The sequence below is a fragment of the Tinamus guttatus genome, unplaced genomic scaffold, assembly GCF_059628265.1.
Source record: "Tinamus guttatus ecotype Peru unplaced genomic scaffold, ASM5962826v1 Tinamus_guttatus_pri_ptg000524l, whole genome shotgun sequence".
Lineage (NCBI taxonomy): Eukaryota > Metazoa > Chordata > Aves > Tinamiformes > Tinamidae > Tinamus > Tinamus guttatus.
Genome location: NW_028289058.1, coordinates 1158326 through 1278406, shown reverse-complemented (window position 1 = coordinate 1278406; position 120081 = coordinate 1158326). Strand labels below are relative to the sequence as shown.

The following is a 120081-nucleotide window of genomic DNA, read 5'->3' as shown; positions in this document are numbered from 1 at the left end:
CATGTGTTGCAAGCATTAAAATCCACATATTGACTTTTATTAAAATTTAAACTGTACATTACAATGAGAGAATGTTTTCTTGTATTTGGTAAAGCAAGTGCTCACTAACCCTGATACTCAGCCAAGATTTCACAAAAGAGTTCCAAAATAACATATGCAAAAGTCTAATAAACTTGTGTAACTAACTACACAACTACTGGTATTAACTCAAAGTCTGATAATCTGCAGCTGGCAGACAGCTTTTAGAAAAACACTTACGATATGAAACTTGACATGTTCCAAGACCAAAAGGAAAACTATACATATATATATATATATAAAACAGAATATGACATCTGTGTTGTGGTGGCTCTAACACAAGGGAAGTCAAAATCTTTTACTGCCTTAACTTTCTTCTCAACCTAAGATACATTTATGTAAGCCTCACAATTTCACAGACCAATGCCATAATTGTACTATGAGAATTGCTACTTGCCTTTAAATACTGGAAGGAATCAACTCTGTCTATTGTTAAAGGGTAAATTTCATGAAAGAAAAATTGTTAGCAGAGAACATGGATTATTCAAGGACAAATGTGTTTCCTCTGAAACCAGGAGGACAGACCATATTGTACTAAGGACAAAAACCTTACTACAGATACCAGTACACAGACACAGTGCAGAAGTAGGTGGTGGTCAGATCCTTGACATCCTGCTGACTTGCTCAGAACTGCTAGACCACAGAACTGAAAATTAAAAAGAAATGCAGTTTAGTAAAACTCCAAATATACAGCTCCATTGCACTTTGGTTCCTATTTAGTGCAGTGCATCCTTTTTTTTTTTTTTTTTTAAATAGTCCCAAATATTTGTTCACCAGAATGAGGACAGTAAGACAAAATTCACACCCATCCTACAGATATGCTCTCCTGGGCACAGGGCACGGGATGACTTACAGCTGCCCTGCAGGGAAAGCAAGGATTTCATAGCAGGGGCCCAGGGTATAGCAGGCAGCTCTAGGGCCAGACTAGACAAGAGCACGGAGCCTACTAGCTTCAACACTGCAGCCCCAGGGAAATTGAAGGAAACCCTCTGCAGTTATCATAATCTTGTAGGCATGGCCTTCAGAAGCCTTATAAGCTGTAAATAAGTACAGACAAGTTTGCTTGAAGCATCTTAATGTGAAATATGAAGTAAGAGAGACTAACTTGCCTACTAATGAAGAAAAAGTATTTGTATACACTTACGATGCCAATATTAGACTGCTGTTCAGGAAAGCTAGAAGATTCATGTATCTTTCAACTATTAGTTCTAATGTAGTTCCCATGTTCTCATGGTGATTATGTAAAGTGAACATTTTTTAAGCCTTAATCTGGAATATTTAATAATTTATATTGTTATCTTAGCTAGAACTTATTGTATCTCTCAACTTTTTTTCTCCTAAAGCCAGTAGAGGGAGACAGGTTCTTTTTTTACTCTGGAAAAAAAAGCAAAAGAAGGTATTACTTCCTCAAGAATACATCTCCTTACATTAAAAAGTGAAGCATCTGAATATCCCTAAAATTGAGTAAAAGTGGAAGGGTTAGAAAAGGCATGTAGAAGCTTTGTCAATGTTACACTACACTAAGAAGGTACCGTGGGACAGTCAGTAGTCTACAGAATGCCTTGATTAGAACTACTAATATAAGAATGATGCCAGAAAAAACAGAGGAACTGTGAACAACAGGATGCACACCTGGAAATACTATTCATTCCTTGGGTAAAGGTAATTGAGATAATTGGAGAGCTGCAAGTTAGGTATTTAAAATCCCAATCACAGAGTCACACTTAATCAGGCACCCAAAGATGAAGGATGATAAAGCTTCATAGTTACTACAGCACTTGCCTGGATTATCCTGCTTCGAAGAATAAACAAAAATAATAATTAAAATAAAAATATAGTAGTAGGAGGAGGAGGCTCCCACAGTGATCTTGTAGAACATGTATACCATTCCATTAAGGCAAGCTGCTGAGAAAAAGATTATAGGACCATCCACTAACTGCCTAAATTCCTGTAGCATTCTGCTATGAGCTAATTTCACGCAAAATTTCTTGTAGTAAAACTATGTTAACTGCTAACCCAATTTCCTTTCAGCATCGCAAATCCAATAAAATATTCTGCTATGGAAAAACAATAAATATCAACACTGTGTCACACATTTGTTCACAACTGCATGCAACATGACAATTTCTTCTCAGTAATATACACTATAAATTCACTATGGTACTTTTCATGTCCCTGTCCTACTCTCATGCTATCCTCAAGCCTTGTATTTTGGTATAGAGCTTTTGCAGTTTTCAGAAGGTGAGTGATTACTGGAAAACATTTGTAGAACTATTTTTTCAGGTTAGGGTGTCAATGAATCAAACTGAACAGATTTTCTCGTGGATGTTCTGAAAACAGCAGAACTAACGTTTTAACTAGTTTTAAAAGAGCATATTATACTAAGTGACAGCTATATAATATTAAAGTACTAGCACATAGTTTGTCTTTGCTGTTTACCTAAATAAGCAGACACACAGCCATGCATCTGAGGCACAAAACTGAGAAACCTTTGTTCAACGCAGAGCTTCCCTGCACTTGACTGCAGCAGTTGGCCTACAGAAGAAAGCAGTACAGTATTACTACATGTTGCAACTCACCTAACGACTTGGGACAGAGCTCATGCATATGTGAGAATAAATAAACAATGTGTGCTTATGGATGCACCTGCACCCTGAGAAGCAACAAGAAGTAGGTCTGCTAATCTGCATACCACACAGCTTGGGCCTCATCAAGAGCACTGCCTTCAAGAATACACCTTATCCATCTAAAGACTCCTGCTGAAGACAACAGGAATTAGTCACCAGGCTATGGGCTTGAAGAGTGCATTGGGAAGGTTGTTCCTCATCTTCCAAAGGTGTCAGAGAAATGACCTACCTCTTTACAAAGGTTCTCAGGACCTACAGTCAGCCAATTCTTCTACTATAAGGCAGTGACTCATCAGGACATGGAGAAATACAGCACTTATCCTAATTAAGGGCAGCACCCAGGCAGTATTAAAGCATCTGCAAACCTAGTAAGAAAATTAAGAAAAAGACTTTGATTTATTTCCTAAATATAAATGTAATATTACGATTTAAATAGTATCCTTTTAAATCTACTTGCAAAATACACTCAAAAGAATAGCTGAAGGACATGGAAAATAATATGAATACAGGAGTGGCACATCAGTAGTTTTACAGATTAATTAGATTAATTCCACCTCTATTCCATTACCTAATTTTTCATAATGAAGTGCTGCATTTTGTAGTGCAGCAAGTGTTTATATTTACACTTGTGTGTGGAAAAGCTTTAGACTGGTGACTCTTCATAATATTTTAACAGAAAATCCTTATTGGTATGGTTTTAACTAAATCTCAATGCTTCCAGGAAGAAGAAAAAAAAAAAGATTGAAAACACCTACCTTCTCTTTGACTTTAAAAACCTTGAAAAAAAAAAGTACAGTTTGAATTAGGAAAATAGTAAATGACTATATTTCTTTAAAGAAAAAGGAAGTTTTAAAATACAAATAAAAGCGAACACACTAGCCTTTTAATAAATGGTAAAGCCATTTTTAAAGTACTATAAATTTAATTCCTGCCTACTCTAGTTTACAAACTTAGCAGTGTAGTTGATGATGATCACAAATCTCTTTCTTTGAGAGACTCCAACTGATTGTCTCTCTTTAGAACAGAGGAAGATCTTTTTCAATCACGAAAATAAACAGCAGCTGTCATTCCCAGGATTTTTAGAGAATTTCCTGGATGTCCAAGTATACATATAGTGAATTCTTCCAGCATTCATTAATGGATGAAGGTATGGATTTGAAATAGATTTTCTTCTTTTTCTTGAAATTATTGCTAAGGCAAAACTTTGGAGTAGTGAGGCTAAAATCCTATTCTCAGTTATATCAGTTCTAAGCACTTAACTTCTCTCATCACAATTTCATTAGTTCTACAGCCACCATTGTTTCCTAAGGAAAAAGACATCCTAACAGATGCAGAGTGCTTACACTGAAAACATTTTAAAGAATCCTTCATCTGAATAGAAATTACTCTTTATTCATTTCCTATTAGCACCAAGATCAACAGGATTGATCTTATTCACATCTAAAACCTTTCCTGGAAGTTTAAAATTGGCTAGATGCAGTCTCAAAACTTACATTTCATTCAGACAAGAATATAAGGGCACACAGAACAAAGCTAAAACTACATTTCTGTGACAGTATGCATCACAACCTCATCTGTTAAGGCTCCCTGTGAACTCTCCCTGCAGGGGATTTGCAGCAAAACCTAGAATATATTCAGTCTCCGAATAAATAAATAAATAAAAATAAATAAATCAGGCCTTCCCTCAGAACAGTGACTCCCTCTCAGCTGTAAATTTGACTCAGGCAACCTTCATCTTTTTTTAAATTTCCTTTCAAAAGGAAATTCTGAAAGGGAAAACACTTCTGAACATCCTGTAAGTCTCTAGAGCATAGCCACCAATATTAGCATTGTTTCACTACTGTATTTCATTTCCTTTTTTCCCTTTCTCTACCAGGGCACACAGCTATTACATTGCCTTGCATTGTGGTGATCTAGTCCACCCCATTTTCTAGGGTCAATACAGACTTCTATGAAGACAGACTTATCAGAAACCATTAATTTAGTAATAAAGAACAAGCTCCGTATTATGCTACATTCTATGTGCACTTAGTTTAGATGGCAACACGCAGACTAGAGTACTAATGAAGCATGACTAACACCTTTGCAAACAAAAGGACTTCAAAGACAAACATACTGCTAGCCTAATAGCAAAAGGCAAACAGATGCGGCAGAGGTAGAGCTTTTATGAAAGCATTTTTAAAACCCATGCTTAAAACGCACATCCCTCTGCAATCCTTAAGTACTAGGGACGAATGCTTTGGACTTGCTGCAAATGAGGATTTGTAGAAATCTGATGCTGTTATCTTTTCTGGCTTTGCAAGCCTTCAAATGATTAAGTTATATAATTGCAGTCTACACTAAGCCTTAACAGTACAAAAGTCAGAATATTCCAATGCAATGGAAGACACGAATTCTTACTTAGAATTTGAGTCCCGTCAGGGACCCTAGTCTGAAGTCATTCATCTGAAGGGAGTTTTGCCTCAAGACAAGATGATGCAACCTTACACTGCATTCAAGGACCAAATCTGTTTCCATCCCTGCTAGTCAAATATTCTACCCTAAGGAACTGGTGTGATTTAGGTGGGATGGGGAGAGAGACTGCTTGGGAAGGGCTAGCGGGATCTGTAAAAGTTCACAGTTCCAGGGAGAAGCTCACACAGTTTAAATGTCTGAAATGCATTTGTGAATAGATCAGCCTTCTAATCCTCTGGTAATGAAGCAAACAAACCTACTCCATTTTATAAATTAAGTTACAGATTGTAGCCCAAGGTTTGCATTTCTGAGTTTGATAAGTTACAATGGGTGCAGTTTATTTGTGCAAAAACAGTTTATCTTGGCTTCAAACTTAACAGCCTGCAACATGGACATTATCTAACTGCAAGTTTTTCCTGAAACAGGGAATAACTGCAAAGTGCTTTCAGATACAACATAAAAGCTTTCATCAGTGTAACAGCCTGGTGGGGGAGAGGAGAGAAAGAGCAGAAGGAGGCAGGGCAGCATTGTGGGAGTCAGGCCAGAAGATGTGATAATATAAACAAGATCAGAACAGCAATTCTTCTTTTGGACCTTATCTGTTTTAGAGGTCATTCTGCCTCAGAGCTATTTTCATCTCTACTGCCTTTCATAGCTAGTAACATTTGCCTCAATTGCAACAAGTGCCATAAAGAAAGGCAGTATGAGGCACCTTTAATCCAAAGCCAACACTAGAAATCAACAGCACACAGTTAAGCAATTCTAGGAAACTCTTACAGTGGTTCACAGTGCTGTTCTTCCACTTCTAAACTGCATCAACAAATACACAATCACAGCTTCTGGGTTTTAATCATAGGGTAGTGCTTGCTCTACACTATAGACTAACTTCTTTGTTTCATAGTCCATGAAAAACTCTTGAGTTCACACTTACCTAATTCCACAGAATTAGTGTGAGGCCCAAGTACTGCTAAATGCTTCGCGTTAAAATACTTATAACCAGAAGTAGCATCTCTAAGTAATTATAGTGTAATGGAGATTTACATGCACAATAGATTTGATGTTGGTCTTAAAACTATTTTTGTTGTAATTATTTTCACATTGCATTCTTAGAGTGTCAACTGCATGAGTACATAGTAAATTTAAAGAGTATGAAGAACTTTGTGTAGAAGGAAAATAAATCATGATTTCTTCTGTATGACTTTGCATTATGATTTATTTTCTTTCCTCTTTCATTCATTTCATTCTGCATTTCCATTTTCTAGCTACACAGCTTGGCACTAGCAAGCATTACAACTGCACCGAAGCCTCTGCACTCTCACACATACTCACTTACACACTCACTTACTCACAGTTGCATCTGCTTCCACTCACTTGTTCTTCCCCCTCTCCTGTTGGAATTTTCTTATTAGAACCGGTGATTTTCCACCTATATGCTCGGTATTTTCAGCTCGAACCTTACAATCTGCTGAAGCCCTTTATTGTTATTTTTCCTGCAGTTGAAAAAGGTTTTTCACCAGCAACCAAACACTGTTACTTAAAAAACTAAGAAGAAAGGAAGGTCATCTTGGGTTTCTACCCCAAAGAGCAGGACTGTACTTTGCACAACACATATAAGGTGTAAAGTATGCTCTGAACTTTAGTCTCTTAGCAATGTCAGAGTCCTATCACATTTTCCTCCGCAAAGCGGTTAGAAAGTTTACACTTTAACTTTGATTTGCAATCCAACCTCAGTAAAATGAGCTAAAGCTGCAACACGCAACACCGATGAAACATAGGTGGCAGTGTTCAGCACATTCCTTATTAATCTTGTTTTATCTTATTTTTCCTCTTGTCATCTCAGCACACAGCTAAGCTGCTGTTCTACCATTGCTACACTAGACTTTTGTGTTTTTCCCACATCACACTAAAAATAATAGATAAAAATCTGGAAAAAAGCAGCACATAAGCCCTATAATCTGATAGCACAGCACATCGCAGTTATACTGTTTCAGACAAAAGATACCTTTAGCCCAATAGCACATATCCTACAGTGGCCAGAGTACTGCAAGTATATGAAAACCAGCCCAGCTTCTAGCGATAGGTAGCTCAGGCTTAAAACTTTACTTTGTGTGTGCGTGTGCATCTCCTAAATAAATCATTCCATGAAGGCATTTAAATGCTTTCTAAATTCACTTAAACTTTAGAAGCCTACTGTTTTACTGTGCATTAAATTACAGAAACGCTTGTTTTGAGCCTGCTACCTGATCATTTCATTCAATGTCTTCCTGCCCCCCCCCCCCATTCTTGTATGAAAAGCAATAGCAATCATCTCTACTATTTACCTCCAGCACACTACTCTTCCACAAATCTCCATCTCTGTCCCAGGGTCATCTCTCCAGCAGGTGGGGAACTCTAGTTATTTGTTTCCAATGCAGAAGCCATCCCATGCTCGGGCTCCTCCTTGCTACCATCTTCTATAGCCTTATTTGAGAGAAAGAAACAGAACAGAACTGCATACTATATTTAAGACAAAGATGCACCATGAATTTAAGCAACCACAATCCTTTGCATCTGTTCTCTCATTTTGCTAGCAATTTTATTATTCCTACTACTAGCCATTTTGACCATGCTGAGCACTAAGCTGATGGCTTCCTAGTTACACACCCAGTGTGAGCAATGACAGGAATAGTCCAGAGCCTGTCATGTTGGATACAAAATTAAAGCTGTTCAAGGTAAATCACTTTGCATTATTAGTGTCCTTCGCTTTTTTTATCACCAGCTGCTGTGTATTACAATATCCTTTTTCATCCCTGAAAGACAGCCTTCATATTGCATACCACAGCTTTCGGTTTTACTACTCTAAATAATCCACTGTTAACCACCAACTTTCTCACATCACCTTCTACCCCTCTGGGGAATCATTTACGGCAATATCAAGTGACAGCCTGGTAAAAATTCTTGTAAAAGACCACTGGCAGACTTCCTCCCACAAGTCAAAATTTGGCAAAAACTAAGAGCGGGGGGGGGGGGTGGCATAAAAACAACAAAAATTCCTCATTTATTCCTACTCCCCATCCCCAATAACTGAATGGCAATTATATGCATGTAACTATGACAGGACAGAGATAGATATGATTTTAAATTATTGAGGCTTATAACTATTGCAACCTTAAATATACCTAGAGCCTGTCTAGTCGTTTTCTCATGTCCAGGCAAAGGCTATTGTGCTCTTGCATAATGGTAATGGTATCATATAAACTGCAGATGACTTGGAAAACATATGTACAGGATTGGTGTTAAATATGTATACTGCACATCCTTTACCACAGCCCTTTTCTAACATTTCCACTTACTTAAATCAGAGGACCAAGAGTGCTGTAAATGACATACTACTTTTCCCAACTGTAGTACCCTATCTTTTACTTCTTGCTTCTTTCTATTCCTTACTATCTCATTTGCAAACCACTCCCTCTTGCAAGCCATTTTGGTGACCCTGGCTCATCAGCTTAGATGTCTTACCTCTTTAAGCAAGACACCATTCCTCTTCCATCTTCTCTTTGCAACTTCAGTCTTCAGGCAACATGAAGAGATCTGCGGGTCTTCTACCAGTCTCCACACTTTTCTCCACCTTCAACACATTGAAACATGTCTTTTGAAACTAAGGTCTCTTCCATTTCCTCAACAGAATAAACTATTTTTTTTCAGTCAACGTAGAGCTGAAATTGCCAAGGAAGCCTTCCTTCCCATATTGTTAACCTATAATCTTGAGTCACTGGCCTGCTTTGCAAAGTTTGATTTTCTGTAAGATACATACAGTAAATAAGTGATGAAATCCAAGTAGACCTAAGTATTTGCTTAAATATTTTGCTGCAAAGAGGTCCAAATGTTCCTGTTTCCAGCAAAAGTCATCTGGCTCACATTCAAAAACTCTTTAAGAGAAACCAAAAAGCTGGAGTTGACTGAACAAGTTTATCTTCACAAAAAGTCCAAATGAACAAATCTTTGACCAGATTTTTTTTCCCCCCTCCTCTCTGTAGGAGAGATACCATATTAATGTTGGCAAATCAAATTTTATATTATGAGAAAGGGCGTCTATCCAAGCCCACGTCTGCGTTTGTGCTGCCCAAAGCGCCTCTGATCCCAGGCAGGAACATCAGTGTGGATCCAGAAAACTGGGAACAATCTGGCCAGACATGATCCATCCCTTCACCAAAAGCAGGTTCCAGCCTGAAATCAAGTAATGTAACATTTGGAGAGAGAGAAGGAAAAAAAAAAAAAAAAAAGGGGGGGGGGGGGGGAAGCAGCATAGTAACACTACTTGCCAGCCTGTGACTGATAAAAGGGTGAAAACAATCTTGAAACAGTCAAAGCAATGATGATTATCACCCCTCCAAGCAGCAGACCTCAGAAGCGTAGAACCTGTGAGAAGACACAAGATGATCATCTCTTACCTGTTAATTATTTTTCTGAAACTTATTTTTCCTAAAAACTCCTTCCCCTCCCCCCTACCCATGAGGGGTGAGGTACCTCTTACTGTAGAGCAGCTGACACACTGCATGGGCACGCGATGGTTAATTTATAGAAATGATTTCATGGATTCATATCCTGGGTTTACAAGGCAATAAGAGCTTTTCCGTTCCAGCCTGGAAGGGGCTTGTATAAAGAACTGCAATTTTCAGCTCTGACTTCTTACTTTTGCATTAGTCCTACCTGGGGCATTTTATCTTAAATTGCATTTCCTGGAAAGGCTTGTACTAGCTGAAAGTAACATACAATACTGCTGCAACTCTTACACCAGAAATTTCTTGCATCAGGAAAATTCTTCTCAGCTATGTAAGGAATAATAAATCAGACCCATGCCTCTACTACTAGAGTAAGACAATCAGCAAACAAGAAAAGATATGGCAAACAGACAAATATTATTCCCTGCATAAAAGACAGACTAGGCAATAACAATAATTAAAACATAATTACTAGTAAAGTTAATGTCAATGTTCGGATAAACCATTTCTGACTTGAGCGGGACTCATTAAATTAGGAAAGATTCCAGGGAAAAATCTTGAAGAAAACACACGGGCCAAGCACTACACTAGCTGAAACCCAAACAACCCCTCCAAAGACACCGACTCCTCAAGGACATGCCAGCCACAACAAAGATTCTCAACAAGCTAATTGCATTCCTGCCTCCTCACCACTTTCATATGAAGTCAGACTTTCTGCACTGGATAAATTAAGCCCTTAACCAGGACACTCATAACTTATGATCAGTATTTTATTACTATTTCAGGTCTGCGGCTACATCCATTAACTTGTAGCTATTGGGAAACATATAGAAAATTACTGTAGCAAACTCAACTTAACGGATCGCAAGTAGCTACATACGTCACAGGAAACCACATATTGTGCTAGTTAAGCATGATTTTTTCCAGTAACAGCATAGCCAGGCTCAGAGGGACAGAATGAGTTGCTTTCCCAGTTCTACATGTCTTTCCTAACCAAAATGAAATAAAATTTATTGGTTTATGATTATATGGCTCCTGTTGCTACTCTGTCTTCCTAGGGACAAAACTGTGTAGAAAAGTTATTTTAGTATCAGCAGTTACTTGGACAAGCTTGACGTTATCAGCTTATTCCATAGTTAAAATAGAAACTAACGCTAAAGAGTGAGCTGTTCTCCTCAGCCTCTGAGGAAATGACGCTTGCTGCCCATGGTAAAAGTAGCATTTGTCATCACATTTCCCAGAACTTAGATATAAAGCTGGGCAGGCGGCAGAATTCAGGACTGCTACTTCTGAGACATTTGATTACCTTATTTTCCAACTCTAATGAGGATAGTTCCAGTGTCCATAACCTTTCAAGAAACAAAATCATCATCATAAAAACAATATTAAGGACACTTATGTACAAACCCTCTTGAAACCTTCCCATCATGCTAAAATACTGGATACTATATGTGTGTGTATATATAAAGGGACATATATAAACACACACACACATATATAGATATTTTTAAAATGTATATAAGCTGTCAAAGGCAACTCTATTCTGTTTTGCCACGCTGCACCAGGCATTAAGAACACTGTTTCTCAAGTTCAGATAAAGGCAACCACTTCTACTGCATTACTGAAACACTTAACAGTTTTCAAATCTTGCAGCTTCCTGCATGTTGAAACCTAAGCCATAATGCTTAGGATTCCAAAAAGCCTTTTCTAAGCCATCTAAAACAGTAATCAAACAGCTTTAGAAACTCTCTGGTCAACACCAGTAGTGGTTGGAGCAAAAAAAGAAGCCCTAAAAATCCATAAACAAAGCTAAAGGGAAAAAATATCAAGAGCCAAAAATGAGCAGACAGTCTTAATAAGCCGAGACCATCTTATAATGGATGAAGTTTTTTTTTTTTTTTTTTTTTTTTTTTTTAAAAAAAGCATACAAATAAAGCTAGTCATAACATACAACCCCAGATACTGCATTAAGGTATTTTAATCTCACTTCAAAAACCAAAATGACTTTTCCTGCATTCCGACATACTTGAACATCTTGGACATTGATCACTGTCACAAAATCTTGGACCACTGCCACCGCACCCTGTTCTTCTACAGGCTGTTTATGTGCATCCATAATGGACATTTTTCATGTCACATGTTCTAGACCAGATCCTGAAGATCTTGCCATTCTGCTCCCCTAATCTCACTCTCTTGCAGTAGAGCTAGCTCAAACACATGCATTATAAATTATCAGCAGCCTTTGCAGTCATTGATTAGAAAAAATGAAATACTATGGTGGAGCAGCGTGCAGAGATGTATAGCATGAACACCTTAGGCTGGCACAGCTGCTGAAAAAAGGTGCACAGAACCAAACCCTTCTCCTTTGCCTCCCAATCACCTCAGCCTTCCTCTGTGCCACTATTATAGTGTAATGCAAACATAAGGACAAAATGGGTCCATGTAACCACTCTAGAAAAACCCAGCTCTGCTATAAAATTATACTAAGCAGCAAAAGTTGTGGATGTCGTTGCTTGCAGCATGCTAGCTGAGGTCACTTCTGGCTAAACTTCAACTAGAGACCATTAGAGGTTTTCTGTTCTGCCTCTGTACAGGCCATGTAAACCAGCCTGGCAAGGCCAGGTGACAACGCTGGACCAGTGCCACGCGGCCAGAGCATGACCCAGCTGCCCACAACCAGCTACACTTGTGGTTCCTGCGACACGTCAAAAGGCCCTGTTCCAACCAGCTTTCCTTATCCAACACCATGGTTTGCCCAGATAAAAAGCAAAGCCACAAAAGTGCAGGTGGTTCTTGCACATATTTTTGGAAAGTTTTAAACTGAACTTTAAGTATCATAGGTTCTTTTCAGCTGTTCATATGAGAATGGCTATTTAGATTTTTGAAATAGGTTATTTGTGATTGCTGCATGTAAATTACAGTTCAAATTTAATTCCTGTATTCTCAGGCACCAATAAAAAACAGTCTACAAAACAGTAAAGAAGGCCAATTGACAATGCAACTGAATTTTTAAATTGAAAAGCACTGAAGAAACATGATTTTGTAATATTAAAAGTATGTCCTTGAAAGCTACATAAAGCTGAGTAGTTAGCCCTATTATTTTAATAGCTTTCTATTACCACAGATGCCATTATATAGAGTTTACATTTCAATTTCTTTGCCATGCATAATGTGGAAGCACAATTTCCAAAACCACTCGGACTTCCATTCTTACTACAGTTAGGTATTCATAATCCGATACCGGTTCCAAGTGTCTTGCCTAGGTTGCATAATGCCTCAACTTATTTTTTTTCTCCTCTCACTTATGTAAATGATTACAATCTTACAACAGTCCTTTCTTTAAGGAAAAGGAAACTAGCTTGTATATTTAACCATCTTATAAAACAAAAGAACAGAGATGAAATGCTCAGCAATCAAGTGTTACAAGATTTTGTACCTCGCAAACAGCTCTCTATTTAAAAGCAAGTAAAGGCTCACCATACTGGAAAAGATTTGAACCTATACTTGCTTCAGAAAGCTGTTTTCATATAAGTTATACTGTAATTGCTTTTACACCTATCCTGCATGCTTTCATAGACACCAATTGTAACTTTCCTGTATATTAAAATTTTTATTCTTGAATACATGTCCAGAGAAGGTATCAGTACAAATTCTGATGCCACACTTCAAAATATGGTAGAACAGATATCCATAAATCGAATGCTGAACTTACCCTACACATTTGTTTATAGGCGGCCTAAAAATATTCTCCAGAATTGTACAACCAAATTTTCTCCCTCTCTTTTCCCTCTATTTCTAAGATAAAGGGAAAAAACTAAAGACCTTAAGTCATTAAGGCCCCAACATGCAGAAAAGTTAACAATTAAAAAAAAAAAAGTGCAGGGAAAAGGCCACCTGAAAAAATATGGGCTCAGGCTCTTAGATGAAGCATATATTACTAAACATTTACTGCTTCTAATAGAAAACGAAAGATGATTTCATCTAAAGGGCGAATTCACACAAAGAGCATCGAGGGAAAGTGTTTCCCTTAAAGGGAAATGGAGAATATTTAAATTAAACACATAAATGGCACACAGAAACAGCTCCTGTAACTTGAGGCACCAGAAACTTTCCGAAAGCCTCACGAGTTTCAACACAACGAGCGCGCCTCAACCGCGGCCGGACCTCACGCAAGAAAGGTTTCCCCTTGCGGCAGGGGCTAGGAGAAACCGAAACGCGTCTCGAAACCATCAAACGCTCAACGGCAACGGGGGGAACAAACCGCCCAACGGCCGCCCGAGGCAGCGGCGCTTCCCTCCGCGCCCAACGGCCGCTGGGGTGGGGGAAGCACCTCAGTGATTTCCCCCCCCGCCCAGGTGCGCACGGCCCTCGCTCCCGTGACGCGCGCTGGCCCCGCCCACCGCGCCGAGCGCCACGTACCTTCCCGACGCGAGCAGCAGCGCCGCTGCCTCGCGCGCGATCTATCCCGGCTTGCCCCCCGCGCTGCGCCAATCAGAGGCCTCCGCGACGCCCGGGCGCGGGTCAGGGCTGGCCAATACCCGCGCGACGAGGGGCGGGACTGGTCCCTATGGCAACGGGAGCTGGGTAGGGGGTTCGGCTCAGCGCTGCCGAGCCGAGCCGCGCCACGGGAGGACGTCCGGACGCTGCGCCCCACTCTAGCCCCACGCCCAAGAGACGCCCCCGGGAAGCAGCAGCTCCTCTCCTGCCGCCTCGGCACCCAGCGAGGGAAAGGTAGCGTCGCCCGGCCCGCGCGTGAGGCCGGTGCGCCGGCCGCCTCGGGCAGGGCCCTTCTCGCGCCGGGCCCGGCGGCAGTGGCGGAGAGCCCGTGTGCCGCGATCCTGGCTGCGTGCGGGGCGGCAGTGGGCCACGGCGTGTGTGTGTGTGTGTGTGTGTGTGTGTGTGTGGCGGGGGGGCTGCTCTCAGGGAGAGCCGTTCGACGGGGCGCTTCCTGTCCAGTAGAGCCGTTGGCCGCACGGGTGGGGCGGCTCCTGTCAGGTAGAGCCGTTGGCCGCGCGCGCACGTGTGGAGGGAGCTCCTGTGAGGTAGAGCCGTTGGTCGCGGGTCGCCTGTTAGGGAGAGCCGTTGGCCGCGCGGGAGCGGGGAGGGGGGCTCCTGTCAGGGGGAGCCGTTGGCCACGCGGGAGGGGGGCTCCTGTCAGGGGGAGCCGTTGGCCACGCGGGAGGGGGGCTCCTGTCAGGGGGAGCCGTTGGCCACGCGGGAGGGGGGCTCCTGTCAGGGGGAGCCGTTGGCCACGCGGGAGGGGGGCTCCTGTCAAGGAGAGCCGTTGGCCACGCGGGAGGGGGGGCTCCTCTCAGGGAGAGCCGTTGGCCATGCGGGAAGGGGGCTCCTGTCAGGGAGAGCCGTTGGCCACGCGGGAAGGGGGCTCCTGTCAGGGAGAGCCGTTGGCCATGCGGGAAGGGGGCTCCTCTCAGGGAGAGCCGTTGGCCACGCGGGAGGGGGAGCTCCTGTCGGGGAGAGCCGTTGGCCGCGCGCGGGTCGGGGTTGAGAGTTGCTCAGGCGGCCTCTCGCCTCGCAGTCCAGGGGCCTGCGGGCGCTCTCCCGCTGTGGGGATCTAAACTCTCTCCCTTCTGTCCGATGAATAACGCTAGGCAAAGACAAGAGCAGCGGCTATAGGGACCAAGTTTGCAGCAAGGCGGCCCAGGCTTAGGTGTAGTGTCGGAGGCTTGGAGGTCTCTGTGGAAAGCGGTGCTCTGCTGGACACTGGGAGCATCCTCAGGTTTCATTCCCTCAGGCCTTTACGCTGAAGCGCTGTCCTCTAGGGTGAATGGCTATTCAGGAAGTAACACCTTAGCAGCCCACCGAGTTATGCATAATTGGTTAGTTTTAAAGTACCGTGAGAAATTAATGCTTAGCTTGCAGCAGAATCTTGAGTGGCTGGTAATTGCACAACCGCAGTAAGAGCTCACATTGCTTTGTCCAGGAGACTACATTTTGCCCCTGTGTCTGCCAAGCCTGGTATTGCTGCAAAGAATATAGCATTGTGCTTTCTATAGAACCACAGGATGAACTAGGTAAAATATCGCACTGTCAAGATAGCTACTGTAATTGCAAAATATTACAGAAAAGTTTGAATTCATGGTTGTAGATAACTTTTTTTTTTTTTTTTTTTTTTTTTCCCTGAAAAGAATGTGGCAATGGCTTTCAAGAGCTCAGGTTTGGTTGCACTTTTAGGTCAGCGTAGAGAAGGAATTGGCAACAGCTTCTGTATTTCAGTTGAAAGTACTTGTGGAGCGGTAATGTTGAGCATTATCAAAATATAATACTATACTTTTATAAGACTGTAATAGGAACAAAAAGTGAAGCACTGTGATTTTCAAGTTAAAGATGGGAGATGGTTTAGGTTTTGTTTGTTACCTTTCTTTTCTCTCATTCCCAAGAAAAGTCCAGAATTGTCTAAATATTGCAGTAGTTCCTTCCCAAATTTTGAAATGACTATCCATCTCAACTAACAAGGTGAATATGAAGAAAAATCCTACATGAAAAAAATAGCTGGGAATTAGGGATCCACTTGAAATTTACTCGTAACCAGCTTTTGGACTGACCTTTACTAATGTTCATGAAGACTACTCCAAAGGATTTGAGAGAAAATCCACATTTCTGTGAGCACTTAAGATGATACACTTTTATCTTCTATCAGTTGCTACACTGTGATCTTGTAAGACTCACAGTGCAAGATCCTTCATGGGCAGCAAACTGTTAATCTGGTTACATACAGTAACTCTTAAGTGTGCTTGCATATATTTTTTCATAGTAGTATAATCTTTTGGAGAATGACAGTATTTTGTTTTACAACTGAAAGATAAATATATATACAAATATCCCTTGGCTGTCTTTAAGCAAGCTGCATTGTAGTAGTGCAATGTGAATCTCATTCATTTCTAACAAAGATAATTAAAACCAAACAAACCCCAGAAAATTACAGACTAAAATTCTCCATTGGTCTGCCTAAAATCCCATCAGCTACTGGAAACAAAAACCTTTAATACAGGCCCATGATGTAAATTTGCTTATGGCTTGATCGTAGAATGAAGTTTGGCAGCTTGCTCTTTTAATATGCAAAATTATATTCCGAAAGAAGCACCAATCAAATAAAAACAGAAAAAAAAAAGATTGTTTCAGAATAAGACTGTTTTTAAGGAGAAGTTTCCATAATTTGTTCATGTAGAAATCATAGTATAGCTGAACATTTACATCTGATGCAATAAGCCAAGTTAAAATCTGCCCCCAAGTGACATGTATATTATCTGTTATCAGGGAAGGAGAAGTAGGGGGGGATGCTCTTTGAGATAATGAAAATGTAAAATATTATCATATTGATTCTAATATCAGAGATGTGAAAATATTGACTCATACTTCTGGTGATATTCTGACTAAACAAATGTGTGTTTTACAAAAGCAAGATAACAAACTTTACTATTAACTTTAAAACCATATCAGTGTTGCCTTTATTTGTACTCCTGTAAAGCAAGGGTGTTTATTTAGTCTTGCACTGTACTCCTGTCTACTCGTTTGCTCGGAAAGCAAAAGAAATCTCTTTGAAGCTTCTGTGAGATACATACCAGAGCCTTATGGACAAGCACTTATGCCAAATCATACTCTTACTGAAATAAGGTGCAAAACTCACATTAATTTCAACAGGAATAGTATTTTCTAAGATTTACTGTGTATGACTGGACAGTTGGAATGAGGTAATTGTGTTCTTTTAGAAGAGAATCACATTAGATTCATATTCAATTATGAATATTTTTCTCACCGTAGGAAATTCAGGAAATATTTAGACCCTTTCTATGGTCATGTTTGTAATGCCTTGCTATCTCTATAAACCAAAACCAGGACATTACAGGTATTCAGGTTCCTAAATATGTAGAAATCAAAAGGAGTTAGCAACTTACGGAAACAAATGTCAACGACCAGCTGTCATCAATTGCCTAAATATTTTTAAAATCTGACTGTATATATTTCTACATTGATTCCACTTAACTATATTCTATATTCTTACTAAGAGGGGAAAAAAATGTTCCACTGAAGTCTTGGTGGCTTCCATAGTTACTTTGGAATGATTTTTGTGATCATCTAGAGCAAAGTGTGTATTAGGCATTTGAGTGACTCATTTAGTAAAACAGCTGAAGTGGTCTTTTTTTTTTTTAAGGGTCTGTCAGCAAGAGCTGCACTGCATACAGTTGAGGCGTGCTCTGCTTGCTGAGAAGGTGAAAAAAGAATCTGTTGTATCAATTGACCTTTAACTGTAATCATGGGAACAAAGCAGATAAAGTAGAGGGGAACCAAGTTTGAGAATAGAAATACAAGATTCAAAAGAAAAGAATTTAAACAGGGTGAGAAGAAATGATTCTGCTATCTTTAGCTACCTAAACAGTGTCCTTTTATATAAAATTATATTTACACACAGTCGTAAAGTGCTGTTTGAAAGGCAGTAAGGAGCATCTCCTGATGCCAAAAAGTTAGAATGTAAGTGGTATGTACTCTAACAAAAGATTAGGACAGCATGTTCAGTTTGAAACCTGTTGGATATTGCTAACGATGGACAAGGGAAAAAAAAAAAAAGGAACATCTGAATCATGGAGATTAAATGGACAACTTTGACAGAAGAAATGCTCAAAGAATAATGAAAGGAATACTGTCACTGCCTTGTGCATGTGGAACATTTGTTAAAAGAGGAAGGGGAAAACATATATATACACATATATGTATATATGCTACATACATACTCCTTCCTTTGCTAACTCTAGAATATTCTTAGAAAGAAAGATTCTTAGAAAGAAGAAGATAAATAGATCTATTTTAGTTCTTTCCTTTTTTTTTTTCAATTGCAGCACTATGTATGAAAGCTGTGCACATCTTCAGAGTACAGAATTAAAATAGGAAGTTGTAGGATAGTTTTGATTATAGAGAATATTGTTTTCATCCTACATATCTGAGCTGTATCTCACACAGGATTACTTCAATATCAGATCCAGCAGATGTGGGTCAAATTTTATGGATAGGCAGACTTATCTGCGTATTCTGTAGGTTTGGAATTATGATTATATTTCCCATGATAATACACAAGAGCTTGGCAAGTGTCAATGTGCAACATGAGATTTACAGTGTTATACAGTCTTGCTTCAGATAATATTCTCGGTATATATATGCACACATTCTATACTGATATCATTATATGAGTCTGTGTATCGAAATCTTTGAAAATTTGGCCGTGGGTGCTATTGCTCAAAAAATATTTATTGCTTTGGTAGAAGGTGGCAGAGTCATTGCTGCCTGTTTTCTGGGCAGCAGTATGTAAGTGAATTATAAAGAACTTTTCTTATTTACATTACAAACACCTGATACAAAATAGGTGTGATACTGCTGTTTTCAGTGTTGCTAAAATAAGCTTTATATTCATTTTGTAGTCATCTTTGAAAATTCATATCTCTATCCAATTCAAATGTCCAGTTCCGTTCCACTGAAATGGATAGGAATTTGTGATTAACTTCAAGTGGGATGAAGATCAAGGTTGATGGCAGACAGCCTGTTTCTTTTCTGTTTCATTTGTATTTTTCTGTTCATGCAAGTACATTGTTGGCTCTCTTTTCTGCTGAGTATCTCATTCTTCTAGCTCTTACTGTGGACATCTTTTTTTTCTTACTACCCAGAGCAGTTTCATTCTTTTCATTTCTCTGCTTAGGATATTTGCTTTCTTTATCAACCACAGTGTTTGTTCAGTTGTATAGTGCTATTTTTATTATTAGTTCTGCATATATATATGTTACAAACAGAATTATTCTTTTATCCCTCTAGCTAATTTAGAAAAAGGAGTCTGTCTGATTTTTGACATCAGGAGATTAAAGTCCTTCTACCTTTTATCTAAGTTTGCTATATGCCCTTTTCTGGGCTTGCTATTTCCTGCTCTGTCCATCTATCCATAAAAAAGTAATCTGGGAGTTATTAGAGTCAGCTACAAAGAATCATAAAATAATTCGTGTTTCTACTCAATTACATAGCTTTAGGAGAAATAGTAATAGGGAAGAGGACAGTTTTTATGGCAGTGAACAAGGATACATGCTGTGCATTATGTACCATTGTGATGATGACCAAATTGATACAGATCCTCCTTTTAAAATGCAAGCATTGTTACTTTTCTGCAGCACTGTGATCATCTGTTTACTTGGCAGCACCTAGTCATTGTAAAAAAAAAAAAAAAAAAATCCCAAATCAGATTCCCTCCAAAATGCCTGTGAAGGGATGGGCATCTAGGAATGGATTTTTAAAATATGGGAGCTGCTGAAGAGAGCTGACAAAAGGCTAAGAGTGGGGTGAATTCTTAATAGCAAAATATTTAGCAGAGCAAAGCTTGGAACACTAGTTCTCATCCACCCTCTTGTCACTCTTCCTTCCAATTGCTGTGTTTGAGAATCATGCTGAGTTTTCTCTTGCAGCTGACAATGTCAGATTTTGCAATGAGCCTGTTTTATCTCTTCTAATATGTGTCAGAATACAAAGTGTTCAGTGACTCACAGTTTTGACTGTCACACTCTAAAGGCTGACACATGTCTCAGCTGGTTTATAGAGTTAGCCTTGATGAATATAGTTTTGAACTACAGTATGTCTAAATCCAGTAACTGTCTTCAGTAGGTTATTATTTTCTATTCTAATAAATGTATTTCCATCTTATTCATTATAGGAGAGATTGTGTAAACAGCTGGTTTCCTCAAAATACTGCTGGAAATCTCATGTTAAGTTTAAGAGTCTGCAAAACTAACTGCAAGGACTGAGATTTTTTTTTTCCCCTATTTTGTCAAATGGCTACAATGAAGAAAACCAACGCTCAATCTGGAATTAAACTGCCTGATGGCCTTCCTTACCGGGCAGCATGTTACACCAGATAGATATGAAAACATAGTGTAACATAATCCAATCTTTCCTATTTTGTGCGACTGTAATTACAGAAGTTGGTATTTATGAGAGAACCAGAATTGCCTACAAACACAAATCCTTCTGAAAGGCAACAAATCCAGTGGCACTTAGTCTGATTAGGGCTTTTGAAAGATAAGCTCTGCTGAGTGTCGCAGAGAGAATTTCAGATGTTACAGCTTCAGTTGCCCATTCCAAGCATCTGCTAGAGACTGTAGAGGGCTGTAGAATACTTTTCCTGGAGATAAAAGTTGGAGAGGATTTTGACTCTTAATTCAGTAAATGTTTCATTTCTGAAACATAAAACTACTGGTATTACTACATAAAGGTCTGGTTCACCTTCCACTTTTATCATTAGAAATTTGCCAAAATCTTCAGCAAAGATAGGCTCAGAATAGTAATATCAATATTAATTAAGCAGGACTTGACAATACTAAACAAGTGGATGAATGTTAGGTGTTCTGACCTGTCACAGGGCCATGACAACATACTAAAAAACTTTCCCTGTTTGGAATACACCAGAACTGCCAGATTACTTACAACAGATTACCTACAAGGGAGATCTAATTGTGAAATAAATATATTTAACATTTGTATTTGATTCTTTTGAGTTCTGGTGTTCCACAGGAGCAATAGAATGTGTGAGAAGTATGTTCTTACTGGTGTCTATGTAGGAAGGTCAAAACATTTTAATCAACGTAATATAATATTGTAAATCTTGTTAATTTTGTGCATTGTTCCTTTTTCAGATGAAGTGGCAATCTGTCCTGCCACAGCAGTGTATATTGCTGATAACATGTCTTCTAATGGCTTTGGAAGCTGTACCTATAGACATAGACAAGACAAAAGTTAAAGGAGAAGCTCATGCAGAAGGAGAAAAAGTAGAAAATCCAGTAAGTAAAATTAAATTTGCTAATTCAGTATTTTATGTTAATCGTCAGTAACCTGTCTATAGCAAACTCCTATTTAATATTTAAATTTAAATAGATTGTAGTTATGTGCAGAAAGTAAAATAATATTTACCAATTTTGTCACATGGTCTATCATATATTATGGTGGGGTATTTCTATTTCCTTTTTTCCTGGGCAGCTAAAAGTGAGATGACAAAGGGAATGATTCCCCCAGCTTACACTGGGAAGAACTGCTTATTGCTCAACAGATTTTCAAGTGATTGAGTGATGGCCTGGGAAATTCCATGCAATGATTTTCCTGATAAGAATACCATTTTCAGTTGGGTGCTTTACACAGAAAAGGAAAAGATTTGGTCAGGGAAATACAGTTAACTTTTACTCACATGGAGTTTTCTCAGCTGCAAACTGTGTTTGTGACTACTACAGAGTAAAGACATTTGAGATCTTGTATTTGCTAAAGTGCGGATTTTGTCAAGAAACCGAACTCTAATATCAGCTTCTAGTTGATGGACAGTAATGTTTGAAAGCCAAATAAACTCTGTAGTTAAAGCAGTTTTTTTTTTTTCTCAAAATGAGTTATTCAGTCCTAGCACAACACCTGGTTCAATGGAGTGATCTTCTGAAGAGCATTTCATTTGCCACAAACCCTCATGGGGTTTATGACATAGCCTATGTCATAGGAATATTAATTCAAACTTAACATTTTTTTTTTTTTTTGAAGGATACAGGGCTCTATTATGATGAATATCTCAGACAAGTAATAGATGTCTTGGAAACAGATAAGCACTTCAGAGAGAAACTCCAGACTGCTGATATAGAAGAAATAAAGGTAGGTACAAAGAATTAAATTAAGATTAATTAAATCCATAATCATGTAAGATTTATGTTGCATGTTTTCTTCTTTTTCATTTTCCTTCTTACTCATCTCAGTTTTGTGGGCTTAAATTTCTTCTTTCAGTTTTCATTTAGTTACCTATTTAGTCAGCTAATTCCTGAAGTTGCTTTTGGCATCTTTTGGCTCTTCTCTCTGCTCTGCTACCTGCAGTATAACCTTCAAAGGTCACTATGTTTCCAGCATGTGGTAAAATATCATTGTGCTGCTCTGTGGCTGTCACAGTGCTTACATCTCCACTTACATTCCTCAAAAGGAGAAAAACATAGCACTGTGTATGTTCATCTTGCAGCTCTCCTGAACTTATTTGAGAACAGCTGGCCACGAAATTTGTCACTTATGAAGTATTATTAGGTGTTTTTGACTCAGAGTTTTACTTAGTCTTTTGAAGAATTAAGATTTTTAGAAATTCTCTTTTCAGAAACCTTTTAGAACTCCCTTCTGTTTCTATAACTATAGGCTTAGCATTCAAATAGTCTTTTTCAGATTCTTGCAGTCTGGGCTACAGTATTGCTAAAGACTGCCATCAATTTGCTCATGTCTAGTGGAAATCCTAAAGACTGCTTTCCCTTGGTTTATATAGATAACTTTTTTTTTTTTTTTTTTGACAGAGTGGAAAATTAAGCAGAGAGCTTGATTTAGTAAGCCACCATGTAAGAACACGACTGGATGAACTAAAAAGACAAGAGGTGGCAAGATTAAGAATGTTAATTAAAGCTAAAATGGATTCTGTTCAAGGTAAGAATACAAAATAGAACAAAGAAGTTTAGCAGATGGGTTTGTGCTGGACAGGTGCCCCAAATCCATCGCTTATGCTTTTGTCAACAGTAACTGCTAAAGTCAGCCAGAAGTAAATGTCCTGATTTCTAAGCTGGCCTAGCACCAGTTAAGGGCACATCTTTTTAGAAAAACAGAAAGAAGAGAGAAACAATCTATATTTTATAAATAACAAAACCAGATTTTGGCAAGTGTTTTGAATTTTCTTATTCTTGAAAACATGTTTTAAGACTATGTTTAAGAACAGAACATGACAAAGCATTTACTAAGTTTTTCTTTTATTCTTTTTAAGCCTCATTTCTACCCATATAAGTTTACTTGGATTTATAACAAATATTAAATATTTCAGTTCAGAGGATTATTTTTGTTATTCTTTACAACATTTTTAAGGTCCAAAAAAAATTATAATTAAAACATTTATAAATTTCTCCGTAGCATTTTTTTTTAATTGTTAATGCAATGTTACAGACTCAAGCCATTTCTTTATATGAGTGAAGTCTATAGGTTTCTTAATATTCTTAATATTCGGGGGGTGGGGGGGGCGGGTAGGGAGATGGGGGAAATGATGCTACTCTTTTTTTCTTAATATTGGAGGGTTCTTAATTCCAGATTGCAAAGTTTCCAGATAAAAGTAATTCAGTAAAATTCTTATTAGCTATTTCATCTTTAAGAGAAATGCTTAGTAGACCAAGTTTCTAATGCAAACTTGTATGATCTCTTTTTTCCCCCCCACAAAGCAGCTCTTAAAAAAAGTACTTAACTTGCCTATACGGATTATTTTCCTGTGCATTAAAAGCCTTCTGTAAGCTACGAATGGGATCCAAGTGAACTGAATACCAATTCCAATAGCAATCCTAATGAGGTACTGAATCCATCTTAGAATACTCCAGGAATTAAGTTCTGCTACTGCTAATATTATTAAACCTAAATTAGAGGCAACTAATACTCTGGAGAAAAGTACATTTCTGTAAATATGGGTGTGTAGGGATATTATTAGTGTCATGAAAAGATCAAAATTATTTGGCAAAAAAGGTATTTTTAGTGTAATACCTTTCTAGTGAACTTTTTAGGTACTACTGTAATATAATTGCTGAACACTTATGGAAAACTAGCTTGAGTGTGTTAGATCACTTTCCTATCCTTTGTGCTTTCTCTTAATGAAAGTTTTACTGCAGAGAGTACAGTCTACTGGTAGCCAGAGAGTGCAATCCAGCAGTAGCCCCTGCAGAGGAGCGAGCGCGTTGCTTCACACATGTGCCACCTCGCGTTCATCTTCCTCAGGCTGCTGTTAAGCTGCCAAGAGCCTGGTCTCATGCTCCTATTGCAGGCAAGCATTCGAGTCACAGTGATGCGGTGAGCTAGCTGGCAGTGGCTAATGACACTTAGTTGTGTGGATAGTAATTTTGTGTAGCAGAATGTCTTTTTACAATCTTCTCAAAGCTTTTGCTGCCCCAGAAGTTCTATATTACAATGTCCTTAGCTTGTACCCAAACTGTCTCATTTTATGTGACAAGCCTATCATTTTAGAAAACTTCTTGTTTGCAAAAAGAAAAAAAAAATCCAACAACACTGGTTTATCAGAAGTGTTTCATAACTACTCGTAGAGAACTGCAGCAAGTTTGGTTTTGCTTTAAGCCATCTCTGCTTCCATAAATTATGGATAAATTACTTTTCTAAAGCATGCTCTGTTAGTTATTTTTTCTTCCACAGCACTTCAGGCATATACATAGATTCCATGACTCTGTAAGTGTGAAATGTTATGTATGTGAGACAACAGGCATAAATGATTGTAATTTAAAATATTTAGGTTACTACTCATGTGTTAAAACAGCAAGAGTGGAAAAATACTTTTTCCAAGTTTGTAGTTTTAAATGTAACCAGCCCTGCCAGGGAATACTTCACACTACATACAGACCCTTTATATTTGGGTTTATAGCTAAATTAAAACACAAACACATAAAACACAACTGCATATATATACACACATCTGTGCAGTTTCTTGGGACATGTACAAAAGTGCATTCTCTGGTTGAGAAATGTAGAGCTATTGGATTTTCTTTTATTTGTTCTGTTTCCCATTTATCACCAGTTTCTCACCTTACTTTTAACAGTATAGTATGTGCATATATATATATATACATATATAACATGTAATACATATATATAGACTTATTTCTTCCTCACATAGTCAGGTTAAAAAAATGAATGAAGTTTATGTATTCCATATATTCAGTCCTAGTCCATCATGTTTTTGAGAATTTGAACTGACATCCTGTTAGACTGATCAGTACAGGAAATAAGAATGTCAGGGATGGAGGGACTTTTTCCCCCTCTCTGTGTGACATTTCAGATAAGACAATAACATCGCCAATAAATGCTATCTAGTAGGAATAATATTTTTTCTATAAAGGTAAGGAGTGGAGGATTTTTTAAAGCCTCTTACTACACTTAGCAAATACTCCCCTTAAACTGTTTTTAAACATATTTCTTCGACAGAAATTATGATCTCAGTAGGTAGGGATGATGGTTGAAATATGTCCCAGACAGCAAATGCTCACTTGGGATAATACCAAACACAGCACAGAGTGAGAGCCAAATAATTTACCAGAGTAATAAATTTAAACAGATGTTTTCCAAAATTTGCTTCCCCCAAAAATCATGTTTCCTGAGCTGTCTAGTTTTTCAGAATTATTACACATACTATATCAAAGTATATGCTGCTTAAGAGAGTGTTGTTAACCTCACATTAATTGTCAGAAACCATGATAACATCTGAAAAAGTCTATTGTAGAAATTGGATTTGTTTTTACAGTGCATTGTTCATTTATATTGTTGGTATAGTCTGTCTGATACAGAAAAATGTTTACAGCTTTTAGACACAGGAACTGACTCTCCCTTATCTTGCATTTTTAGCTTTGGACAAATGGACTTTGAGTCTTTGTTCATGTGTTCTTTCTCAATCTTGTACCAGATGCAAGTTTTTGCATCTTTGGCCAGATATGTCATTTGCAAGACATAACCTGCATCTTTATCCTGCCCATTAGGTCTGATACTACAGATAACTCCACTAGAAGCCTAGGGAGGTGTGTTTATTATGTCTCATGTCTGCAGAAAAGAAGTAGAATAAAATGTCTGTCTTCGTATGTGAAGCTCAGTCTGCTTGTACATTTGCTGGCCAAGCCACAAGCTTTAACTCCTGTGTGTTGAAGTGTGGTGTACAGTGCAATGCTGACATGTCAAAAGGAATACATTACAAATAGTCAAATTAGTTGATCTCCTTCAGGTAAAACTACTTTAGAAATGTTGCTATAGTTTGCTCTGATAGTGAAAACTTATCCAGTCCTCAGGGAACCCCAAGTACCCCAAAAGCACGAGCTCCTTTATGAAAGTTTAATTTCTTCATCTCTCTTGCTTTCGAACTTGTTCTAACATGTTTTTCATTTATACCTTGTTTTTTGCAGACACTGGCTTAGACCATCAGGCTCTCCTTAAACAGTTTGAGCACCTGAACCATCAAAATCCTGACACGTTCGAACCTAAGGACTTGGATATGCTGATCAAAGCAGTGAGTGCTAGATACAAACTAATATATATTTTTTGCTATTATTATGCTTTTTCTCCTGTGGTGAAAGCACATCATTTTATGTATACCACTTTTTGTAAATGACGCTCAGCTCTTAGTTTCAGGAAAGAAAAAAAAAAGGGGGGGGGGGTTCCATTTTGTGCCTGAAACCTTTGTCATCAGCTTGCGTTATTTGAAAGGGCCCTTTAGTTTTGAGAGTGGCCTTTTAACAAGATTAGCCCAAGTGTATTTTCTGATTTCTGAAGTCTGATTTCTGTTTTTAAATTAGCTTAGATGTCTTAAACTGTGACATAAATAATTATCCTTAAAAAGGCATTTGAATTTTGTCATCTACTGAATATATGTCAAGCTACAAAACCACAGCACAGTAGAATTCAAAACATGAAAATTTGAAGTTCGATATGCTAGGCATGGCATTTGATGTACATTAGGTTTAGTAGTTTCAGTATCTAATTGCAAGTATTTAAAAATATAAATATATTTATTAGGGAAACAATTAAGTAAAGTGTGGCCTGTTTCCCTCTCCCCCGTCACCTGCTGAAACAAATATACTTCCCAAGGGGGAAAAAAGACTTTAGCGTAACTGTCTAGTGAGAGGGAACCCCCACACACACTAGTCTACTTCATTTTTAACAGGAAAATGGCAGTACAGCCATTTTTGACCACAGATCTCTGATTTGTCAGTGGAACAGAACATACTTCTAACATAATTGTGTGTGTACATCTATTTTTAGGCTACAAGTGACCTGGAAAACTATGATAAGACACGCCATGAAGAATTTAAGAAATATGAGATGATGAAAGAACATGAGAGGAGAGAGTATTTAAAAACACTTGATGAAGAAAAGAGACAGCGAGAAGAATCTAAATTTGAAGAGATGAAGAAAAAGCATGGAGATCACCCTAAAGTACACCATCCTGTAAGGCCGCAGTCAGTTTTTATACATTTCAGAAGGTGCTTTCCTTATGGATGATTACAGATGTTCTTTCCACTAAGTATGCATTTCCTTGATTCTCCCTTTTCCATGGGCCTTCCTATTAAATGCAAATATTATACAGGACCAAGAGGGGATTAAGAAAAAGTCTATTGGTTCTAGTTAGAACAAAACAGTCTATTTGATAAACCATAATGCAAAGATAATGCAATACGGTTACACTAAATCATGTTTTGAATAGTTTTTCCCTCTTCTATAGGGAAGCAAAGATCAACTGAAAGAGGTGTGGGAAGAAGCTGATGGACTAGATCCTAATGAATTTGACCCCAAAACATTTTTCAAATTACATGGTAAGAGGCTTGGTTTAATTTAACAAACAAATCAAATGACTGTCTGTTAATTTCCTGCTGAGAGTGTTTGTTCAGCAAGTTTTAGGCAAACAGTGTTGCTTGTAAAATGATTGCACCAGTAAGGTGTCAAATGGGATTTAAGAGTTGTAGATGTTAGAATTTTATTTAAACACTGAAAAAAAAAATCACATAGCCCTGACCTGCTATCAATAGTGATTCTTCAGGGAAGTGAGAATGCTTATAGGGCTATCTGTACTTATAACTTTGCACACATGCAATGTGAGCTAGGAAATTCTGAGAAATGGGCATGGGAAAAGTCATCTTTCACTTCTCTGTGCATAAGCATGAGTCTAATCTCATCTTTGGAAGAATCATGCAAGTACCAAGCCCCATCAGAAACTGCAGGAGTCCCTAAAAGCAAACAAAGCCAAAATACCCCCCAAATTGCTTCTACATTTGGGTAGTCTACAAATAAAAATGATGAAGTAGTACCAGAGACAAAGACTATGTCTGTCTGTTTTTTTTCTCAATGGTCTTTAAATGCAATGAGCTAAGTGCATAACTTCATATCCTGACATGGCTGTGTAATGGGATACCCTTAAGCAGGACATGCCTGGCACTTAGGTTCTCAAGGGTAGAACAATGTGTGAAACTTGACTGAAACTACAGAAGATGCCTTAGCTGAACAAAGTGCTCTGACTTGAGTCTGACCTTTTGTTTCTGCATATGAATGTATAAGTACCTAAAATTTACAGTACATTTAAAAGTAATAATTAGACTGTATTTCATCTCTCTTTCTAGCAATTTTAAAAAATAATTTTCTGATTTTTTTTCAGTAGTTTGTGTGTGTGAATTTTACTGAAATAGAAATAGCTAAAATAGCCTTTTGCCTTAGGGATTTTGTATATCGAGATTTGAAACAGTTAATTAAAAGTATTCCATCACAACAGTCAAAGCAGAGATTCTCTTTTAGCTTCAGAAGTACTACAACAACATTCAGACTAGAATATAGCAAAAAAGATGGATTATTAGTTATCGAGGATTTTCTCCTTTGCATTCATTGTCAAAAGCCATTCTACAGTAATCATTTTGTAAGCTCTGTATGTTTGTAAGGATTTTGGCAGAATTCTGTTATCTGTTTGAAAGGTTGTACTGCTGGTTAATAAATTTGTTCCAGAGATTTTTGTTGGTCCTGTTGCAAGTGTAGCTGTTACTTTGAGAAAACTTACTGTTTTGATAAGTTAACAATGGCATTGTATACAATCCTGTTGTGACCTATTTCGATTTACTTATCCAAGAACTACTAGAGAGGTTGTTCCAGACTTACACAACCAGCAGTTAAGGACCAGGTAGTCAATGCCTGTTTAAGCAGAAAAACTGACCTATGTAAGCAATGTAACCAGCATCTCATTAAATAAGGTATTTAATCCATGCCAGACTATATGCTGGCATTTAACTCAACTCATGGATAACTATTAGATATATTGCCTTCTGTATTTATTTGGTTTGTATTTTCAATGCTTCTTTTTGTAGATGTGAATAATGATGGTTTCCTGGATGAGCAAGAATTAGAAGCCCTATTTACTAAAGAGGTAAATAAATAAATTAGAAACCTAAACTCTTCCAGTAAATGATTATATGGATGTCTGCTGTCTCTCCCAACCTGCCGTCTGCTAAGTTTTATATGTCTTTAACACTTCTATAAAAATAGAAAACTGTATTAGCAGGAAAAAAAAGTAGTTGAAGCTTTCGGTTTCTTTACCCTGTTCCAGGTATCATACGGAAATTTTCTGCTTTGAGGGTGAGACTGCGTATCAATATGAATTTTATTGTAATGTCCACAACTTTGAATTACAAAAGTCCGCATGAACAGACTAAAACTTCATCCACAACAATAAAAGTGTCACTCGTTTAACTTTAGTACTAAAAAAAGTAAGAAAATATGACACATATATATACACACACATATATGAATAAAAGTAGTATGGTCAACAATATCTCCTGTTACTATTCCAAATAGGCTCCTTCATTTGATTGGGTGATCCCTTTTTTTCAGACTAACATTTGTAATTTTCAATTTCAGCTGGAAAAAGTCTATGACCCAAAAAATGAAGAAGATGACATGGTTGAAATGGAAGAGGAAAGGCTAAGAATGAGGGAACATGTAATGAATGAGGTATAGACTAACATTTAATGCAGCTGCCTTACTCCTGCTCTGTTAATAAAGTACAATCCTTCCAATGAGAAGGATTGTTCAAGCAGAAGGACTTGACCCATCATACTGAATCTTGCTTGTGCTAGGATTCACATAAAGTTAGTCCTCAAGTCCTATCTCTATACTCTGATGGAAACACCTGTGTGCTAGATTCTACTTATTAATTGCCAGAGGAGAAATTGTGCTGTAGCCTCCCTTTTTGCCAATACGCTCAGATTTAATAGACATTTCCTGTGAATTTGGTATAAAACAGGAAAAAGCTTAAATGATGCTTTGTGCTAGTAAAATGGATAAAATGAGGTGTGGAATCATAGCAGATAATGCTTTCCTTGATGTAACTATCTTTTGCCCTTTCAGAGAAGGGTCTGAGAGCTCAAGGCTTTTACCTGTGACAGTGAATGCATTTAGTTTTCATAGGTTTGCAGCTTAGGGATAGATGAAAAGGAAGATGATGTTTTGAACATCATTTGATTTCCTCAAATGATTTCCTCCCTTCTGATTTCCTCCCTTCCATGTATGGGGTTCTGACCCTTTTCCTGTTTTAAATCCTCTCTATGCAACAGTAGAGCTTACCTTCACTCACAGTTACAAAATGGTTGCCAGAAAATTACAGTACATTTTTTTCGGGGGGGGGGAGGGGGGGAAGGTATACTTCTATTAGTGTTGGGACTGTAGTCACACGTAGTTCTTCCAATGAAGGGAAGCACTGATGTGCACATCAGTTTAAGTCAAATATGAAGATTCCATTTTTATTTCCATTTTTTGTTACATTGTATATAATTTTTAGAATTAAAGATATTGCAGGCATTCTATGAAAATTGGACTGTTTAAAAATGAAATGGCTACATTTGAAGACATTTGTATAGTGAAGTTAAATAACATCTCAACCAAAAAAAATCCTGTATCTTAGTTTAATTTCTTGCTTTGATTAGGTGGACGTCAACAAGGACCGGCTAGTAACTTTAGAAGAGTTTCTGAGAGCCACAGAGAAAAAAGAATTTTTGGAGCCAGATAGCTGGGAGGTAAGGAGAGTGCGTTCCAAGTGCCACATACTATACTATACCAGCACTGTATAACCAGGAAACTAAGTGGCATGCCTCTGACCTTTGGCGTGCTTTTTGAATTCTCTTTTGGTATGCGTGTGACTAAATCAGATGTAATCTTTGTGGTTCACACACAAAGAGAAGGAGTGTTGCGCCACTGTGTGCAACAGGAGAGCTTATTTGCATATAGCTTTCAAACAAGTGGACATTTTGGTTATGAATTGCTTTAAATGGAAGATAACAGCTGATTTGGTAACAAGAAGAATCTTCTCCCCCGCCAAATCCATAGTAGAAACTTAAGGCAGTTGCTCGTTACTAAAAACGAGATGGACTTAACTTTTACAGTGCCACATCTGGTTAATTTCATCAAAATTGATGTTTTGGTCTGTGGATTTTAAGACAACTAGTGTCAGCATAAAATCCAGCTAAGTGCTGTTCTACTGAGAATATAATCAAAATAGATTATCAATCCTGCATAAGTATTCACGTTGTATATTTTCTTTCAGACACTGGATCAACAGCAGCTCTTCACTGAGGAGGAGCTAAAGGAATTTGAAAGTCATATTTCTCAGCAGGAAGATGAGCTTAGAAAGAAGGCAGAAGATCTTCAGAAACAAAAAGAGGAGCTACAGAGGCAGCATGACCAGCTTCAGGCTCAGAAGCAAGAGTTTCAACAGGTACAATCATGAGAATCAAAGAATCCTCTACAGTATAAGGATAAGAAGAGGAAAGGATCGCAACAATCCCTAGCATTATTTATTTCCATTGTTTCTCATGTAATCTTAGCTGAATTCTAAACTATCTTTACTAGAGCAGAATGTGCTCTATTACTTCAGATTATCGCAAACAATGCGAGCATCTCGGTAGTTTTCCCCATCAACAAAAACTTTGCCTAACAAGTGTTTATATTTCTTTTAAGTGTAAGCAGTTAGGTCACACCTGAAGTTGATATAGTAAAGTTTTTCAAGTGTGGTCTTTTATTATTTTTTTTTAATCAGGTTGTAAAACAGATGGAACAAAAGAAGCTGCAGCAAGGAAATCCTCCTGCAGGACCAGCTGGAGAACTGAAATTCCAACCCCGTATGTATTTTTCTGTGTAGATACAAACTTTAAAATAAGTTCTCCAATGTAGAAGTCGTGAAAAAAAAATATCTGAAAGGCTCAATAGGCTTCCTTTGATAGGATAGAACAGAATTTTTCTAAAGGATTTCTGAAATCTCACTAGTTTGAAATCCATAGGAAAAAAGTTTGCATTTGCCTAATTTGAGGCATTAGATGAGCAGAGAAGACAACTGCAGTTCATTGGAGGAAGTGTTATGCCTGGCAGTCTAAACATGGTGAGATCTAGGATATATAGGATTTCTGAGCATCTAGGGAATAACTAGGACGTAAGAATGACCAGGCCTGTCTGATGTTCTGTAGCTAGATTACCACCACAAATGCAAGTGGATTAGAAGTAGTTTGCCTTGTAGTAGTACCAAGAATGTGAAGTCATAGTAATGTCCTTCCCTTCTTGCTGGAGGGCCTCGCTCTTGATCCTGCGTATTTACACAATAGCTGAGCTTGATTCCACTATCACTTCATGGCTATCAGTAGTTAAGATAATGGAGACAGAACCAACAGTCCATTCTCGTGCTGCAGATTGTAATCCCAAATTGTGGTCCCAGTCTAAGACTGCAGAATATACACATTTAAATGCTTTCAACAGCTCTGTCCTCTGTAGCCAGCTTATCAGTAACCGGGCAAGACTTGTCACAAGTTAGCTTTAGGCAGTCGAAAAGACCAGTTACTTCAGCTCCCTCAGAAGATATGGATAGACATAATAAATTGTTGCGTTTATTCGTTTATTTATTTATTTATTGAGAGCGAGGCAGACAGACAGGTAGCCAGCATCCTTTTATCCTTCATGCATTGTCCTTATTTTCTGTGGGCTTTGCTATTCCCATACATCTTAACTTAGCTTCTTTTTTCTCTTGTAAATATGGCTTTGTTGGCTAAAATTACCTTATCAGTGCTACAGCACAAGAAGTTTTTGACATCCATCTCAAAAGGCCTTGGGATGTATCCTGGCAGCTTTTTGAATACTAATGTTCTTAAATGCTCCTGCAGGAGCAGCAGAGAGTTCAAACTTAACCGCTAGAGTCAGTGATTACAGCCCGCTTTAAATACTCTGAAATTCCACCTGCAAGCCATTCAGTTTTCTGAACAACATAAAAAAAATGCAATTTGAACAACAACTTCATTTTGTCTTTAATTTACTTCAGATCTTCCTGTGACTAATCTCATTTTATGATACTCATTTCTGAGAGTCCAATGAAGAATAAAATAGAGGAACAAGTTATTTTTTTCAGGTTTCCCTTATTTGGATTAAAGGTTTCACAAATAAGTTTTATATATATTTATTTATTTATATATATATATATATATATATATATATATATATATATATATATATATATATATATAAGAAAAAACAAAATAATCTCCAAATAACTATTGTGTTATGTCAGTAACAGGGAGAACAGAATATTTCACACAGAAAAGAAACAATTAACAATCCAAGAAGACATTCTGCTTATTAAAATAACACAGTGTTTAGGGTGGTCTTGCTCTGATTTTATTGCATACCACTTAGACAAATTTTGATTCTACTTACAAGCCAACAGTAGAAATTCTTGTCTGATTGTCCCTACACTAGAAACTTTCCTTTAGAAACTTTACATATTTGAGATTAATTTAATAAAGAAGTTACAGAGGTTTTATTCTTGTTTTACAGCTGGGGAACACAAAGCTGGGGATGCACCAAGCCATCCTGCAGGAGGTGAACAGCCTTTACCACCAGGACATGTTCAAGAACCAGCTGCTAGAACTGATCATGTTCAAGTTCACCCTTAACCACTTGTGCCTCAACTTTATATAGTCATTATTTGCGGGGGAGGGTAAAGGGGGGAAAAAAAAAAAGAAAAGAAGGAAAATAAGTGAAACCATGAACTCTCCACTTTCTTCCCCCAACTGTAAATTCTTTTGGAATGTTATAGATTAAATACTGATCAGGTTTGAATCACTAATTTAAATTATTTTTCTCTCAAATGCAACACTGAAAAATGCAATGAGGCCATAGGCTGTATGCAAGAAGATGAAAGAAGTTACCAATACTAAAGGTTTTTACAGCCAAGCAACTGGTCAGCTGGATTCAGCAAAAACCTGGCAGAGTTGCCATTCAGCATGTTGTTATTTTCTCAGAAGCAGCTGGCCTGAATATCAAATTAGGTCTTACTTTATGCAGAAATTCTTTCCAGAAATGCTGAGCAGCAAAGTGGAGAACTGCCGACAACCATGGTAAACTAGAGTTGTCTATTTCCAGCGCTACCATCCCCTTTCTTCTCTAAGGCCAAATAGAAACAAAACTTTGCATGCTTAATCATAGAAAATTTGCACTTTCTAAAAATCTAACCCCCACAATTATGTGAAACAGTTAATGTTTTTCATGTTTTCAGAAGCCTAAGAATTTCACTGTAAGCCTGCAACAGGAAAGTTGTACTTCTGGTATATTGATCTGAACCATCCTCCTTGTTAAGATTAATTCTGTGTGGCAGTTGAATACTCAGCTGGCTCCAGACAGTACTTTCATCTCTATTTCTTTCATCAGATGCCAGCTGGTCTCAAAATTTTGCATGTTAAGCAAGTTTATGTTGATGGAAGTATTGTGCAAAACAGAACAGGACTCACTGTCCTTTTCTGTGCAACTTACCCTCTCTCCTGTGGTAATACCTGGTTTTTCAAAATGCACCATGTGTTTTAAAAAGCTCTTTTCAGATATGATTCTTTGACTATTAAGAGTTCTTGCTATTAATACTTACTAGTCTTTTAGCAGTTGATACAGTTTTATGAAGTGTCCTATAACAGAGGTGCTACTTGATCATATTATTTTAGTATTGAACCAGAATAACGCCCTAATACCATAAACCAAGATTTTACCAAAAAAAGACAGAAAACAAACACCTACCACATACAAGAGTTGATTTTTTTTCTGTGGGTTTTACTCTTAGTGTAGAAAACCTGTACGATTGTCATTTATTTCAGATGGAAAGTATCCTAAAGCCCAAAGTTTAGGTCTCTTATTCCTTTATTTTTAAACACGGGTTGTTCTGATTGTGTAATGCTGGCCCTGAACTAATACACACGCACCCCTTGGCAAGTATCCTTTGCATTTCCTTCTTATTCCATGGCTAACTACTGACAGTGTCAAAGGAGATCAGTTGGGTTTTGGGCAAGGAAATGAAGGTAAGCCTCTGTTATGGAAAGATGCTCTTTTCAGAATACGGCTTGCATACATTAGGCAAATTGAAAAAATGTAGGAGGCAGCTAATAATATTTTGTATTGACCTTTAAGAAGTTGCTCAACTCTGGAGAGTTTTGACCAATATCAGCTAGGCACCCTCATTCCACGTTTACTGTTTCTTTCGTTAGGACGGAGCATATTCTTGTTCTCTGCACGACAGAACAGAATTCACTGCCAGAATAGATTCTGTTTCCTTATCTTGTTAATTGTCATGCGCCATTTCCTTTTAGGCAGTATTTATACTGCTCAAGCCACAATTAAACTTTTCTACCATTGCTTTTTCTTTGTCTTAACCCAGTGGTTAACACTAAATTGGTTTCTCAAATTAATATATCCACCATTTGTCATTTCTTGTTGTTCTAAGATCAGTTTGATAGTATCTTTATCTGGAGGCTAAATTACCTTTCTGTAATTGTATCCATTTGCTGAGAGGCCCAGATACAGCCACATCCAATGGACTTAGAGTAGCAAGGGGTATTATTCTCACTTCTAACTGAGTTTCTCAGTTCATTATCCTGGCAGTGGCGTTATAAGCTGATAATTAAGAACACAGTGAGGTGGGAAGCAGCAGGAGAATTACTCAACATCACAGAAAAATTGAGGGGAAGTCTCCTGTCCCCCACATAAGTGTTTACACAGGAAAAATGATACAAATATTTGTAGAGAATAAAAGAACTGAAAGCTTTTGTCTGAAGGCATTTCTATAATACAAATAACTTTACATATTACAACTATTTTGTAATGAATATCATTATGTGGAATGCAGTATCTGCTCTCAAGTGCTTGCCCAGCTCAAATTCTTAGTGCAACATCTGTTACATTTTAATTGTAAGAATATTTCTCCCTTTCTGCTGTACAAAATAGTCATTACATGCTTTTTAAACCCATTTACCTGTAGCTCACCCCCTGAAAAACTTCCACAGTTTTCTAAAAAAAATTCTTTTGTCTTAGGTGCTGAACTCAGCTTAAGCATCAGAGGTGAACCTGTGGCAGCTGCTCAGGAGAAGCCAGGAATTTGGCTTGTCATTTCGTTGTGAGTTAGTATTAGCAAAAGTTATTAGTTAAAGGTTTAATCAGTAGCATAAAACAGTGGTCATTTTTCCTTCACCTATCTGGAATCTAAATATTCTTGTTAGTGTTAATTTAACTAGTAAGCTTCTACTTTAACAATACATACTACTAGTTTGTAAAATTAACCTCCAAATTGTGTGGTAAGATCTACAACAATTATCAGATACTCAGTCAAATTGTAAAGTTCTACATATAATGTAGAGCAAACTTAAGTTATCAATGACAGTTAACTGCTACTGAATGGATTGAAAGAGTTTGATGACTAAACATATGAGATGCAATTGCCAGTTAACAGCTTCATGCTTGTCTGCAGACTTTCATATGAATAGCTCCCTACTTTACATACTTGCATAGGCAGCAGGGGCTGAGTCATGTATTCAGAAGATAAGCTCTGTAAGTCCAGCCTATGCAACTGTCCATCTCCTTCTGTTCCATGGTAGAAGGACACCATTCCTCAGGGCCTTGCAAGCAGACATCTGAGTATAGTAAAGACAATGTATTTTTGTGAATTACATTTGAAGCGTATTTCTGTCACCGTCAGAAACACCTGCTTTAGCAGTTATGCAGTGTGCTAAGTCACGCTTATGCATGAAATACTTAGCTTGAATTGTTGCCCGTTAATCCATTTGTTGTTTTCAGTGATGATTATTTCTTTTAATTGGGTACTCTCTTCCATAAAGCAGACTGCAAAATATTGTTCACTTAAAAGCCTGTTTCCATCATCGCACCAACTTCTCAGGATATTTTTAAAGTTTTCAAATTATTAAACTAAGCTTATAGCCAAATGAGGAAGTAGAAAGCTATTACCTTTTTCAGAGATTACCTTACATTTTCAGAGATAAATAAGGGCCTAAAATGACACTCCTGCTTCTGGGTTTACTCTGCTTTTCATTTAAGGCCATTATGACTAGAAAAAAATAGGGGGGAAAAACAAGTTTGTAAAAACACGTAAGCATCTGTTGTTCTTCCTTTAGCCAGCTGCCTCACTGCAGTTGATTTATAAATGCATAAGTGTCCTTTAAATATATATAGACACACACACATATATAAACATGTGTGTATATATACACATATATATACACACCCCCAATGCTCAATTTTCTAAATTCAATCAAATTAGAAAAACAAACAATGAAGCTACCACTGCAACATTACAAACTCTTGACAATACCACCACATAAATCTATTGTTCAAACTTGAAACAAAAATACCAGTGAAGGTAAAGGAAAGAAATGTAAAGCACCCACATATTTAGAAAAAGATTTTGCTACATGTTGCTTTGTATTTGCCTACAGATTCTGCTTTTGAAGCCAGAAGATAGGTGCCAGCTATTTCAGGGTACTAGAATGCCTGTGGCTATGTGTCTCTTGAGGAGATCCGTGGGGTATAATGCTACACCCACCCATATTAAACTTGTGCATTTTGCAAAAACACCTTGAGTAAAAAAAGATGTGACGTATGGTGATGACATTTTGTTAAGAAATCAGTTCTAGGCTATAGAGTGTCCTTTTGGGGTTTAAGGAAAGATAAATGGTAGATGCTAGGATCTATCATTTAGGTTGGCCTGAATAGTACTTTCTTGTTATGCATCTTCAAATATCTACCACCTACTGAAATTAAGAGGTAGGCAGACATGAGTCAGCTCTGAAAACACAGTAAAATTTATTAACTTCTTTTGTTTGCATTTCTAAAAGTATAAGCATTTTTATTTTGTATGTAATATGTTATAAATAGTTGCATTTTTTTTAATGCTTTAAAAGCTATACTTGTCAGGACTACCTTTTTATCGTGATAGTATTCAGTATTGTGCTAAGCAGCAGTCTGGATACCCTCGTGTGTGTGTATATATATATATACACACACACACACACACACATATATATATATGCATACATACATATATATATATATATATATAAAAGCAAGAGCAGGCATTTTTTTTCCCCTCCAGAGATCCCCAAATTGATAAACCTGGCATATTCTTGAGCAACAAATGCAGGAGTAGAGCAGTACTACAGAACTGAGCTGTCCACCCATTGTGCCTTTTCTATCACTCCAGGAGATTTTTCAGCCTGAGGAAATACTGAGTGACTGCCACCTGATCACTCTAAACAATTTGTATTATCGCAAGTGTGCATTTTATTGACAGTTTCTCACAAGTATCTTCCAGGAGACTGCTCATAGAGTCAGGATTTCTTTGTTCTGGATGGTGTGGTTGTACAATGCACACTTTTCCCTATACTATATAATTTCATATCCTCCACTAGCTTATTATTGCTGTTAATACTGTCTTAGGGAGCATAAAAGTCCTATTACTATGTCTGACACTAAAAAGAAGGATGGTGGAGCAAGCCAGCTCTCCATCACACACACAATTTAAAAGTAACACACTAAGAATTCAGACCCAGCACTAGCAGGTAAGGATGAGTTATTCAGCCATGAAAGAATAAAGAGTACGTATAGAAACCTCCACAGATACAGAAATACACTAGCTATTTCTGTAACTGGTTTATATGCCTGAGCCAACTTCTATACTACAGGTTGTGCAGATATTGCATGTTGTATCACTTCTTCAGGGCAGTAATTGCATTGGCAATACTGAAGGATGTCCCATGGCCTCTTGTGTAACATCTCTTCACTAGAGGGAGTCTAAGACAAGGTTTACAGAGCACTTCCAAAAGCCATTTCAGAAGCTTAAAAATCAAATGGAGGAAGATGAACAGTCGTGGTAAAATGAAATATGATGTTGAAAATTGAATTATCCCTTAAGAGCCAACATAAAAGCCATGACGTTTCAAGCTTTTTTTTTTTTTAATTCATAAAATACACCTTTTGCATTTTGAAGAGACCCTAAGAGGGCAAGCGAGCAATAAGCCAATGATGTTATTCCTGTATAACAATATCTCCATACTTAATCTCCATGCTTAATCTCCAAGTACACACCACAGCTGGATAGCAACAATGAAAATCACTTGGTATTTAAAAACTCAAAATACAGACCACAGAAAAAAAATACTGTTTACATTTATATCTAGAAGCCACCATCCTTTTAGAGTTGGATACTACACATTAGGGCGAAATAAAAGACACTGCTGCCCTATTTCTGACACAAATATAGCTGGAGGAAACAGGACTGTACAGATACCCAGTAAGTGTCACTCCTAATGATGCTCAAGGGACAACTTCCTTGGAGACAGCTGGTAAGTCATTTGATAATAGCATTTTTCCCCCCTTTCAAATTCTCAAGGTTAAAAAAAAAAAAAAAAGTGGGTGGATGGGTGGGTCACAAGCAGCCTAGAGATACTATTTCTAGCTTAGACTATAGTCTAAGCTGCAGGGGAAGAATAACCACCAATGGATAGCCAAAGTAGAGGCAGGGGAAGAAAGAAAATGAAAAAATGAAGAATTTAAGTGTTTTGGTCAAAACATGTCTTAAGTTTAAGGAAGATGTTTCCCTTTAGTTTACTTGTCTGTATTCGGTGTTACGTTATTTATAAACAGTAGTTTTACAGCTTTCAGTCTAAATATACTTTCTATGAGTTATTTTTTAAAGAGAGAGAGGAGGAAAGGCAGTGCTATGAATGTCTTAATAAACCCAAGTATTATGTTAAATTTAATATATTCTCATAGGTAAGAACACAGAAACAACATATAAATAGTGTAAGCAGTTAAATTCTTCATAATTTAACAGCTCTTACATACATGTCACTATTTTACTTATCCAATATTCAGCCAATATGTGTGCATATGACTAGCAGGAAATATCCATGAACAATCTCACTGATGCTTATTTCTGTTCAGCTCAGCCATCCGTCTGCCTGTATCCAAATAAAGTTCCGATAGGAAGACACAAGACGACCTTGAGGTGCAGTCAAAAAATTACTATCCATGTTCAGTTGGCATCAAGTGGATTAATATTTCAAGGACAGTCAGGTTACTACTGCGAGAGGAGAAGGTATCTGTGTAGGAGCCTGCCAAATACAACGATGGCACATCTAAAACCAGCAAATTAAGAGTGCAGCCTTCTTTGCAGGACAGTGGAAATGTGTTGTGAAGCACAGATCATCAACTGACAGCATCCTTCTGAACACTACCTTGACTGTCACAGGTATCCGTGCTCTTTAGGGGCTTGAATGTTCTATGCGTGATTGTGTTAGAACTCAACATCTTTAGCAGGTTCAGCCAGTTTAAGCTCTGTGCACTGCTCCTTCCCATGCACTTATACTGTCAAATATTTATGTGTTGCTAATAGAAGTTTAAGAAACACTTAGTGTTCTCTAATCACTCTGAGGTTCTCCCAGTAACCATGGACTGATACAGTTCATTTTCTGAATATTTTAATATATTGGTATTACACCTTTTAATGTATATTAATATAAATAACTGTGGCTATATTTAACTTTCTACTGCATTTTCAATATTCAAACAAGAACAATAACCAGTCATCTACCCTAATGGGTAGATTTAATTATTCTGTACCATACATTTTGTCTGAGGCTTACTTCTCAGTTTATGTAGAGCTGTAGAGTGCGATTTCTCTTTAACTTAATTTTGCAGCAAAACAAGTAACAATATTTTACTTCAACAAACTAAAGTATCTAGGTCAGTGCGCTCAAAGTAGTCCACCTAAGACAAGTGCTTAATTCCTTTTATGAAGGACACATTTCCTTATGGTGTGTTCAATATGTACGTATGTATCCATGCACAGTATGTTACTAAAACAGGTGCTGAGGAGTTAAAAGAAAATAGATTAACACTTTTCATTCTGCTGCAGTTTTCTTTTTTATAAAATTTCTCTTGGTTTATTGTCCTAGAAATATTCTACTGCAGCATCTTTCTAATGGAGACTTTTTTTTTTTTTAAAGCAAAGTCTCCTGTTGTCTCAGGAATAAGAAAGGTTCCTGCACAACAGCCAATAAACCACCCATCTTGAAGTTTCCATATCAAGTTTTGTATCTAAGGACATCAGAGTTGTGGTATAAAGACTGGACAGAACTATCTGAAACCAACCAAGCTATTAAAACTGCAATCAAAGTGAATTAAGATTTTGCATGAGCAAAAAAGCCTCCAAAATACTAAGATGTGAAGTTATTCATCCAGCAATTCAAAGCTCTGGGAGAGAGCCTTCCCACTGAGTCTTGCAGGTGAACTGTGTTTTTTTATTTTTTGTTTTTATCTCCTAGAGGATAGTCTGTGTTTGCATACTAATTTGCAAATGCTGAAAGTTATTTCACTGAGGCTGAATAACAGCATAAAGTATTCCTAAAAGTTATTTAAGGCATTGAAGCCTTATCTAAGGAAGAATACCTCTAAATAAACACTTCTTTATGTCAGAATAATGCATAATATCGCAGTTGTGCACTGAATGAGCTATAGTCAATCCTTAAGCTTCAAAAATTAAGATCATTCTCCTTGAAGGATCAACTCAAACCTTTCAACTAATACTGATCAGTGCTTGTTGCATCTTCAGAAGTTGAGATAAGAGTACTTGCATTCCATTTTATTTAGCATTACATTCTCTGAACTGCATCCAGTCTTTTAGGGTCAGTTAAAAAAAAATCAATTAAATTCTACATGCTTTGGAATAGTTTGTGAGTCAACGTGAAAACCAGTGACTGCTAAATAATATGGAATGAGAAAACAAAGTGTTGCAGTGGTGTAAATTTTATAACAAATTTTGTAATATTTGGTAAATGCAAGATGGTAGATTTTTCTGTGGACACACTAGCTCCCTTCACAATAAGTCAGCATAAGATTATTACTATAGTAAGAAATTGTATTTTTTCCTACTTGTGGAAATATTTAACAAGGCTGTAATAACTGTCTGACTGCAAATGTGTGTCACACAAGACCTTTGTAGGGTAAGTATGACATTTTAAATGAAGGAAAGATACAAAGGGCATTTTGGTGGCAACAGTCCAGAGCAGGATTGTCACCCCTGCCCAATAGGCAGAGGCTATTGGGAGGTTCAAGAAGTTCACCCCTATTATCTCCTAAAGGACTCTTGGATTGTGCAGAAGAGGCAGAAATAGGCAGGACATGTATTAGCCATCTCTGACAGAGGATTTGTCTGCATACTAACACTACTAGTTGTTATACAAAGACCTTTTGCAGCAGAAATCATCTGAAGGAGGCAGCCAAGGATCTCCTGCAGTCCACATAGACGGAAACATTCAGAGACCCAAGAAGGTTTATAGTTCCACTGTGGTCCCACATATGGACCTGCCTAAGGCCAAGCCCAAATGAGGGGCATGAGCAGACAGAGCCTCATATCTATACCCTGTTTCTTCAAGGGGTTATTTGGTATTACAAGACATCACTGAAACTACCTTTAAAATGGTAGGACACAACCACGCCAGTGAGACATATTTGGAGCCCAGTGCGTCACATCACCATCACCACACCACACACAGGATCAGGTCCTCCTCAAGAAGCAGCCACCACTCTGAAGACAGAGCATGTTTCTGAGCGTCCACAGGCTGGCAGAAACATGACACTTCAGTGCTATGTCCTGCAGGAAGAGGACATAGTGTGGATTTTACTGTCTGGTTTAATAATCTATTCCCAATTGAGGAAGAAGAGAAAAATGCAGACTGGGAGGATGGATTTGGTTTTGTTTCCTGTGTAACTTTCAAAACAGAGAACCAAAGCAAAGAACATAGAAACAGGTGTTAAGTTTCTACTTAAGATGAAGCTTTCAAAGAAACCTACATATCAAAGCTTGATTTCCACGTAACAAAGATAGCAGTTTCTCTTCAGTGAGATGTACATAAAATGTGCAAAGTAGACTCGACAAAGTAACGCTCATGATGCTGTTGCAACATCTTGAAAAGTAAAATTGTTCTTTAAGAGTTCCGATTTTGACATGCTGTGGAAGAGGCTTTTCTTTTTTGTTTCACTTGTTTCTTAAGCAAACTTCTCAAGAACATAGGCTCTATGAAAATGAAAGGTCAGTGAAAGAGTCGGGGGGGAAGAGAAGAAAAGAAAACAAAAAAAAATAAAGAAATAACAGCTACAACTTTGCACCGACAAAAGAGTCCTACGGACTAAGTTATCTTCTCCATCAAAAATTTTTATAGCAAAGAACAATTTAATAAAGCAAAATTTTTAAATGTGAAGATTTCATATGTGGATGTCCAGACAATACCTGATAAAAGAGTGTTTTTAAGAGTACAGTGGCTATTTTCTATGGAGATGTTTCTATAGTTAAAACTACTCCTTTGGACAACCAGAGCACTCAAGTCAAAACTTGCTACTCTTTCATAGAACAGAGTTGGTCTCATGGCACTACCAGCTCCAACAAAATTATACACTTTGCTAGAAGAATGAACCAATCTTCTTCCTACTCATCTTGCCAATCCTCTGCTTCCCCCCACCTCCTCCATCAGAGGCATATTAATTAGCTTGCCAGTTTTAAAGCAGCACTTAAAAAATCCAGCTGAGCCAGGGGGAGGATGTCCCTGCTACTCAAACATGCTCACCCATGGCTAACAGGAGCTTGACAAACAGGGCTAAGTCACTTCAAACCCAGACATAACCACTCCAGTCTCTCCAATATCACAGCATAGAGGCAAACCCCATGCCCACTGCATATTGTCAGGGCATAGAAAAGAGACTAAGAGAAGATTTTACTCACAAGGTAGAAGAGAAGGTCAGAGCTGGTAGAAGTGAAGGGCAAAAGCAGCAGCTTTGTGGCATAGCCTACACCCTCCTAGGTGCAAGCACCCAGTGGCAAACAGAGGGTGCTTAGAGGTATCCTTGGGGGAAAGGCAGAGCCCCTGACTCAGGGGCACCCAGGAACTAACAGAGAGGAGGGGAGGAGGGGTAGACATTTAACCCAAAGGTGGGAACAGCTTCATTCTTGCAGCAAAAGCTGCATCAGGTGCTACCTGAGTCAGCTGCTCAGCAACTTGACCTCAGAGTACCAAACCCTAAAAGGAAAATCCTGGTACTAATCAACTCCCTGGCAAAACTCAACTGGATTTACAGGCCCAGGGTTTAACATGGGGGGCCTGATTTGATACTTGCTGAGGGCAGGGTCTTATTACCCTCATTGCCTTAGGATGCAATCTTTGTGCATCCTTTACTCTGTTTAAGAATAACTGAGCAAAATGACTAGTAACAACACAACAACAGTGCTATTTATACACTGTGCCTCTTCCCAGCAGAATAATGCTTACAAAGGCAAAATAATAAACAGATAGCCACTGAAAGTAACAAATGTACAAAAACCAAGCAAAGCCACAGGAACATAAACCAGCAACTGCCATGTACACATCTTCCGATAGACAGTTGTGTTCAGCACTGGTCACTCCCTCTGTTGAGAAAATGCATTAGATGAAAATGAGGACACAGCTTTGTGCCAAGGATGGCAACATGAAGAAAGAAACATCATCCCTTGGCACTCAACCTCTCCACAAGCAGAGACAGGCACCAGCCCACCTTGCCCCCACCCAGGACTCCTGCCAGGGTAAATACAGGCACCTTCCCCCACCCCTGCCACTTCAGATGGGATTGATCAGCTTCTCAGCTTTATACTGGAAGAGCCAGCTAGGAAACCTCTTATATTTGATGCCATCTGCATTAAAGCTCAGTATGTGAGGAATGAGGGCTGACAGATGCAAGTGTCAAAAAACCTTTGTTGAAAACTTTAAAACTGAGTCATTTCCATGTGATGATTCTTTAGAGCTACATTAGGCACCAAAATGGCAGTATAAGGCAGAAAATTATGCAGCCCACCATCCTTTGGAAGCAACCACCCATGCTAAGAGCACGATGGAGACAGTGGTATGTTGAGCCTCTCCAGAATGTCTTCTGCTCTTTTAATAGTTCTCCTTGGAGGTGTGGAGGCTCATATCACATTTCTTTCTCCTGTTGCTGAATCAAAAAATAGTGCAGTGAGTCACTTGTTACAGGCAGACGTCACCAGCCACGCTGAATATGCTTTGTGCTGTGGGCCATCCTAACGTGCCTCTCAAGGCCCCCTTCGTGCAAGGTCGTCTTCTCACCTCAGTACCAGCTTTGCTTGAGTAAAGTCCATAGCGTGGAGTAAAGCCTGTTGCTGCAGCACATGTGCTTTCAGCAGGTTGCCTGATTACACCCTTTGATCCCCAAATCCACAGAAATCGATGAGATATTTTCTACTGACTTCAAAGACCTTTGTGTGAGGGCTGTTTGGTATGAGATACCCACCTCAGAGCCAACGGGGCGGCTGGCCCTGGTCAAGCACCGGCAACGCAGAAAGCAGCAGTGGAAAGGGCATTGGTCCTGCCTATTTTTAGTGGGAACACCCGTTGGAGTGTGGGGAGAGAGAAAGATGAGCCAATAGCAACAGAGTGGCATGAAATGGAGTAATTCCAAAACGTTTTCTCTTTGCACCTCCAAACCTTAGGAGAAAAATGACATTCCGTTCTGCAATGAACTGCAAAACGAACAGGAAAACATGTATGGGAGCTTATTAATATCCATATCATAGGCATAGATATGCCTGTGCTTTATACAAGGAATCATTGTGAAAGCTGCCAGCTTGGCAATTTCACATAAATATTTTTGTGTTTCTGACATCAGTTTTATTGTTATATTGTATTTTTCAAAGAAACTCTTATGCTTTATCACACGTCCAAATTAACCTATGCTAGCAGTGCTACAGTAATTCTTCTGGTGCAGATGACTCAAGACACATAAAGAAAGAGCAGAGGAAGAAGTAAAACAGGAGGAAACATCTAGCTTTCAAAGGACTATTAATTATACATTAGTTTTATATTATTAACTATTAATAAATAGCTAACCACAAGAATCAGCCACCATGAGGCCTTCTAACGGTGCTTCTAGCAGGGCTCTGTTGTGACTTGTACCTTGCCCAATACACAGCAATGTTTGCCCACAGGATTGAGTAATGCTGATCATGCCCAGCTTGCATTCTCACCTTACAGGGCAGGCCAAATTTTGGAGCTGGCCTTGTTGCTAATCTGTGAGTGTGTAAGTAAGTCCTGGCCTTATTAAAGACTTTCATGCAGCCTCTCATATCTACATTTTAGGTTTCTGATCTCTCATCTCAGCAATTTCACATCTTTGCACTAGCCTTTTCAGAGGAAAGCAGTTTATTACTTCTTGACGTTGCCTTCCTCCTGTGTCAGTTGTGGATTTAAAATGTATTTATTTTATGTCCCTGGTCCTCCTTTGCCTTAATACGCAGCCTCTTGAGATCACTTCTTATTTGTGTATGTTTAACAGGGAGGTTTTCCTGCTGAAATGTACTGCTGTAACACTGTATTTATAATATGCCTTGGGGGACAGATAAGACCAAATTGGCCTTTTTTTATGCTCTAATTTCCCACACGCATATCACTTGATTTCATTAGGAAACACAGCATGAAACTGATAAACTCAGTGACTGTGTTCTTACTAGCAGTTACTGTAAGCATTTTAAAACTACAGCAAATAGCCTAAGTGCTCTCCAGTTCCTGCTCCTGATTAATAAGATTGATCGGCCTCCATTCATTCAAACACCGTAATGAACTCTAACTTGACTGCACTAAACAGTGTGGACTGTAAGCATAAACCAGGAACGATCTCCTAAAACTAGAGCCCAGGAAAGGCTCTGTTAATTCAACAGTCGCCTCCTACAAAACACACTCCTTCCCAGTGCCTGTGTCCATGTCCTCCCCCCAGGCCAGGGTAAGCCCTGAGTTTGCAGCCCTGCCCTGCTCCCCGCACGCTTGCTGCACGCCTGCAGAGGAAACGTGGACAGGCAGCCCCAGGTGGACCCCAAGCAGTGCAGTCTGGTAGAGCAGGCTCAAAAATCCACTCACTTTAGACACCAGCTATAGGAAATGTAGCCTCACTGACTGAGGACTTTCCCGTGACAAATGGTGGCACTGATGTGTTCCTCGGAACTCTCTGTAGATGTGCTTGGTAAACTTCAGCGTGTTTTATAAATGACAAATGAACAGTCCTCACAAACACATAGTATTGCTATTACAAAACAGAACACCTTCTCATCTGACCCATCTGACCCTGAAATGTTTCTGTATGTTTCAAATGATGAAAGAAGAATTTAAAATGAAAACAATCCTCGTAACAGTCACCTACATATTAAAATGATTGGCTCCAGAAATGTTAATAGTAAAAATTCTGCATTCCTCATGATGTTATAAGAGATCCATTTGTTTGCCTTCTTTCTTGGAAAGCTTTTTTTTTTTTTTTTTTTTTTTTTTAAGGGACATAAAAGGTGGTCCTGAAAGCAACCCAACAAATAAAAGCTGTTTCCTCCCATCTTGCCCCTCAGCATCTCACAGTGAACAAAGAGAATCCGTGTCTCTGCAGCACACATTTCCTTGAGGGAAAAAGAGGTTTGCATCAGTTCCTGAGCACAGCTGCATGACAGTGCTGCTGAAATTGTTTTGCATTTAGGTCAAATCTCGAAAAGATCTTTAAAATACTTCCAGCTCTAAGAATGTTTTAGGTGAGACTCTTCAGGTATATCTTACACACTGAAATAAGGCACCAGGGAGACTTAAGGAAAGCCCGAATCATTATTCAGGTAATGGGGAAACAAACTTTGTGGTATTTTAGCTATGATTCCTGTATGAGCAGAACTGTGTCCAGCAACTTTCAGAGGAACAAAGGTATCCAGGAAAAACCTGCAGCTCAGCTCAGTGCTTTTTAGATGGACAGTTGCACACAGGCAATAAAAGGGAAAGCAGGAAAATAATGTGGCAATTAGACTGAGTCTAACAGAAGAAATTTCATAATCAAAAGTACTTCAGCATTCCTTATTTTTAAAAATAGGAATTTTAGGACTACAAAGGTAAAATATGCCTTTCCACTTTTTTTTCTAACTGCTTATTAATGCTGGTTTGACTATGTCTTCTCTGTGAAACATACGAAACACATAGCACATTTTACAGCTGTACAATTGATGTATAATACAATTGATGTATAAGGAATTTAGAAACTGAACAGGGATTTATTTACTTAACTGGTAACCTGAGAATGCCGATACATGTTTCATTGAAACTGAATTATACAAACATAATATAACTAATATTTTATTCTTTTAAAATATTCTTTGATTTTACCCCAGCATTATTTCATTATAGATAATTGAAAATATTCCACAGTCAAAAAGCAGGTTTGACATAATACACTCACAAGTTGTCAAAAAAAAAATTGCCATATTATTGCTAAACCGAACCATATCAGAGTATGTCTGATACCGAACCATATCAGAGTATGTCTGATATCAGAGCTGTCGTGAGCTGCATGGCAGGCAAGAACTCGATACTAGAAAACCTTTGGGCAAGTAGAAGTACTAAGGCAACTTAGTGACTGTCTCTGCAGAACTTGTGTAACCAGGTGTGGGTTCAGTCCTGTAATCCTTGTTTAGCTTTTAGCTGGACAAAATTTAGCTCTTTTTAAATTTCAGTGGCAGTTTGTCCTGTTAGTAGCATATTGCTGTTAATGTAGCTGCCACCTCCTAGTAGCCCTGCATATGAATAAGACTTGCTGTCATCAGCATGCCCCGACAGGGGATTTGGTTTGCAGGAACACACTAAGGGGAAGCTCCTATCAGCCCTGCAGGCCGGCGAGGCCAACGTGGCTCCCCCGCGTTCCCCAGCTCCTGCCTCATCTTGCGCTGCGCTGAACCGCAGCAGGTGCTGCTGGCGCCGGGAGGTCGGCATCGCAGGAACCATTTTCTCAGCAGGGCAACCTTTTGTGCCACAGCATCCCAAAAGCGACCGCGCTGTCCTGCACATCCCTGCCTTCTGCCGGCACAAAACCTCCCCTTCTTTCACAAAAGAGAAAAGAAGCCAAAGGTCTTGCCTGCTGCATACAGCTCTCTTCCAGCATTCAGCATTGTCCTTTTCTTTACAGTACCTAATTCTATTGATATTTCCTGATTATCTAATAGAATTTACTCTGACCTAAGGGAGAGATTAATTTTTGACTCGCTATTTACTGCCATGTCGCTCCATCTGTGTTTGCAGAAAGGATGTTGCTCATGTACATTTAGGCAATTAGAATACATAATTTTCCTATAATTAATTAATTTCAGTCTCATACTCTCTGCAAGATATTGCTTACTGTCAGAAATGTGCAGTCCAAAAGGGCATTCTTGAACCTTTTATTTTGGAAGTATGAAGGGTCTAAAATAAATAGAAGTAACTATTCAAACACATTTTGTATTGCAGGTGGTAGTTGTGTCTCCATACAATACAATATGGATTAAAGAAATACACAAGCTAATTACTTTAAGACACGGAATATAATGGCATAGACACATTCAGATCAAATCTTATTTGTGTCATACTTAACACTGCCTGACCTTTTGGTGAGTATTTAAATTCAACTTAATTTAATAATTATTAGTATTTTATTTTTCTATATTGATTGTTCAAGTTTAGGATTAAAAAAACAGTTAAAAACTACTGACTTTGGGACAGACACTGCAAGACCCTAAGTACTGCAACCTCTGAGGATACACATACATTTATTTTTTAAGAATATATACCGTTACTTGCAGATTAATCAATGCAAAATGATCATGCAATTAAATATGACAGCCAGAATTGAAGTTTAAAGCTGCAGATCATGTTTTTCTTACTCCCAGTGCTACTTGAAATCTCTCATACCTTTACAAAAATATAATTAGCTTTGGATTTACCCCCAATAAATAACAGCAGAACATACCTTGTGCTACCAACCTGAATTTTAAAAAGCAACAGAGGCCACCTCAATGTTTTGAGTTTATGGGGTCTTTCAGACACCAAGCCCTAACAGAGCTTCCCAGGTAAAAGGCATCAGGAAGGATCATTGCTTAGAGTGAACTTGGGCTTTAGCCTGACAGATCTCTTCCTTATGGTGGCTCTCGGGGAAAATGGCATGTTGTCCATAATGCTCTTGTCTTCCTCCAGTTGCCTAGCAGTGCACGAAGGGGTGGGCACTTTCACCGTGTTGCCAAACTTAGAGTAGTCCACAGAGTATTGCCCGTCTTCTTCTGCTACAATGGGCACGAACCTTTGGCCCCAGAGGATTTCGTCGGCCAAGTAGGAGGTCCTGGCTTGTGTGGTGATGCCGGTGGTCTCCACCACCCCTTCCAGGATGACGATGATCTCCAGGTCCTCATGGTGGTGGAGGTTCATGGGGGAGATGTCGTAGAGGGGGCTGTTCTTGTCTATCACATGGTAGATGATGAGTGGGGAGACAAGGAAGATGCTGTTGCCCCCCACGGGGTTCTCCATCTGGATGTCAATCTGGTTGAGGGGCACCACCTCACCCTCCATGCTAGTAGTCTTCTTCACCACCTGCATGCGAATGGTGGCGCTGATAATCATGCTCTTGCGGAGGTCGCCCACACGCAGCATGAAGCAGAGCTTGCCTTCCCGCAAGGCGATGACTGCGTGCTTGCTGAAGATGAGGGTCTCTGCGCGGCGGTGGGCCTGCGAGGTCTTCATGAAGATGCAGCCCAGCATAATGGCGTTGATCACAAGCCCCACGATGTTCTGCACGATGAGCACCAGGATGGCGGCCGGGCACTCCTCCGTCACCATGCGGCCCCCGAAGCCGATGGTCACCTGCACCTCGATGGAGAAGAGGAAGGCGGAGGCGAAGGAGTGGATGCTGGTCACGCAGGGCACAAAGTCCGCTGGGGGCCCTGCCGCCCCGTCAGCCAGGCCCCGCTGCACTCGCGTGCTGTGGTCCAGATCACCGTGCGCGAAGGCGATGAGCCACCAGACCATGCCGAAGAGCAGCCAGCTGCACAGGAAGGACATGGTGAAGATGAGCAGCGTGTGGGGCCACTTGAGGTCCACCAGGGTGGTGAAGACGTCCTGCAGGAAGCGGCCCTGCTCCCGGATGTTTTTGTGGGCAACGTTGCAGGCGCCGTTCTTGCCCACGAAGCGTGCCCGCCGCTCCCGGGCACGGTAGCGGGCGTGATCGGGCACATCCTCCGCCAGCCGGGTCAGCACGTACTCCTCGGGGATGATCCCCTTCCTCGACAGCATGGCTCCCGCCGCCGCCGCCGCCGCTCAGCGCCGCCCCATGCCCGCTGCCGCCGCCGCTCCGGGGGCGGGGGACCGCGCCGCGCCTCGGGGCCGAGCGGCCGCACGGCGCCGCCGCCGCCGCCGCCCCGCCGGGGTCGCCAGGGGGCGCCCGGTCCCGGCCGCGCCAGCGGCTGCGCCAGCGGCCCCTCCAACGGCCGCTCCAACGGCCGCGGCGCGAGCGCGGGGCGGGGGCGAGGGGCCGCGCGCTGCTTCGGGGGCGGGAGGGGCGAGTGAAGAGGGCTCGCGGCGGCGGCTAACGGTCGCGCGAGGCGGTTGGTGACGAACCGTTAAAGCCGTTGGGCCGCGGCGCTGCATGCGGCCGGTGCGGGCGCCGCCCGCGTGAGCTGCGGCGGCCTCCTTGCGTGCGGCGGTGCACCCCCCGCGGAAAGCGCTGCCCCTGCGCGGGGTCTCCAGGGTAGGTTGTCTGTCCGCGTCTGGCTCCTGTTACGACCTGTCACTTTGCCACTCAGGGGATTTCAGTTCGGGAAAATACAGTGTGAAATCGGGGTAAAATATATTGGGGTTTTTGCAAAGGTCCTGAGTATATAGAGGTTCCTGGAGTGTCCAAGTAAACGGGGGAGAGCACCACTCTAGTGGCGCAGGCACAGCACGAGATGGATTTGAAGCACCCTGGTCCCACCAGGAGGAATTACTGAGAGGGATTACCCGAGACCTGGCATCAAGGGCTCATCCCCTCACACACTCTGAGTAACCTGGTGATGTTGCTTATGGGAAAATTTTTCTGACACAAGGGAGCTCATGGAAGCTTCTGTCACGGCACTGCCTGCGCAGGGGGATGCCCTCCGTCCAAAGAGCAGTTAAGAGATGCAAAGGAATCATCTAGCTGCACGTGGTTAGCCTACAATGGACAGGAATTTCCAATAAAACATTAAAATTGCTAACTGAAACTACAGCAGACATGGAGTTATCATGTGTGTGTATAAACACATATATGTACATGCATATAAGCCTGTATCTTTGGCAAGGTGCATTAAAACACTATGAAGTGATTCTTCCACCAGTCAGTACAAGCACCAGCATCCTTGTTTCTGTGCTTAAGCCGAATGCTCTGATTTAAACATTTTGTTGCAATTCATCTGCAACACCAAAGTCGGTGAGTTCCTAAAGCATCCTTGCATATTCTAAAGAGATTTTTTTTTTTTTTTTTTTGCGTGTCCGTGGCTCTTTCCTGTCAGCTGTGGCTCTGCAAGTGCTCTGGTGCACCGTGCAAGCTCATTTCTTGAGCAATGTAATAAGAGCATGAAGGAAATTTCTGCCTGGGAGCCAGCCAGTGTGGGAGGCTGAAATTACCTTTCGTGGTCTGGTGCTGCTGACTGGCCTGTCCACGGAGTCCTGAATAATCTCTCTGAGCAGTCATTATAGGTCTTGTAATTAAGTGATGTCTTCTCCTTTAGCATTTAATTTCTACTAGTTTATATATGAATTGTTCTATGTCCATGGATGTACACATTCCTTATTGGGGAGCCAGTTTCTAGTACACTCTTGTACCTCTTCCTTTTGTTCTGGATTGCTTCGATAAATAAAACCAAAAGGACAACGAGGTTGCCCAGCACTTGGCTGCCAGGCTCTGAATTTAGCCAAATATGCTTTTCCCCTCTCTTAATTGTTTTCTGCTTTCTGTCCAAAGATATTTTGTGTGCTTGCAGCATTAGCTGTAAAGAACAAAAGTGTACACTGTGGTTTGTACACAATTATTTAGAAAAAAAAAAAAAAGGGTTTTATACTTTTCGTTATAACTCTTAAATGAAGAGCTATTTGTGAAAGGTCTGATTCTCCCCATTATGGCACTTCCAGCATTTTATAATGAGCTCTCTAACACCTTGCACTACTCCTTGGCAACACTGCAAACTCTCCTCATGAGACAGAAATAGCTATTCAAGAGGCAGTCATGCCTTTGGTGCCTTCTTTAATTTCTTTTCTAGCTATTATCTTATTCTGTACTTTTTCCTCCAGAGGGCAGTAATTACATGACTGTAGAAAGAAAAAGAAAAAAAGAGAGAAGAACATTTTAAAGAAAAAGGAAGAAATAGGCAGGAACATGGTCCTAGGTGAATTGTTTCATAGTCTGGTGCTAGGAGGACCAGTGGAGCCTACTACAGGAAGGACTTTTGCAGGAACAAGCTCCATGTTGGCTTTAGGAATCCTGAACACTGCTGCTCTGGGAGGGCGATTCCTTGTTTCCACTTTTGTTCTTTATTGGGATTGTCACTTGCCACTTACCTGCTTTTTGTTCACCTCTGATCTGTTGGCTGAGATGGGACAGCAAAGCAAGTGGCTTCTGCTGAAGAATTCAGAATAAAAAGCAGCCCTGTCTCTGTGGATCAACCAACAGATACTTAAAAGAAAAAAAGTGACAGATTTTCTGTGTGAGCCAACATATTTGTGTGGAGAGCTACTGAACAAACTGGACTAGCAGGAGCAATTCCACACATGAAGATTGTAGTGTTAAATCATGAGGGGTAACCATTTTTTTCTAACCACAAAATAGGTTTTATGTTTCAAAAACCTTCTTTCTTCTTTTCTTGATTTCTCATAATTTTAGCAGGCATCAAGAAGATAATGTTACAAGAGTAACTATTAGATGAACAATGCGCTAGCAGCATGGCATTAGTTTGCCTTTAGAAATACCTTTCCAAGGCTGCAGAGGGCTTGCCTGACATAAATTAAGCCTCTCAAAACGCCTGTCAGAACAAAACTGAGCATTCCATTATCCTCTGGGACTTTGTAACTTCTACCACAGAAAAATTTTCTTGGATGCTGCTGCTAAGCGCTGTTGAGACTTCAATACTTTGGAGTAAGGGAATGTCAGCTCCCTGGGATTTTGCACCATATAAGCAGGATTAGATAAAATGTGGGTGAAAAAAAGTCTTCAGTGCAAGTGGCAGCTAAGAGGTCTCCATGTTTACACTTATTTATCCACTGAGATGGTATCATAAAAATAAAATAAAGACGCTGTAATGTGTCACATCCTTTTCCTACTCTTCTGCAGTGCTACTCTGTGAAATCTCAATCTCATTTACAATGCAAAATTGTGGCACTTATATTTGGCACAATTATGGTACTTTGAGATCAAATACAGTCTTCTAATAGTGATATGGTGCGTTTTTGCTCCCTTGTATTCCTTTCCAGATAGATAAGCTTGTGTCTAAATCATGGTCGCAAATCCCAGATCCACTTATAAAAGCAAGAGTAACCTCATTGTTCTTTATTTCTCCTCCTGCCATTAGGATTCAGGATCTCCCTCAGCCGCTGGTAAAGCCACTTCCAGCGTGAGCTACCTGCATGAGCTCAGCCCCTCTGCTCCTTGCAGGCTACAGTTAACCTGGCTCTGATTTCCTTGCCTTTAGCCCTAATGGACTTGTGCTGTCTCAGGGTAAAAGCACATCAATATTTCCACAGCTGTTTTTTATTTGAAGTCGCCCAGGGAAAAGCATTGCCTAAAGGAAGAGATGCTTCCCCTCAGTTTATTATTATTATTATTATTATTTATTTCTTCATCTTCAGAAGGCCGTGATGGAGCTCATGTGTTTTATCTGCATAACTGCATATCCTACCCTTCCTACCTTTATGGAGCTCATGGCTCCCTATCACCTGTGGTCACCCTTTATTGACCTTAACTACTGTACAAAGTAATAGCAGGCAGATGTTGTGAACACTGCCCTGTGGAATACCATTTAAAAAACAAGAACACCAGTTCTGCACTCTTTCCTTCTCTGTGTTGCAGTGCTAAAATAGAATTAACACATTAAAAATACCACATAGTGCATGAAAGCACTGAAATCTCTGTTTCTAGGAAATAAAGTCCTTGAAAAATGTATTCCAAATTAATCAAGCAGGCTAAATAGAAGGGAAAGCAGAAATCAACAGAAATTCTCAAATGCAGCAATTTCTTCTAAAAGTGGAACAAAAACAGATGTGAAGTAAAAAGTTGCTATAAAAGGAATACCAATGAGAAAAATCACTGTAGCCCCCCCTTTGGCCCATTGACATTCTACCTGCTTGGCAATTAACAAGTCCTGGCATGATTGCCACAATAAACTGACAGGGCAGGGCTAAGTAGTTGTCCAGCCACATCAGGATAATTGAGTGTTAACAAGGTACATCAGTAAAACATTGTGCATGTAAGCATGCATATTTTATTGGGAAAGCTCACAGTGAATCAAGGAACAATGTGACAGTGGGCAAAATATGTGAAACGGAGACAATGAGTCAAGTTCTTATGGCTCTGAGCTGCAGTGAGAGACTTTAATGGTGTTTACTCACCAGATTTGGAGGAATAAGGTACAGATGAACTGGTGTGTCTGCAGGATTTGGGAAATAATCTGCATTAAATAGCAATACTGCATCACAAAGTTGCCCTCTCCTAGATCCTTCAATGTTTTTGAGGGATTTGGGCTCATGGGCCCTGGGCACCACTGCAATGTACTGTGGTTTGAAGTGAGGCAGTCTAAGGAATAGGAAATGAATTGGATGGTAGTTTATTTCTTAAAGACATTGAAGGAGATGCCAAGAGACACAAGCAGTAGCAATAAATCACAACATAAAGAAAATGTTTTAACAAATTTTATATTTAAATATTAAAGCTTTACAGTATTGTATGATTAAAAGAGAAATAAGTTTTTGAGAAATACACCTTTGGTATATAATTTTCCTTCTGCACTTAATCAATAACAAGCAGTATCTACAGTAAGGCTATGTTGCATTAAAAAAAGGTAAAAAAAAAAAAAAAAATAGAAGAGGCTTAAGAGTTACATAAAAATTTCCATGTTAGCCATGTATGTTTGATTTATTTACTATTACATTTCACCCAAGTATTTGTTTTCAACCACATCTTTGGTAGCAAAAAAAAAAAAAAGGCAGCATTCAAAAAGGAAAGTACATGGATAATTCCATAATAATTAGTCTTTCAGATGGAGAAATATCTCCCTTTATTATAAAAAGAAAAATCTCAATTTTATTATGAAATAATCAACATTTATTTACAATTAATTTACATTTTTTAAAAAATATGAACAATACAACTGTACTTTTAAAATGCTTCATATGTTTTTATTACTTATCTGCCTGTACAAAAGAAGCGAAGACGCTATCTTCTTGCTCTAGCAAAACCTCAGGCTTGTCATATTCCAAAATAAGTCCTCTCTTCATTACAATGACCAAATCTGAATTCAGGATTGTGTGCACACGGTGCTGAAAAACAAATAAACAAAATGCCAATTCAGTATGTCTATCGAATGTATTATAGTATGAGGTCGACTTCCAAAAATTAACTTCCTAATAAGTTCAAGTTTGGTAAAGACTACTTTTTCTCCAACCTAATTTATTATGCAAATATGTAAATAAATATGTAAAATATGCAGACTAAGATCCATGCAGATTTCCAAAGAGATAAATCAGATTTAAGAACCTGACTGTTTTTGAGAATCTCCCATTAATCCACTGTTGTGGAAAAATAATTGGGCAGATAACCAAATGGCCATATAGGTTGGTACTAGGGTATCCCTAGCCCAGCACCCTGCCTCTGGGAGCTGCTGTGAGAATGGGACATCCAACTGCAGCACTGCTGTCAGCACTTGCTCCTCCAGCCCTCCTGTATCTCCAGCTCCAGGGGTCACCTGAGCCTGGTGTGGCCTCTTCCATAAACACCAAGGCAACTCTGAGACCTTGTCCATTTTCCCGCTTGAGCCATCTTATATGATTTGCATCCTCATCTTTAGGGCCAATGTCCCTTTTGTGCACTTAGACTTCATCATATGCTTTATATCCGGTCATCAAACAGCTCTATAGACTCTCTGACAGGCTTCTTGCCCCTGGTGTGTTGGCAAGGTTTGTTACTAGCTTTGATTCCCTCTGCAAGCTGCCATCATACTATTTCTTTAGCCTGCTTTACCGGGTTTTCACATTCAGTGTGCCAGAACTTACGATCATGTCTGTTTTCTTCATTTAGATACAAGTTCAGCTTTTACAAGAATGTCTTCCTGTTTCTAATAGTCTTTTTTCTTTGTTTCGCCATGCCAGTTTCTATCTTTATTCTAGTCTTTCCTAACAAAGAGCATGCATTGGCTCTGGGATTTTTTAATAAAGGTCCTTCAGTAATTGCCATGTTCCCTGTCAGATTCAATTCTCTTAGCTTTCTCTCTTAGATGGTTTTCTTCGTTTGTGTGTGTGTGTGTGTATTTGGTAGGGGAAGTGCTAAACAAGCATCCTTTTTTTTTTTTTTTTTTTTCCCCCCTACATAGTTGTTCTTCACCTGCACAGTTCCTAATCAGATCCAGGGCACCTTCAGTACCAAAACAGCTGTTCTATTTCCTTCTGTGCTTCCTATCCAGTTGCTCCATTAAAAAAAAAAAAAAAAAAAAAAAAAAAAAACCACTGCTGGCATTCACAAATCTCATTCCTTTTGCAGTCCTTACGTGACATTTATCCAGTGCAAAGGACAAGAGTGGGGGACTAGGGGGAAATGAAATCATGTTCTGGTTGTACTTGCTGCCCTCATCTTCCTGATCCCAATCAGTGTAAAAATTCAGTGCTACCGCCCTGGTCAAGTAACACAGATCCAATACTATATTTTTCCTATTCCTGTTCTTCCTAGGCACAGATTAAGAATATGGCTGTTCTATTATTTTTTTTTTTTAAAAAAGGATTTTAACCTGAGCATTCAAATGCAAACATACATGCTGTACATTGCACTTATATTTGAACGTTAAGCAAGCTCAGACAAAGTAAGAAGGCTGTTTGCATGGACAGTGCAGTTAAAACTCCCCAAGAGAGTAGAAGGTAAAAAACAGAAATTCCCCAGTCCATCTCCAAGCTAGCTGGAAAAGAAATATAAATGCAAAGCAGCACAACTCAGTTTTCATGCAGAGAAATCAGGAAATTGCATGATTATTATTCCTGTGCTTTTGTGCATTGACACCCTGAATAAATATAGAATACCACTAGATAAACCAGGATTTCTATTATATATTTGCCAAGTGAAAAGAAAATTTTCCTGCAAGAGTCCTGAATATAGGTTTCTTGACTTAAGTGTAACTTTTAAATGTCAAGAAACATGATGTCTTTAATTCCCCTGAAATATTTGTATTTTTAGAAATTAGAGTAAGAAAGATATTTACTGGTCCTGCTGAGCCACCTACTTAGATTCAGCTCAGATAATCTCTTTAATAAAACACATTATTTCTGGATGCTTGAGATCACTGTATAATCACTTCAAGAATACGCAAACTTAAATTCAGTCACTGTTAATGGCAATAGAATATTCTTAAAAGCTCATTTATTTAAATTCTTATTCTTAAACAAAGTGAATTTATCCAGTGGCAGAACTATTAAACAATTTTAGTCTTCTAAAATCAAAGGATTTTTATGGCTTGAGAAAAAACATTGTTAACCTTTACAGTAGTCAATCATATCACATTTCAAATTTGCCGAGAATGGGCAACAGAAAATAGACTGCAGCCTTAGATCATATTCTGTAAGAGATGGTTAAGACTTAACACTGAGCATCTCATGCAGCAATGCATTGTATTTACATATCATGTATTTAAATAAGGTAGTTTCTTTAGTAGCTCAAAATGGAGAATAAACCTAACAAATAAGTGCCACATTAACAAAGATTAACAGCTAAATTAAATTTGTTAACACTGTCAGAATGGAACAAATGTAGCATTTCTCACTCTTGTTTGCATTAGATTCGCAGCAGAGATTGCACTTACCGCGATTGTTACTACAGTGCGATCAGCAAACGCAGTCATAACTACCTTCTGGAGTATGTTCTCCTATGTAAAGGAAAATATTTATTGCTTTTCCAACAGCAAAAATTGCACTATAGACACATAGATAGAAGGGAAGCTTAAATAGCCACTGATGATTACATGCTTCTAATAATCCTTTGTTGCAGAAAGGAAAATCTATGTCAGAACTAATTCAGAGCTGGGTATCCAGTCAGACAACAGTGCTTACTCCTGCCACCGCCCACCTGGTTCTGTGTTGGAGCTTCTGTGCGGTTGTGCTGTCTGCATAGAGGTCTCAGGCCCCCAAGACGTGACCTCAGTCATACAGCAAAGGAAATGAAAGGAGATCTAATTTACTGTTCTGCCAGGCTGCCTGCAAGCTGGCACTCTGCTGTGCCATCTCCACCCTGCTGGAAGCCCTTGGGTGTCCCAGCATGCTTGCGGCATCTCACACGAAGTGGTGGCAGGGATGAGCACAGGGGTGTGCAATAGTGGTGAAGTTACCTGAGATAGTCTTAACATAGACAGTTCTCACTATTCAGGCGTTCCACCACTGCTTTCTAGAAACACTGCTGTGTACCAAGTCCTGCTTAGAAATGTCACTAGCCGAGATACTCATCTTGGTAATCATTTGGTCTTCAGACACACAAACCAAGGGATGAGCTGTACACTTACCGTACCAAAATTCAAAATGCATTTTATCATGGCTGCATACAGTATAATATGCCACTTACTGGTACTCAACACAAACATTTTACAGAACTAAAGATTAGAGCTGTTGAAGTAAACCCCTTCAATTATATTCTTTACTCACAAAATACTGTAATTATAAAGAAGACTCAAGCACTTTTTATAACAACATAACTGAGGAGGAAAAAAAAAAAAAAAAGCAAGAATGTACTCCTCTATTTGGCTGAAATCCAGCCAGTGTGCTATTACTGTGTGGTTTAGCGTCTCCTCTGGTAATTTCAGGCAATTAATGCAATGACTTAGTATGGCTTTTCTATGTCTTTGTTTATCTCCTGACCCTTCACAAACCCAAATCATAGAATCGTTAAGGTTGGAAGGGACCTCTAGAGGTCATCTAGTCCAGCCCCCCTGCACACGCAGGGTCACCTAGAGCACGTGGCACAGGACTGCATTCAAGTGGGCTTTGAAGATCTCCAGAAAGGGAGACTCCACAACCTCTCTGGGGACCCTGTTCCAGTGCTCTGTCACCCTCACTGTCAAGAAATTTTTCCTTAAGTTCATGTGGAACTTCTGGTGTTTCAGTTTGTGGCCATTTCCTCTAGTCCCATCAGTGGCCACCACTGAAAAGAGGCCAGCACCATCCTCCTCACGGCCTCCCTTGAGGTACTTATAGACACTGATTAACGGATCAGATCCCCTCTCAGCCTTCTCTTCTCCAGGCTGAACAGGCCCAGCTCCCTCAGCCTCTCCTCATAGGGCAGATGTTCCAGGCCCCTGATCATCCTTGTAGCCCTGCGCTGGACTCTCTCCAGCAGCTCCACATCCCTCTTGTACTGAGAGGCCCAAAGCTGGACACAGTGCTCCTTCTTTCAAGCTTTCTGCCTTCCCGACTTGTCCTGTCCACCATGCTGGGGTAAAATTGTCTACTTGTCAACTTATCCTTCCCTGACCATCACAGCTGACTTTCCAAAGCTTTGTTTACTTTAGGACATCAACCTGCCAATAAAAATAACATGCTTCATTTTCCCAATGCAAACGGTGCTTAAGTAACTACTAAACCACTAATAAATATGGTTTAAAAAAATCTTTAATTAACAGTGACTCAGAACTGCCTGGATTTGCAGGCACATCTGCAGTAAAAATTAAATGTGAACATTGTCACCCATATGTTTCACTTCACCTTAGCACTTGTCCTTCTCTCAGAAAAGAAATTGGAAACCTCCTGTATTTGGGTAAGCTCACCGTGGCCATGTCAATAGATGCTGTGGCTTCATCCATGATGAAGATGCTTGTCTTGCGCACAAACGCCCTCGCCAGGCAGAACAGCTGTCTTTGGCCTTGGCTAAAGTTTTCACCACCCTCTGTGACTATAGCATCTGGAAAGGACAGAGCAAAAACAGTGTTTATGGTGTGTTTGTGCAAGTGGGTACGAGAGGGACAGAACAGAGTAGAGTGTATGTTGGGAATGTCATGTCTCACTTTCTGCATAAAGATTTTCTAAATAACCTTTCCTAGGTTTGAAGCTACTGGTGACAGCAACTCTGCCTTTTTTTTTTCCCATCATTCAAGATGATCCACTCTTCTGTCTTGTGTGTTCTTTATATCTGTTAGACATCAAAGTAGCCAAGGGTGCTATCATATATTCCCAAGAACAAGTTCCTCTGGGACACATTTAGCCTAGGATGCCCTGTCAAAATGGCATCCTTCACTTTTTACCCTAAGGCTTTTGTCCTTTTTTTTTTTTCTTTTTTTTTTTTTTGTTTTGTACTGCCAAGTGTTTCATACCTTGAAGCTGTCTTTCCCCCTTTTGAAATCTTCCTGGATTTGAGCACTGTACTCCAAAATGAAGAACAACATATTCTAGGTACTGACTTGTCTACACCTTATTTGAACTGACTTAAGCTATGAACCACAATACTTGATATCAAAGACTGAAATAAAATAGCTGTTTTACTGTTGACTTCAATAGATCCAATCGGTGAGTTAGATGGATCCAGCATTTTTGCCTGCAGGTCAAGCACATGCTTTTTGCCATCTATTATGAACATAAGAAGCTTTTTCTTCACCAGCAGTTGCTTTTTTAATAAATGGTGGATGTGAAACAGAAATGATGTAAACACTGGGAGCAATTTTCTCAAAAAGAAAAGTCTTATTACCGAGCCCCCCAGGTAGTGCTTTCACCACATGCTTGAGCTGGGCTATTTCCAGTGCTTCCCACAGCATGCTGTCAGTGCACTTCTTCTCAGGGTCCAGGTTAAACCTACAGTTATATGCGATTTAAAAATATCGGTCAGTGTCAACCTCTGCAACATACTTTGACTTCTACTGTGTTTAGAAACAAACTTGCAGATAATTGGAATTATATGCTAAATATTTGGGCCTGATTCTGATTTCCGACTGCTATCATGCCAGTCAACTCTGCAGACTTGGTACCATTCATACCACAGTAATTAATGCCCCAATTTGCCGTCTTCAGAAGGTGGAAGAGCTTCCTTTTCTGCGGATATTTTGCATTTTCATATTTTTTGTTCTGAATAAGCTGAAGAATGGTGCTTTACAACACTGAAGAGAAAGAGATGTGACTGTACCTTTAAATTAACATTCATTTTAACAAGTGCCAAAATCTCTCCTTTTAAATCCAGTATGTCCCTTTATTCTATAGAAATGCTAAGCAGAATTATCAGACTTCATCCTGAATTATGAAATGCAAAGTATTCACTGTAACAGAACAAATCTTGTATAAATCAACAGCTAAATGCCATTTTAGCTTGCTGTGGCCCCAAAAAGGTAGCCTCAAATGTTACTTTCATAACATTAATAAACAGAATGATAATCAAAAAAGAGTCATTAGTGAGACTTTTGGTTACTTTTTACTGCTACTGTATATCCTTGCATGACCAATATTGGCCTAAATAGAGTCTCAAGTATTTAAAATAACAAAGCAAAGGTAGTCAGACACCTTGCCCTCTGACATAAATGAATCATACTCTATTGAGGAAAGCACATAATCTTTGCACCTGTATTACTCTCGAATCAGCAAATTGCAGTAGTCTATAACTCATTTTCAAATGAACTCTGAAGATGTGTATGTACAACTTTAGATCATGTAACTTTAGATCATGTAACTCCATTTCAGGATTACACTGTTCTTTTTTTCAGGTAAATACCACAAACGAGGGAAGGAACACTTGCTGGAAACTCTGTGGAGCTCTTTTCCACTACCTTATCCTCTCAGAGGAGAAGAAAGAGGAAAACAAAAAAAAAAAGATGAGAAGAAACGATTTCTGATCTCACACACAGATGAAGGAATGGCTCAAAGATCGGAAAAGAGGTGATGGGACGTCTAGGCTAAAATACCCTGTACGACCTCTAGCCTTTCTCATATTAGTTTATTCCCTCCCTTCTTCCTACATTTTTTTGGTCTCTGCTGTCTTCTGCTCACTTTTTAAGGCAGAAGGATGCAGATGTTTGGGTGACAAACGTGTAAGAAAAAAAGCGACCAAGGGGCTACACCGATATCCTCAGCCTGAAGCAATAAATAACTTTTCCTACTTCGCAAGCATTGAATTGTGTCCTGCCAAGAGCGCTGTTCAGGCCCTGGAAAGGGCCTCAGGCATGTAAAAAGCACAGACAGAAGGAAGTATCCTCTCTGCTCAATAAGGAAGATAGGAATTGAACATTTTGCTATTGCCAGTTCTGTACAAGTCATTACGTCGGATAGGCAGACTATTTTTTATTGCTGGTGCTTATTGCTTACCGGATTGTGCCGCTGAATAAGATCGGATCTTGGAGAATGATTGACAGCCTGGATCTCAATGTCTGTAATGGGAGCTTAGCGATATCAATGCCATCAATGATAATCCTTCCTATTCAAAAGAAAATGAGTAGACTTTATCATGATGGGTAAAAAAGAAAATGGGTAGACTTTATCATGGATAGACTTTATCATGACGCACAGCTGCCAGCAAAGACAGGGCTTACTTTCAGCTTGTAAGAAACTGCAACATCCCTTTATTCACTAATGGAACACATTTTGGTTAAGCAGTGAACACAGTCCTCTTGAGATTAAGCCTCATTTGTGAAGAATATATTTGTAAATTTTAAAAATGATTATATACACAACTTGTCTGCAAGCAAGAAAGGGGTTATTTTAGCCAAGGTCTACTTAAGAGGGGAAAAAGTCATTTCAGAGAGCCAAATTAATATCAAGAACTTTGAAATTTCATCTCTAAGTACAACTGTCTGTCTTTGCATATGGGGCTGTGGGCAGTGTGACTGGGAAAATGAGGCTGCAACTTTTGGGGTGCAGAGGAAGACAAGCCATGAGACATGGTTCATGAAATAGGAAGTCCAAGTCATTGTGTCTTCTGGGCCTAGCCAGTCCTAGCTGTGCCTTATATGCAGGCATTTCCTAATATTTAAATACTTTCCCCTTTTACACTTGGATTCTACTGTCACAATTTAACAGCAAAAAAGGCTGTCCTCTCCTGGACTCCTGTCATGTAGAAGGAAAATTTTTATTGATCCAACTTCCTAAGGGCATAGCTGCTAGACAACAAATGATACTGCATTTAAGGCTAGAGAGAATATCTCACAGATGCAATAACTGCAGTTGTTAGAGAAAGTATCAAAACATCTTCAGGAGCTAAGCTTGACCAACAGGAAAAAGTGCAATCTTACCCTCAAAAGTGTCAACCATTCTGAAAAACGCAAGAGAGAAGGAGGATTTGCCACTGCCTGTTCGACCGCAGATCCCAATCTGTGACACAGAAAGCAGAGGAACTCAGGTAAGTGTAACTGGATAATTTCCGTACTTGACACCTGAGAGGAGTGGGTGGAGGAGCTGTTGCCATAACAGAGTTCTTTATGGGTCTGAGACACTTAGGGTTAAATTAAAGCCAGTAGAAGAAAAAAACGTGAGTGACACTCAGGAGCAGAGAGATTGCTGGGCAGGGCTGCCAACTTAGGATCTAAGAGAATGGTGTTGATCAGGACCACAATAGGACTATGGAGAAGAAAAAAAAAAAAAGGAAAAAAAAAAACACGAGAGAAGAGACAGGAGTAAGGACAGGACAGCCACATGGTTGCAGGCCTAGCACAGGAAGGAGGCACTGTCAACTGTGGCACTGTGTGCTCACAGCAGGGCACTGCAATATTGAGTAGAAATGAGTGGTCCTAACTTGGTCTCACTGTAACATACTCCTAGGGACACCAAACTAAAAGAGAAAAAGAAAAAACAAACAACTCCCTCCCCCCCACCAACACACTTTCTAGTGCACTAAGTTAACTTTTTCAGGAAAAAAATAGGGAATCTGGCCACTAAAAGATACCATGGTATGATTTTTTTTTTTCTCCAAATCCGCGGTTTCTATAATGTGCTAGTCCAAACAGAGCCGCTCTAAATCACTGCAGTTCTTACCTTTTGTCCTGGAGAGATGTGGGCATTGACATGCTTCAGGACTGGCTTTAAGTTGCTGTCATAACGGACACTGAGATTCTGGATTTGGATCTCACCTCTGTCTGGCCAGTTCTGGGGAATCTGTGAGGGAGCTGTACCAGAAGTATAGGGGAAGGGAGGGAAAAACAATAAAGCCAACCACCTTTCATGATAAATTCATCAGCTCATTAAGTGATTTAGTAGTTATTCATGGTCACACACTGCAAAATCATTAAACTTTCAGCAAGCTCTTTCTGCATGCTGCACTCACAAAGGAGCCCTTCATAATTTTCAGCTTCTGTTTTGAGAAGGCCATTGATTCTTTTCACTGCACCCAGCTGGATCTCCATGTCAGCCAGGTTACGAACCATCCAGTTCAGATAATTAGACACCTGAAGTAAAGCAAATAAACTACTAAATTCCATATTTTCAGCTGACACACAAATAAATGAGTAAGTGTCATAGCATCATTTGACCAGCATGCAGCTTATATTCCTTCACAGCAACACTTGTTCAGCCTTACTAAGATGAACTTGTGAATGAAGCTTATGCTACACGCCAATAGAGTGACAATGACAACTTCATGTCAAATTTCCTAACTGCAGTGCACAGATACTTTGGTGCTATGGAGTTCTCTACCAACATGAAAGAGGGGAGGAAACAGTACAGATGGACAGATTAAAAGGCATAATCTTAGCAATTAAAAATATTTGACGATCTAGAATTATGTACTGAGGCATAATTACAATTGATTCACTGAAACAAAATTATTCTTCACAATGATTTTTTGCCATATTTTGTTGACACATTTGAACAGTTATTTCAATGTATACATTATCTAAAAAAAATGAGAAAAGCATACGCACAAATTATGTCAACCATTTAATGTGAATTGAAGTTAATACATGGTTTCTGGGATATTACAGTACCCACTATAAATGCACAGACACCTTCGATCTTCCTTTTCATCTTTTTGCCCTGAAGAATTACAAAAGAAAGTTTGGGGGAAACAAAAAGGGTCCCAGATTCTTACCATAAGAGCATAGGCTAGTCCCAAGCCTACAAGTCCTGATGAGAGTTTATTATACAGGCAACTGGTAATAGAAGTGACAGCAGCTATGAGTACCACACATGCTCCAATGTACTCCTGAAGGAATATGAATAAACTCCATCACAATATATCTACAATGGTGAAAACATTCTGAGTAACTTTATATACTGAATATCAAACCCTTTGCACAGTGTGAAACACAGGCAGAAATTACACCCTGACCCTGGCTGAGGACCCATTCTCATCATGTTTAGCATGGCTGTGCTGTCTGGCAACATTATGGCACGCAGAGGAAATTTCACCAACACTCCTCTGGAAAAGTCAATACCGGTATCCTGAGCATTTACTCAAGCTGTGGTTAGCTGAAGGACGTGAGGAGAGTGCTCACGCAGTCCTCTTTGTGAGCAGCGCCATGTCTGGGGCACAGCAACTGGTGCTAGGTGCTTATCCTCTGCATCTGTTCCAACAACCTATGCCTACCTATGTACAAGGTGACTTTCTGCTGCTTTAATTTAAGTCATTAAAATAATTCAGATTACCACAAAAAAGTTTTGAGTAAAACCATATAGTGGACTAGAAAATTAACTCTGTAGGATGGAAATCTCTCTCTTTTTGTACTGTGTTTAGTGCTATAAGCATTGATCAAAACTAGGGACTTTAGATGCTCCAGAAGTGAAACTATGGAAGGATAATGAAGTTTCATTTAAGTCATACTCAGTAGTGGAAGTAGCAAAAGGTACTGGCTACCTCCAAGTCCAAAATGGAGATATGAAGCAACAACTGCAGGCTATGGGGAAAATTCACACCTGATGCATTTTTCAATATGTAGGACAGCTTGGATGCATTTTTTACAGAGATATATAAACACAGAGTAAAAGTGCAGCCTCAAAACACAGATGAAGCTGTGTAACTGTTGGGTTCCTCATCAGATTGCTTGGAATACAGTCAATTTTTTGTGATTCACAAATATAATGTACTTGCCATGCGGACCTCCAGCCAGCGATTGGCAGCTGTAAGAAAAAGGGAAGCAATATTGTTGGAATCTGTGTATTCGAGAAGCTTTTGTCGAAATTTAGCTTCATACCTAAGAAAAGGAAAAAAAAGAAAAAAAGTAAGTCTTGGGGTATGAGAGAAATAAGAAGTAAAACTTAATTTAGAGGCCATAAGCTCATATGGAACTCGACACTGGGTCTAAATTGCCATGCCATCTGTGCAGAGCGCAGTCACCCTTAGATTTGTTTTTGATACATGAAAACTGTATTTTGAAAGTAAGTACAGGAGTAAGCGGATGCTACTGCACTGATGAAATTCCATATGGCATTTATGGGTCATGCTCTTTTCTAAACATACACTATTACATGTAACTGTGTGAGAAAGAGAAGAGAAGCCTGAAATGGAAACAGAAATTTGTAAGTTTGTTTGATTAAGAAATAATGTATGTATTTGTGAAGTAAGTATCAGTGCTGCAGAACATAATCCTTCTCGCTATAGACCAAACTTGTAACACTATAACTTCTCATATAAACTAAAATTTTATAATTTATATTATTGCAGAGCTTGGAAACTGTAATCAGCTAAAACACATAAACACAAAGTATGTCTGGGCATGGTAGCTCCAGCTGTTAATTAAATATTTGTTTGTCCTTACCACTAAACAAATGGAGCATTTTAGAAGACATAAAAAACACATGGTGCAGCAAAAACAGTAGACTGTAAAAGAAATATTTCCACAAATAAGCGAGTCATGGATTATAAAATAAGATTAAAGGCAACAGCTTCATGAATGAAGTCCGCAGAGAGCCCAGTGGCCTCGCTACCCCTACTTTGGGATCTTGGCAAGCACACCAGTCAGCTACTCATCCCTTTTTGCTGGCACGTTTATTTGGATAGCTATAAATTAAAGCATTGCTAACAATAAAGTGGATCAATAGTGATGTCTAATGATAAAGGGGAAGGGAAAAGAGCCTTTTTCAGAGTAGTAAAAATACTTGAATGCCTGAAGACCTCGTTTATGCACACAAAAGTTTGCCCCCTTCTCCCACCATTTTACATTAGCCAGGTCAACCACATAGATAATCTTTCCCTATAAAATTTGCCTTTCTTATATCCATAAAATACTATGGTTGCAACAATTACTACTTATTTATAAAACAGAGCTCTCCTTACACTGATATGAGAGAAAGATGTGGCCATGTTTTGTTTTAGGACCATGTACATAATTTAGAGAAACTTTAGAATTTGTCCGCTACAGAATATCCTCCTTTGAATACAGTATAATGTAGTTACTACTGTATGTAAATAATCTACGCTTTTGCAAAAAGGAAAAAAGTGCCCAGCTGGCTATGTGTGGGAGTATTCCAGCTGTTGACAACTTCCACAGCGTGCACATCTACCACGAGCAACGCAGACCGGCTCCCAAAGGCTCGGGCTGGCTCTGAGCACACTGGAGCGGCCTGGAAGGGGCTCCTGAAAGTGAGTGCTACCAGGGTGCAGCGTCTAAGCCCTCGTAAGCCCAGCCTTGCCCCAGCACTGATGACCCGAGGCACCACACAGAGGGCTGCACTGCTTCTAAAATGAGTTGCATCCCATTTCACCTTGCTATCTCCACCCAGCGAGGAGCTATGCGAGGCAGATAAGCCTTAGAGGGTGTGAGGTATGCACCAGGAGCCAGTCATGCATGTGCAAGTGGAAGGGGGACACACACAGAGTTAGTGACCTGCAGAAATCATAATTTCTCTTCAGAACGTGTCCCCAAATCACCAGTCCTTGCAGAAACCTTCATAATCACTACTTATCGAGTAAGTAACACCAATGCTGTCTGAAGCACCACACAACACCTGCAAGCTATAAATCAGGCCAAGACTTGGGCTGAAGATGTATTTATAGCAGCAGCAGCAGCCATCTTCCTGATCTCCTTCCTGGATTTTTTTTTGTATTTTTCTTTCCCTAGGCATTCTGAGCAAGTGCAGGACTGAGAGTAAGGACACTCCAGAACAACGGACACCACTTAGCTACATGACTGGATTCCTGAATTAGTGTTATTTTGGGGGATGCTCACACTAGCAAGTCTAAACTCCACTCCTGCTGCATGTTAGGCAGCTGAGAGGCTGCACAGACCTAAAAATAGTCCTGTTAGCAGCTGATGTGGGAGGCTGGCAGGCAGATGGGATGCCAACCTCACTGTGCACACTGCTGCTTGGGTCAGGCACTCCAGGGTTAGCGCAGTATTAAAAAAAGAGGCAGCAAATACGATCCTTTGGCAGGGGAGTCATTTCAAGGTGACAAGAGGAATCAAGTGGGAGTGCTTCATATGACTGAAATAGACAGCTAGTTAGCATTAAGTATTATTTTTTTTTTTGGAACACATGAAAATTTCCAGTACTAATCTCCTACAAATCCTTTTGATGAAGTAGAAGATTATACAGGTAAATGAGAAAAGCAGTGATGAAGAGAGAAACTGAATTTTCCTGAAGTGTATCTAGACATAGCTACAAATTACAAAACACTATTGGTGTTAAAAAAAAAATAAAAACAAATCCAATATCAGTAATTAATAATAGAAAAAACTATGCTGTTTTACCACTTTTCAAAAAGCTTTGATTCAGTCAAATAGAAAACCTTAAACTGGTTGTTCTTTCATTGAGCTATTTATATCTATTTTAATAGGAAAATAGTTGTAGTTTATAATCTAATAGTTTAAGTACTGGTATCGATAGATGCAGGCTATCCTTTTCATGTTTTTTTTTCCCCTCCTCTCTCCACTATGTTTGTTCCATATGGAACAAACTTTAAATAATTATGTAGTCCTACAGCTTTGTGCATTATTACTGTTACAAAATTACAATCACAGATTGTATAAGAATTGTACTTCTGTTTCAAAGGTGGAATGCCAACAGTAATATTTAAGTTGCAAAATGTATAGAGATCTAGATGAGAGATGGGTGTGGAAGACAGTTGACCACGTTTGAGTCAAACAGCAAAAGACAAGAAAAGCCCCAGTCAGGGAAGGCAGCTGCTAAACTCAGCAGTGGCTCTACTGGTACCTCTGCGTGTGCTACAGAAATGGCAGTCATAGTTACACAACCCAGGCACATTATTTGTATTCCTGGGCACTTATGTAGGTTAAAAAAAAAAAAAAAAAAAAAAAAAAAAAAAGGGGGTCAAAATAGGCGATGAAAGAATGTCTCCAAGTTGCATATTTTCAAAACCTAGATCAACAAGCACCTTTTCAGCTAGCAACCTTATAAATAACTTCAGGTATGGCCATACCCTCTGAGGTTACTAGTATGCAGGCTATCTTACTGGGACATCAACTTACACACAAATTACTCTGGCTTAACAGGCTGTGTTAATAATCTTAACAAGGCTGTTAGTTGTTCCATGGAAACTGTCCCAGTGCATCTCCTGCCATAGAATCATAGAATGCTTAAGAAGGGATCTCTAGAGGTCCCTTCCAACCTTAACCATTCTATGATTCTATGGCAGGAGATATCCCCTGCACACCCATACTGCACACTGCAGTAATTGCAAGCTAATTCAGGTTCTTAAATCACGTTTACTGACAGAGGCAGAAGGGTAGGAGTTACTGCAACATAGCTGACATACATTTGCTTACTTTTCCACAGCATTTTTTTCCACAAAATTCTTGATTAGAGTTCCTCGATGGCTCAGAGTGCCCCTTAACAGTGCTTTGAGGACCCAGATTTTTCAGGTAGTCCAAATGGCAGTTACTTATATCTGCAGACTTGCAGAACAGAATCAGAGATACAGATATTCAGAAGTGAGGCAATATATGCATTTTTAAAACCATACCTGAAAGCTCGGATGGTGGTTAAGCCTTCAACAGTCTCTGAAAAATGGGAAAGTAATGGCAGCTGAGTACTGTCATCCAGCTGCTGCAGGTCCCTGCAGAGAATTATGAAAAGTATAAAACAAAAATCAGCTTTACTGTGCAGTTAATCCCCTGAAAGAAAACCCAGGACTGAAAGGGGAGATCAGCACAATAGATATTTGAGTAAGGCATAAAAGAGAAAACTTGAATGGATTGCAAGGAAGTTCTGCAGGTGTCTCAGCAGGAAAAGGAGGAGATTCCAAGTAGGATTTTTCAGTTGGAGTACACAGTGTTGGAGCTCTGAATGAGCTTTATCTTCTTCTCTCCTGTATTCTCATTTTAATATTGAATTGCTCATTCATTTAAATGCTACTCAGGCTCTAAGATGAATACAAATGTCTGGATATTGCAAATAAAAATATTAGCAAAAAAAGAAGACGAAACACAACTTCCTCTCAGTCTCCTTGATCCCCACATGACAGTTCAACTTCCTGCTGAGCTAGGAATATAACTCATACATTCACTGCAGCTAAGTGAGAGTCTGCACAGATCATTAGGTCTCATTCCTGCTTTCACATTTAACCATGAGATCAGTGGAATTATGTCTGCAGTGAAATTCTGTTTTGTCTCAGCTCCTTCCACTGGGAAGCACAACTGGTTGCAAAGACTGTGTTGAAATGCATACATGAAGGGACAAATGCAGAGTGTTGCTGCAAACACTTCTTTTCTTGAGCACCACTGGGAGGGGAGCTGCATGACTCTAGGAGGAGAAAGTCACAGATGTAGTTGAATTTTTTCATTTGTTAAAAACTAAAAGACATCCAAGAACAACTGATTATGTTAATGAAGGCTGGAACCTTGACGGGCCACAGAGCTACCACTGGTTACACTCCATTCTTTGGCTTCTCCCTGGCTCTGTAGCTTGCTATCTCTACCCTAGTGGGTGAGCCGCAGCTTTTCTGTTCCATCCTGCTGCAACAATTTTTTGCATGAGCCCTGTGTGCAGCCCTTGGGAAGGACAGGATCAAGTGGTTGCTTTGTGTCCTGTGAGTTCTAAGAAATTTGATCATGGACAGAAACCCTGCTGAGGACTCCCCAGGTTCTGCTTGCAGAGCTGCAGACACGGACACTTGCAAAAATGCTACATTTTCACCCGAGGGGATTTGGCTTGGTTTCAGACAAGGCTGTTGCTTTAACAGTGCTGAATTTAGACAAAGCACTCCCTAGTACTGTTTCATGCACTGCAGAGTGTGTTTCAATTGCCAGAATTACACTGCTCTACACTCTTACCGTGATGCAACTCGGAAGTATTTCTGTATGAAGTAACACATGATTGCGAGGGGAACCAGCGCAATGAGAAACATCGGCGTGACGTACGAAATGACAGCGAGAGCGGATACACACAGTAAGGTGGAGCGACTCAAGCACTCCAGGGTAGCAGGAATGTGCTGCAGGGATAAAATAAAGAGTAATCAGCACACAGAATTGGAGAAATAAATACATAATACATCAAGTTAAACATAGCATTGTCTATGCTACTTAAAATAAACTGAAAATTTTAGATGTTAAATATATAGTCTGCTTTGGAACCAACTGCCAGGTTTGGGGAAAGTCTGAAGAGGTTTCTACACAGCAGCTTCCTGTCAGCACTGTGGAGTGCACATCATGTCAGGGATGGCAGACCCACAATAAGACAATTTCAGTCTTTCTATCTATCCTAGACACTTTCAATGTAGTCTAGAGTAAATATTGATTATCTGCATTTCAGTCATTTATATTTTGGGCAACAGTATTTGGCTGTTTCTCATAGAAATCATATTAATGTGTTTACCCACTTTTTGATTAGATGTGGACATGCTTTAATTTAGGCATATTGTTATTGACTACTTTTTCTTCCCTTTTCTATAAAAGAAGGAAAAAAGACTCTCTGTAGCTGCATAGCATCTTAATCAACAAACACTTTTTTCAATGTGAATTTAAAGATAAGGAATAATGTTCACAATTATAGATCATCACTAAACGGCACTTAAATGAAAGAATAAATGATAATTCAGCCTTTCAGATACAGAGAAATACGATATCGTTGGAGCTTCAATGTATTTATTCAGTACCTGGTCGATCGTGTTGCAGTCAGCTGAAAATCTGTTCAATATACTACCCAGAGGTGTAGTTTCAAAAAATCTAAAATGAGACAATGAATAAGATTATGGCACTGACAATCACATAGCTTTAACTTCTTTTTTTCCCCCTTCAAGTTCCTTGAGCTGGAGACTGTGTCAGAGACAAAAGGGAATAAGCTAACAGCCCTTGTTTGTTATTTTTTCCATAATCATTTCATTCCAGAAAAAAAGAAATGGCTGCCTTGACTTGACTGTAACCCAGCAACAGCAAATGCCTTCCCAATTCCCTTTACTGCCTAAGCTATGCAAATCACGCAATTCCATTTAAAACAATCCTTTCAGATTTGCAAAGGACATTTCAGTTTATGAAGAAAGCAAAGTTCAGTCCCAAGGGCTGCATGACGATATTCATTTTTCTGGAAACAGAAGTGCAAAACTAAGAATAATTATTTGCATAATATATTAAAATGACTCTTCTTTACATATACATATGCAAAATACAAGCTGCCTTATTGCTTTGTGATTGCTACTTATTCCATAACTTACGTTTAGCTTGATGTCTAGTTCTCTTCTTAAAAAAAAAGGGTTTCTAAAACACCAAAGTTTTCTGTGATGATTATGTTAAATACAGGTAACTAAAACCCAAGAAGTTATTTTTCCTAATGTTCAGCAACAGTTGTAGACATGAATCTAGCAGTGATTTTCATTCCACGCAACAACACTGGCAATAGAAGTTACTTATGACAGTACAGACTCTTAACTGATATCTGTGCAATCCCAGTATGCTCCAATGACGCCTGTGATGATGCTTGGCTAAACTCATTCACCTTCTTGGTTTGCACAATCACTGCCTGACAGCAGATATTTTCAAGGATAAACATGATGCACATGCTCTGTGTATAAACAGTGCAACCTATTAATCAATAACTGTGTTTTTAATAAAAAAACAGCTGAAGAGAAATAAAACATTATAGGGTATAAATATCTACAGTTGCAGTTAGGCAATAGAGGCATTTAATTAGTATGCCTATGAACCATTTCCAAAAATTTCTCAGTATTTTGATAGCTGCTGATTTTCAGGAGACATTTAAAAAAATGTGATTCACAGCCACTTAATAATAAAAAGTGTACCTAGAGGATTATCTATAAATAGGGAATACAGAGTGGCTCTGCTACACAGTTTGTATCCTCATGAAAGGAATACCTCATTGGTGCCAAAATAATCTTATTCAGTAAAGAAGAGTGCAGCTTCTTGGTGACTTTTAAGCCAGTCCACTCCACGGCTATTGATGTGACAAGACATAATACAATTCCAAGACAGCAGAGAATGCTGAAAACTTTTGAATATGGAGAATGATTGAAATCCTAGGAAACAAAGAAAGAAAGACTCACTGTAAATTATAGTCTAAAATTACTAGTAAAACAGAAACACAAGATTTCAAATCTTCAAGCAGAGATTGATGGAGAAGATGAGAACCGCTGGCAAGCGGCAGGCAGGTACCTCGCACATGGAGCAGTTCCTCATCCCTAGCTCCGTCTTCACCGCGATGGCTTCGGAGGTCCAGCGCGCCAGGCAGTAGTCTATGGCCACCATCACCGTGTGCTTCAGCAGCTGGGACAGAACCAGCAGTGGCAAGAGGAGGATTCCTGCTGAGCTGAGGTACTTTCCACAGGCTCTCCAGGGCATCTTGGCTCTCTGATGCAGCACTGATGAGAGGTTGTCCTCGTCGTCGCTTTCTGTTGCTTCTTCTGTGATGGGCAAGGAAGAAGTACAGCCACCCTGAATTCCTCTTAGGCATCTCTTGTAGAAATTGGCAAGCGGCAGTTTTAAGGTAAAACTATCTGCTCAAACATCATAGTAATACTGTGCTAAAGATAACACTTAGGAATGCTAAAAAGATTCAAATATTTGAAAAACAACTCAGAAATCTGAAGGACGTTATGACTTCTGAGTGCTGAAACTCATTGTACTCCAGAGGTAAACCAAAGGGAAGCAGCATTCTTACAAATCACAACCCTGAACAGAGTAACTGAAAAACAGCTTTTTTTGGCCAGGGTGAAATATGTTAATTTATTCCAGTATAGTTTAATTGTAAAACAGCAATGCAGTGCTAATGGGCCCAAAGATGTCTTTTTACCTTCATCATCATCGTCATCTTTCAGCAGAGCCTCACGGGAGTACATAGTCCTCCGGAGATTTGTTCTTTCCAGAACACTTTTCCTTTCAATTATAGTTTCCTAAAAACGGGGCAGATCATGTGTTTTTAAATCAGAAACGAATCAAAAAATTACTAGCTGTGACAAGACTTGTTTCCAATCAAGATGTCAGTGGGAAAGAAATGAGAATCTAAGAGCAGATTGTCATAAATAATTGATTTACTATCTATGTATAAATTCCACATCATTTTCAGGATAATAACCTCAACTCTTTCAGAATCTTGCTGTCTTAACAGATATCCCTGAATTAATAAGAACTATAAGATTAATCTCTCAGTCTTCTTGTCTCATATTATTAAAAAGTATGTTGATGATTTAGAGTCTGCTATATAGTTATGTACACCTGAAAATTTTTTACCCAATGCAGTAAGTAAATTCAGGCACACTTATAGATGGTTTTCATAACTGCACTTCACCAATTCTTTGCCACTAAACCGGCCCAATTTGGCATTCCTTTGGCAAGAAGATTATTTTAAGGTTTCTCTAATGAGAATTAGTCAGAGGCAAAAATATTGATAAGGTGCAAGATGTCTAGATGCAGGAATTTTCTTTAAATACATAAATAATAATGCTAACAGCAACAATAATAGTAATACTGCATTCATTCTAAGTGGGAAATAACACAGCACATCAATTCTTCCTAATGTTTTTAACCTAAAAATACTGTCACTTTTTTTGCAAATATTGATTCCCTGCCCATCAAAAACCTTCTCCAGTTCTTGGTCCTGTCGATTCATTAGTGTTTTCCAGTGTTCAAAGAGCTCAGTCTCTGATTTCTGAATGTCCTTGAGTGTTCCTTCTCTTTGGATGTAGCCATCTTTCATTGCAATTATCTAAAAAGGTAGAAACAGAAATAGTGAGAGACACAGCCGCATGACTTTACTTATTTTAAGTACGTTTTAAACACAGAAGTATTATCTCCACTTTCTAAGTATCTATTCCTAAGAACAAATCTGTCTCTTAAAAAAAAAGTCCAGTTATCTCTTGACTCTTACTCTTTTACTCAAGATGCTGCAGAACCCCAAACTGCTTTTCACACTTTCAGAAAGGAAGGTTGCTTTTAAGCAATCAAGAAGGATGGGGTCCCTTTCAGCAGACAGGAAAACGCATTACTCTTTCTAAATATAAATCACTAGCAAGATACAATTTTAGAGTTCTCTTACCTTCCTAAAAGGAGAAGGCTTTTAGCCACACACTGTGCACAGCACGTCTTACCCCCATTCAGGCAATTAGAAGTGAGCGTGCTGGCTCCACCATCTGTTTGATATTGTCAACCTGATAAGGAAAAGCTAGGGAATTGGTATTCCTAAAGCTTTTAAATGCATAAGCAGGGGACACTGAATAGGGAAAACAGAGAGAGAGAGAGAACGAGAAAGAGAGAGAGAGAGAAAGAGAGAGAGAGAGAGAGAGAGAGAGAACGAGAGAGAAAACGAGAGAACAAAAGTATATAGCAGGGAAAAGCCTGCAGGGTTTCCCAGTTAATACCAATGTGACTGCACTAAACACATAGGAAGGCTACCTTAGCTTTAGCTTCAACAAGAACTGGAAAATGAGGCATGTGAACTGCAACACCAGAAAATAGTTAATGGTGCTTTTATTTTTCTCATTCGCTGGAAACTGAAAAATTTCAATGGAAGAAACAAGAAATACAGACTGTTTAGTCTTTTTTTTTTTTTTTTTTTAAGAATTTTCATGAGGAATAGGAAGACAAACAGGGATCTTCTTTCATTCAGCATTCAGAGAACCCTAATCAGACTGGGTGCTCAATTCTTCTGAGAGTATTTCCTAAGTAGAGAATAAGCTTAGAGAGTTTATCACATGTGTTTCAAATGATATTTTCCTTTAATTTTTTAAAATAAAAATACATATTTCTGCTGTACGATATTCTATAAAAATCACTTAGAATTGACGAGAGCTTTGCTTGCAAAAAAAAACTAACAAAAACCTGTGAACTATTTCTTAATAAATAATTAAATTTAATTAACACAAGCTCCTTCCTGTCCTGCCAGCTCTTTGGACCAGTATAGGATACCATAAAACATTACTGAAACCAAATTAGAAGATAATAAGAATAATATAATTCCTATAAAATATTTCATAAAACACAAACACCTAGAAGTGGGTCTGATACTGGTAAGGAAGTGAAAGAGATGATAATCATATGAGGCCATAGCTGTGCATATTAAAAACAAAACAATATGTTTAAAAAGGGAAGCAAAGACAGTCCCTCAGAGGCAGGAGGCAGAAATTCCTGTATCCTCTTAGACTCTGACAGCAAAACCAGAACTGTGTGAGAACAGGAGGAATCTTTTAAGGGACCTGCACATAGCTGAGGGAGAAGCACGCAGTAAATGCTGCAAGGAATAAAACACGACTAGCACAAGGTTCATGTCTATGTGTGCCTTCAAAGGAAGAGCAGAAAGCAGCTGAAAGATGATTATTTCTGGGGCCAGAGAATTACTCTGCTGCTACAGACTGGGCAGGCTGCGGCGGCCAGAGAAGCCCTGCTAGGAGACGCAAGTGCAGCAATCAATCCCTGTGGGCAAGAAGGCACGTGATGTTGTAGCCAGGTGATTGTAAAAGGAAGCACGAGGCCAGCAGGAACCAACGAACTAGAACACTTAAAACAAACTCCCTTAGCACATCTGACTTGCTTCATCTTTAACATTTGCAAAGAAAGGAAAACACCTTCATTTTGTCTGCAAGCTGCAAGACTTAACAGAAAAGCCTAACAAAGCAATTCAATTACGTGCATTTCTTAAAGTTTTACCAATATACAAAAGGCAAAAATGTTCTCAATACGCGATGTAGTACTACTAATTGCAAAGAAATATTCTTTTACTTTTATTTCTGTGCACTTCAGTGTCCATTAAAGAATCTTTTTATGTGACAGCACAGACAAGTTCCTAGTTACATCACAGACAAAAGTTACTCTAGCATTTCATTGTTTTAAGATAAAAAAGTAAAAAGAACAAGATCGTAAAATGTAATTAATGATTTTGGATACTCAACATAATTTAAATGCAGTCTGCTCTCAAGAGAGTACTAAGTATCTGTTCTACAAAAACAAAACAAACAGATGCATTTAGCTGTCCTAAGATGGGAAACCCAAGACTTCGGCAGCCCAAACTCACTTGATAACTTCTGAAAGAGCTGAATAGTCTCTCTTCTCATTAAACTACCCTTTGATAAAGAGATGAAGTGAGAACCTTGTTTGTAGCAATGACATTTTCCTGCCACTTTCCTGCCTCCTTACCCAGTCAGCATGGGGCAGGTATTGCAGCTTGTGGGTTACCAGCACGATGGTTCGTTTGTCTTCCCGTAGCATTTTCAGGATCCCTTCTTGCATGAGATGGTCACTTAGGTGGATATCCAAGGCAGAAAATGGATCATCCTGTCAAGAGGAAAAGAGGTCAGCTATAGACAAAATCAAAAGATCATCAGGGGACCACAATTGAGCTGTGAAAAGGCTTTCTCAAGTTAGGTAACAATAAAGGCTGAACTGTCACTTCGCACTGAGCAATTAGACATAGAGTAATACTAGCTGTGCAAATACTATAATTTCCTCAGTTTTTTAACGACCTTCTGCTCTCTTAATGGATGCATTTCATAGCCTAACATAAATGCAGTATGTGGTTTCTACTTAGACTCAAGACAGTACTGCAACATATATCTAGGGCATGTATTACAGAAACTGCCCCAGCAACTGTGACAGAGCATGTTTTTATTTCCCTTGTGATTTTTTTCTGTGATAAACACAGTTCTGCTTTATTAACAAAGAACAAAAGAGAAATACTGAACACTTTGGTGATCCTCATCAAATTTATTGGACCAACAAATTAAATGCAATTTACTCAGGAATAAACTACTACGTATCATCTCTTTGAGAATTTGTTTACTTGTACTTATCCTGTTTATACTGAAACTTCAGATTGCTTTACAAAATTTAGCTTAAAAAAATTGTGTGAAATTTTATTTTATACCAACAATGCAGCCAAAACCCTGAGCGAAGATGTAACTTGTCAGCTTTCCCAGTGCATTCATATGTTCCTCCAACCTGGCTCACACCTAATCATCCTTTGGGGCCCCTCGTTTGTGCACAGCCACACCACATACCATGTTGCACTTTCAGGCACTGTAATGCCATGTCAGAGAACACGATGTGGTCTCATACAGTCAGGCCAGGCTGCTCCCTAAAAGGGGCTCACCATATATGATTATAATTATGCACTGATTATCAGACGCCAGAAGTCAGTTCATGTCACAGGACTGCTCTGACAGGGAACAGATAAAACATGTTGAATGAATTAATGTAATGAAGAAAGAAATTTTTATATGTCTTTTATTTATATGACTTTTTCATATCTGCAAATATGACAGAAAGTTCCAGTAACATAAAATTATTGCATACGAGGCACACATTCCTGTGAAAGTTTTCTAAATATTTGTTTATAAAAGCAATCTTAAAAGAGCTGGATATTTTCAAGTATTAGCATATAGGATTCTGGATTATTTTTGAAAGATCAGTAACTGAAAAAACAAAGTTATTGTAAATGGTACCAAACTATATGAGAACTTGCTGCTACTAGAAGATTATTGAGTATCCTGCACAAAACCACTTTTGTGAAGTGACAAAGACAAAGGGGAGGAAAAAAAACACACTCTTACTTCCTGCTCAATTGCAATAATCTCCTGAATTTCAAGGATGATTTCTATGTGTACAGCTTTTCTAATCCCATGTGACTGCCAGGCCTGACAGTGGGATTCAGAGCTCCTTGAAACTGAGCTTAAGAAGGAAGGTGTTTGTTGGAAGAGGCAGCAAGCCTACTCACGAGTGCAAAGGATGCATCTGTTTTCCCACCTACTAAGGTCTAGGAGCCTAATCGCACTCCTTTTCCCATTGCACATCTGTTGAAGCTGAGGCAGGATACACAAGGGTGGGGGAGACGGCTTAGTTTGTTGCAGAAAGGAAACACCTTTGACACAGGACAACATTAATTTTTTCGCCTGAGATATCTTAGGAATTTTTATAAATACTGCTGAGACTATAAAATGTGCAAAAACCAAGAATATGTACAAGGGTCAAAAAGAAATTTCATAGACAGGAAGAAGAAGCACCAGCATTTCAGTTTGCATCCTAATATTTATCTGCAGTGTTTACAAAGCGCTTCTTACCACTAGCTAACAATTGATATAAAATAAATAGTGCACATTTGGCTTAGCTCAGCGAAGCCTCATGTCCTGGATGTGTTCACATTCTTCGTGAGTTAATTCTAAGTGCTCACAGCCAGTGCTTCTCCTTGCGGCATAAACACAACGGCACCTACTCACCAGGAACACAACGTTTGTCTGCTGGTAAAGTGCTCTCGCCACACTGATGCGCTGCCGCTGCCCTCCAGACAGATTAATACCCTGGGGACAAACACGGGAAATCAAAACTAAGCAAACTTATAAAACACAAACTGAATATTAATATTTTGTTCAGATTACCCAGAAAACACTTTATTGACCTAGAAACCCAGACAAACTTTTTGAAAGCATGGGTGTGAAATTCAGCTGGGAATTTTGTAGATAAACAGTTACAAAAGCCAGAGTGCTCTGCTAGGAAATCCACACCATCCATACCAGACAGATCAGAAATGTTGCATGGTTTGCAGTGGCATAGTGGTGTAGGTGGCACAATGGCCTGGGTGGCCTTGACACTATGCAGGCTTTCCTAAACTAGTAGGAGGTAGCAGTAAGTGTCTGGCTCTGCTCATAATTTTTCAGCCAATCTGTCCTACCATATTAGCTCCATCACATACCACATTGTGCTGTAGCTCCTGTAATCAGTAATTGTGAGATGTCCTACCAGACCTCACTGAGAGGATCATTGTCTAGTTACTACTGCACTTAGTTTTGCTACAGACCTGCTTCTTCCTGTGGTCAAATTGCAGTTTCACAAACTCTTCCAGCTCTCATAAGACAAAAATGCAAGAGACTATAGCACCTTTTCCCTACCATTTATTCCTTCCACTCTGCTTCCTTCCTCTTCTCACATAAACACTTGTTATGCTACACTATGAATTGGGTTGGGAAGTCATCCATCTCATATAAGCCTGGGAGCTGGTGTGGAGAGGAAGCAAATAGATTAGGGGTGGAAATATATCCTTTATTTTTTTTTCAGCAGCAGCACCAGTTTAAGCCAGAGTAAACTGTGAATAAAATTGTGACTTCAGTTCTTTTATTGGTATTCCATATTTTTTTTCAGTGTGGAAAAGCTTAATTTGCTGTTTATTAGACACTTGCCATTTTTGAAGTGTAAGTACTCTAAAATTCACGAATTGTTTACCCTACTCCTAAATAACTAACATTTGCACTGTGAAGCCAGGTAGTGGCCACGGAATTAGTTGGACATATGATTGCAGCACATTTAAACCACTGCATCTCACACAAGCAGCAGTGTTTCCATGTTTACTAAGCAATGAGCTTTCAGACTAATGAGCCAAAAGTCCACTGAACTCAAAGATTACTTTTGTTGCCAAATAACCAGTAAGATTTTAAGAACACAACAAAATAATAAAAAAACTCTATACATTTAAAACAAAAATAGAAGCCTCTGACTGTTTACCGACCCTCTCTCCAATCTGGGTTTGGTCTCCATGAGGGAGAATGTCAATATCAGGCTGGAGGGAACAAGCATCAATTACTGCTTTGTACCTGCGGAAACAAAAAAGGCAATACAAAATCCACATAGATACTGCTAAAGAAGCACATTTACTACCTGTGAGAGAACAAAGATTAACCAGCTGGAAAAATCACACAGTGGAAAAACCTATTTGTTAGCCACTAATTGTTCTAATGGGATCTCTTTCAATCACAGCCAAGCAAATACCATTTCAGCTAAGAAAGCATCTTAGGTCAGCTTCCCAATTAAAAATACTTAGTAGTTAAAAACAGACACAACAAGTACAAACTCTACCAAGGCATAATATCACTGTTTAGCATTTAACTTATTCTGTGTGAACACATAGGGACCAACTTGTTTTAGTGGGGAAAGGGAAAGATATGGGATACCAGCAACGACTTTTCAATCTTTTAAATGATTTTGTGAGCTTTAACAAAAAGACAGCCATTAGTCCTTCACGATACACCAAACTCTGGCCTTTGTGTCCTTCAGGAAAACATGAGCAAAAGGGAGGCCATGCAGAATGCTACCTTTTCTAACAGATTTAGGTAGGCATTTTATATTTGTTACTGTATGGAGATGTCCCCAGTGAGAGAGGGATCCATGCATGAACTGAGGCCCATGCAACAGCCAGGATTTAGTTAAAAAGGGAATAAAGTATAAAAAACAGTTGTTACCTCTGTTTATTAAAAGGGCTTTCAAATGTGATATTCTCTTCCACTGTGGCATTGAGCAACCAAGGCTTCTGTGAAGCATATGCTACTGATCCTCTTTTCCTAGAAAAACAGGAGTTCCCACCATGTCAGTGCAACCGAGGTTATTGGAAATAATTTTCTGGTAAAGGAAAAAACTGGTAATAATTCTTCAGAAATACAGTTTTCATTTCTGTTCTTTAGGTCAATAAATAGACAAGCCATCAAAGAATTATATGAAATGTTAATTTCCCAGCACTGGGAGAGGCTAGATCAGTAAGCCTGCTTCTTGAGCAGTGCAGATGGCAAGAAGAGAATTATCAAAACCAAATACTAACTCATTCTGGAGAGCTGATAATACACAAAATGTATACCGGATCACTGTTTAGGTATCACATTTCAGAAGCGCTTTTGTGACAAGATTTATTTAAAGCTTCAAAAGTAGCAACAACTACCCACATGCACAAAGGAACCTCTCTGCCCCTTTTCCTTCCCCCTCATTTATTTTCCGCACTATAAAGAAAGAACTCCAGAGCCGTCACGACTTGTCCTATGTCGTTCTGAAAACAGTAGAAGAGAGTCCTCACCTTTCATCCAAATGCTGCCTTGCCAGCTAGCCAGCCCTGACAGCAGCCTAGCTGGCCACAAAGGCAATTCAAACTGTGAGCCACAAGATGAGAATAAAACAGGTGCCTTTCTTTTTCCCCTTTCTTTTTTTTTGTTTTTCCTCCCTCTACAACTACTTCTTCTAAATCAGGAGTTAAGTTAAAAGGAGCCCTGCTCATTTTTTCAGGCTTCTACTGAGCTTGCTGAGAAGTCACTAGAGGACTAATTTTCCCTGAAGACATGAAAGAACGTGCAGGTCAGCAGGGCAGCAGAACGTGCAGAGCAGGCTTCCACAGTCTGATTACTCATTAGAATTTAATTATGCTTTATAAATTCCATTACTAGAAAATGATACAGAAATAAAACAAAACACAAAGCCCTTACAAACCTCGCCTGTAGTCTCAAAATCTAATTCAAAGAGCCTTTAGGTCTGGCTTGGGAAAAAAGCCCTAGTTCCATTAGTTCAAAAATCACATCCCGGTGAGTAAGAAAAAATTGCTCAGAGCATTTTAAGATGAACATGTGTTCCCCTCCTTTCCTTTTTATTGCTCAAAACTGTACCTTTGCCATTATTAATTCTGAAAATAATTGAAAAATTCAAATTTCTTCTTTGAAAAATAAGAGTGAAGCTTTGAGGATAAAATTTTTAAAACCTTTTGAAAATGGTCTTTCTTTCAGCGAAGTTACAAGCATTAGAGGTAAGATTCACTTCATGTTCAGAAGCAACACCACTGTGAATCCCATTTTTGGCTTAAATTTTGCTTTAAGGGCATGACTGAAAATTAATTACTGCAATAACTCATTTAAATTCATTACAAATTTAGAATGGAGTAGATCGTCTTAAATTCAATTAATTTTAAATGCAAATTGACACTAAGATGATTTATTGGGCAGACTGTGGGCAGAGCCAGTGGACATGCTAAAGACCTCAGAAAACAGGACTACTCAGTAGACATCTACATATGAATCTGGGTGCCTCAATAAACCTACCAACAAGTCTTAAAATGTTGGTAATCCTAAAAAGAAAACATATACGCTTAGAGCAACGATGCAATTATGGTTGCAGAGATACAGGAAATAGTACATGGCAAACCCTTTGTAGCATGTCTTGGATTCCTGACTATAGTTTCCTCTTCATTATTTTCTACAATTCATGAATTTCCAGTGTTAATCAACAAAGTCATAACGTGTGCCTCAGACATATGCAAGAAATGTGAGCTGTCCTGTCCTTACAGTATAATTACTGCATCTTTATATACTATAAAATATGCTTCCATTATTTTCAGCCTGGCAGGAGGTAATAAAACATTCAGATTCTGATGTTCCTGAGAATGCTTCTGAATTTTTGCTCTTGCCATATGCTGCAAGTCTCCTGCCTGCTGCTTTTCTTTTAAACTGGTTTTGTTTCTAAAGCTTGGCAGCAGCTGTATGCTGCATGCATTTGGTTTCCAAGAAGGAACAATTAATTAGGATGAGACACTTGTGAAGAATAGTCCAATTATTTTTTGAAGTGTTGTACCTGAATTCCATGTCCACAGAAGATTCTCTCTCTGGGCTGCAGAAACCAAACACAAATTATTATTTTTTTAATTAAAATTATTTTAGACAATGAAGAATGCCCTAAAGTTCAGAACTACACTATAAATAAAAATATATCAGTAGGATTGCATAAAAGAAATATTCTCCAAATAGTCCACAATTCTGTTCCAGACAATATTGATATAAAACATATGGTTAGGGACTCCATTCTAAGACCCCCCCCAAATATTCTGTAGGATGGTAGTGTAACCAGACCGTGGTACATACTCCTACAGCATTTAATCCCCAACGAGGATTCACAGAATCTATTATAACACAAATAACATTAAATGATTGAAATGATGTCAAGAAAAAGATGGGACTTTTAAGACATAACTACGTCATATAGTCTTAATACTCTTTCCTATTTTAATAAATTTACTGTACTGTTTCATATGTTATCCTATTGCTTGTCCCTATAGCAGTTTTCAAAAATAAGAATGTTTGATTCAGATTCTGATTTTGCGCGTGTGTCTTAGTAGGTTCAAGTTCACTGAAACTATTTCATTTTTATTTGGACCAGAGACTGCAGGGTCTCTTACACAGAAAGAACTGTGAGATTTCCAAATATCCTTTCACAGGAAATTTCAATGCTTAGACACTTGAAACTCCCTAATATACATGGATAGGGACACAAGTTTTGCAGGAGACAGGTTTAAGCAGGAGAGAAGAGGCTCTCTGTATGCTCTCTATCAATCAGGTAAAAATTACTTCCACACAAAGATGCCAAGCCAGAGAATGGACTAAACTACTATTCCCCACACTTCTCATTTTTCATGTGCCTGAAGAATGCTAGGTGTGAAAATAAATTTAAGACATAAAAAAATGAAAAGAAGGAAAAAGGGGAAAATTTGATTTAATAAATAAAGCCTTTAAAGCAATACTTGATACTAGTTCTTAAAGTGTGGAATTAAGGAGTAATCTGATGCAGACATAGAGAAAAGGAATTTCAAAGGCATACCAAAAATACAGGTGTGATTTTCAAAAGCACCAAACAGTAATGTTTTCAGCAAGGAAGTCCAGATTTTAGTCTCCTAAGTGATGTAGGTAGATTTGCAGGTTGTATGCTTAATTACTTAAAGCAATGTGAGTTTCACTGATTTTCAAAATTCTGATTCTTTGAAAACCCTAGGCACAGCTTTAGAAATGTCTGCCTCCTATTGCTTCCAATCTATTAGAAAGATCAAGAGTCACATACAAAACCATACCATACCTGCCATCCTCCCCCGTCTCGCTGTCAGGAGGACTGCTGCATCACAGACAGAAAGGCAGACAAAGATTTAAGTAAGCACAAGCAATCTTGCCCCAGAAAGCAAAACTATTAAATTCCACTTAGTGCACAGATTGCAAACAGTATTTATACCAAGCTTCAGTGCAGCATCTGTTCCTTCTACAGAAACTGACTTGATTTTAGTAGTTTAAATAAATAAATAAATAAATAAAAGGATGGCAGTTTTTTCCTTCACACACATTTTATTTGACTCAGCAAATATGATCACCTCCATCCTGTCCTGGAGACGCTAACAGAACTAAAAATGAATTCAAAAGAATTGAAAGAATTCAGTTTCCTTTAAAAGAAAACAAATTTAAGAGAGACATTTTTCAGGGGAAATGCCTTGATAATTCATGACCCTACTTTTCCATGACAATATCTATGCCTTTGTGGCACACAGCAGGTTAGTTCAAAACCAAAACCCACTTTTGGATGATGCACTATAGGCTGTATTCTGCACCAGCACTATCCTTAGGGGGATCTGTCTGTATAAGTAAGGCGGGCAAGTGTGAAGGAGGGATGGTTTATTTTCTGGCTATTTTTAAATGTGCAACAAGATGTCCACAGAGCTGTTTTGACAGGATAACTGTCCCTGCTCTCTACTGGTGCTAACTTCAGTTTCAGCGAAAAGAAAGAAGAAACCAACAGTGGACGTGGACGTGCACACACGCACACATAAAGCAGAAAGAGTTTTTCAGGTTTCAAAGGAAACTGGCTTACTGGCTTCATGCCAGCCCTATTGTTTGTAGACACTGAGGCGGGAAAGCTACACCTGCAGCTTAAAAGGCTGGTCTGCAATGCCTCCAAAAGACACATGCCGAGGAGGCAGTGATTGCATCTGAATTCAATCACCTGTGCAGGTTCTCAGGGCAGCTGGCAAGCCACCATCTTTTTTCCTAAGGTTAGAGCACTGAACAACTCTCTTCCACACGGTTACCTCACACTCCTCCAGTGTTAGGGACCACGTCACTTCGGTACCCAAAGACCCAAGAACGTGCACAGGTGGTGTTTGACTCTCATCAACACACCTTTCTAAAAATGTGAGTACTGTGTAGGCATCAAAAAACACTTAATGCCATTTGATCAAAGTCAGCCCTGCAGTGAGTACAGCATTACTGAAGTCTGTTATCAACTTTATGGAATCTACCACTTCCTTCACACTATAAGGACTATAGGTTCACATGGAATATATACCTTTTTTAGAAACGAACAAGCATTGTTTGAGCAAAATTTCTCTTACTCAGTTATTGAACTGAACTTATTACCAGCTTCTGATTCTATTTATTTCCAAAAGACTAGTATTTATATTACAAACTCCTCCCTGGACTTGAACTGGGACTATTCTCAGTAAGATCAGCATGGCTTACAGCATACTTATTTACAAATCAATATTATTTACCATCTACTCAGAACATATTCAGAATTTCTATAGTTCTATCCATCTCTAATTACTTCATAAAATATTTAAGCCAAGGGTGCTCTCAGCCTGCTTCGGAGAAGGGGCAATAATCCAAGCTGGATTTTCTGGGCAGACTGTAATACAAATAACAGAAGTGAGCCACAAAAGAGCCAGTGCTCACATCTTACTAGCTGATTCCTAGTCCAGTAACAAGTGATATTTATTTTTAGCATCTCAACTCAAACTTTTTATAGGAAGCAAATAAAGATGCTATGCAGCTAATCTTGTTTTATTGGTAGAGAATGGAGAAGGGAAATGGCTCACACAAGGTTACCCATTAGAGCAAGGGAAGGGCCAGGAATAGAATCCAGATTTCCTGAGCATTGACTGACATGTCAGCAGGATATATCCTTCATCTTCATAGCTATGACCTTGGAGGAGAGGAAAGGGAAGGAAATTTGGAATGAAACAATTCAGGACTATTCCGTAACATGGATGACCACAGTCAAGAATTTGTCTTATTCCACAGAATGGGCTGGAATAAGTGATCTCACTAATTTTGGTCTCACATTTTGTTGCCAAAGATAAGGCCGTGCACTATGGTGATTTTTTGGTAGGATTGCTTTCCTTGAACAAGTGGTAATGCTGACTGTACCTGGCCAGGCATTAGTACTGTCTCATGGAATTGCTGGAGCTTCATCTGGGAGCTTTACCACACAGATGTGTAGCTGGCACATACTGGATCCCTCATTCCCAGGAGGCCACTGCACATGGCAGCATTCGTAGTGCAGCCAGCTGTTACAGAGCTGGAATGTTTCACTGTAAGTCCCTTCATACATATCTGCTAGCTAGCAAAGCACGTGCTGTAACAACCACACTGCAACTTGTGAAACTTTGGCACATCAATAGCAAAGACATCAAAACCAGCTGTGACCTTTACGTTGTTGTGAAGCACATACTTCTAAACAAGTCTGATCAGAACCATCGTGTCATCTGTTTTTGTTTAGCATTTGGCATTCAAATTACACTCCTTGATGATGTTATGTCATCTATTAAAAAAACACAGCCTTGCTAAAATTAAATTAGCTCACCTAATCAGGCAGCAGAGAAGCTGCACAGTTCTTTACCATACTCTGACTTGTCTTTGGGGCTGTATGTTTTAACAGTTAGATCACCAGCCTGGAAATCTGGCTCCTACCCAGTCCTTCAAAGTATCTTCTATCTGCCTCACAAGCCAAAAGTCATCTTCCTACGTCTCATTTTCAAAGCAAAGACCCTCCATCCACCTGAATAAATGGATGGGATTTAGGGCTGCACTGTTTCTCCTTAATTTCCAGTCAGCTGGAAAAAAAAAATTGTTTCTCAATTTGTCAATCTTCACTTAAAAATAACTGCATCTCAAAAGACAAAGTGTAGACAGTATCATTAAGTCTAGTCTTGTAAAATGAACAGGCCACAAATGTTTGCACACATTCATCAATGACTAGAGAGGGCAGTAAAACGAACAGGCCACAAATGTTTGCACACATTCATCAATGACCAGAGAGGGCAGTAATTCACTGGAAATCACACACAGGACTTGCAGTACTTTATAGCACCTGCCATTGAGCTTGAAGCTTAAAACGCCAAGTCCTGACAATTCAGCTGTTGGAGCTCAGCTACAGTTTCTCCATTAGCAGCTAGTACAAGAGCAGGACAGAAGCACAGTTTGTATCCTGATGCCAATGTCAAGCTGCCTGTGGCTCTTGAGAACAGCAGGACGGACGTGACTATCTCCTCTCAACAAACACCTGGCTGGGTGCACCTGAGCTCGCTGCTGCTTACAAACATCTCCTCAATCCCTCATGCAACAGACTGGTGTTGGGATGGAACACAAGTCTGAGAGCAGAGCCCTACCTAGCTCCTAATAAGCCACTTCTCCTCCTTACAAGCGCCATTCTGAGGAATGGGATCAGGCCTGGAACTGGAAAGGCCATTCTGCAGGAACACACCTTAATTCTTGCCTTTTTCTGTATTGCTATTCAATTCAAGATTGAACATTTAAATAACACTACCTGCTCCAGAATATGTTGCCAGAGATCTTCTGCATCTCACCAAGTGTGGCTAGCAAGAGAGATGACTTACCGCAGCCGACCTGTCCTACAATCATGGTTAGCTGGCCTGTGAGAGAGGAAGCACGCGTGAGCCTCTGAGTTACCAAATGCTCACCACCATATTCTGTGTATCTGATGTGATTCTGTACCTTGAGGGATTCGAATATCTATGTTGGACAATGCTGGAGGACCTTCAGGTGTCCAAGTGAAAAATCCATTTGTGATCTATGCCAAGATGGAGACAAATGAGAAACACAAAACAGGTTATAGGGCTGACTCCTTTTTCACTGTAACTCAAGCAAGCAAAATGATCAGAAAATTGTGGAAAAGTCTAGCAAGAAATTTGCTGTTGCTGTTTAGGGTTTGTATTGTTATTTGTCAGGTGTGTTCATGAAATAAGTGAAATAACTCCAACATGATTAAATGTTTGACAAGGTCTTGGTTTGCTCTCTGCATTGCAGCAAATGTCACTCCTGATGCATTGCAGCATATGCAGCAATTACACAGTACAAGTCCGAAGCACCTCTGCAGAATTTTCCAGAGATGTTACTGCCTACTACAATATTTTCCTTAATATTTCCGATATGATTCTCAGTTATAGGTAACATAGGCATTGCTTAAAACAAGTCAATCTTTTCATAAAGCAATCTCCACCTCCTCCTCAGCACCACTTTCCTCCCAAAAAAGACACAAAAAGCCTGTTCAGGACTTCAAGTACAAGAGCTGTGGATACTGGGCCAGGGGATAGTCTGAAGGACAGGAGATAGCGGCTATTTCACAGCTCTGTGTATACACTTGGTCCTGTTCTCTCCTTGCTCACATTTTGAGAACAACTGAAATCTACCAAGGCTTTCAGCAACATAAGGCACAACATTTTTGCTCTGAAAAAAATGGGAGAAAAAAAAAGAAAAAAGAAAAAGAACCCATTTCCTTTATCTTATGAAAAAGATCTGAAAAGAACAAGTGAAAGCAAACATGGCACTCTTCCCTCTAGACTAACACAGAGGGACAAAGAATTCTCTCTCAAAGCTCCCTGCATGGGGAATGGGCAGCAAACAGACAGGGCTTAGTAACTACAGAGCTTCCCTTACCCCAGGGCTGGCTAGCTGCCTCCAAGGATGGTGTCAGCAGATGGAGCCAGAGATTGTAACTGGTTCTCTCCTTGGACTTGGCTCCTCAAAACAACTGCCCTTGCAGAGTTACTGTGCTTCCTGCCCCTGTCTGATGGGGGCTCCAAGGTACCTTTTGTTCCTTAAAGGAAACCTCAAAGCCTCTTTCATATTTTCCTCTTATTTCTTATAATCTATTCAAGAAGGATCCTGCACCAAGACAGGACATGAAAACAGAGCCTCTTAAACCCTGAATGAACTAACCAGTTGTCCTACTTAGACTCATTAAACTGAATTATTCATTCTCTTATGCCAGAAATGCAAATGTAATAGCAGACATGCTAAATAAATAGCCCATCACTATAACAACCGTCAGGATTTGTATTACTTATGACTGTTTCTATAGCAAATCAAGAACATCAGGCTTCAAAGTGCCATGGGCAATTCTAATTCTTTCTTTGGAGAAGTTGAAGATTCTTGTAAAGAAAGCAGGACTAATGGCAAATACTTCAAATGGAAAATTGTTGCGTGAGTTCTAGAGAGGATATACACAGCTAACCATAATATAGGCATCAGTAATCAGTTCTTAAAGTGGAAGGCAATAGGAAAGAATGGTGGAGGTTAATCTTTGATATAAAGAGAAGTGACTGGCAGCTTCAAATCAAATGTTGGTTCCTGAATGTGAAACTCTGCCATGAGTATATAAAAATAATTAGCCAGTTTTAGTAACAGTGTTATTGGAGTGACCTTTATATCACCTTTACACAAAAATCATCAGCTTCTGTGATGGTAATGGGTCTCCTCATGTGAGAGCTGTAATTGTTCCAGTCCTCCCGGGCAGGCCTCTTGCGGTTAACGACTTTGAGTGGCTGTGCAAAACCAGGAAGAGAAATACACAATAGTTGATGGCAACACTAGCAAAATATCCTAAAATATCCTACAAGCACCCACATTATTGTCCATGTCAAGTACAGGTTACTGACATGAGTTTTTGCAATGGGTAATTAGCAGGAAGTAGGAAAGTACAAAATTTATTCTCAGAACAAACCAATATAGACACTTGGACTACAGTTAAACATTATTACTCACCACTGCCTGGTATTTGCTGTGATTATCCGCACTTCTTAGCTCTGAACATTTATCATGCTCTTCTCCAATTTCTTCACTTGACAAAAATTCACTCAGTTTCTGTACACTGAAAGGGAAAAAATTACAGCTCAATCCAAATGCAAAATTTTTGTTCGCCACAGTGTTTATTATAGAATATCCCCTCCAGTGCTTCTCCAACTGTGGTTTGTTTTCTTTTTGTTATAGGCTTATAAAAACCTGCTGTGAGATGTCACAGCAAAGAAGTTGCCAAACTGCACTCTATTTTCTATTAAGAGCTATGATATTTTAATAGTTTGTGCAGATGCTTAAATCTTTTAGAGATATTACACAAAATTTTCTTTCAGTCAGTGTGACAGAGACTAGCTCCAACTGTAGCTGGTTTTAGAAGCCAAATGCCACAGTAGAAGAATTTGTCATTTATATTTCTGAAGTGCTGCACTATCAGTTCTATTGAACAGTCTTAAAAACACTAGGAGTTTGACAAAATAGACCTACATACGTCTAGCACAAAGATCCAGAGAACAGTACTAGTTCAGTGAACCAGATGCCTAATAGAACATTTTAATGCCTTAAAATAAACCAGACGGTGACTTAGCCACTGTCAAACAAATTGGCATGACCTACATTTTCTGTAGGCAAACCATGCTGACACTTGAGTAACTGTTTTGCATGTGTAGAGAGCAGATAGGAAATGGTCCCTATGTATCTGCGTCAGTGTAGAGGGAGAGGAAAGAAGGTAGTAGGGACATGCTCTTGCACCACGCATACCCATCAAAAATCATGTCTTTATAAAGTAACTGGTAGCTTGAGTTGTGTTCTCTGCTCCCCGATTGTTCATCAAGGTGGCTGTGCTCTAAACGCCAAGGCTTTTATCTGCAAGCACTCCACCCAATACTCCACCTAACTCTCTTCTTGCTTCTTCTGTGGCAGGTGCAGAGAAAAAAACAGAAGCTTACAACTGCAAAAATATCTTGTTAGAGTCATACTTCAGGCTGCTGCACTTTCTAGAATAGATTAAAAGTACGTGTACTGTAGAGCTCTAGCTGACACTGCAATTTCACAGGTTGCAACTATAATTACTAGAATTTCGATTTCTCACTGGGATCTTATTTTTAATGGACATATTGATTAAAGCTGTTATTTGAACAGCTGACTGAAAAAGTGGTTTCATACTAAATCCAGTTAGACACATAATTCTGGTCTTGCTATCTGACCTTTCTGCTGAAGGACAATGGCTCACAATATCCTTTGTCCTTGAAGACCTCATACCTACAAAATACATCAATTGGCATTAATAGCATCAACACTCTTGTATTAAAAATATTTTTCAAAAAGTTAACAGAATTTCTCACCTTGTTAAAAGTCTTCAGTGGTTCCCTCCCTGAATCAGAAGCAAAACTCTTGGCCCATAACTTGGGAGTTGGCATATGAATTGAAAATACCTGGGATATGCTTCTGGAACATTTTATGGGGGGTGCTCAGAAGACAGAAACTACCACTGTCATTGGCAGTGGTATAGAGCAACGCTACCTGAATTGCCTCAGTATAAATAGCCAGAAAAAGGGAACATGCCATCTGCATTACTGCATGTGAGCCAGAGATTCCTGTCTGCGCTGCAAGCAGCAGGGCAGTAGCTTCCTAACAGGAAGATAATTACAGAATAACTCACAGACATCACCTGGCTAGTGACTATTCATAATTGGTTGATACTAATTCTATTAGAATCGTCACTTTGCCATTATCTACCACATAACTCGTTTACAAATAAATTCTTAGACAAGCCTAAATAAATGCTTATTACAGTGCCAGAATGGGTCCCCAGATATTTGGCTGGCTGCAATCTCAGCTTGACAATTTGCTGTGCCCTAGGGACCACCACAGCAGCTGCGCAGCGCATGCAGCTGACGTACTCGCGTTTCACACCTCCTAGGAGAGAGGACATGGTCATGACTTTGCCCTGTCAGGTAATGCTGCAATCTTGGCTTCCTGCAGTCATCTTCTTCCCCATCTCCAAAGCAGCACAAAGGCAGAAAAAGCTCCAGCTCATTCTTTTCCATTGTTTAGATGAGCTATCACAGTGCTACTGAACAAAATTCATACTCTCAGAGGTGGGAGGAAAGATTAATTTTACAGTTCTCACCTCACTAATGCTTTGACTGTAGATCTGACCACACTGGAGAGCAGAAACAAGGGAGACACAAGAATGTGAAATAGAGAGATCGAGGCAAAGGCCACAGATGGGGAGAAGTCAGCATCTCTTGTCAGATGAGCATGGACCACAAATGTCTACAAAGATACAGATGTTATCAGCAGCAGTTAGTCTTGAAGAAAGAGACACATCAACACTTCATACTTCCCAAACATTTCATTTACTACCACATATATCGGCATCGTAATTTATATTCTCTTAGCAGTCTGGAGAGTGCTGTATGCTCCTGGCTGCTTCTGGTCACAAGAGGTGACAAGTATGTTTTCCATTCTCTCTCAAAGAGTTGCAGAACAGGGTTGCATCCTTTTCTTCTCTTCCTCATTTCCATATCACTTATATTTGAAAATGCAGTTGTAAATAATTCTCCTTAGGAAAGTCCATACTTACTATAAGTACTGCTGCAATTGGTATTGCTGCATTCATAAAAACTGTGAAAGGAAACATGTAGGAAGATTTAGATACGATTTCCATTCAGACAAAAACTAAATGTTGCTAAAATATTATTAACACTAATCTTTGTTGATACAAAGTAGTAGTAGTGATTTTCTACACTAAAAACAGGAAAAAAATCCACTATCTACACATACAACAACTTTTTTTTTTCTTTTTTTTTTTTAATGCCTGCAGTTAACTTCTCTTCACAGTACCAGAACACACACAACCCATCAGTGCATCCTAGAAGAGATGAGAAACCTACAGTTTTTGCAGCTGCTATGAGCTCATGAGCTGCTCAGGTGCAGGCCCATGCACCTGAGCACCTCTGTCCCGCAAGAGACACAAGTGCCAAGCTGGCGCAGGGTCTGGTGGGTGATTTGATTCCCTGGCTGTGCGAGGACAGGAGAGGAGCTGGCCGAGGCTGTGCAAGTCGCACGTTGGGGCTGCCCTGCAGGCTGGCCGCACACCTAGCGCTGCCTATCTCCGAGCAGACCCACTAACATGTACGGCTTGGGACCTATCTCTGTGGCATCTCTTCTGAAGCGTGGGGCCTTGGGGCTTGCTCTGGTTTTGGGATACAGCTCAAGGGAACTGTGCTACCACAGACAGATTGCTGTGGAGTTAAGCCAGGTGGCTTACTCATTTTAGATAGGCATAATTACGCTTGCTTTGCCAGGTTTGGCTACTTTGACTGCGAATATCCCTGGAAATGTTTGTATAGATTCCAGCCTACCTAAATGCAAATAATGAACACGCTTCTTCCCTGACCTCTGCATCATTTGTTCCTGGGTGCTGGATTCCCTCACTGTAGCAGGTCATCTCTACCTTGTAGAGGTTATTAACCAGATGGTTAGGGAGAAGCAAGCAACTACAGTTTCAGCAGAGGGACCTCTTTTAGACTGGACAGAAATACAGATTTAAAAAGCTGCAAAAACCTTCTGTCCATCTAGGTCAGAACCATAGCTATGACTGACCATATCCCAAACTCATGACTCCACTCCCTGAGGATACAATTTCACGTACATGACAAGCATTCTGGTTTGACCTTTGCTCAATTTTATTTCACAACCAAAATAATACTAGGAAGAGCTAATTTTACAGCAGTTCTTACAGTAGCCACGAACAATTCATGTACAAAATGTACACAGGCAAGTGGGTGGCAGGCACACACAGAAAAACATTTCCATGCTGTCCTGAAGTTTTCTTGAAGTGTAGTCCATATTGTCCTGAAACTTGCAGATCTGTTTTCTGTAAGCCTACAAAAAACTATCCCTCCTGAGTAGAAGTAGATACAACCATGTTTTCATTAATGTGAATAGCTAAATATATTTGAAAAAGAATTTAAGAGTCCATCCAAAAAATGTATTTTAAACCAAATAAGGACATTTTTTTTTCAGTTTTCTTGTTGCTATGAAATCCCCACCTTCTCTCTTGACCAATAAGACATAAAAATCTTGGTCATTCCCATCCTTTTTTACCTTTCTTAAAAAAAATACATTCACTATCAACTGCATACCACAAATAATAATACATAAGAGAAAGTAAGTGAACACATTATCACCATGTCCTTAAGAGGCAACAAACACTAGAACCCACATAGCACAGAGCACAGTATGTCTGATAATAATGACATACCTTCAAGATTCAACATGTATGTTTCTTTATCATTTAAACAAAGCCTAATTTCATATTGAGAGGCCAGTACACCTCACCGTTTTGCTCCTGTGGCTACTGGGATTGGGCAGACTGCTGATTCTTACCTAAATTAACTGAAACAACCTACACTGAGAATTGGTAACCTGATCAGTAACCGATAATGCAGTAGGGCTTCAGCTGATTGATGGACTTTTAAGAGGAGACTTACTGGATATGGAGGTATAGAGGGCAAAAGCCTTGAGGCTGGTCATTTCTTTTTGTCTTGTTTCCTCTACACTGCTGTGAAAGATGTGTTCCCAAGCATAGAGTTTAAGGAGTTTAATGCCTCGAAGCATCTCATTTGTCTTCTTCAGTCTCTCGTTGGAATACTCCTGCAATATTTACATAAATACTTATATACAAGAAAGTAGTTAAAGCACCTGACTACTGAACACAAAGCTCTCGCACAAAAATTTTCTACAGGCCTTAATGAAGCATACATTCCTAGCTCTGTCCATTCTGACACTTTGTTGTTCAGAGGTGACATTCCCTAGAGCTCCTCTGTGAAAAGCCAGTGGGTTTGTACTCCTAAATCACATAGCTGGCATTGAAAACTACACCCCACTGCCAACTTTTTGATCATTTTCAAGCCAGTCTCACATGATCACCACCACCCAGGAGAGCAGCTGGATTTTCCAAAGGCACATTTGTGATGACGGACAGAGGAGAACAGAACTATTAGCCAAGCTATGAATGGGCACGCAACTCTGCCCATATGGAGATGACAGTGCTGGGCTGCAGAGCAACAAGGCTGCCTTAGCAAGAAGACATGATCACTACAGGGGGCCTCAATGCTGAGCAGGTCACCTGGCTCAGGAGCAGCTGCCTCCAGCTTTCAGGGGAGCTCAGGGACCCTTTGCACCACATGCACTGCAGAACGGAGACCTGCTTCAGCACATGTCACTCCCACCCGCAGGACTTTCTATTACAGACTTAAGTTTGTCACCTTTTCACCTTCTGGCACTCATCGTTCTTGAACATTAAAAAAATATCTGATACTCAGCTGTTGTTCAATACCAATTTAGGCTTTGCAATTCTAAGCCCAGGCCAATGCGTAAGTGTCATGTATTTGTTGCGTGTGATTTTGAGGACACTTACCAGTGTGCTTCTCTGCGCCTGTGAAAGTTTCGTTGCTACAAAGTACTGAACCGGTGCAAGCACTATGATTACTGCTGCTCCAATTAAGGCACTGATTCCAAGAAGGTAGTAGAGCAGAAGAACTCCTACAATTATCTGTCGGAAGAGAGAGAGTGAAGGGGAAAACTTAGGATAACTTCACTCTGCACGTGCCCCACAAAGAGCCATCACAGGTAACTGGACAGTATGTTGCATTCAAAGCAACAGTTCACTGCAGCTAAACCTGCCCATGAGCTTCCTATGTTCTGCATTATGGGCAGAAACAGCACTGTTTGGTATGAGTAATCAAGAGATTCTATCTAATAAAGAAATATATAAATCAACCAAAAGACCTAACCTGACTGATCTAAAAGGTGACTTACTTCCTAAGTAAGTATTTATTTAGGAAATATGTGGTATCAAAGTAGCAAAGTCCTCCTGTACATATAGAGATACAGTATAGAAAAAGTAAAACTAATGGTTAAACAATGACTTTTTTGTTTGTTTGTTTAATTTTGGTTTTGAGTAAGAGTGAACAATCTGCTTCTATCTGATGTCAGGAACTTCATGAATACATGAATCTAATGAAAGTATCCAAGTCCTGAAACAAATGGTTTTGGTATAGTGCACTTCCAGGACAATAAATAAAAAAAAATACAAATGAAGATACAGCACATGCAATCTAGTTTTCAAAACACAGGAATGGATTGACCGCTGTACAGTAATAGTTGTTTGAAAACAAGAAGTTAGGATGGAGCACTGCCCCCCACACTACTGCTGCCCCATCACTGGTTCAGTGTCAAGGTCATTAAGGGAATATTCTGCTTCTAGCAAAAGAACCACTGTTTCTTGCATTAAAAAAAAGTGAGACAAGTACAATAACAACTGGCTCCAGCAGGAGGTGCAAGCTCAGAGTCCTTTTTTTTTTTTTCCTAAGAAAGTCATTATTTTTAATAATAATGCCATATTTTCAATAGATTAAAATAAACCCGTTTGCATCTTTTTCTTTCTCCTGTAATAAAAAGATAATTTTGTTCATTATCTTGATCATATATGACAGAAAGATACATATTCTCAATTTATGTATGAGGATACTAGTGTCAAAAGTGTGCTAGAATCTGCATAAATAATTGAGGGTGATTCTTGTATTTATCATACTGTATACTACACAGCCAGGAAGGAAAAATTAAGCAGATAATACCAGACCTGCTCAAGAGTCTGCAGCAGAACTCTCATTAATATTTCTGAGAGGATAATAATCATGTGTTTAGACAACAGCGTAATGAAACACTTTGCTTCCCTTTCATCAAAATCTCAAAGCTCGTCTTTGCCCGAGATATGTACCATGAACAGGACGTTCACTGATGGCTCTGGTTGTCATTACGAATGAAAGGAGTCTAGTGTGTCGATTACCTACTGAAGATAGGAAATTCTTTCAGCTTTGCAAACACTTTTGAAAGAGACAAGAGACAAGAGTCCTTTTATGACAACTGCAAAACTATCCCTGCCAATAAATCAGTGATGCGAAAATACAAGATTTTTTAATAATCACAATGGAATCAAACATGGCTGCTTGTAAGACGGAGGCTAAATGAAGTTTTTATTGGCCCTCAGTTGGCTCCCAGGGTTTGAGCCAAACCTACTGAGGTCACCTTTCAACACAATGATAAAGCTCCTATTGACTGCAGTCAGAGCAAAGATGGGGCTCAAATTATCTAAACTATATAGAAAAATCTAAGCTTTTATGAATGGCTAGACGTTCCAGTCAAGGGTAATTACAAAATCCAAAGCAGATGCTGAAATGCTGCTTGTTTGGTTAAGAGCTAAAAACAATTAAAAACTTGTTTAAAAGCAATTTTGCTTGTTTAGCCTTTTATTAGAAGTCTCCTGAGCATTCAGTAATTGCTTTCACTGCCTCACAGAAGCAGATCTGAGTGAACGTTACAGAAACGAGTTTTGGAGGGGCCTTAATGACAAATATGACTCCTTGGTAGGTAGCTCACAATGCACGCAGCAGCCACAAAATCTGAGCATGCTTTAACACAGATCGTCTTAATTCACTAAAGAACACCACATGGTGAACGGTAATGCAAAATGCAATTCTGCAAATATGATTGTATCTTGTGAAAAGATAACAGACTTTGATCTTGACTTGACAGACACAGATCTTGACTAGGGAAAATAATTAAACTAGGCTTTTTTTCACCCTTCTCCAGATTACAGAGTCAATCTGGCTTTCTGTGCAACCACAGGAAGCTGAAGCCAGCACAAAGGTCCTCTGACTTACAGAAAAAGATTTCTGGTCCATCTGCTCAACTCTAGTATGTAACTTTACCTTCAGAAGAGGATCCTGATTTTCTGATGGCAAACTAGTGCTTTAGTCACCTGATTACTACCATTTTTTTTTTAAAGAACTTCTGAATATAGTACCTGTTATTTCTTTCTTCAGTGTCTTATGGGAGATAGCTGCTATCAGATGTTTAAGGAGGCAGTCACTCACAGAATCGCAGAATTGTTGAGGTTTGAAGGATCCTCTGTAGATTATTGCATCCAGCCCCCCTGCTCTAGCAGGGTCACCTACAGCATGTTCCCCAGGACCATGTCCAGGCAGGTCTTCAATATCTCCAAGGAAGGAGACTCCACAACCTCTCTGGGCAACCTCTCCCAGTGCTCAGTCATCCTCAACACTTCTTTATGAAGTTTTCCCTTACTTTCAGAGAGAAATTCCTGTGTTTCAATTTGTGCCTGTTGCCTCTCATCACCAAGGACCTCATGAAAGGACTCTGGCCCCATTGTCTTTACACATTTCCCTTCAGATATTTTCAGATACATTGACAAGACCTCCTGCAAACCTTATGTTTTCCAGGTGACTTCTAAAGCCATGTTATAAGCTGGAAACATGAGTAGTCACCTGCAGTCCAGCAGATACAGACTGAGCAAAACAATTTGATTTTGGCTAAAAGCAGGCAACATAAAACACAAAACACTCAAGCTGACTATTTGCAGCTGACTTCCACACCATTCAAGTTAGCCTCTGTATAGTGATCAAACTAAACAAACAGTGATGAACACTGCAGAGCTTTCACCAAAGTTTTTGAAAAATAAATACTACATTTAGAAAACAATGGGTGAATTTAAAGTCTTACTTTTGCCAGTGAGACACTTGCAACAAAAACAGACTGAGTAGCCCAAAGAAAATAGAAAAAACTGCAGTGTACTGTATTTATTTCAGAGAAAACTGTCAGCTTTCTTGGGAAATTCCTAAATGGCAGCTGTTTTTTTGTTGTTCTTGTTGTTGATGCTTTTTTTGGTTAGTGGTAGTTTGTTTCAGTTTTAGGTACTGAATCTTTCCAAGTAATTTGCAGTCCTACACAGATCATTTTTCACCCTTATTAAAACAAAGATTATACCCAGATAGCTCTGACCTCCTGTAACTCTGATTCTGCCTTACCCTTTTACTAGAATAAATTTGATTAATCACATGGCCATGCAGTGAGATGAGACACTTAGCATGGAGTTAAAGGAGCAACTTGCCCAAAAAAAAAAAAAAAAAGCAGATTAGTTTTTCAGGAGTTTTTTTTTTTTTTCTCCACAAACTCCCATTTCAGTATTAAAATATGTTTAGATTAATTTACACCAGTCCTGATAACACCCTCTGAGGTGGGACTTTGCTCTCCTTGTCTTAAAGACTTTAGCAAGACACAGCTGTACTTCAGGGAGCATTATATATGCTACAGGGTTAAGGGACACAGAACCAGAATTACTCAGCTGAGTACAACTGAAGACAGTGATCTACATCATGTTATCTACATGGGAAAAGAGATTTAAGGGATATGAGTGAGTAGAGACACCAGGCCAAGGACACTGCAGAGGATAATGTAGCAAACTAACTTCATATAACAACATTTCATATATTTGAATCTGCCATCCACGAGGCAACAGTAGGTTTAAGTATTGTGCAAAGGGCTTATGGTATTTTTGAACAACCTGCTCCTTTCATTATCTCTTCCACTGCAATTCCGAAGAGAAATGATTGCAATATATTCCAGCAGTATATTCCACTGTATATATTCCACTATATACTATAGCAATATAACCTGCAGAACCCTATAAATTCTTGCTACAATATGTGGCAGTAGTCCAGTTCAGGATCCTAATGCAATCTTAAATATCAAAAGTCCTGTCACAGACATGTATTACATAAAATGTTTCTAGACATCAGTAATTTGAAAGTTTATTTCAAGTTATTGGTTATCTTCTTTAAAATCTCTATTCTCATTAAATTCCTAAGTGCACAATCACTACTGAACTGAGTTACATTCAGCCTCCTTACCTGCACTGGCATAGCCCACAGGTTGGGGCAGAGGAAGAAAAACCACATCAGCTGGTTTGTATCGATGGCAACCAGGTTACAGATCTGGCCTGCTGTCATCTCCCCCATAGACATGTTAGACGTTGAAAGCTGCATAATTTTATTGTATATTTTTGTCTGGAAAGCAGAACAAACAGTGTCAGCGTACACAAACTAATATCTTCAGCTCCAACTAAAATAGAAGCCATAGTTCAAAGGGTAACCTTTCTAAAACCTGGAATGAAGAGCTTTAGGTTGCCTTTTATGTACAATTCAGTTTTAAACTACTGTTCAGCAGCATAAAACTCAGTACAGTTAGGTTAATAATGATCAAGCAAGTATCCTCTTGCTGCATTCCTGTGAATCAGTAAAAGAATGAAACTTCTATTGCCCAGGAAGCCCAAAGATGTATTTGTGATTACTATTTATGCCTCCAGCTTTTCCACATAGCCCTCCTTCTACTAGCGCTAATAACTTCATTATTATATTGGATATATAATGTTTAATCTATAATATTCCTTATTCTTTTTCTCTAACAATTGATTTGGGTCTCATCCAACCCCAGACCCGGGTTCCTGGATGAGAATGTTACGTCCGAATGGAGAGCTCAGAACCATTACAAACTTCAGTTTGCAGATGAAGACTGTAGCAGGTCTGCTTCTGTACTGACCTTCTGGAGAACAGCTCTGCAGAAGGACCTGGTATCATCACAAGTTGACCATGAGGCAGCAGTGTGCCCTCGTGGCCAAGGCGGCCAATGGCATCCTGGGGTGCGTTAAGAAGAGAGTGTCCAGCAGGTTGAGGGAGGTGATCCTGCCCCTCTACTCAGCCCTGGTGAGGACACACCTGGAGCACTGTGTCCAGTTCAGGGGCCCCCAGTACAAGAGGGACATGGAGCTACTGGAGGCCAACACAGGCCTCCAAGCACGATCAGGGGCCTGAAATACCTTCTGCCCTCTGAAGAAAGATCAAGAGAGTTGGATCTGTACAGCCTGAAGAAGAGAAGGCTGAGGGGGGATCTAATCAGTGTCTGTTAAGTACCTCAAGGGAGGCAGTGAGGAGGATAGTGCTGGCCTCTTTTCAGTGGTGGCCACTGATAGGACTAGAGGAAACAGCCAGAAACTAAAGCATCAAAAATTCCACAGGAACTTAAGGAAAAATTTCTTAAAAGTGAGGGTGACAGAGCACTGGAACAGGCTGCCCAGAGAGGCTGTGGAGTCTCCTTCTCCGGAGATCTTCAAAACCCGCTTGGACGCAGTCCTGTGCCACGTGCTCTAGGTGACCCTGTGTGTGCAGGGGGCTGGATTAGATGATCTCTGGAGGTCCCTTCCAACCTTAACAATTCTATGATTCCATGAATTAATCTGTAATTTCATAACAGAACTAAGCACCACAGCCAAAAAACTTAACACGCAATAATGAAAGTGTACCTTTTCCAGCTTGTACTGTAAAAAGGCTACATGGGGAGGCTTTGCAGTCATGAAACTTAGCTGATCGGACACACCCTGACTGAAATGCCTTCATATCAAGTGCCAGCTATCAATCACAAGGCATGAAATTACATATGGCATGTAGAACAGGTGCAGGTTTATACAGGGGAGAAAAAGCAATTAAAAATGAAAGAGAAGTTAAAAAATAGGGAAAAAAGAGAAAATTAAAAAAGGTACTTTCCTGGCAAGGAGACTGTCATTAACGCTAATCTTCATGCCTATAGGATGAGTGCCCCACATTTCCCAATTTGAATGGGAAGAATGCTGGCAGTTATCTGAACCTCTGAGTAACAGACAGTGCACAGAACATGAGCCTTTTCTTGTATCAAATTTGATAGAGATGTAATATTACGCTCCCATAATTCACCTTTACCATTTTCTAATTGCTGCGGTCAATGGTCTTTTCAACTAGGGGTGGCTCTTCTGCTCGATACAAAGCATATAATTTTGTTGTATATTTTCCATTTCTTCAAAATTGCCTATTGCACTCTAATAAGGGAAAAACAACGGAAGAAATCCAAAATATGGCAGCTAACAAGTGCTCACAAGTGCACGATCAAAAGAGGATTAAGTAATTATGCTGCTATTGAAAGCATCCATCTATCACACAGACTCTCACAGTGACCTACACCTCGCTTTACTTTACAAGGTTGGATTTTAAGCTGTCAGAGGGTAGGTTTCAGCCAGTGCATTTGTCAGTATCCTGTTGCACCTAATCGCCTAATTCTCACCTCATTTACTCCTTTTCCAGGCACAGATCTTTGATCTGCTATTCACAGTTATGCAATAATTATAGCCTCCGTTTCACCTGTTTTATTTACACTAATTACTGACTCTGCTGTGCCTGCTGGATTTTGAGGCACTATCCCTGGAAGAACAAAAGCAAAAATAAATAGTACTCCATGCATTGGGCCAGAAGTATATTTAAAAGACGTTTAATACATGTATAATTTGTGGGGGATGTTACAAAAAATGCCGCTTTTAGATGGGAGTTGGGTATTTTAGAATGTAGATTCTTTTAGAAGTTACATTCAGTTTTTTGTCAGCAATCTTATCCTCCAAGGTAAGAGGAAATACAATAGTTTATATAGTAGACAAATACTTGCAATCTTCAAATGATGCAGAGGAGAGAGACAGAATACAAGTCTAAATTAACAAATAGATCTTGAATGCCAATGCTTATATGGAATTCATTTCAGAAGAGGACCAGGTCAGTTGCTAATGCAGTTCAGCATTTATCTCTAATGTATAGGTATACCTATAGGTATAGGTATAATTGTATGGAAACAGTTTAAATAGTGTAGTTAATAACATATTGTCTACCTGTATTGCACCTCTCAAGTTGATTCCCGTTTCAATAGCAACATAGTATGATGCTTGGAGAAATGTCCTTTGCAACAGAAGGGCAAAAAATAAGAGCACAGCCAAGACATAAGCATTCGACAGGAACTCTTGAGATGAAATAAAGAAAACACCAAGAATTCTGGTCTATAAAAAAACAGAAAGTTATAAATCAGGTGTAATTGTAATTTAACTGACAGTTTTGTGTAATTAATAAGCAGAACTATTCTGTTTATTACCTTAAAAGTTCTCTGAACAAGATCTAAAATCTCACAGTTTATCTGTTTAAGGAGACACACATGTAATATGCAATACAGTAGGCTTTATTTACATGTAAGATGACATTTATTGGATTTCTGGTATCCTTCCAGAATTCTAAGACAGACACTTTGGGCAAATGCCCATATGGAATTACTTGAAAACATCCACTACCCATTGCCGGAAAGGACTATGTAATATCCTTTGAGGCTCATCTCCTTATTTTGGCACTTCAGGTTGCCAGACCATAAAATTACCTTCGCAATTTGTTGGAAAATACATCCTTTCAACTTCTGGAAATATACACATGATTTTGGTTTGTGGCATCTAACAGGCTCATTCAGCATTTTTTATTAGTAGCCATTACCTCCTTAGGAAGTCCATGAGATCACTGCAGGGCATTTTGAAGCATTCCTACAGTTTACTGGCAAAGCAGCACATTTATTCTAGATTTAATAACCCTTGGTGCCACTACTAGTTGAGTAGATGGCTTACCTTGGGAAGCCTTCTCAAACCAAAGTGTCTGACTTCCTCTTTCTCCCCTTGTAAAGAAATAGGAAGTGATCACTTCCTACTCCCTCTCTGCAAGGCTGCTTGTCATTTGTAAAGAAATAGGAAGTGATCACTTCCTATTCCCTCTCTGCAAGGCTGCTTGTCATTCACACTGCTGAAGTACTCCCTGCTTGGCACATTTCTTCAAGCCTGCCTTTTTTTTTTTTTTTCCTCTCCTCCTGTTGACAATACTTCTAATATTTAATAATTATATTATATAATATATATATATAATTATAGGTCTAACATTTAATAATTATATTTCACAAACACTGATGCCTATACATTTTTCTTTTCAGATCCAAGGTATGTCCTGCAATTAACTCATTACAGAGGCCCCACGTGACAAGCTACACTAATGCTAAACTTAAAAGCTGGGGTTTCATACAATGAGGTTGAGCTAGTAAAAGAGGAAAAAAAGACTTCGCAACCTTTATTTTACCTAGTTTGTTCCAAGCAAGTGGCATGTTGCTTACTGTGTGCTAGAACTGGAACTCACTGTATCTCTTCCTGAGCCAATTCTAAGACTAACAATAGAAAATCATCTCAGGATGCCTTCTGATGAAGACAAAGCTAGAACAACATACACATCTGTGACACCAGGACATTACGAGTGTCAAGGTGCTCATAAGGCAGCACAGAGTGAGCATTATAGTGACTCTGAACCATGATGGTTGCACATTGAGCTGTACTAGATCAAAGGTAGTGACTGAAGCAAAGCAATTTTAATGGTGTCCTACATATACATGTGGCTAATTCTGCTCCTGCTGTTTAAAAAAAGCAAGTAGTTTTTTATGTCACTGTGCTTTGACAGATGATGTTTTTCTAGCAGTGAGATTTTGGTGCAGTGCTGATTCACATTTAGAACATTATGTAATAGACAAGTGGGGAGGAAATGTGGGATAAATCTGCCTGTTCTCTTTTCTAGTACACAACTTGAGAGAAAAAGACTCATATATCCACACATACATAAACCTCATACACATATACACACACGCACTCTACTTTCACCAAGGTATTCTTAAAATCTTATATGCATTATCAGACCAATATGGTTTACAAAGTCACTGAGCATCTATGTGACCAGATTATGAAACTGTATAAGTGTACTTGTCAGTCTGAAGCAAATACAAAGAAATAACTGAATGTTTACTGAATGTTTCCTTTAATGTACGTAACCTTAAGAAGCCAATGCAAATAATGAGATTTTATTTTTAAAAATGGCTTTGGGGACATTATGGAACATAATTCTTGTCCTCAAGTCATGTGACCACTCTGGTCTGCTTCAGTATCCTATCTTTTCAGTGATTTCAAAATAATGCTACTAGTAATGCTAGTACCAGTAGGCCTAACCAGTAGAAGGCTAAATAATAAAAGGACATTTTTCTAAATAATTAAACCTTGAGTCCCACTGCCTTAAGTGCCCATACCAAGCCTTTTGCTTCTTTTGGACATAAAACTTTTAGTTATTTAAAAAAAAAAAAAAGTAGTTTTGATATTTACTTTGAATAGGTTATATCATCAAACATTCCTAATATTAAAAATGCCAATCTTAACATTGCAATGTTGAAATGCTGGCCGTATATAAAGGTTATCATTCTGTAACTCTTCTTCAGGGCTAAATGATTAATACAGAAAAAAATTTATGACCTCAGAAAGGTCTGTGGTGGCCACTAATATTGATACTGTGGTTATAAATAAACATGAAGAGCATGACAGAACTTAAGATGTGATCGTGCTCTGTGGTACTAACTAAAGCAGTTAATGCTGTCCGTGATACCCACGTGATCTAGGAGTTCCAGCTCTGTGGTCATTTATATCTGTCACAAAGGCCTGAAGAATGGAACAAATAATATATCTTATGATTTATCTCCTTGTCTTCAGTTTCACAAATAGAATTTTGGTTTGAAACATACAGTTGATTCATTACAACATTTCTACAATCTGCACTATTTAAAGTGAAGAAATGTCATGTTAAAAGATGGCTAAAAGACATCCTCTGGGGTACACATAGCTTGTGTTCCTTATCAGATTCTGTCTCAGGATTTTTCCAAATCCTTCAAAGTCAGCAGCACAACATACATGAGTAACATCTGCTCAACTTATAATTACCTTCATAAAAGTGTCTTACAAGACTTGTTCCCCACAACTACATAGTTCTCTGTAACAAACAGTTAGGATGGCAATATTTTCCTTTCTGATTCATTGCAAGTTAGGATGCAATTTTTCTGGCAGTAGGGTAGGTGTACACTTTTCAAAATAAACTCTGTTGGTTAGGTGTTTATATATACGTGGGAGTTCTCCTGAACCCACTGGTCTGTTTATATATGCTTTGATTAGAAAAATCTACATATATTTAAGGTATTTCTAACAATTCAGTAAAAGCAATTTTCAAAGATAGAGGTACTTACTCTTCTTGAAAGGAAACAAACAAATAATAAAAAAAAAAAACAACCAACGCCAGTTCAGAAAGAAAGAAAAAGCCTCTCTGGAGTCGTTGGAGATGAATTATTCCCTTACTAACACATATGGGATGGGCTATTACCATCACAGAATAAATCAGTTATTCAATTTCCAAATGGTATAATGTCTAGCTACCATTTAGCTAGACACGGTGAGGGTGTAAAGGCTAGATGAGACTGTTCAAGGCCTATTTGCTCCAGACCTGAGCATTTTTCACAGGGGAACAATAGCTGACATTTCAGAAGGAAAATTAAACAAGATTATCTGTAAATAGTGATGTGGTATAATTTCATCTGAAAGAGTAATTGTTCCAACCAAATCATCAATTAACAGCTGAAAAGCTTCCTCCATCCCTAGCAGCAACACCAGACCATACAGTCTTATTTTTTCATTTCCCTCTTTAAAACGTTTCCATTGAATGAACTGGCTGTATTTAATAGCCCCCAAATATTAGGATAAGGACTGCAAAGTAGATAAAATGATTAATTTTGGTCTGAAGCCTTTGTTAAGCTTTCTGCAACATATCTGATATTTTTCAATATTTACGGTGTACCTAATCCAAAGTGTATTCAAATAAATGGGAGTATTTCCATCAGCATTAACAGACTTTCGAAGCAGAGTCTTATAGTAAACAGTACTTAATTTGCCAAAATAAGGTCATCTTCTTTTCACAGAAAATGAAGTCTAAGTAACCACATCTTATTATAAATTAATGCTTCCCAAAATTTATTTCCCTCCGCCTTTTTTTTTTTTTTTTTTTTTTTAAAAAAGAATCAGCATGGATGTCTTTCTTGGGGACCATCTATTTCAGTAGCTTCCTTTAAATAATTTTTTTACTTGACCTTTCAAAACCAGTTTCCCCAAAGACATCAGTGGAAATTCTTTGTTACAAATAAATCATTTGGCCATTTATTTTCATCTTTATATATGACCTTTTATTTATTATTTGACCTGCTTCAATTCTCTTAGATAACCCTCATTTTTGGAAATGAAAAGCCAAGTGCCTTAAAAATAAATAAATAATAAATAAATAAATAAAACCCCACACTTCCTTTCTGAGAAGCCGCCATTCACATACTTAAATCAGTATCTACTCAGGACTCTACTTTTATCCTTAGGATCTCTATTGGATTTCTGAATATGCCTCACTATCATTCTGCATGAGGTTATTTTCCAGAATGTGGGCATGACTGAGTATGTGGATAATATTTCACTTGCCATCAAGGTATAAATATAGATAATTAGTAGTACATTAAGTATTCTAAATAACATTTCAGATAAGCAGAATATCATTCACTTCTTTTACTGAGGTCAAACAACATATAGCCACAGTATTATTTTTTTTACTCCTATATTTATCATTTTGGTATTACCTGTGGGCGAATAGTGTTATTTCCTTTTCCAACATTGTGAACAATTCCAGAGATGCAGAGTGGACCAGCAAATCCAAGTAAATCAGCCAGAATACGAAACGTGCTACTGAGAAGTAAAGGTCTCCCAAAAGCACAGCAAAGAGCACGCCAAATTGACCCAGATCCTTGTGGAAAAGATGACCTTTTGCTCTGTCCAGAATTTAAAAAAATATATATATGTTATGCCTTAATCCTGAATTTGATATATTGACAGTATCTTTTTCTCCAATTCATTGAAAATGAATTATTATTTTTGAGCTAGAAGAACATTAGAATTGCAACTATCATTTCATTTATTTTCAAAGAGTCAGAACAAAAGATTCATTTGCACTCTCCTTCAGTTGAGAAATTGAGTCATTATTTCTTTCATACCCTGACACAGGAACTAAACAAAAGTGTTGTTCATGGCTGCAGGAGAACAGCAAATAGAGAGGCAGAAACTGGCAGGCTTTGTTTTCATGTAAACGGAAGACTGGAAAACTGTTGTCTCTTAAATAGTCTGCAGAAGGCTACTCAAAAAAAAAAAAAAAAAAAAATCTCTGAATACACTGATCTGCCACTAAGGAAGCAAGCAGAATCCCATCTCTGGCAGTTTCAGCTGTGCATTCTCTTGTGGACAAACCGTAACCGAAATAACACAGAAAAAATATATCTTGAAAGGCCTCATTAATATCAACTCTGTAATTCAATGATTCCAGGCTCTTATTAGGAAAAATGCAGACGGCGTTTAGTGAATACAGTCCATAATTACTTGGCACATAACAGAAGCGGCTATATATATTTGATATGCATTTAACTAATAATGTGTATGATTTGCATATTCAGTTAATGAAATTTCATTATCTGTACAACTGAGTACCTGATCTCTCTTACATGACAATGTTAATATCCACTTCATTTGCATCATTTGCATTATTTATATAATTTTATATCATGCTAATTTCATAAAAGAGTAATGAAAAAAATGTAAGCAGTGAGAAAGGAGTCTGATGAGTCTATGCTCTGCATACCTTTTGTGTTTCAAAAGCCTCATTAAGGCGAATGTAATTGGTCAGAGCTCTCATGGCAAAGGGAAGCTTGCCTATGGTTTTCAAATCTATTGGCTTTTTATGCGCAGTCTTGATGAATGTATTCATCCACCAGTACGTTCCTTTGGATAACAGATTCACAAATGGCTGTAGGAATCGAACTCCAAGGTCCTGGAGATCTTCAGGAGGTTTAACTTCTTTAGGAGTTTTGAAGAAAACATATCTCTGAAAACCAGAAAAATTCCCACAGACAATCACATTAAATGCACAGAAAAGGGGGAGAGAGGAGACAGTTAAAAAAAAAAAGAAAAAAAAAGAAAAAAAGAAAAAAAAGCCTTCAAAGAATAAATAACTGAGATAATTAATTAGACAAAGAACTCATCTTGATAACTGGATATAATATTAAAAAAGTCACTCATTTTTGGAAAGGAATGGCCCAAACCCTTTAGAAACATACCTGTACACCTCTGAAAAGCACTCAATCACACACCAGTTTCAACATCTGTTCCGGGCTTTACCTAAATCCTATTTATATTGGTGGGATTTTTAGATATGCTTCACCCTTTCTCCAATCATAAAATACTCAATAAAACAGCAAAATGCTGCATTATGCATGCTGCATTTAGTAAAATCCTACAATCACAAGGGAGTTCTATTATACATGCATTCTTCGCTTGCCTTCTTGAGAGTGGGTTGAAATAGTTCACATACATTTGTCCTTGTTTATCAAATAAACATACTAATATACATACACAAAATCTCACAAATCTCAAAAAAAAATCCGTAAAAGAACAAATATATGATAAATGCAACTCACGTTGCTTAAATGTTACTGGAAAGAGCTCAGATGCTCATATAAGAAAAACAGCAGGAAAGTTTACATTTGAAAGACTCTTTCCATTCTGTCTAGTTTAAGTTATGGTCAGTTAAGTGAGGGATAGGTGAAAGCAAGAACACTGGCACTTATATGACCATTGGACTCCAAAGTCAACTCTCACTTTAGGTTATGACTGAAGATAGTGCAGGGGAAGGAGAGAGGGGAAAAAAAAAAAAAAAAGGCTAGAAAGTAATTCCATTTGCCCCAGTAAATCATATTTTGCCTGCTTCTGGAAAATAAGAGACATTATTTGCGTGTCTAAGGATGTTCCCTGGTAGAACAGACAATTCCTTTTTACCAAGTCCTTCCTTATATCAGAAACACAGTTTCAGTCATCAGAAAAGAATGAGTCATAACAGACAAAAATCCTAAAATGGATGAAATTCACCTCAATTTAGCTACAGTGGAGCCCTGGATTATTGTTATTTTTAAAATTAGGAATTAATTCAGCCTAAAAAATTGAGTTGATGTTTGATTCTCAAATATACATATATTCCTAACTGTTTTTTACCTCTCCTCTTTGGAATAATATTCACACTGGATATCCAGAAATGGAGGAGAAATATAAAAAAGATTTGCATGTGAAGCTCACTCACCCTCACCCTGATGACATTGATTTCTACAGCTAGAAGCATTCCATATAGAATAACCAGGAGTCCTGTGAGGCAAAATCGAAGCTGAGAAAATCCAACGTCATTATCACAGAACTTTACAAATTTGATAGTTTTGGTTACAAAAGCTAAAGTCCAGTAGAATAGCAAGGCTGTAAGGAAAAAAAAAAGAATCAAGTCAACAACTGCAAAAATGTAAACAAACAGTATTAAATATTCATTCAGAAAAAAAGCAAAAAGAATATATAAAAAGAGTAGCTTTTCTCAAAACAGAAGCTTACTTCAATTTTGCAAATACGAAAATATTAAGAAAACATTTGTTCCAAATTCTCTTCCCATTAGATGCAGTGACACTGTGAATGTTGCAAAACTGAAGTCTGCTGAAGGAAATTTCCAGTCGCTGTAAACACACATCCAGATGATGGGTTCAAGGAGAAGGTGTCTGTCAATGATCTGCAAATTTGGTTCACGTAACGAGGACAGCTGTGAATTTGGCTTTAATAAAAGCTGGCCACATTCCCTCTGTAACTCTCTGGGATGTCTGAGGGAACAGGCATGACTATATTCTTCAAAAAGTGTGAAGCAAACAACCTCAAACTCCAACAACAGGTTGCGTGCTCCCACCTCTGGGACAGAGCACAGAAAATCAGAATTGGATTAAGTCCAAGATCTGTGATAACACAACTCAATAAAACCTTTTTTTTTTAAAAAAAAAAACAAAAACAAACAAAAAAAAAAAAACACAAAACACACCTGTGGCACTTTAGAAATAATGCTTACTGCACAGAATTTATGTTTACATGTTAGCAGGAAGTTACATTTTAACCAGAGAGCTAACTTAAGGGAATTAACTACGATGCCAAAACAGGAGAAATTTAAATTAATTACAAAATTTGATTGCTGTCAAAATGGTGAGGCAGTTCTATAACTATGATACAAAAAAAAAAAATCAATTTTATTACATTTTAAAAAATCTCCTGTGTTCCCACCTTGCTATCTATCTCAGCTTAAAGTCCTCGAAGTTCAGATGTTATTTCATCATTTTCCCTACTGCTTTAATTTTTCGGTTTCACTTGTCTATAAAACATAAAAATATTTTTAACTTGAAAATAACTCCATTGGATGCTAACATTCAATTACATATTTTGAATGTTGAGAAAGCTAGCAGATTTTCCAATTTAATATGAAAACAATGACAAAATGTTTTGCTAAAGTGTGCAGCTACTATAAATCTACTCTACAACAGTGTGCAAAGAGCACCAAAACAAATGTTATCAGGAGAGCTACTTGGGAAAAAGCATTACACTGGACAAGTTACATTTATTGAAATACAATTACAGGTCAAAACTGCACAGGGAAAAACAGATTCAGATCAGATCAACAAAGAGTTCCAATAGTTTGAACACTTAACTGGGATCCTGAACTCAATTATCAACTTCAGAGAATAAATACTCCAAACTTTTTCCAATATTTTTGATAGGAGATGGAATGACCACTTCAGAATAGCCAATGCAGTCTGGGCATAAAGCTGAGTCACAGGACCAGCTCAGTAACTTTGAATCCCGGATCTTACATACCTGAAGGAACTGTGCTAATCCCCAAGAGGTGTTACAGTATCTTGCCTATTTATGAAGAACTGCAAATAGACTTCACTTCTCAAGGTGAAAAGGAATTAAACATCCTTAAAAAAAAAAATGACAGGATGGGAAAATTGTTCAAAATCAAAAGGCAAGTCTTTAATGGTCTCCTCCACAGAGTCAAGGATAATTTTCCCACTGAATTTACTAAGTTTTGGGTAAGGCTCTGTTAGCAACTCTTTGCCACTGTTTTTGAGGAATTTGTATTGCTCGGATTTGTATTTGTACCATTTGTATTTGAGGAATGTTTTATCTCCTATGCAGCATTTTACTATCAAATAATCCTCTTTTAGTTTCCCTTCTCATACTCTCAACCACAATTTTATCAATTTAAACCTTTCCTCCTGGTTTCCGTTTACCTTGTTTGCATTACACTAAGGGCATGCTGCTCATGGCCACAGTGCATTCGAGTGGGTTGATAGCCAAGTCAAGCTATAAATTCTGGGCTGATTTGCATAAGGCTACTTGCCCTCCCCCAGACTGTCACTGTAAAGCATCTGCCATTAATATTGAATGATGACGACCCTCAGGGTTGGATAAAAAAAAAAAAATCTGCAGTTTAGAAAACTGAATGTAAGTTGTTAGAAATACATTTCTTAGCTTTTCTCACAAACATCGGGACACTGAGAAAAAAAAAATGAAAAATGAAATGAAAGTCAAAAGACATTACTTTGCTTAGAGTCAGACTAAAAGTTTAAATAGATGAATTAAAACAGGAAAGTAATGTGGTGGCTTGACTTTTTTTTTCCTGCTCATCTAAAAGCTAATGAAGACTGGAATTTCCATAGGAGTCTATTCCTTGGAATAGCACATGCAAAAAGGAAAATTCCCACTAAATAAATTTAGAATCATAATTATTAACTTACTGATATATAATTCATATATTAATATCATTTAAGTTTTGGCATTCACTAGTATTTCCATTTATTATTCAAATATTGTTCAGAGCTCATCTAGGATCAGTGCTCTAAATACTGAACAAGATTATGAAAAAAATTGCTTTAGGGATGAGATTATGCAAAAATGGGTAAGCAACTAGCAGCTGCAAATTTGTGCACCCATTCTTATCATTTAACAGCAGGAACGTGGTCATGATACTAAATTATTAAACACTGCATTATACATCTGAAATAAAAAAAAAAAAAAAAAAGAGAGAGAAACCAAAATCAGTGCCTTTTTTTCCTGTAGAGTATTTTGCTAAAACACAACATACAGTGGTGTGAGAAAGCATTAAACACAATCTCTTAATTTACAGAAAAGTTGACTGTATGACTCTACTTGGTGTAAAAAAAAAAAAAAAAAAAAAAAAAAAAAAGATTCTACTTAAGAGTACTAGACCAGTCCCAAGTGAGAAAACACAAAACCTACTTAGAGGATCTGACATTATTTTCCTAGTTTCTTGTAGATGTTTTATTCTCTACCACTAAAATCAGACCTTTGGAAGAAAGATGATCTTGGCTTTTCAGTATGAGTTGTAACTCATATTGACAGCTTATTTACATGTTCATATGTAGCATTTTCCATTCAAAAGGTCTTAAAGCAGTTTATAAAGACAGTTTTAGGAGTAAGAAGCAGGCCAAGTGACCTGTCCAGAGCCATAATGATGAATCAGTGATGTCACTCATTTCCCTTGACTCCTTGCATATTTGAAGGGACCACACGCTCTATCCTAAGGTCTCTGAAGGATTTAAAATGGCTACAGTTTTATACAGTGCTTTAATCAACACTGCGACAAGTAAGGGGATTTGGATAGCTTTAAGACTTACAGATTCGTTCTCTAACAAATGTCACTTTTCCCCGAAATTTAGTTTTTCCTGGAAACATCATACTGAAAACCATTAGAAGTTGAAAAGAATGAGCTGTTTAAAGGAAACTCCCTGCACGCCCCAAGATTGGAATCTGGCAAAGGCAAGCAATGGACCAGAACACAGATTTAACTGTGCCTGTACAAGCTAGAATCAAGAGCGCAACAACCTGTCACAGAAGGAACAGCCATTCAGGATCAACACAGTCATACTTTCAACTTTTCTAAGTTATGAGACATACCGATTAATAACTTCGGGAAATTAGATGTTTCAATGTTATGGTAATAAACAACAGATGTAATGGCTGCCAAGAACGCCATTCCAGCCGGCATGTACAGGTGTAAGTGACGGGATTCTGAAACCCTTAAAAAAAAGAAAGAAAAAAAAAAGAAAAAGAAAAAGAACAGAGAACATCTATTCAAATCTTTCTTAGCTATTTAAGTGTTTCCCTTTTAATCTGTGGACTGAACACCAGACAGGACAGAGGTTAGGTTTTCCAAATCCTTTACAGATATGAAAAGTTTTCTGATTTTCAATTGTATTTGTGCTCTTAATTACATTGCTTCAGCACAGGGGGGAAATCTGAAATGCAAAGGAAATCTGTGTAGTCCTATATCCTACTGAAATCAACTGGAATGTTGTTTAAATAGGGACAATAAGCTCAGCTCCCGAAGAAGAAAAATTCACTTAAACTACCTTAGTTTTGGAGCTTTCCATCAAAATATGTAAATAAAATCATCTGACTGCACAGAAATTTAAGATTTTCTACAGAAGCATTTAGTGGAATCATTTGCTTTTCTTCTTCCAGTTTGGAAGAAAGACAGCATCACAGCACAGGAATTCCTCTACAGGGAGTTCTGTTTTCAGTGATTACAAGCCAAATGGCTTGTAAAGGTGGATCCTCCTATTTGTCATCTTTCCTGCCTCCCTTTTTCTTACTTTTACAAAAGTTATGGGATATCCTGTGCTATCAAAGCTCTCATCTGACACTTTGAGTGAGAAGAAACAACCAATCATTGTCAAAAGGACTTTACCAGCATGACCCATGTCACGAGTCTTAGGAAGCTGGTGAGGAGGAAGCTTAAAATCTCTTTTTATTCACTGCAGCTTGCTGAGTGCTCTGGAGACACAGCTGTGGGTTGGCACTCCCCCAGTGTAGCTAGAAGCTTTGATTCTTGGCAGGTGGCACTTAACAGCAATGCTCTGAGTCAATTTCAATATCAAATAAACATAATGGGAGAGATTGCTAAAGAGAACAAAACAAAACTCAAGGCAGGATATTGCTTTGAGCATCATACAACCCGATAGCTCCAAATAAATATGAGAAAAAAAATTAAGCTATCACTAAGAAATGCCCTATTTGTTACATATTTAAGGGAAAATATAATACTACTGATTATGTCAGCTTGTATAGCAGAATACTGTAGTGCCTTATTACACTGGATAGTGAACACCTGTTGTATAGATGACTATCATTTCATTTTATTTAATAGAGCTGTAACTTTATAACCCTTGGGCTGCAAATCTATAAAAATCAGACTTTCCTGTAGAAAAAAAATGATCATAGTTACTGACAAAAATTAATGTTGCATAACACTATAAATCATTTTCCTATATCACTTCTTTCACTCGGAATAATTTTTCGCATAGCTTACTATTTAAAGACATTCCTAAGCTCAATACCAGGTCATGGATCAAAGCATGCATAAAGAAACATTACAGCCCTTTCCCCTCTCTAATGCCTAACCCCAATCTGTGAGAAGTAACAAAATCAAATCAAATTACCACCAGTGTCAACAATATCAAATGATGCCTCTAAAAGATTTTATCTTTGGGGAAGCCAAATCTTTTTACCGATACAGAATGAGCTACTCTGCTGAAGACAACTCACCAGACATTTTGTAGGAACACCAATACTATTTCAGAGAAACTCAATGTGGTACGATAATAAGGCCCAGGGGATCCACCCTTTTCTTCAAGATGTGAAGGTTTTAGTTCATGAGGAACATTATGACCTACTACACACATGGGAGTTCTGCCTGTGTAAGGGCTGTGGGACTGGTCTCTTAGACATAAAACATACAATGAAAATGTCACCATCTGCTCAAATTATCAAGATTTATCTATGATTACTCTTTGGAAAGATAGTGTCATTAAGCTGAACTAAAAATGATTATGGTCATTTGTGTGTGTACATGCTTGGCAAGGTCTGTGGAATTTCTGATACAGGGTCAGTAGGTTAATCACTAAGAACACAGATCACATGTTTATAAGAACAAGACATATGGTTTAGATAAGAATTTTGACCGGCAGACAATACCTACAGTAAAACCCTTTAAAAATATTCAGTGCTCTCAGGAGAAGGTATATGTTCTACTTACCCATCAGATACTATGCCCTCTGCAATTTCACACACCAGCACAAACAAAAGGATGAAAGTCAGTATCCAGCGTAAATTGTGGCCAGGAAAATGAAGCCATGTACTATGGTGAATATGAACTTTGGAACTCTGACTTCCCCATCCTAAATGGGAAAGGATAATTATAACAAGTTTTCTTAGAAACAACAAAAAAGACCAGTAAAAAGTGACAAGTTCAGCATCTATATACAGAGAAGGACACATGTAACAAACCAGAGTACTGATGTTCATACAACTGTGTTATTCAACACACACATGCTTGAATCGCTTCAGAACTGTTTTTGTTACTTCCTTTTTCATATGAAACAAAACCAAAAAAGCAGGACACAGAGTTTTAAATTCTAATACTATTGTGACTTACTATCAAATAATTATATGCATTAGATACTTTTGACATTTAGTAAGACATATTTAAAATAGTATTTTGATATATACAAAATTGAACTATAGCTTTCCTTACTTATGCCTTTAATTACTCTAAAGAATTTTCAATTAATCTTACAGATAACTAAAAAAATAACTCATTCTCCAGGTCTTGCTGAAAACATTGGTTTTAGTGAATAAAAAGAACAATGAAGGAAAAGAGCCAGATGAACAGATTATTGTGCAGCACTCTCGGCAGCTCCCCGGCTGGCCCTGCTCGAGCCGTTGTGCTGTTATTTCAGCCTGAGCCTTCCACACGCAGAAGGCAGCTCAGGGGGGCAGAGGCTCCCGCCTCAGAGGACGGCGGCCTCAGGCAGCCGGCGCAGCCCGGAGCTCCTCGCTTCAGCCCTCGCAGCGCCGCGCACGTATTTTTAAATCACAGCGCCACCTCCCGGTAACCCCCGTTACCCAGGCTGCTGCGACCGCTAGTCTTCAGCAACGCGCAACTAGCCTGCCAGGTTTTGTGGGGTTTAATGGCACCTTTTGCCCTCGTTTGCTGCGCTGCTGGGCAAAACCTGCAGATCCGCCTCCCCCGCCCCCAGCAGAAGGGGCGCCGAGGCAAAGGCAAAGGGGAAGGGGGAGGTGCGGGGCGGACACGGTCAGGCAAGGACGAAGGAGGGGAGGACACACAAGGCGAAGTTGTCTCCCGGCGGGCACTCACCGATGAAGAGAATAGGGAAGGTGATGAAGAGCAAGAAGACATGCGGCACCACGTTGAGGGCGTCCACAAAGCAGCCGTTGTTGAGCACGCCGTTGTCCACGTTGTAGGCGGTGGAGTTGCCCTCGTCGCCGCAGAAGGCCAAGGCCATGGCGGGACCCTGCGCGCACCCGGGCGCCGCCTCCGCGCACATCCAGGCGGGGCTGCGGGGCTGCGCGGCGGCGGCAACGGCAGCTCTGCCCGCACCTGCCGACGAGCGGCGGCGCCGCGCGGGGCTGCACTAACGGCCGCCCCGCCCCGCCCAACGGCCGCCCGCCCCGCCCTAACGGTCGCCCCGCCCTAACGGTCTCTCCACGTTGCTCACCTTGGGGCGCCTCTCGCTCGCAGTCGCGCTTCGAGGCTGCCCATCTCTTGGCTTAACCCCCCCACCCCCAGCGACAATGCAAACAAATAATGCCCGCGTGGTCGGCATTTCCACTTCAAAACACAAGCCAAGATTAAATGGTAACAGTATATGCTCTTACAGAGTCGTTTCCGTAAGTGAAGAACAGCTGCACTTAAGGAAAGTGCAACTTTCATCACTTCACTGATCAAGCTCTGACCACTCAACATAAGGAACAGGCACAGAGAACATCTAATTTCTAAGAGAGGCAGCTCCACTTACAGACTTGAAAATCACTCTATGTTCCTGCTGCTTTTATTGATCTTGTCAGGTAAGAGAAAAGGAAACGTAGATGCATTCTAGCACACTAGACTAGCTAAACGTAGCACACTATTTCCTTTCTGTGGGCTTTTGGATCACAGCAGTGTGGTTGAGACTAATACTTGAAAAACAAAACCCAAGCCAATTCCTGTGTATGCGTAAATACATATATTTCAATTTTCAAAATTATAGTCAGTTAGAAAAGAGTAATTAAGTTTTGGGCAGACCCCAACATTCAGCTG

At 39.0% G+C, this 120081-nt stretch overlaps 3 protein-coding genes across 3 annotated transcripts; 1 reads left to right on the top strand and 2 right to left on the bottom strand.

Annotated features, from left to right (window-relative positions):
• Nucleotides 1-14350: 14350 nt before the first annotated feature.
• On the top strand, nucleotides 14351-34220 carry NUCB2 (nucleobindin 2). The gene is made up of 13 exons (XM_088533842.1): nucleotides 14351-14371; nucleotides 21319-21462; nucleotides 22202-22309; nucleotides 22984-23110; nucleotides 26611-26714; nucleotides 27467-27652; nucleotides 27927-28017; nucleotides 29551-29609; nucleotides 30101-30193; nucleotides 31165-31254; nucleotides 31782-31952; nucleotides 32274-32355; nucleotides 34052-34220. Exons 2-13 carry the CDS (start codon nucleotides 21319-21321, stop codon nucleotides 34168-34170), a joined length of 1374 nt encoding a protein of 457 aa, XP_088389968.1. The 5' UTR covers nucleotides 14351-14371; the 3' UTR covers nucleotides 34171-34220.
• Nucleotides 34221-49311: 15091 nt separating this feature from the next.
• On the bottom strand, nucleotides 49312-51717 carry KCNJ11 (potassium inwardly rectifying channel subfamily J member 11). The gene has a single exon (XM_010227947.2). The coding sequence runs from the start codon at nucleotides 51691-51693 to the stop codon at nucleotides 50491-50493; it is 1203 nt and encodes a 400-aa protein (XP_010226249.2). The 5' UTR covers nucleotides 51694-51717; the 3' UTR covers nucleotides 49312-50490.
• Nucleotides 51718-56651: 4934 nt separating this feature from the next.
• On the bottom strand, nucleotides 56652-119329 carry ABCC8 (ATP binding cassette subfamily C member 8). Its single transcript, XM_088533846.1, has 39 exons — nucleotides 119140-119329; nucleotides 118018-118159; nucleotides 115878-115999; nucleotides 112180-112346; nucleotides 110689-110931; nucleotides 109640-109828; nucleotides 104976-105140; nucleotides 102145-102300; nucleotides 97794-97928; nucleotides 96865-97027; nucleotides 94953-94993; nucleotides 94497-94642; nucleotides 92336-92441; nucleotides 92005-92115; nucleotides 90287-90362; nucleotides 90099-90204; nucleotides 86586-86621; nucleotides 85314-85349; nucleotides 83174-83272; nucleotides 82444-82528; nucleotides 81161-81241; nucleotides 79086-79223; nucleotides 76537-76662; nucleotides 75751-75850; nucleotides 75114-75361; nucleotides 74817-74977; nucleotides 73604-73673; nucleotides 72783-72940; nucleotides 71474-71566; nucleotides 67643-67745; nucleotides 66644-66757; nucleotides 65882-66002; nucleotides 65593-65723; nucleotides 64854-64932; nucleotides 63931-64039; nucleotides 62330-62433; nucleotides 61416-61549; nucleotides 59466-59528; nucleotides 56652-56943 (listed from the first exon to the last, which is right to left on the bottom strand). The coding sequence occupies exons 1-39, from the start codon at nucleotides 119327-119329 to the stop codon at nucleotides 56806-56808; spliced, it is 4785 nt and encodes a 1594-aa protein (XP_088389972.1). The 3' UTR covers nucleotides 56652-56805.
• Nucleotides 119330-120081: the final 752 nt, after the last annotated feature.

Coding starts and splice junctions, on each gene's coding strand:
- NUCB2 (XM_088533842.1), top strand. CDS start 21,319: ATGAAGTGGCAATCTGTCCTGCCACAGCAGTGTATATTGCTGATAACA. Junction 23,111..26,610: donor TAAAATGGATTCTGTTCAAG/GTAAGAATACAA, acceptor TGTTTTTTGCAG/ACACTGGCTTAGACCATCAG. Junction 29,610..30,100: donor AAGCCCTATTTACTAAAGAG/GTAAATAAATAA, acceptor TTTCAATTTCAG/CTGGAAAAAGTCTATGACCC.
- KCNJ11 (XM_010227947.2), bottom strand. CDS start 51,693: ATGCTGTCGAGGAAGGGGATCATCCCCGAGGAGTACGTGCTGACCCGG.
- ABCC8 (XM_088533846.1), bottom strand. CDS start 119,329: ATGTGCGCGGAGGCGGCGCCCGGGTGCGCGCAGGGTCCCGCCATGGCC. Junction 90,363..92,004: donor CTGATGATTTTTGTGTAAAG/GTGATATAAAGG, acceptor ATCTTGGCATAG/ATCACAAATGGATTTTTCAC. Junction 81,242..82,443: donor AAACCCAGATTGGAGAGAGG/GTCGGTAAACAG, acceptor GTTTGTCCCCAG/GGTATTAATCTGTCTGGAGG.